The following is a 144,179-nucleotide window of genomic DNA, read 5'->3' on the forward strand; positions in this document are numbered from 1 at the left end:
TTTTGTGCAGGGGTGTTACTCTCGCAATTTTGAAGTCCTTGGGGACGTGTCCCTGTTTTATGGAGAGGTTTATTATGTGTGTGATGACTGGGGTGATGGCGGCTGCTAAGTCTCTGATGAATTTGGAGGGGATGTTGTCATGGCCAGTGGCCTTGTTAGGTTGGAGGGCGCTCAGTTTTTTTCCTGCTGGATTGACAATTACTGATCACAATGCAGATTACATACAGGAAAAAGATAAATTAGGGACTGTTGTTACATATTAAAGCACATTCAAGATTCAAGTGCAGTGTATTTCAAAGAACGGGGTTATATTTTATGGACTATGGTACATGATGGCATCAGAAAATAAATCAAAGATGTTGGAATTAGCGCCATCTGGGGACAGAAGCGTTGCATTGCATGGTTGTCCACGTGACAGCCTTTAGGTCATAATACTACCGGGTTCCAACTCCAAAACATTGACTTGGGAAACGCGGACATGGCAGGTTAAAGAAATATTTGACTAAATATTTGAAATACTCTCCAGGACATGCCAGATATACTGATAGTGCCTCCAAAGGTAAGATTATTTATTCTGAAGGCAATTGAATGAATTGGCCCTGTAGTAGTCGAAAATGAAACGCGTGTGTCAGCTAAATGAATGGAACGTGTCTCCCTTATTGTTTCAAGCATTGTTTGCATTGGCTGTCATTGTTTACAAGCATTGTTTGCAAGTATGCATGTTCTATTTGAGCATACTATAATGTAATATGAGTTGATCTACTTTATTTGTAGATAAAATGGCATCGTCATTGATACCAGCTACCATTGTTGTGGCCCTTGTTCTGTTCACATTAGTAGTGTCCCACTCCACCACAGGTCAGTACTATCAAATCACCAAGCCTAGCTACAAACACCTTTTGCTATCCTCTTGCACCGTTTCATTAATATACAGCTAATGCTTCTTCCTGTGTTAACATTTAAATCTAAACATTGACACCCAATTTCTTCTTCACACTGTGTCACTTACTCAGAAGAAGGATAACATGCATCTATCTTGTTTGTGACTTGATGCAAATCCTCTTCCTAGGGATAAGTCCGTGTGTCCCCCGTGACTTTGGCCATGACTCAGTGGTGTGTGAGTGTAACTCAACATACTGTGACAGCGTTGGGTCAGTCACCTTGCCACCGCTGGGCCAGTTCTCCTCGTACCTGAGCAGCAAGGCTGGCAGTAGGCTGGAGAAGAACCTGGGCCAGGTCCACAAGAACAGCAGTGGAACAGGTGAGTGGCTGGTCCGTCGTCCAAGAGCAGTCATCTTGATAGAGGAATTACAGTGTTTCCCATACTTAGATTTATGCTACCACAATATCAGACTTCCCAAGGTGATACAGTAACACATTGACAGATTACCAGCTTACAGTACCACACAACTTGCTACTTGAATCTGCTGCTGTGAGGGGGGGGGGCTGGTATTTACACACTTCTTTCAGCTGCTCACTTAATAAGATGAGATAAGATATCCCTTTATTGATCCCCTTGGAGAAATTCAGGCATCATAGCAGCATCTACTTTTCTCCACACCGCATGTATATATTCTCTCCCGGCCGTATGTATATTTCTCTCCCACCCCCTCCAAATGTACAGTCTCCTCCCCACCGTATGTATATTTCTCTCCCACCCACACCCACCCCCTCCTAATGTACAGTCCCCTAACTCCCCTCCCCATCATATGTATATACTCTGTCAGGATCTATGGGTAACAGTACTGTATATTTGAATACCGTTTATGTCACAAATGTATCAGTATTAAATACCTGTATGTCCCTATGCCATAAATGTCATGTATGTTGTGTATGTCATAAATGTCAATATGAATTGAAAATGGGGGACCCTGATGTAAACAAGACAAACGTCTTTCTCTGGTCTGCATCCCCTTAACAATTGTGTGTATTGAGCCGTACTGTATTGTACCCATTCTGCAATCTGTTAAATAACGTTTTCATTCATTCATTCATTCACTCTCAAAGAACACCTACGGGAGACTGCAATTTTCGAAACTGGCCCCTGTAAATGTCCTAACCCAACCCCCTCCAATGTACAGTAAATGACCTAACGAACCCAAGAACACACAAGACCCTCTTCTTAGAACCAAGTATGGTTTCGTTGATATTCCAATGTACAGTTTTGCTTGTACAGTTGTATAGTTTCCCCCACCCCGCCTACCCAACCCCCACCCACCCAACCACCTCCAATGTACAGTCCCCCCCCCCACCCCACCTACCCAACCTCCTCCAATGTACAGTTTCTACATCAAATGTATATACTCTCTTTTTTAGACTCTTTTTGTATCACAAACAGTACTGTATTTGCAAATCTGGTATGTCATAAATGTATAGATGTAGCAGTGCTGTCTATCTATCTGTATGTCGTGTATGTCATATATGTTATGATGAATTGAAAATGGGGGACCCTGATGTAAACAAGACGAAAGTCTTTCTCTGGTCTGCATCCCCTTAACAATTGTGTGTATTGAGCTGTACTGTACTGTACCCATTCTGCAATCTGTTAATAAAGTTTTCAATCAATCAATCAATGGGGGGGGGGGGGGGGGTACAGGTATGGGCTTGGTAATAGTAGAAGACATAAATATAGGCAATACAATTAAAGGCCATACTTTTGTCATAGGTCCCATTTGACCTCCATCCCGTCCTCTCTGTGTTTCTCAGGAGGACTCAGGTTGACCATCGTTCCTTACCAGAAGTACCAGAAGATCAGGGGTTTTGGAGGAGCCATGACGGATGCAGCAGCCATTAATATTCTGTCCCTTTCTCCCCGCTCTCAAGACCAGCTGCTACGACAGTACTTTTCTCCTGAAGGTGTGTTACCTTTCCCCTGAAGGTGTGTTACTTTTCTCCTGAAGGTGTGTTACTTTTCCTCTGAAGGTATGTTACTTTTCCTCTAATGGTGTGTTGCCTTAACCCCTGAAGGTGTGTTACTTTTCTCTTGAAGGTGTGTTACTTTTCTCCTGAAGGTGTGTTACTTTTCTCTTGAAGGTGTGTTACTTTTCTCCTGAAGGTGTGTTACTTTTCTCCTGAAGGTGTGTTACTTCAGGAGTGTTACTTTTCTCCTGGATGTGTGTTACCTTTCTCCTGAAGGTGTTACTTTTCTCCTGAAGGTGTGTTACTTTTCCTCTGAAGGTGTGTTACTTTTCCCCTGAAGGTGTGTTACTTTTCCCCTGAAGGTGTGTTACTTTTCTCCTGAAGGTGTGTTACTTTTCCTCTGATGGTGTGTTACTTTTCTCCTGAAGGTGTGTTACTTTTCCCCTGAAGGTGTGTTACTTTTCTCCTGAAGGTGTGTTACTTTTCTCCTGAAGGTGTGTTACTTTTCCTCTGAAGGTGTGTTACTTTTCCCCTGAAGGTGTGTTACTTTTCCCCTGAAGGTGTGTTACTTTTCCCCTGAAGGTGTGTTACTTTTCTCCTGAAGGTGTGTTACTTTTCCTCTGATGGTGTGTTACTTTTCTCCTGAAGGTGTGTTACTTTTCCCCTGAAGGTGTGTTACTTTTCCTCTGATGGTGTGTTACTTTTCCTCTGATGGTGTGTTACTTTTCCTCTGATGGTGTGTTACTTTTCCTCTGATGGTGTGTTACTTTTCCTCTGATGGTGTGTTACTTTTCCTCTGATGGTGTGTTACTTTTCCTCTGATGGTGTGTTACTTAGTGGTAACACAGGAAAAACATCAGAATCATCAGCGTCTTATAGATGTAACCACTCTTGTTGATACTTTACTTAACGTTACTACATTTCTAATTTTACTTTTGATACCTATAGTATATATTTTCTTATTTTAGATTTGATACTTAAAGGGAAAACTACAACATTTTGGGAAATTAGTTTATTTACCATCTTCCCTGGAGTTAGACAAGAAGATGCATACCTTTTTTGTCTCTCTGCATGCATTAGGCTTAGGGAACGCCCGCACCGTTAGCGTAGCTTCATCACCTTTACCCTGAAGTTCCCTACAGTCTCCTACAGTCACGAAATACACTCCAAATACAACTCTAAAACGTTCCTGTAAACATGTTGTGACCTGTGTATTTACCACGTGGAGAAATAAAAAAAATTACGTTAGCAAATATACTCTGAACAATTTTTTGCCGAACCACTCCTCTCTGGGCTCAGTGATTTCACGTCACCAGTGCTACTTTTATTTTTTTTGAACAAGGTTTTTTTTATTTGAAAATTTTGTTTTAACAGACAAACAACAAAATAAAATAAGGCCCTCCCTCCCCCCACCCCTATACCAGACAAAATCATTCTACAATATCTTAGATCGTTTATTAATCATTGTTTTTCCTTTTTAGCTTTTAAATCACCAGACAGCAGTCACATATCTCTTGCATTCTGCAGATAGAGAAGAAGAAAAGTAAGAACATAATAGAAAAAAATAAATAATAACAAGCTGAGAGACCAGGGCCCCGTTCCCCGTACCTGGATAACTGAGTTAGCCGGATAACTTTCGGTTAAGTCTGACTTAAGCCGGACTTTCCGGTTCCCCGTACCTGGATTGTCCAAATCACCATGACAACAGATCCAAAAGTTTGAGCCTGGTCGAAAGCAGGGTTTAAGTTCAAGTTAGCCGGATGAAGCACAGCCACGCCCCCGCAAAGAAAGTGACAGCGCGTTTCCTGAAATTATTCCCACAGTCTAGGATCTGCTTTATACCATTCTGAATTACGTTTTTGTGCTCCATTCTTCCAGAGGGGGCTTTTGAAATGTAAAATAGACCCAAAATGCTGATACTAAATTCACTTTGTCCTAAATAATGCACGTTATATATACCGTGGCGCTCGCTCGGTGCGATGTACACATTATGTGGTTATTTTAACAACGCGCAGCATTGCAAATGTGAATCCCGCGGGGATATTTTTAATGATTGAAACCTATCGCTCGTTTGGCTCTGATTCCTTTCATATTCTCCGCTGTGGATGTTTAATGGAGCGCCTGGATTGTGTTTCATTCAAGCATAAAATTGAAGTGTCTATGCGTGGATTGTGGATCTTGTCTCGTTCATTAATGTATAAACAATGAATTTATCCCATCTGGCACAGTGGCGCAGCGGTAGTGCTCAATCCTGCCAACCCAGCGACCGGTGTTCGAAACCCCGTGTTTCCAATATAATTTTTTGGAATATAATATTAATGATTATACGCCAAAGTAGCCTAGTTTTAAGTTAAAATATTATAAATCTACATGCATTGAGGATGTCATTCTTTATATAGCTCTCAACGTGCACCAAATTGAATTATTCCTACATCGCAAAAAGAAGGGAAAGACTAGGTTTCGAACCCCGGTCGTCTGCGTGAAAGTCAAAAGAAGAACCCATTACACCACAGTGGAGATAAGTAAAAGATCGACCATACATCAATCAATGGGAAGAGAGCCGTATCGTTATTTTGTATAACAGTTTAACTAATTATTTTCGCTAGCAAGATCTCATTTGATTATTCAATCCAGCAGGCACGTTTAAAGAAATATAATCTGATTGATTGAGGTAATGAGGGACTTAAAATTAGCCTATAGATAACACATTTAACTTGTCGGCGAGGCGATTGAGCCGTACTGCAATATGTTAATAAAGTTTTAAATCAATTAATCAATCAATGCCGCTAGAGAATCAGGATCTCTGCTCTCGATACGTGCTGGCTTTTCAACTGGAGCGGCCGCGCGCACTTATCCTGGGTCTCAAGTCTGGCTTGAGTTAACGAGACTGAATCCACCTTCGAGGAACAGGAAAATCCCGGCTTCAAACATCGGGTTAACTGAATCTGGATAATGACATCTTGATCGACTTAGTTGAACCAGGTACGGGGAACGGGGCCCAGGAAGGCCAGTCAGATCGCCTCTGTCACATTATCCGCTTCCATACCCTCAAAGAAAGTTGGGAAAGGATCCCAAATATTGTGGAATTTTTCGGTACAACCTCTGATAGTATACCTGATCTTCTCCAGTTTAATATGATACATGACTTCTCTCATCCAGTGGCCGTAGACAGTTGAACCTGGGTCCTTCCATTTGAACAGTATCAGCCTTCTGGCCAAAAGTGAACAGAAGGCCAGCATTCTAGATTCCCACCATCTAAAGTGGATGTCCGCTGGGGCCACTCCGAATAATGCAATATATGGTGATGGTTCCACTTCCTTTCCAAATATCTTAGAGAAGGTGTCAAAGATGGTCTGCCAGTAGGTGTGCAACTTTGGGCACATCCAGAACATGTGGAGCAGAGTGGCTGGAGCCTGTCTGCAGCGGTCGCATAGAGCAGGGGTTCCCAACCTTTTTTCCCCCAGGGACCCCCAAACATCTCTGATGAAATTCCTAGACCCCCCTCCTAATAAAATACCATAAAATACTTTTTTTTGTCATTTTAATAACAAACTGCTTATACACAGGCATATGCATCATAATTAGACCCACTATGCTTCTTTGACTTGTGCCTTCAATCAACAAATCTCATCTTGCACCATATGTATTTCAAAATGTTGGCCAATATTCAAATCCTGTATTCATCCTCTCAAATCAGGCCCTAATGATGAACGGTTTGCATTTATGTTCAATGAAGTAAGAATCCACTGCAGTAAAAATATCCTCACCTCGAGTGGTGGTAGTAAGGTTGACTGACATGAGAATGTCCTGCTTCAGATCCTCATTTTCGATATATTGCACATAAACGATGAGCACAGCCTCGTCTGCGACAGTTGTAGTTTCATCAAGTTGTATGGCAAATGGACCCTTTCTAAGCTTTTCTGACAGCTGCTGCTCGCAATCACTTGACATCTTATCAATTCGGTCTTTCACTACATTGTTCGAGAGTGGTACTGATTTTAGTTTATCCGCCACCTGTGGGCCGCACAGTTTCTTTTTTTAAAACTTTGACCAGTCAGCTGGTTCTTTTTAGCGTTTATCGCTTTTTCATCGCATTCATACTTGGTCAAGTTCGACCGACAGAAGCAGGCTGAAAGGGTTCAGATGGGGGGGAAGACACTCTGGGAAAGGCACGGCTGCCGTCCGGGATTCGAACGCGCTCAGCCCCAGATCCGTGACGAGCACGGTTGTCCACGGCAATAGCACTCGCGGTACGTGGTGAGCTACTGGAGCTCCCCTGGGCCGCACAGTTTCTAAACCATTTTGATGCAGGCTGGTTTGATGAGCTGCTCGCCAATATTGTGCGGTTTCTTTGCTTTTGCAATTAAAAGCGAACACTCGAAGGAGGCTTCGGTAGCCGTCTGTAAATCACTGCCACACCTGCTCCACGCTACTCTAACATCAACAGGCTTGTTCGCCTTGAGAGACTGTTCTTTCCTCCGAAAAAAGTCCAGATCCTTCCCAACGGTTTCTGGGTGCTTAGACGCCTGATGTCTCTTCAGCTTGCTGGGCTTCAGGCTCGAGTTTGCCAACTTTTCTCCACAAATCACACACTCAGGTCGTTTGTCTGGTCCCTCAGTGAAGCCCATGGTGATGTAATTTTCGCGATTGCTGTAGGTCCTAACTTTTTTTGCAGATGAGCTGCCGTCATCTCCTTTTCGTTTGTCACACATTTTCGCCTCTGGCGGCTGACTGCAGACGAGCCGAGAAAGTTAACTAGCGTGCTAGGCTAGCTACGGAAAGTGATACAGTCAACTGATTCGCGTTTTAGCGGCTACCCGGTAGCCTACTGTTAACGTTCAAAAATCATGTCTAGATGTTTATTTATTTATCTTTATTTTTTATTGTAGTGGAGAGACTATTCATGCTTCTGATGATAAAAACATGCTAATTAAATATTTCTCAAAGAATTTTTTTTTAATTTCTTTAAAAAAAAACTGTAAAAAAAAAGAAAAAAAAGACCTCAAATCATCTGTGGTCTGGCGGACCCCCTGGCGGACCCCCAGGGGGTCCGCGGACCCCAGGTTGGGAATCACTGGCATAGAGGGTCTATGTCGGGATATATCTTAGAGAGCCTGTCTTTAGACCAATGCAGTCGGTGTACAATTTTAAATTGGATAACCGCATGTTTAAGGCAAATGGAAGAGGAGAAAATCCCCTGTATTATCTTGTCCCATGTGACCTCTGTGATTGGTTCACCTAAGTCAGTCTAAAGGTGTCGAGTTGCTTCTATTAAGTAGTTCATAAATTCTGCTTATAGCCTGTTTCTGGATCAGTTTACAGTTCAAGATTGAGTCTAAAAGGGAGGCAGGAGGACACACTGGGTAGCAGTCCGAGTTCGAAGTTTCGAAGCTCCGGAGTTGCAAGTATCTATAGAAGTGTGACCTAGGGATCTTGTATTTCTGTACTAGCTGTTCAAAGGAGGCAAAGTTGCCGTCTATATAGAGGTCAGACAGCGTAATCACTCCACTCCCAACCTAACCGTCAAAGGCCTTATCCATCGTTGATGGGACAAACATGTGATTTCTTGTGATCGGAGCAACCATTGATGGTTCCCTGAGGGAGAAGGTTCTTCTAAATTGGTTCCACACCTTTTTTTTTTTTGATCAACTTTTTCTCCCATTTTCTATATTTTCTCCCATCCCAATTTCATATCATCCAATTCAACCCTCCCCTGTCACGGACGCTGTTTCTTGCCTCCCACAAGCCGGCTGCAATGTGGACTAAGTCATACATAGCACAAGTCCCCTCCGGTACTTGAGGTAACAGCAGTCGCATCTTTTCACCTGCGCAGCTCGATCTCTCAGTGGCGAGGAGTAACGCGTGGGAGGCTCACGCTGCCCCCGACACTTCCTGATTCTACTGCGCAGGCGCACCAACCGACCTGTAGGAGTCGCTGTCCACAACGCCCGATCCCCACCCATCAGTTTCCCACCCCCTAATACGGCCAATGTGTATTAGTACGGACGACCAGCTAAACTGAAAGCAAATGTGGAGCGCTGGGCTCGAACTGACGAGCCCAGCGTCTCCAGCATTTCGTGGCAAGCGCCTTGCCCACTACGCCACGTAGCCGCCCCTTGGTTCCACACTTTTATCGAGTGGATGACAACTGGGTTCGAGGTAAAGCTAGATATGGGCTGTGTGAACGGGAGCTTAGCACATAACAAGGCAGATAGGGAGGTGGATTTAACCGACGCCCCCTCCAGTACTGTCCACCAGGGGGCTGTGTCCTCCCACTTTACCCAGTATAATAACGATTTTATGTTTGCTGCCCAGTAGTAGTAAATAAAGTTTGGAAGCGCCATCCCACCCATTACGCGGGGTCTCTGCAGCATAGATCTTTTGATCCGGGGTGGTTTTTTGTTCCAGATCTTGGAGAAGAATGTCTTGGTCAGAAAGACTGGAAGACTCTGAAATACATATAGAAATTTCGGCAATACATTCATCTTTATTGTGTTGATTCTCCCACCCAGGGATAGCGACAGGGGGTCCCAACGTTCAATATCTCTCGCCAGGTCAGACAGTAAAGGTTGATAGTTAGCCATATATAGGTCCTTATGTTCATGTGTGATCCATATCCCGAGGTACTTGACCTTTTTAGGGCTAAACGGGAATGTGCTCAGAGGTATCCGATCCGCCGAGGTGCCGACGGGCATCAGTTCGCTTTTTTGAATGTTGATTTTGTATCCGGATATTTTGCCGAAGTCTGCAAGTAGGGTCATCAACCGAGGAAGACTCGTTTGGGGTTGTGATATATACAACAACATGTCGTCCGCTTAGAGCGAGACTTTATGCTCCGAGTCCGCGCGCATGATCCCCTTGATATTGGTGCTCTGCCTCAGAGCCAGCGCAAGGGACTCCATTGCGATCGCGAAAAGGAGTGGAGATAAAGGACATCCCTGTCTCGTACCCCTATGGAGTTCAAAGTAGGTGGATAGATTGTTGTTGGTGCGAACGGCAGCCATCTGAGACGTATATAGAATTTTAATCCAAGCTATGAGTTTAGGGCCAAACCCAAACCTCTCCAGAGCGTGAAAAAGATAGTCCCACTCCACCCGATCAAACGCTTTTTCCGCATCAAGGGAGAGGACCACCTCAGGTGTTCCGGGTGGAGAGGGGCTATACAGGATATTTAGGAGGCATCTGATATTAAAGAGAGTACAGATTCTTGATGAAGCCTGTTTGGTCCGGCGAGATAATTGAGGGGAGAACCCCCTCCAGACGACGCGCCAGAACCTTAGCGAGAACCTTGACATTAGAGCTGCCGCGGTATTGATGTTTTCCTTACCGCACAAATTTGCTAAATATTTCCTACCGCTGCGGTTATTACCGCACACACACACACACACACAAAAAAGATTGAATGCATTTTTTTTTGTAGTCTACTCTTTATAGCATATAGCCTGCCTCTAGTCTAAATGTCTATCTTTAGAGGGTGACTTTGCAGCATGAATATTGTTTGGGATTCGGCAAGCATGCATTCGTTATTAAAAGTGAAACACGGATTCGAAGTCTCCCCTCTGTGTCGCGGGCAGGGGTGGTAGCGGCGCGCCCGCCGGTTACCCCCCCGACCCTTTCTTCTTCTTATTATTATTATAACGTTACTACTTATGATTACAAAGGCATTCGTTATAACATCAGCGTATTTACCGGACCATAGCAAGGCAAGCATTACTCGATTCATATCTCAGTTCCTTTCTTTGCTCAGAGCGTGCAGAGTTGTACCCATTCTGCGGTCTGTTAATAAAGTTTTCAATCAGACAAGTGTATAGAACGAAGGGCTTTTATTATAACATTTCGTTGCAGTAAAATCATTATGCCTCGTTCCCTGAGGAGCGATGGTAATCCACTCCGGTCTCCGGTGGGAGCTAACGTATTAGCCGTGTTGTGACTGTGAGCTCTGATCAATGGCTGACATTCAGGGAGTAAAAGCACTGCAAGACGCTCCAACGTGTGACGCGTATCTCTTCTGACCAATCAGTGGTCTGCAGTGTTTCATGTGACTTTTCTGGTACCCAATAGGGTCGCTTGGAACCTCGACAGAGAAGTAGGGTATATCTGCAGAGCCGCAAGCCCAACGAGAGCAGGGTACTTTATTATTATTATAAAAAACAGCGGTGATGCGGTATTCAGCCCAACTCTGCGGTGGGCATGATGTAACAGCGGTACCGCGGTAATACCGATACCGCGGCAGCTCTACTTGACATCGGCGTTAAGGAGGGAAATTGGACGGAACGAGCCGCTTTCCAGTGGGTTCTTGTCTTTCTTAAGGATTAAGGAGATAACCGCTTGGCGCATGGTCGGAGGAAGAGAATTTGTTGAGAATGATTAATCAAATACGGCTAGCAGCAGCGGGGACAGCTGGGTTGAGAATTCTTTGTAGAAGTCTGTAGGGTAGCCGTCTGGCCCCGGGGACTTGCCACTCTGCATAGATCTAATCGCTGACGTAATCTCCTCAACCGTAAGTTCCTCCTCCAGATCTGCGGCCCTCTCTGGGTCGACTGTCGGGACGCGGAGGGTCCTATAGAAATCGTCTAGCGTGGAGGGCCCCGCTTGCGAGTCCGAGGTGTATAACGATTGGTAGAAAGTTTTAAAGCTTTTATTAATTTTAAGGTTGTCAGTGGCTTTTGAGCCCCGCTCATTGTTGATAGTGGGGATGGACTGGTTGGCAGTTCTTTGTCGCAGCTGATGGGCAAGTATCCGTCCGGCCTTCTCCCCATGTTCATAGTACCCCTGTCGCGTTTTAGTAATGAGGTACTCAGCCTGTCGCGTTGACAGGAGGTCAAACTCAGTTCGCAGCGATATACGTTTTTTCAACGTGTCTGTTGATGGCGAGTCTATGTAGTCTATCTAGCTCCAAAATCTCGTCCGTCAGTTGCTTAAGGCGTGCCGTGTTTATCTTCTTTTGGTTGGCGCAATATGAAATCACCTGTCCCCTTAAGTACGCCTTCAGTGATTCCCAAATGGTTAAAGAAGACATTCCCGGTATCTATGGAATGGCCACCGTCTCTATCACACTCTCATATGCGCATGTTTAGCCGCATACACGTATCTAGGATACACATATTCGTATGTGTACATAATAGATTTACACACACTCATATGCACAAGGCTGAGATATACATGCCAGGGGCACACATACATGCACATACTCATTTATAGGAAATAGGCATACACACACGTACATATACACATAGTTGAAGCATAGGCTCTCACTTACACATATGGGGGATATACACATACATAGGGGACACACACATACGTAGCTGAGACGCACATACATATACATACCTGAGATACACACTCGCATAGGGGGCAGAGGCACACATGGATACGAGACACACACAAGAGGTAGGAGTACAGTCACACACCAGAAAGATGCACACACACACACGCACGTATGAGGCATGCACACATACTTACGTGATACACGTACCCACGTACATCTGAGACACGCATGCATGCATGCTCTCATGCACACCTACATATATCTGAGACGCATTCTCTCACATGCAATATGGAGAAGGATGGCATCCCGATAGAAGATGCAGCACATACCTGCTCGCAGGTAGATCGGTCTACATGTAAAGTATGTGCATCAGGGATATATATGCACAATGTATAGTATTTTTTTTCGTAAGTCTTTTTTTTATTTCCATGTCAGTTTTTAATGTATTTGTATGAGTCTTTTACATGTTTTGTATGTGCTTACAAAAAAATAAAAAGGCAAATCTTGGACGTTGCATATTGTGATGTGGAAAGATATGTGTTGAATATTGGAGAGATTTGTGCAAAAAATATATAAAAAAAAAAAAATAAGACATTCCCGGAGTCTTATTAACCCTTTCACTGCCACGCTTATGTACATCCTTATAATATACCATCCTCTGCCAGCTCTATTTGTCTATGGAGAAGTTCCCCTTCTTTGCAGGACTATAACTTTTTAAACTGTATTGCTAAATTGACATTACTATGGCCCATTCAACGTCAATTATCTATCGTTCAGGATGTAGCAACGTTATACTTTTTCATTCACATATTCATACTAAAATACGGTCTAAAGTATAAATATGTTTTTATCGTTTTCTGCAGCATTCTGCAGAACGTGATTTATAGCCCTAAATGCAGTATATATTGATGATCAAATACAGTTTGATAGCGATCGGCGCGAGATAAAACATTTCAAATGGACGTGCTTCTAGAAGTTACTACTTATCATCTGATGTTGACCGGATGGGGGGGGGGGTCGTTTATAATTCCGTGGCCAACGTTAGATGATTCATCTAGTGTGGGTGATATGATCATTAGAGCAGTTTGTATCGAACACGGTAAAAAAAAGCGCTGAATCTTACCCCAGTCTCCTCGGGCCGTTGGGCGATGAGCGTGGAGCAAAAATATTCCTATTATGGGATGTTGAAATATGTGATCCATCTCCAGGTTGTATAATAGTATATACGTCCAAATCATGTTGTTTATCGAGTTATTGGTAACGGATCGCTATCCATTGTGTGGAGCCCGAGTCCCGGGACCTATAGCGAGTGGTCGGACCGATTTTGGATGAGCACCAGTTTCCGTTTCCGGTTTGGGCGATCCGCCGATCGGCCACCAGATGGCGCTCTTGAACCGTTGGAGAGTTGAGAGGGGATCAACAGTAGATCTCAAGTCTCCGCGGGAGAAATATGATTGCCATCACAGATTTTTGAAATATTGATCTCAATGACGTGTTACGGCGTCATTGGCAGAATTAGCATGGCGGGGAATGACGTGTTAAGGCGTCCTTGGCGATTATAGTGTTAATGTCGAGAAATAATGTAATTTCCGAGGTGATGAAGCTTGTGAAGGCTTCCTCCGACAGGAGCAACGGGTTGAGTCTCCACTGGCGGTGGCCGAGCTGTGTATTCGGGATACTCATTTTCATAACTAAGGGACCATGGTCTGAGATAACTATCGCTCCGTATTCGCATTTGGTTACGAGGGGAAGGAGTTTCTTATCCAGGAGAAAGCTGTCTATGCGCGAGAAGGTATTATGGACCGGAGAAAAAAAGGAGTATCCTCTGGATGTAGGATTACGAAACCGCCACACGTCAGCTACCCCATATGATTTAAGAAAGCGCCGGATTGCGCGGGCCGAGCTGGACTGGGGGGGCCTTTCTGGGCGAGCTACGGTCCAGCACCGGGGAGAGTGCACAGTTCATGTCGCCGCCAAGGATGAGATGGTGCGAGGTCATATCCGGTAGGCGAGAAAAAAGGCTGGTGAAGAACGAAGGGTTGTCCCAGTTTGGTGCGTAGATATTAGCCAGAATGACCCGAAATTAATGCAGTTTCCCCACCACTATAATATAGCGCCCTGCAGGGTCGGCCTCTACACTTGACATAGTAAATGGCGTGTTTTTATCCATCAAAATGGCTGCTCCTCTGGCCCTCGTGTGGAAGTTGGAGTGATACATCTGTCCCACCCACCCCCCCTCAGCCGAGCATGGTCCGCAGTTTTTAAGTGTGTCTCCTGTAAAAACGCTATGTCTACATTGAGTTGTTTTAAATGTGTAAGTATCTTCTTACGCTTTACTGGGTGGTTGAGTGATTTAACATTCCAACTCATGAAATTGACAGAGCACCCTTCCAGCCCCATTGTATCACCCGTGTCGATCATAGTAGATGAGAGAGGCCATGCATCTGGAACCTATAGAGAGCTCAGCACAACTGCAGGTGAAAAGCAAAACAGACATCTGATCAGTTAAGCATGTTGAATGTACAAGTCCGGTAACCCCCCCCCCCCCCCCCCCTCCCCTGACACCTATAAAAAACAAGGTGCCCAAAATACCCTTCAGAAACTAATCCACACATAATGTGCTTGTGTTGGAGGTGTTCTACCTATGGAGCCAGCCGCTCAGGCCCCCGTCGAGCCCCTTAGGTAAAAGAAAATAATAAAGAGAAGGAAAAGAAAAGTAAGAGTAAAAGTTTTTACTCGGATCTTGGTATTATATAAGGTCTTCAGCTGCCCAGTGGGATACACCCAATCAGGTAAGGTAATATAGGTGGCACTGGCAACGGTAAACGGTAAGCATAACAATAATATATTAACATTAACAACCTCACATCAAGCAGGCCCTGAAATAAGGCAGAGCACCTTACTCCCGAGCAAGGGCAACCAACATGCCCCGTTAAACACAAAAAAGGGTGCCTGATTGGGTGATATAGAATACATTGGAAGAGGTGTGGGAGTGTGCGTGTGTCCATGCGTCTACAAATGGGTGTGTACCTGGGCAAATGCCCTTCAGTGTTCGTGCAGTTGCATGCACGTGAACCTATGTGTGTGTGTATGGATGTATCGGACACAGCCAGGGTGTAAGCGTATGGGTGTGTAGGCGTGAGTGTGTGGGTCCATGCCCCCGTATCTGTATAATGTGTAAACGTGTATGTGCGTCTACATGTGTGTCTGTGCATGCGCGTAATATGCGCCCACGTGTGTGTGGTACATCTAGAATCTCTAGTGCATCCATTAGGTGTGCGAGCACGTGTGTCATCGTAGGTGTGAGCATGTGTGTACATATTCATATGTCTATGTGTATACACACATTGTCCTATTGGGGCCAAAATTATACACTGTTCACATCACCTGTACATCATAAGTAGAGGGCAATGAATTTGCTGGAGATCGGTGAGTCACTTAGCTTGATTATGGTGTCCAGTGGCGTCCTCTCAATGCTAGGCAGATGATGCTACACATAGATGATCACACAGTAGACATTACAGTAGCCTCTATACATATATTGTCCTGTTGAAGTTAATATGATACATTGTTCACATCACCTGCATATCACAAGCAGCACGTACACACAGATAAATCTCTCTTTCTATGTGGTCTCACCCGCTGCAGCGTGTACAATGTTCTTTCTTACGTAGCTCATTGCTTCACCTGCATCGATGAACTCTTTATCTTTTCCCCCGTGCGTGATGCGAAGTCGGGCTGGAAAAAGAATGCCGTACCGGGTGCCCTCACGACCGCGTAGTAGCTTGTAACATGCGTTACTTTATGAAGAAGATGTCAATGTGTTGATAAATGTATGCCAATGTCAGCATATTTGGGTCACTTGACCTTTAAGAACTATTTTACTATTTCTTTCACTATTTGGGCACTTTTACACAATTCCTGTGAGTCTATGGAACACCTCTGTAATATATATATATTTTTTATTCATTGTTTTGTATTTATAATCAAGTCCTCAAAAACAGCATTTTTCTACCTCAAGATCTCGAGCTGTTTTGAGCCTGGGCTCCTAAACCACTGCGCAGCGGCGTGTTCGCCTGAACATTAACATGCAGCAGTGACTATATGACATCACATATAGGCACATTTTCAAACGACTCAGTTCAGTGAGGGTGAATATTGTGAGAGGAGAATTGGAAGAATGCGCCAATATGAGAATTTTGAGACATAGATCATATTAATATAAGTTCACATAGCTAGGAAACAATGCTAAACACTCAAAAAGGCCATTTATAAGATAGTTCCCCTTTAAGATTCCAGGTATGGGTGTGGTTAGGGGCGGTCCTAACCATCAGGGGGCCATCTTGGATTGGAATCATGGCCTCATGTAGTTTTGTTTGCTACTGCTATTGAGAGAGGAAGGAGGGATTTTTGCAGGCCTCCTAAAAGATTCTTCAGTAACCAAGGACAGGTCAGCTGCAGTGGTGCTTCCCAGTGGATTACTTCTTTTTCCTTTCCTTGTCTAAGATGTGGATCAACCCAGGACTTATCACCTTTTGGACACTCAAAGGTTTGAGTGTTATTGGACACTACTAATTACCATGCAGGCTGCATGGTCTGGTAGGCCTGAACATTATACACGGTACATTATACATGGTAAACATACATGGTAAACATACATGGTAACATAGGCATGGTAACATTATACACGGTAAACATACATGGTAAACATACATGGTAACATCATACACGGTACATTATACATGGTAAACATACATGGTAAACATACATGGTAACATAGGCATGGTAACATTATACACGGTAAACATACATGGTAAACATACATGGTAACATCATACACGGTACATTATATATGGTAAACATACATGGTAAACATACATGGTAACATAGGCATGGTAACATTATACACGGTAAACATACATGGTAAACATACATGGTAACATCATACACGGTACATTATATATGGTAAATATACATGGTAACATTTATGTTGGGGCTAATGGACTGTAAAGCTGACAGGACCGTTCTTATTGGTTTGAGATGATTTTTGTTGTTCCATACGTTGCTATGGTGTGCCCCATTTATTTTGATCCTCTTTTTGATTAATACAACACTTTGAATGTAACACTGTTCCAGTACTCTCATTCTTTATAGCTGAACAGGTTTGTTTATTATTTCAAGCTTGTTACAAGCTTCCTCACCTCCGTAAACGCAGCCCTGGCCTTCACGACGCTCGTGGCATAGTCGGGGAAGATCGCAATAGGCATTCCGTTGAACTGTATTGGGGCCTGAGCGAGCGCCCGGCTCAAAACCCAGACACAGTCCTGGTAGTAGTGGAGTTTAGCCACGATAGCACGAGGCTTTGTGTGTGTGTGTGGCTTTCCGTCCGTCCTCTTCGGCCCCAGTGTTCTGTGCGAGCGGTCTACCAGCACTTCATTATCCATTTGTAGCACGTCTCTCAGTAGTTTTGAGACCGACGCAGTGGAACTCGAGTCTTCCGTCTCAGCCACCCCAATTATCCTCACGTTGCACCTCCGCATTCTTCCTTCCATGTCCTCACACTTCCCTCTGAGACCCGCCATCTCTGATTTTAAGTCTTCGACTGTGGTTTGTAGCGTTACCACCTCGTCCGACCACCTCGAGAGACCACCCTCCACGTCTTTAACTGTAGCCTCCATTTTGTTCATGTCCACACGCAGTGCCGCTATACAGCTTCGCATTTCCTCATTCATCACTTTCAAATCATTTCTGATAAGGTCGAACTCTTTGGAAAGTGCACCTTTCAATTCCGATTGTATTATCTCTGCGAGTTCCGATTTCAGCACGAGGAGAATCTCCGCCTTTAAGGCTGTGGTATCCACGCCGGACATCTTTGACGGTGTGGACGGTGGTGGCCCAGAAATGGATGTTGAGGCTTTTTCAGGCCTACTTGGAGTCGAGACGTATCTGTATTTGTGTAGGTTTGATGCCATCTGTCCGTGTAAACAATGACCATTGGTTTGAGCAAATGTACCCCGAGTAAGATTCACTAAGTTTTGTAAATCCGTAAGCTTATTAAATTAAGATAAAATAAAAATAAGTAGAGGCTCGACGGGAGCTAGAATAAACAGTGTGTTACTCCATTGCTCGCCTAGCCACGCCTCGCCAGTGCTACTTTCTAACGTGTTTGTTTACATTTTCATTTCATTCAAAGGATCCGAACCGATTGAAGTTTATGGATACCATGACTGTGGTAAGGGGCTAGCATTACACAATAAATTAGTTATAATAATACCACAAGTGTGGATTCACTCGCCCAAACCCTGTAGCCGTGCATCGCAGTCATGAAAGGGGCTAACTAGGTCGATAGTCCAGCAACGTTGTGACTGTCCTATTCATCAATCTCACAATATTCGCTAACGTTAGACAGATGGAATACAGCCTTCCATCTAAAAACATAAATGAAAACTTACCACAGTCATGGTATCCATAAACTTCACAGTCATGGTATCCATAAACTTCAATCGGTTCGGATCCTTTGAATGAAATGAAAATGTAAACAAACACGTTCGAAAGTAGCACTGGTGACGTGAAATCACTGAGCCCAGAGAGGAGTGGTTCGGCAAAAAATAGTTCAGAGTATATTTGCTTAGAAAGCGTAAATGTCTAATTCAATTATTTTTTATTTCTCCACGTGGTAAATACACAGGTCACAACATGTTTACAGGAACGTTTTAGAGTTGTATTTGGAGTGTATTTCGTGACTGTAGGGAACTTCAGGGTAAAGGTCTGACCCACTTCCAGTGATGAAGCTAAGCTACGCTAACGGTGCGGGCGTTCCCTAAGCCTAATGCATGCAGAGAGACAAAAAAGGTATGTATCTTCTTGTCTAACTCCAGGGAAGATGTTAAATAAGCTAAGTTCCCAAAATGTTGGAGTTTTCCTTTAAGTGCATTCAATATCAAATACTTTTAAGTATAATTTTCAATGGAGGATTTTTACCAATTTACTATAGTCTATTGGGGTATTTCTACTTTGACTTTAGTAAAGCAGTTGTGTGTACCCTTCCCACCCCGGGTGCTTCATGTCCTGCAGGTATCGGCTACAGTGTGGTGCGTGTCCCCATGGCTAGCTGTGACTTCTCCACTCGTCTGTACACCTACTCTGACACACCTGGAGACTACAACCTGGATAACTTCACCCTGGCCCCCGAAGACACTAAGATGAAGGTTAGGCAAACTTACCTAAAACATACCATGGCCTGGGTGAATACTCGATTCTTATTGGTTGGTAGCTGTCCATTAAAAGTTGATAATGGACATCTACTATGTAATTCTCACCAAACTGATCACCATTCTGAATGAATGCGCATTGTGTTGACTCGCTACATAATATCCTGCATGTCCAGGGACTCCCTGGAAGAAGAGATATTGTATCTTAACACTTTGATTGCCTAAGGTTAAATTCATGATATACCATCCGTTGCCAGCTCTATTTAACATGGAGAAGTTCCCCTTCTTTGCAGGGCTATAACTTTTTAAATTCTATTGCTAGATTGCCATTATTAGGGCCCATTCAAGGTCCTATATGTATTGTTCATGGTGTAGCAACGTTAAACTTTTTCATTCACATATTCATACTAAAATATGATCTAAAGTATAAGTATGTTTTCATCTCTTTCTGCAGCTTTCTCCAGAACGTGATTTATAGCCCCAAATGCATTATATTGATGATGAAATACAGTTTGGTAGGAATCTGTGCGAGATCAAAAATTTCAATTGGACGTACTTCTAGAAGTTTCTACACGTCATCTGATGTTGACCGGATGGGCGAGGGGGCGTTTATAATTCCGTGGGCAACGTTTTACCATTCATCTAATGTGGGTCGAATGTTCATCAGTGTCGAACACGGTAATATTACACGCTAAAACTCACCCCAGTCTCCGCGGGCCGTTGGGCGATCAGCGTGGGGTAGACAGTTTTCCATTATGAAATTTGAAATACCCGGTCCATTTCCAGGTTGTATAATAATATATACGTCCAAATCATGTTGTTTTTTCGAGTTATTTGCAGCGATCGATGTTCACTGTGTGAAGACTGAGTCAGATGGCGGTCTTGAACCGCTAGAGGATTGAGAGGAGATCACACTTGTGTCTCAGGGCCCCGGAAAGGAAATATGATTCCGATCACAGATTTTTGAAATATTGATATCAAAGACGAGTTACGGCGTCTTCGGCAACTTGAGCATGGCAGGGAAGGACGCCTAAACTCGTCCTTTGGCAACTAAAGTGTTAATGGGACATTCCTGGATAAATAAAGGATAAATAAATAAAAAATGTAAATAGTCACTAGCATTGCCTAAGGTTTGCTTGTTAGTAAATAACAGTAAAACAAAATCACAACACTGAGCTGGGTAGTCCATTTGTGTTTATTGTCGTGTTAACACATTCGGGGCCATTGGGATCCGTCTAATCCCACTCGGCGAGCATATCAAAACAAACTTTCATTGTGCGTGAGGCTGTTTGTAGAGCTAAATCTATACTTTATATTATTGATATCTGTCCATTCTCATTGTCAATTGACACTATAAACCGTCCCTTCAATATGCCTTAAATAAAAATAAAAAATCATCAATACGTTCCCATTTTATAGCGTCGTGAATATGAACGTTATAGCAGAATGTTCTGGGGTATTTCCTGGAACGCGAGTTATAGGGCGCTAAGCTAATAACGTTAAATCGAATGGCGTTTCGGCTATAGACAAGCTAGAGCTAAAACTCAAAATGCATATTGTCGGTATCATGGTCCACCATGAATGCATGAAAGGGGGGGGGGCGGGGGACGTCGTTTCTGATTATTGATTACCAATAACGGCATTAGCCTCAGTAGCCTTATTCGCTGACCGGGTGGATGGCTATGAGAGCAAGGCCCGATCGGGCTGTAATTGACGTCAAATCGCTCTTACCTGTGGCCGGTTGGATCCCAAAAAGGATTTCCCAGTTATCGATCGCCATCTGGTAGATCCATATGTCCATTGGCTGATGATATATTCCTTTACTGCATACTGAATTCAGCGTCCCAAAAACTATTCCAGGCCATCGGCTACACGCATAGCTTTAGGCTAACAGAAAAGCCCATCATAATCAAAAATAAAAAAACACCGGTCTGTAACAGGGAACACTGCATTATCGAGACAGCGCCCCTATGAGGATCTGGTCGGTAATGCACTTTTCCGAATTCCAAGAGTAGGGTAAATCTGCAGTGCCGCTCGGTGACATTGAGTAGGATATTACAATGGAATAAAAGCCAAAACAACCTTGCCACGTATATATACGTGGTTGGCCGTCAAGCGTTGGATCCGAAACACGTATATATACGTGGTTGGCCCCGAATGTGTTAATGATTTGGTTGGAAGTGCAGTGTCCTCAGAACACCACCGGGTGGTAGTAAAGTACCACACAACTTGCTATTTGAATCTGCTGCTGACTGCCAGTGAGCGGGAATTCTTAATTTTTTTGGGGGGTGGTCATGTAGCTGGATAGCTACCTAAACTTGTGTTAAACATACTGTTGGATCATATTCACTGTTTGCAAACCTTATGCAACCTTATGCGCTAGCAACCATAATGCCTGCTAGCATAACATTAGCTGATGACAACAAACAACAAACTAGTTCCAGGTATTATTCAGATTCCTTTAAGCTGAACATGAACCTATTTTAATGGACTCTCCTCTCCTCTGTCTCTCCTCTCGGTCTGTCTCTTTTCTCTCTCCCCTCTGTCTCTGTCTCTCTCTGTCTCTGTCTGTCTGTCTCTCTCCTCTCTCAGATCCCTCTGCTACAGCGTGCCCAGGCCCTCTCTCCTCGCCCTCTGTCTCTGCTTGCCAGTGCCTGGAGCTCCCCTGCGTGGCTGAAGACCAACGGTGCACTAATAGGAAAGGGCTCCCTGAAGGGGCAGCCTGGGGGCAAGGAGCACAAGACCTGGGCTCAATACTACATCAGGTGACCACATGTACTGTATAGACTTTCTCCAGGCTTGGAAACACAACACAATACAAGACTCACCGATCTCCTTATGTTTCCTTCCTGTTAGGTTCTTAGAGGAATATGCCAAACACAATCTGTCCTTCTGGGCGTTGACCACAGGGAACGAACCCACTGCAGGACGGATGACGGGCTACAGGTCTCTCCTTGTACTGCAATCATTCATCATTCAAACCAAAGTCGCAAGTCATTCTCCCAAGACTTGTAAATGTCAATCTCAAGTATCTGCATGGCTCTTACATTTCTACATATCGTAGGAAGTATAGATTTTAGTATCTGCATGTCCCTTACATTTCTACATATCGTAGGAAGTATAGATTTGAGTATCCGCATGGCCCTTACATTTTATACATAGGAAGTATAGATTTGAGTATCCGCATGGCCCTTACATTTTATACATAGGAAGTATAGATTTTAGTATCTGCATGGCTCTTACATTTCTACATAGGCACGTATTATAGATTTGGACATTAATTTAATGTGTTTGTCCCACTCAAAAGTTTCCAGGCTTTGGGCTTCACTCCCGAGGAGCAGAGAGACTGGGTGGCGATGGACCTGGGCCCCGCCCTGCACGCCTCCTCACACGCCGACACACACGTCCTCATCCTGGATGACAACCGCCTGCTGCTGCCTCACTGGGCCAAAGTGGTGAGAGAGTAAAGAGGGTGTCAGTGAGAGTGAAGAGGGTGTCATGAACATATCATGATCTTTACCCCCTCCCCTCCCAGGTCCTCAACGACGTGGACGCAGGGCGATACATCCACGGGGTGGCGGTCCACTGGTACCTGGACGGCTTTGTGCCGCCGGAGCTGAGCCTGGGCACTACCCACCACCTGTACCCAGAGTACTACCTGTTTGGCACCGAGGCCTGCGCCGGCTGGAGCCCGTCAGACAGAGGGGTGAAGCTCGGCAGCTGGGAGAGGGCTGAGCAGTACGCCCATGACATCATACAGGTTACAGACCACGTGGAGGACGTGTTCCATTGTTCATTCAACCCACTTGCATTGGGCCTAACAAAAATAATAGTTGGTTTCAGGTTGGTTGTCAGTTTGGCCATGGGTAGGTAGGGAATTTATTTTATTTTTATTTTATTTTTATTCTTTCCCACGGCGACTATGGATAGGGAATTTCTTTATTTAATTAACCCTTTCACTGCCACACGACAGAAGGTTAGCCCTTTACTATCACACAACCGACGGCGATGCTCCATCATTAGCATCATTAGCTCCGCGGATGCGGAGCTAATGATGCTAATGATGGAGCATCGCCGTCGGTTGTGTGATAGTAAAGGGCTAACCTTCTGTATTGTCACAGTGAAAGGGTTAACCGGCTGTCGTGTGGCAGTGAAAGGGTTAAAATGTTCACAACAACATGGATGCATGTACTCTGCCAGCATGTTTAATATCCATAATACTAAATGTTTGACTAAGATTTATATGAAACTTTATTCTAAAAAAAAAAAACAGATTTTTTTTTTTTTTTAATATATAATTTTTTTTTAAAACTCATAAAATATATTGGGTCGCACCTAAATCGGCAGGGTCGGTCGGCAACCTGAAACCAACCATTATTTTTGTTAGGCATTGTGTATTTGGCACGGCTGTGAGTGGTTTCAGAGAGGGGTGTGTCGCTAGCCTGCCATACTGCAGGTTTAACAGTGCTCTACTATACAACGACACACGCACACACACACACACACACACACACACACACACACACACACACACACACACTCTACCACCGTCCACATTCTCTTTGGTTCAAATAACAAACTCAGCAAGACCGACGGCTTCTCAGTTACAGTGGGTGACAATATTGTCACAAGGAAAGATGAAATGACCTACCTGGGTTCCATCCTAGAGGCTAATCTTTCCTGTGACAAAATGGCATCCAATGTAATAAAAAAAGTCAACCAACGAACTCGATTCTTGTACCGGATCTCCTCTCTGGTAAACAAGAACACCCTGAAGACTCTGGCAGGAGCACTCATTCAAGGGTACTACGACTATGCTTGCACCTCATGGTACCAAAGCACCTCAAAGGCGCTAAAAACTAAATTACAAACATCTCAAAACAAACTGGTCAGACTACTGCTTGACCTGACTCCTAGAACCCACCTCACCCCTGCCCACTTTGACAACCTAGGATGGCTTAGAGTAGACGACAGAGTACAGCAACTTGCAATGGGCCTGGTCTACAAGATACACTACACGACCAAGGTACCCATGTACATGTCAAAATACTTCCCAAAGGTCAGTGAATACCACGACCACAACACCAGAGGGAGCTCCACAAATCATGTTAAACCCAGATTCGGCTCAAATAAGGGACTAAACACGTTTAGGTAATTATGCCACATCAATGTGGAACGCCCTACCCAAAGCTGTAAAGGAATGTGAATCACTACCCACTTTCAAAACCACTCTCAAAGAACACCTACGGGAGACTGCAATTCGAAACTGGCCCCTGTAAATGTCCTAACCCAACCCCCTCCAATGTACAGTAAATGACCAAGTATGGTTGTCAATATTCCAATGTACAGTTTTGCTTGTACAGTTGTACAGTGTCCCCCACCCACCCCCCCACCCAACCCCACCAACCAACCTCCTCCAATGTACAGTTTCTACGTCAAATGTATATACTCTCTTTTTGTATCACAAACGGTACTGTATTTGCAAATCTGGTACGTCATAAATGTATAGATGTAGCAGTACTGTCTATCTGTATGTCATATATATTATGATGAATTGAAAATGGGGGACCCTGATGTAAACAAGACGAAAGTCTTTCTCTGGTCTGCATCCCCTTAACAATTGTATGTATTGAGCCGTACTGTATTGTACCCATTCTGCAATCTGTTCATAAAGTTTTCAATCAATCAATCAGCGACAGCTCGCGTAGGAATGTGACGCTAAAAAGATGAACGTTCGCCTCGTGGACCGAACAAACGTACCTGGGCATTTCACATCCATAAAATATGAATTGGGGCACTGCACTAGACGTTTCTTCTTGTGGCACCTCTTCTCCTCCTCGGGGCTCGGGTGCAACAGGTCCCTTGCGAGCTAATAATGAGAAATGACAAAGCACAACAGATGAGCTGAGTGATGACGACATGCGTACCTACCAAGTTATCAACGGGCGCCGATTTGAACATTAAGCAGGCAACGTTAGCGTGGAAAATATGATCTCAACATAGCATAAATGTAAATGTCCTAACCCAACCCCCTCCAATGTACAGTAAATGTCCTAACCCAGTAATACACAAGACCCTCTTCTTGGGACCAAGTAAGGTTTCGTCGATAATCCAATGTACAGTTACCCCGCCTACCCATCCCCCCCCCCCCCCCCCCCCCACCCCACCCACCCAACCACCTCCAATGTACAGTTACCCCCCCACGCCACCCACCCAACCACCTCCAATGTACAGTTCCCCCACCCAACCTCCTACAATGTACAGTTTCTACGTCAAATGTATATACCGGTACTCTCTTTTTGTATCACAAACGGTACTGTATTTGTAAATCTGGTATTTGTAAATCTGTAAATCTGTATTTGTAAATCTAAATGTATAGATGTAGCAGTACTGTCTATCTGTATGAGAATATGTATGTCATATATGTTATGATTAATTGAAAATGGGGGACCCTGATGTAAACAAGACAAAAGTCTTTCTCTGGTCTGCATCCCCTTAACAATTGTGTGTATTGAGCTGTACTGTACTGTACCCATTCTGCAATCTGTTAATAAAGTTTTCAATCAATCAATCAATCAAACCGCCTGCAGGCAATTAGAGCAAGCTGGGGCTGGACCTTCTGTTTCTTTCTTCCTTCTCACTCACTCACTCTCTCCCTCTGTCTCTCTCTCTCTCTTTCTCGCAAAAGAAACCTGACTCCATTCCATTCATTTTGCATGGAGGGAGGCATTCACTCTCCGTAGATCTTGAGAATCAGGAGGGATTAATTTTATGTAGATGTGATACCCAATTCAACACTGAAACATGACACCTGCCTGCCAGTGAACGTGTGTGTGGGTGTGTGTGTGTGTGTGTCTCTATCTCTCTCTTCAGGACCTGAACCACTATGTGGTGGGTTGGACGGACTGGAACCTGGCTCTGGACCAGGGCGGGGGTCCAAACTGGGTCAAGAATTTTGTGGACAGCCCTGTTATAGTGGACGCCAAGCGAGACGTCTTCTACAAGCAGCCGACCTTCTATAGCATGGCCCACTTCAGGTAGCATGCTGCTCCAATCCACTCTTCAGATTGTAGTCTTACATGGCTTCCTTGGAACACCTTTAAAGGGAACTATTTTACTATTTCTTTCACTATTTGGGCACTTTTACACAATTCCTGTGAGTCTATGGAACACCTCTGTAATTTTTTTTTTTTTTTTTTTTTTTTCATTGTTTTGTATTTCTAATCAAGTCCTCAAAAACAGCATTTTTCTACCTCAAGATCTCGAGCCGTTTTGAGGCTGGGCTCCAACCACTGTGTGCAGCTCATCTTGTACCTGATGCCACACAGCCACATTATCATGCAGCGGTGTCTTTCTGACATCACAAATCATCACATTTTCAGATGACTCAGTTCAGTGAGGCTGAATATTGTGAGAGGAGAATTGGAAGAATGCGCCAATATGAGAATTAGAGACATGGATCATATTAATATAAGTTCACATAGCTAGGAAACAATGCTAAACACTGAAAAAGGCCATTTATAAGATAGTTCCCCTTTAAAATGGAATAAAAGCCAAAACAACCTGTCCGTGGTTGGATCCGGGAACCAGTTAACACTATGGATGTCTACTGCTGTACCAATGATGGCCCTGCTATCTCTCTCTGATGAGGTGGGTGAATGTCATTAAAAGGGAACTATCTTATAAATGGCCTTTTTCAGTGTTTAGCATTGTTTGTGAACTTATATTAATATGATCCATGTCTCTAATTCTCATATTGGCGCATTCTTCCAATTCTCCTCTCACAATATTCAGCCTCACTGAACTGAGTCATCTGAAAATGTGATGATTTGTGATGTCAGAGAGACACTGCTGCATGATAATGTGGCTGTGTGGCATCGGGTACATGATGAGCTGCACACAGTGGTTGGAGCCCAGGCTCAAAACGGCTCGAGATCTTGAGGTAGAAAAATGCTGTTTTTGAGGACTTGATTAGAAATACAAAACAATGAGAAAAAAAAAAAAAATTACAGAGGTGTTCCATAGACTCACAGGAATTGTGTAAAAGTGCCCAAATAGTGAAAGAAATAGTAAAATTGTTCCCCTTTAATAACCTACTCAATGTCACCGAGCGGCACTTCAGATTTACCCCACTCTTGGAATTCTGAAAAGTGCATTACCGGCCAGATCCTCGTAGGGGCGCTGTCTCGATAATGCAGTGGCAGAACGGTGCTTTTTTTTTTTTTTTTTTTTTTATACTTTGAATGGAGTTTACTGTTAGCTGGAATCTATACGTGTAGCCTGTAGCTTGGAATACCTTTTGCGACGCCGAATTCACTATGCAGTAAAGGAATATATCATCAGCCAATGGACATATCGATCTACCAGATGGCAATCGATAACTGGGAAATCCTTTTGGGGATCCAACCGGCCCACGGTAAGATATTTTTCACGTAAATTACATGCTGATCAGGCCTTGTTATCATAGCCAACCAGGCGATCAGCGAATGTGGCTACTGAGGCTAACGCCGTTATTGGTAATCAATAATCAGAAACAACGTCCCCCCCCCCCCCTTTCATGCATTCATGGTGGACCATGAATACCGACAATATGCATTTAGAGTTTTAGCTCTAGCTTCTGTAGTGCCGAAACGCTGTTCGATTTAATGTTATTAGCTTAGCGCCCTGTATCTCGCCTTCCAGGAAATCCAAATCCCATATAACGCTTATATTCAAGACGCTATCAAATGAGAACGTATTGATGAGAGAATTTTTTCTTTAAGCCATTTTGAAGGGACGGTTTATGGTCTCAATTGACAATGAGAATGGACAGATAGCAATACAATAAAGTATAGATTTAGCTCTACAAACAGCCTCACGCACAATGCAAGTCTGTTTTGAAATGCTGGCCTTATAGAGTGAGATTAGACGGCCCCCAATGGCCGGGAATGTGTTAATGGACTGTTAGGGAGAATCACAAAGTATGACCCAGGATCAGCCTCAGTTGAAGGCATTTACTCTCCGTAGATCTTGAGAATCAGGAGGGATTCATTCTATGTAGATGTGTGCGACCAGACTACCACCCATCGACTCCCCTCCCGCTGACTCTGCCAATTGAGTCGGTATGACGGCCGGCCCAAGCCGGAGGCAACGCTGACAGCCGGATTCGAGACCGGTGTCTCTTGCGTTGGTGACAAGCGCAATGTCCGCTGCGCCACCCAACCGCCCACACTTCCGGTATTCTGAAATCATGGTAGAGAGAGCAGGGGGAGAAAATCAATGAATGTGGGTGAGAGCCTCGCCATTAAGTGGTTGTAGCTAGTAGCTACGGGTGCAGGAGACATGATCCAATAGACCTTTATACACCTGAGCAGGGACGTGCACAGGACTTTAGAGGGGCAGGTGCTCAAAGGCTGAAAAGGGCACTACACTTGTGGGTATATATTAACCGTGCGCGCGTAGCGAGCATGATTTTTAAGGGGCCTTTTCTGGCGGGGGCCCCCTTTTTATGCTTTTTGGGGGGTTTTGGTGATCAAATATTGAATATTGAACTATAATAATCAGTGCAGGAGCTCACTTATCCTTGAAAGACACTTTTATCACTGACTTAAAAGGCCCATACATCTCCATAAATGTTCAGGGGGGAGGGAATAAGTGCTTACCCTACAGACCCCAAGAAGTGCTGTATATTCTGTATTGTTTAATATAAATGCATTTTTTATTCCAATCCCGATTTGTATTTGAGATTCCCAAATCCCATCGGACTTGACTTCTTCGTGTCCCTCAGTGAGTGTAATACCAGCATTCAACTGTATGCGCCACAGCGGTTTCTATCATCATCATCATCATCACCACCCACGCTATGCATAAAATATATAGGTCCGCGGAGAGGCACGCTGAGGAGGCCGTGCAAACTGCAATGGAATATGGGGCATCTCTCTGTCTTTACCTAATATTTTGATTCTATCCTGACATTTTTCAGTTGGAAGGGCAGTCTATATGCGTAAGTGAGCAGTAAACGGATTTCAGCATTGAAATCTATGCTAATTGTATCATAACTAGCTAGTGTTTAAGTCACTAAGTTGCGTTTTGAGAAAACATAAAATTATTTGCAGACTCGCTTGAGACTCTTTTTATATATATAATATATATCCTTTATTTAACCACGGTAATCACATTGATATTTTCACCTCTTTTGCAAGTGGTCCCTGGCCAAGAAGGCTGAATGCAGAACATGTTCACATATAGAACGTCTATGAAAACAGACAATATTAAATAAAAACATGATCACTCCATTGCAAGAAGGCGTCCATTCCTTTCTTTAAAATGATCAATTTCAATGAGGGACTCTAGCTTCAAGAGACAACATGAAACACATGTGCACCTGCCATACGTCCTTCATTCACTATTTATGACCCACTATAGCATGTTGGACATTATGTGCTCCAATGAGCACCCATTCTACCTTTGAAAATATGTTTTATGGTAAAATCCAATTCAACCTCTACTGCTTCATGGTCCCTCTCTGCATATTATGTCAATGCCGTCATTTTGCATCATATCCTGTGAAAGATTCCTGGAATATTCAAAGGTAGAAACTTTCCATGGGAATTAACAGGAATAAAATGGAAATATAAGGGTTATTTGCACAGGCTGTATTTACCAGATAGAAACATAAACCTTTTACCATATCATAATAAACCTTTTACCATATCATAAGCACTAAGCAGACATAATTGCAAATCCTTGTAATAGAAATAAGAACAATTGAACATTAAAGGGACATTTATTTACCATTTAGAAATGCTGATTTATTTACCACATAATCTCAGACATATATCAAAACTGTAAATGTAGTCTCGACAGTACCCGGAGACAGCGCAGGTGGAACATCTGATTGGATAAAAGCTCAGACTTACAGTATATGAGCTGCATTGGAAGCACTGCAACTGAGACAGAGCAATGAAATTATGTTAATAGACTGACTACATATAACATTAATGAAAATATAGGCTATATTAAATTATTTTAAATTCTGACAATCTAGGCCAGCAGAGAAGACTTCACTGGCCCTGGTGGCCCACCTGTGTGTAGGACAAATGTTAGGAGTTAACTAGGCATTAGTTTCAAGTTTCAAGTTTCTTTATTAGTTGTCATACAGAAGTACAGAATACCTTTATACAAAATGCTTCTTTCTGTTTCGCTCCAGAGACTGCTAGGCAAAAATAGATAAGTATAATAAAATAAGTATAGCAAGTATAAAATAGAAGTCAAGTACGTAGACAAATGTTCAGTATTTACATATATACAATGCTCAATGTAGAGTAGAAGTAACTGAGTTACCATACAATATACTATACGGTGCAAAGCAGAGGTGGGATGAGGTACAATTTAGGTACAATTTACAGTAAGGTGTAATGAGGTATGGGTTGTAGTGCAAATTCTTTACCAATAAATATAAAGTGTGCTTAGGTGTTCTAAAGTGGGTGCTGTAGTGAGTTGTATGTTTAAAGTGAGTGTGTGTGCTGTGAGTTAATTTGATGGTTGTTACATAGTGTTATTGTTCGTTGAGCATCCTGATGGCCTGGGGATAGAAGCTTCTTCTGAGTCTCTGTGCTTGCCATGAGACTCCGGTTGTCCGGTATCACATATATACATTAGGGCTTCAATTTCCTTTATGACAAGGTATATAATTACTAGGCTACTGTGTTTAATTTGATTTGGAATGGAATAAATTGCAGAATTAGGCATGCTTCTATTTCCTTCATACATTGTTCAAGAGACGGGGCTTTTCATATTTATTAACTCTGAGGTTCTTCTCTAGGCTATTTCACTACTTTGCCTCTGGAGTTGCTAATTCCCAATCTCCAAAATGTAACGAACACATGGGTCAGAGTTTTCTTTAAACTGTGCACATTTCCCCCATCAAGTTTGTTTTTATAGGGCGCCCCAGTGGCGAACCACATAACGTGCTGAGTCGCGGCACGGCCGACCCGGGTTCGATTCCCGGACCAGTCGTTATTTGCAGAATGTCTTCCCCCCACTCTGTCTCCCGTTCCTCCTCTCTCTCTCTCTACTGGACTGCCCAGTAGTAAAAAGCGATAAACGCTAAAAAAAAGAAATCTTTAAAAAAAAATAAGTTTTTATAAATCCCAACCTTTCTGTGGGAAGTGGCGTATACCTCTTTCAGGCCATGTTTTCTCAACGGTTATAAATGAGATCCCTGCACAGTTGGAATTTGTCTGCATTTCCATTAGATTTGGTCCAGTGCAATCTGAGTATGTGCCCTAATTCCACCTCCCATTGGGTGACTCACTTAGCCTCCAATATATGAGCCTTGATATTCGTTAACAGTCATTGTGTTCACCATCTACAGTAAATTCCTGCGGGAGGGGTCTCGGAGAGTGGGCGTGTCTACCAGTGATGACACGGTACTGGAGACTTGTGCCTTCATCAGACCAGATGGCTCAGTTGTACTTACCGTCCTCAACAGGTGGGTCCAACCTTCACGGTGTCCGGGGTGTAAAAAATACTGTTTAAAGTATGGGTACAGTCTCAAAATCTTACTCAAGTAAAAGTCAAGAGTATCTGGCTAAAAACACACTTGAGTAAAAGTAAAAAACGTTTCTACTTTTAAATGTACTAAAAAGTTAAATCCTTTTTTCTGACTGTCTATTCTTCTGATAGCAGGTGTTTAATCAAAGATCCCCACTTCCTAGTCTTGCACAAGGACCAATCAGCATGGGTATGGGTGGGTAAATATTTCATTGATGGGGATTTGATTGGCTGTTTTTAAATAAAGTGCGGCCGCAGGATTAATAACGTTAATGTTAGTTCGGCCAGTGAAACAAATAATTAAAATTGTTGGACCTGCGAGATTTGTACTTTGTAGGTCTGCATTTTAAATCTTAAGGAGTAAAACTTTTTTTTTTCCTGAAATGTAATTGAGTAAAAGTACAAGTATACAAACCTAATAATACTCGAGTAAAGTACAAATCCCCAAAAACAGTACTTAAGTATTGTAACGAAGTACAATTACTCAAGTATTTACACCCCTGCATGGGGTGTATGTTTGCGTGTCGGTGAAAGACGTCGTCTTAACGAACTGTGTGCGTAATATGTTGCAGGTCGCCATCTGACATACAGTTTGAGGTGTGGGATCCTACTGTGGGCTCCATCCCTTCCACCGCTCCAGCTCGTTCCCTGCTCACACTGGCCTGGAACACACACTGACGATGGCTACGCCCCGCCACAGACTGTATGCACACTGCATGGTACCAAAGACATTGGCCTTTTCTTACCATATGATCCATCTCACTACCAAGCCGGCATTGCCACTCTGCACGCCTATTAACCGGCACTGGATATTTCATCACCATGTCCAAAATCATCTTCAGCACGTCGACCGGTGGTTTGAACAAGACCGCAAACTAAACTCTGCAAACAAATGAATGACCTCAGCACAGCCCACGATATGGTTAACATTATCATCACTAATACATTATGATTCGCTACCGATTCTTCTTGAGAAAGGACTGAATGTGTCATGTTATTGTGTAGCCGTTTAATCACATCTCAAAGGGCTTTGCAAATCCACTCCCGACCCTCAGTGAAGACCAGGAAAAGGGGCCTGTGCTTAACCTACTGTATAACTGGTGCCTGCATATCAGGTGTGCTGCTGCTCAGGTGGCCTGACCTGACCATCTCAGTTCTCATGTAAAAATGTGTAAATGCCTTCCTAGCCGTTTGCTATTTGATTCCTTTTAATAAATGTGTATTTCTGATGCCCCAGTCTTGTCAACTAGGGCCTAGGCAGTTCAGTAGCAGTCTGAAGTATTCAGTTCCTTTTTTAATTAAGTGGGCGTGAGATCATTTGAGATCCAAAGGTCCATAGTCACAAAGCCTCTCATATTGATGGTACTGATCTGGAGTCTGCTTTGAGTAAGGTCCCGAAGACGAGTGTCACTGGCCCCAGATCAACACTGCTGCTCTGGGAATATGGACCAATATCGTTTCGCAGTTGACAAATCACAACATGGCCATTATGTTACAGATTTTTTTTTTATGTATTTTTCAATTCATACAACATTTTTTCATATATAATAATATACATATTTCGATAACCAGGGATTTCACATGTTTCTCCATTCTCTTTTTTTTCTTTTCAAACCAGAAGTTGGACTAAAATTATTTACATTAAAAAAATAAGTGATAAAAATGTGAAACAATAGACAAGTCATCAACGGAGGAATAACGTGACGGGATGACGTCTGCTTAGAATATATACACCAGAAGGAGGAAGTGGAGATTTAAAGCAGTAGAGAGAGAATAGGCTGCGTTCCTATTCTTTGCCCCTCCTCGTGTACTCTTGTTGGGCACAACTAAAAAAAAGTAAGCAAAATTAGCTATAATTTTGATGTCAGAGCTTCCCTTTGGATTTAGTTTACATTTATAAAGGTGGTGGGAGTGCTTATGGTAAGGGATGATTTTTATTTTTTTTTGTCCACTTTCTCCCATTTTTCTCCCATCCCAATTTCGTATCATCCAATTCAACCCTCCCCTGTCTCGAACGCTGTTTCTTGCCTCCCACAAGCCGGCTGCAATGTGGACTAAGTCATACATAGCACGAGTCCCCTCCGATACTCGAGGTAACGGCAGTCGCATCTTTTCACCTGCGCGGCGCGATCTTTCAGCGTCGGGAGTCTGCGCTTTGGAGGGGCGCCGCCCCCATCGCTTCCTGATTCTACTGCGCAGGTGCACCAACCGACCTGTAGGAGTCGCTGTCCACAACGCCCGATCCCCACCCATCAGTTTCCCACCCCCTAATACTGCCAATGTGTATTAGTACGGACGACCAGCCAAACTGAAAGCAATGTGGAGCGCTGGGCTCGAACAGGCGAACCCAGCGTCTCCAGTATTCGTGGTGAGCGCCTTGCCCACTGCACCACGTAGCCGCTTGGTAAGGGATGGGTTTTTATAAACTTTTTAGGTGGAAATGATGACTAATTACGGCTTCGCAGCTAGAGTGAAAAGTGACCCGCCATCCGTCTGATCTAGACGCGACCTTCCAGTGGCAACTTTGCGGTGCTCATTGTGCAGCGGCCTTTCCTCCTGCCTATTCTTTAATTGGAGCCGAAGAGTGCTGCCGAGTGCTTCCACGTTTTCCCTGATTGGCTGCGACACGCCCCGCGGCAGCCGCAGAGCGGAGCAGCAGAGCTTGCGGCATTATGTAGCCGTAATCCCCAATGTTTTTCCATCGACGCTTAGCTCAACTGGTACGCCGCCGTGCTGTGGAGCCTGCGGTGCGGTTGGTCACAAGTTCGAATCACTTCAATTTTTTTTCTTTTTTACGTTTATCATCTCTCGCTATAAACGTGCATTCTTCCGCTGGTTAAGTTTAGGCATTCTTTCGGAGTTGGTTAAGTTAAGGTTAGACATTATTTCGGAGTTGGTTAAGGTTAGGGTTAAGTTAAGGTTAGGGAGGGTTAAGGTTAGGCATTATTTCGGAGTTTGTTAAGGTTAGGGTTTGTCACAGAGAATGTCTGTCTTTCTTGACGTGGAGGATGCAGCCTTATTTCCGCACTGCCGCTCTCTCGCGGTCACATGGCCAATGGCCAATCAGAGAAACGCGGCGCAGTCTTCGGCTGTGAAAAATATAGACTCTTCCCTCCCAGTGAGCACTCGGTGTCGTCCGTGCGAGGATGCAGAAAATAACGGGAGAGAAAGCGACGTAAAACCGTGTCCTACGTGGATCATGTGACTTAAACGGGCTCAGTTTCAGCTGACGGCGGGCTGTGTAGAGGGTGAGGTTACTGGAACATAGCCTGTGATTTCCCTAACAGTGTTTTAACAGCAGTGCATTTTCAGAAGGATGGGGGGAGGAAGATAAGAGAAAGGGAGGGGGAAAACACCAATCTGGGCTGTTTATCACGATTAGGCAAAGGAGGACTGGCGGATCTGGATTGATTGTTGGGATGTGTGTGCAATGAGGGAGCATCTGCATGAGTGAGTGTGTGTGTGTGTACACACGGTTCAAGAAAGTCATTAAAAGGGGGGGGGGGTGAGATGAAGGCTCTATATGATGGCAGAAGAGAGGGGGAAGGGATGGGGTCTCCTCGGGGGGATGAGGAGCAGGTGTGCGTCTCAGAAGGACCATCTCTCCTGTGTGCGGGGGTCCGTGGAGAGGGATTCTGCCGGGGGCTGACTGCTGCTGTCCTCGCCGTTCAAACCCTTCCTGCACACAGGACACGTGTCGTGCTGTAGCACGGGGGAGAAAACAGAGAGAGGCGACGTTAGCCCTGGACAGTTTTATCTTGTCAATTATCTGGCCCCTGCAAGGGTTTCCTCGTTCTTTTTCATATTTAGACATTGCTTTGGTCTCAAAAGAGTAGCCAAGCGTACTAGGTGACATACCAGTTGAACCTGGAATAACGTGGTTAATTTTTGTGATAAACCACAAAAAAGAAATAAGCCACCGCTAAGATTAGAATGTGGGGGCGTTGGGGACGACTGCCCATGCTCCACTTTTGGCAAAATCATCCTGATTTACAACAATAATAATAATAAAATATGTTTTGTTGTTGATTTAATTCGATTTGACCTACAGTACAATCATGAAACATTCATGTCCGTCTCTGTATAGTCAGAGGTGTTCCTTACCAGAAGCAACGTCACACATTTTAGTTTCCTTCAAGTCTTCAGATTATTCTCACGCCAAACAGAAATCGAAATATGCATAATATGAAAGAAATACTTAAATAGATTTCATCAATAGAAACGAAATAAAATAAAAGAACCAGTACAATTAATTAAATCAGAAAAAGCGTATTGTATGCAATGTTAATGTCAGGAGTGCGGCCCGCCACAGTCTAATTTGTCCCGCCACAGTTTTATAATGAACAAAAAAATTGTTTTTTAAAAAAGAAAATATATATTTTTTAAATATAAAGTTTGCCAATAGGGATGTATCCGTAGTATTGGCAGTGGTAGTAGTCGTAATAGTAATGCAGTATATCTTTATTTTCTAAAAAAATAAACCAGTTCAACACAGGTAACCACTTTTGCTTAATTTCTTTGATGGCTCAAATTAGGGATGTCCCGATAAAAAATTGCTCCCGATCGGATCCCGATCATGTGATTTTGAGTATCTACCGATACCGATCTTTCCCGATCCGATCAAAAAAAAATTTTATCCCAATTTCTCCCATTACATTCATTCTGAATGTTGACGTTATCCAGGTGAAAAGTTAACTTCATTCAAGCGAGGCATTGCAACCGGAGTAATCTAAAAACTCCACCTCCGACCTGCTGCTTCATGAGAGCAATGGCGCCATCGTCTGTAAAAATCAGGTGACTGCAAGTTCTGCAACTAGTGGATGTCCCTCATCCTTGACAAATAATTTGATGTATAATTAAATCAAAGGAAATGTGTTTGTTTTGGCAAAATTCTTCTGTTCTGTGTGACAATAAATAAATGAATGATATGCAATTTAAAACCAAAACTAAGGCCTCAGTATGAGTTTAAGACGTGAACATGGTCATGTTTGTTGAATTAAAAAAAATAGTAAAAAAAATAGATTGATGCATTTAACTTTAACACATTAACTGCCACGCTTATATCCATCAATGTTTGATCACTGCCACCAGTCTAAGCCTATGGAGATGTTTACCTTCTTTGCAGGGCTATAACTTTTTAAATTGTATTACTAAATTGACATTACTATGGCCCATTCAACATCGATTATCTATCGTTCAGGATGTAGGAACGTTTTACTTTTTCATTCATACAAAAATACCGTCAAGAATATAAATGTTTTTATTGTTTTCTGCAGTAATTCCTAGAACGTGAGATATAGGCATAAATGCATATAGATTATCAAATGCCGTTTGTTGCCGATCCACGCTATATTAAAATGTTCAACTGTACATGGTCCTAAACGTTATGACTGATCATGCGCGCGGGGGGGGGGTCGTTTATAATTCCGTGATCGTCGTTAAATGATTTATGTAGTATGGGTGATATATAGATCAGAGCAGTTTGCATGGATAATAATAAACAAACAGGCTGAAAGTAACGTCAGCCTCCTCTTACCGTTGGGCGATGACACTGGAGCAAAAAGATCCGAGTTATTTGATGGGGGATCGAGGCGATCCATTTCCGGTTTGTATAATAATAATAACAGCCCAAATCATGTCGATTATTGAGTTATGGCAGCGATCGCTACACATGGACGTGTGTCTTGAGTCCCGCAACGATAAGAGAGTGGCCGGACGTATTTAGGAGATGCACCGATATCCAACCGGCATTTCCGGTTTGGCAACTCGCCGATCATCCACCAGGTGGCAGTATTGAAGCGTTGCAGAGTTGTGCCGAGTCCCACAGCATCAGACCAGCCTCCGTGAGGGAAATATGAATACCATGGCGAAAATATGATAAAAATAACGTTGTACGACATGATCTGGCAGAATTAGCATGAACTTGAAACCCGTTGTATGACGTTTTTGGCGCAGAAAGTGTTCAAATGTTTATATAAAAAAAAAAAAAAAACGTTCTGTGGGGGCATGCCCCCGGAACCCCCTAGAGGGGCCCAAGTTCACCCACCACAGTCTCACACAATCCTGTGGGAAACACTAGTATCATAAATGAATACCGTAATTCCTCTAATAGTAACCGGTATTCAATTAAAAACCGGGTCTCTATTAATGACCGGGTGCGCTGTTGAGCTAAGCAATTATAAGCCGGCCTCCTAATACAAGCCGGGTTTCATGTATATTAGAGGAATTACGGTATTTCCCTCAACGGATTTACCATAGGCAATATATTTTGTTATTGTTGTTATATGCTGGCCTGGCTGTGCAGTAAATACCATATAATGGTATGGTGTTAATGTTTACCAAGAGAGTAAGCCTACCTCAGAATTGTATAAAACGAAGTTATTATTATTATACCAGTATTGTGATTGCACTATTTTACTTAATTTTACTTTTTTTGACCACCTGTAATTGCACTGTTTACTACCGTATTTCATACAGTACTTGGTTTCAATAAATGAACCCAGTACATTTTACTGGGTTCAAACTGACACAAAATGTTGATTTATTCATTATGATCTGTTTGAAAATTAGAAATATAGGCCTCTCTCTTATACATGCCTCCTCCTAATACAAGCCTGGTATCCGCTACAGTTGAAACAAATACAAGCCGGGGTTACTATTAGAGGAATTACGGGTACATGACTCTTTCAAATGTAAACAAATTCATGGGACCAGTGTGATTAGTTGCTATGGGAGATTAACACCGGCTAGCCTGCGCTAGCAGGTGATGTTCTTTAACCACTGATATCCTTTACAATAGACAACTGCCAGGCGGGTCAGTCAGGGTAACCAGAGTAGATGATGCAATCTTTTCAGGAACTAGATTGGTTACCTGAAATGGTTTCATTATGAAGACAACCAGGAGGATAGTTTCTCATGGGGATTTAGTCATATTTCTACAATACTCACGGCTATAACATTACATTGCACTTTGTTGACATGTTTTTGTGTTGGTCCGATGTCTGTTAGGTTTGAACAGGTATAGGGAGGTGTAGTCTGATGTCGCTTTGGACCGCCCGCAAGGTCCACCCGTATAGGGATTTATCATTGGGAAAATGGATTATCGGCTATTGTAACAATTCTGCCTCATGAATATTGAAAAGCTTTACATTTTTGCACAAAACGAGTTCCCTTCCATCACTAACATTATTGTTTAAGCATTAAAACAATACAATTCTGCGATTTCTTTTTACGATTAATTGCGAATATTTTCATGTTGAGCTATAGATTCTGGATGAATACGAACAGAAAGGTACACCATACAAATGTGTTAATGCTTTATTTGTTTTAAACAAGACGATTTAGAAATGGTCAATGGGGAATTACATTGCGTTTTCAAGATGGTGGACCGGCCGGAAACAGCAATAACGTAACCACTACACCTCCCTATAGGTAGCTATTGCCGGCCACACCTTAGGGTCTCGGTATACTTGCTTGCTAAAATACGACGTTCGCAAGAGGGCAGAGCAGCGTATCCTGTGTTCCTTTACACAACGGTATGTTAACCACTAACAACCGCCGACCGGGGGCTGTTTTTTTCACAATCTAATATAATTTATTAAAAATGTGTATTTAACAAATCGATTATTAATTTCAATATAGAATATTCGTTGACAGCCTTACAATTACAATTAGTTACTGCACACTACATCACCCCTGAGTGGAACATGGAAAGCCAAACTTTCCTCCACTGTACCGAAAACCCGTACCGAACAGTGACTTCAAAACCGAGGTACGTACCGTACCGTGGTTTTTGTGTACCGTTACACCCCTACTGGACAGGTCGGATTTTCGGCACAGACGTTAAGAAATAAATACAGATTTCGAGTAGAATCGGAAGTAGAACGCAGCCACGTATCATGAAACTGTTCAAATGTACAAGCACACCCTTCCCATTAAGTAAATTTTTTTTAGTCTTGAAAAGCGCATGTGAACGCATTTTTTTTCTTTTATGTTCTGGCAACATATTTGGGCTAAATATGCCTAGTTTTATAACTGTGTATACAGAAACAATTCCGTTGCTTTTGTTAATAATATTAATTAATAACAGTGCTGTAATAAAATGTTCTAATAAATATGCATTATCAAGTTCAACAACGTGTGCTTTTATTTTGATATTCCTTATTTCCACATTGAAATTACGCGATACATTAACTCATTGACCGCCGGGAATTAGTCGGGCCCCGTTCTAGCACTGCCTCACTTTAAAAGATAGGAGTGTGTCACCTTGTTTGTAGAGCTATAACTATATTCTATATTATAGCTATGGATACAATACTATGGCCCATTTGACATCATCATCAACCTCCCCGTCAAATCAAGCTCAACTTCTTTCATGCAACAGTTGAGTCTGTCCTTTTGTATGGCAGTGAATGCTGGACCTTGAAGCCCACCCTGCAGAAGTCCTTGGATGGGTGCTACACCAGAATGATGCGTGTGGTGCTCAACATCAACAGGGATGAGCATGTCACTAATGCAAACTTGTATGGGGGGGTGCTAAGGGTGAGCGAGAAAGTGGCAGTCAGGAGAATGAGGCTGGCAGGTCACTGCCAGAGACACCATGAGATGCCAACCAGCAAACTTGTGCTGTGGGAACCAACACACGGGCATCGATCACGAGGACGTCCCACGTTAACCTACGTGGACGTACTCAGGAGAGATGTGGGAACAGAAAGCACCGGCGAGCTAGCCAGATGCATGGAGGATCGGGATGACTGGAAGCACCGATGGAGGGCCCGTCCGAGGACGACCTAGATAGATATATCGTTCAATATGTGAAAAAGAATACAACCTAGGCTTATACGTAAATTCTACTATAAACGTTGCCGTTTCTTGCCTGTACACACTATTATTCTCAAATCAAATCTATATCATAGGTATTATGTTCCATCATGAATGCATGAAAGGGGGGGGGGGGTCGTTTCTGATTATTTGATTGTCAGTAACGGCATTCGTATTGAACACTAAAAACGCCTATCAGCCCGATCGGTATAAAAGCATTGCACGATCAAGCGAAAATTTACGTCAGATAGTCCTTACCTGTGATCGGGAGTATTCCAAAAATAATATTCCAATCGTTTGATCGCCATCTGGTACATCCAATGTCAATTTGGTCCACGGCATAACCCACCACAACATATGGATCGGGGATATTTGACACGCTTCAATGGAACCGGGAGAACCGCTCCATTCGCTCGACAAGGAAAAGTGAGACCGGAGACATTTGGCCATTACACAGGCCAAGATACAAGGTTTCAAAGGGTGCTCGATACCGCCGTCTAGCTGGATGCGGCCGGTATTGCACTTTGGCGATCTCAGACTCATTCCCTATGGTAACACTGAGTTCCCTGGATGAATAATGAAAACGATCAAATAACGTATATATATACACGTGGTTGGCGTTCAACGGTTGTCGGCCAAACACGTATATAAACGTTGTTGGCGGGGATTGAGTTAAGTGTGGGGTCGCCAAAAAATTTCAAAAATGAAATGGGGTTGTGGTATACAAAAGTTTGAGAAGCCCTGCTCTAGGTACACGCAAAGTACGCAGGCAAGTATGTGAACAATACTGTTCACAACGCAACCACTTGTCTACTCGTATGCATGGTTAAAAGCAAGTATACCGAAACCCTTAGGCTCTGCCAAGAGAGTAAATCACAGCATAGAAAATTAGTCAACTCCAACCCAAACAAAAAAGATTTAAACAAAGTACAATACCAAGCAGGGCTCTTTTGGTTAGAGGTCGCCGTTTGTTTTGTTTACAGATTCGAACTTGAAACAATACAACGAGATCGACAGGTGCGTAGGAGAACATATCCAACTTCAAGGCTGTAGACAAGAGAACTGCAAAATGTCTTCTTACTAGGGTTGGACGGTATTACAGTACGCCAAGGTATTTGAAAAATAAGGACGTATCCATTTCAATCATATAATCTTTGCTCCGTATCTATTTAATACATTGCCACTGTTCGCCCATTCAGTTTATAACTGCCCATTTGGTTAGATCATTACGGTAATCACTTTCTGGCACCGTTCAGCACGTGTCATGTGACAGCAGTGAGCCTTGAGGAGTGTGTGACCCACGTGTGGAATAGTGACTAGCCAAGCGAAAGCTAATCTCTCTGCCAAGATGACCTAACTGCTGCTACACTCAGCACATAGGGGTGTTGGACAAAATCGTTTCACATACAAATGGTGATTCCATCTTCTACAGATTCAAAATCCATTCACAAATTCCAATATGTTCACCGTAACACCTATTAAACTGTATATCGCAGTCAAATGGGGAAAGTAGCTCAAAACAGCAATCTAGAATCAAATCTATGGAAGTATTGAATTCGAGAATCAAAATCGAATCGAATCTTGAGATTCCTGAATCGCTGCAAGGGGATCAATAAAGGAATATCTTATCTTATCTTAGCTCTAAATGTCTGTAAACTGACTTTTGGACACTCTGGATTTCTATTCCGCTTGTGAAACGCGGATTGTCGGCATCAGACACTAATGGCCGATCCCTGGACTGTGTGCTTCCCCTTGGCTCCAAACAGACCACTGGGAACAACAGCCTATTGTCTCCCTCTGGACCTGCACCGATCCAAGCCCTGTGAGCCCCTAGCTCAACCGGAGCAATACAGCCGCTCTGTCCAATTCTGTAATCTTGACTATCTGGTGCTGTAGAAATCCTGGTGTCGTTGTAGCATACCAAACGAGACATGCTGCACTAGCTCAATTTAAAAGTCTTTGTGTAACAACAATCTAAACGGCTGAACTACATTGCTAATGCTACAAGTGCTAATGCTACAAGTGCTAACGCTAGAATTTAGTCGTCTGTATTAACACTTTCACTGCCACTCGCGAGTATTCTCGGAATTATTAATATCTCGTTGAAAGCCACTCACGATATTTCTGATTTTTTTTTTTAGCGATCTGAAATCATATTGCATCACGCGAGCCTACCCTAGTATACACGAGTGCCGCCGGCGATCAGATGTGGAAAAAAGCACCCCCTATCGTCTCCCAGATGACATAAGGGATTTTGGAATGGACTCAATGAAAATGGATGGGGAAAAAAATCCTGTACTCCACATTTTCCAGTCCACCCATGCAGCCGGAGTAGCAGGGTTCATTCAGGGGGCTCTCAGCCCCGCGGAATCATGTGTTACACTGTACACACATTGGATCTATACACTTATCGATTTTTTCTAATGGTGATCAGGAATTGGAATATACCAGTTGGATACCATCTGATGTCAGGTAAGGAATCTATGTTATCAGTGTTAGGATAATCAGACTCATTTTGATGAAGATATAGGCTGTTTTGTGAAATGGGCTCTTTCGGTTTCACTGTAAAATCCATGAGGAAATGAACACGGCTATTATCCGCGTGCGGCTCGAATGGGCGTGCGTGTACGTATAATATTGATCATCTAGCGTTTATTTGAAAACGATTCATAAATAGGCCGAAAAATATCAACGTTCTGGAATATTCCAGTAAAAGACGATTTTCATAGAATGCCCCAGAATGGACTGTTTTTTACCTCAAAACGGGTGCTTTTCAAAATGCTCTCAAACGGAAATGAAGCGATAAAAAACCAATCTGCCTTGACAGCACTGACTGGAAAAGGATTATTTGATAAGCGACGGGCAGATTAGACACATAGCCATAATTTAAAACATAGATTAGGCGATATTAACGATAACATTAAAGTGGATGGTGGCATTGAAGCGCTAACTCTGGCGCCACCTCGTGGCATAGAAAGTGTTAAGGCTGTCAAAGTTAACGGGGTATTAATGCGTTATCGGAGGAAGCATGTGATAGTCTCCGTCTCCGCCCTCCCAGACCAACGGTAGGGCGTAGAGTGCGCAACGACCAGGAAGGGGATTGGGAATTGGCATAACGACTAACATTGAGAGGGGAAAAAAACGGGGGAAAGATAATTAAAATAATATATATATATATATATATATATATATATATATATATATATATATATATTGCTTTGGGGTGAAGTGATCGCTATTGCGGGTGAACGTGAGTGTAGCAATGTGCTGCTCATCGTGACGTTATCAGAGCTTGGTTTTGAGTATAAGCTGCATTGGAGGTAGAATTGTAGTTTATTATAGTTAAGATTATTTTGTTATCACCGAGATTTATCATGAGTAAATGTGTCTCCCTATCCACTACATGCATGCAGACTTCTCCTCTCGGACCAGCTGCCCTGCACTTTTCTTTTTAAACAAATACCGTCTGCAAGTGTACAGAACGTAGTTGTCCTTGTCACCCAGTAATACAGGGCTCTACGCTAACCTTTTTCACTAGGGGCACAGGTGCTCCTAAATGAAAAAATTTAGGAGCACACAAAGAAATTTAGGAGCACCCAAAAATATTTAGGAGCAGTGAAAATATTTCAAGTAACAGAGTTTATTTTTTTTTCAAAAATAAATGTATATTTGTACTGTGCGTGCATGTGTGTAAATTAGCTCTTGCTACAACCCTGCATGTTTACATTTTGTATTTTGTACTTGATGTTCATTAACATGTGCTGTCCCTATCAAATAAACTATCAAATCAAACTACTGCTACAAAAGGTTCAGTCACTTAACTTTAGCCCCTTTTATGCATACAATGCTTATGTTTTGGCTGTGTTGCTCTTCTAGAAAAAGAATCCTTTCAGGGTTGCCTATTGAAATACTGTACACTTTCCTACTGTACACTTTCCTGATTAATTGAAAATGGGGGACCCTGATGTAAACAAGACGAAAGTCTTTCTCTGGTCTGCATCCCCTTAACAATTGTGTGTATTGAGCTGTACTGTACCCATTCTGCAATCTGTTAATAAAGTAATCAATCAATCAATCAATCACACCTCCAGTACAGAAACATTGTTTGAGTTTGCGTGTCAGGTAGACCATTGATTGACAGTCGAGTCTGCAAATTACATTGGCTTGAGTGCAATGTGGGACTTGTAGTTTTTTAACGATCTCGCAGCGGAGGAAAAAAAAGACGAGAGAGGCTATAATCTGTATTCGCACAGCGTGCGCGTAATTGATTTTTACGGTTTGCATACAAATATTTTTAGGGGCATATGCGAGCAATTTGGTCGCACTGTAGAGCCCTGTAATACCGGAGACCGCTCGGCGGTTTGAAAAAATGGATACTGCCCAACCCTACTTTTTACTTTCTTGACACAGCAAATTCTCAGTCCTTAAACCTTCATCAGGTAAAACTCTCTTAACCTAACAACAAGGGCCTGAGGATGGAACCATTGTAAAGTCAATGAAGTGATCACAAGTAAGAAGACGGTGTGTGTGTGTGTGTGGGTGGGTGGGGGGTCGTCTCCTGTCCCCCTGTGGTCCTCACCATCTCCAGCCAGGGTACTATACAGTCCGAGTGAAAGAAGTGGTTACAGGGGAGCTGTCGCACAGGCTCTCCCACCGCAAAGTCCTCCTTGCACACCGGACACTCCATACTGCAGTCTGCACAGGGGGCACAAGACAGAGACCATGTTCATTGTGTGTACTACGTCATTTTAACAGTGCTACCCGATATCCAGACCATGTTGGGGCTGAAAAACCTAGGACATAGGACTAGGGCTGTCTTAAATGCTTCAAAGCTTCGAACGTTCGATGGCACAAGCTTCGAACATTAAAAAAAAATCGAAGTTTAATAAAAAAAAAATCAAAAATCAAAAAGAAATTCAATTTTTTTTTTTTACTTCGATTTGTGTGTGTGTGTAGGTGTGTGTGTGTGTGTGTGTGTGTGTGTGTGTGTGTGTGTGTGTGTGTGTGTGTGTGTGTGTGTGTGTGTGTGTGTGAACTACCCATCCCAGTTAGGACAGCCGAATCCCGTCCAATCTTTCGCCGTCGACTAAAGACTCACTTCTTCAACCATTATCTGAAATGATAAAAAAAAAAAAAAAAAAAATCTAACCGTGACTAACCTTACTGTCATGCACTTGTCCTAATAAACTAACCTACACTGTAACACGCAACACTTTGATGAACATTGTTACTCAGCTGATAGAGTTGTACCCTTCTTGCTGTCTTGTCGTACAGAACTTGTAAGTCGCTTTGGATAAAAGCGTCAGCTAAATGACTAAATGTAAGTGTGTGTGTGTGTGTGTGTGTGTGTGTGTGTGCACCTTGTAGAATTCCACACATAAGAAAGAAAGATACTGGGATGAATAAACAAAATAGGAAATAAAATGTAGAAATGCATGCAATACATAAATAAATATGAATCTCCATATATGAAATATAACATTTAGATAAGGTGCTACTGAGATGTTTTGGTGAGTTCTTTGTTTTTTTGTGGAAGTTGCCCTTCTTAAAAATGCATGAACATTCACTGATAATTGGTCTGTAGTGGAGTCTACAAGGTCTACATTGCCGGACCATGTAGAATCCGGACCTTGTAGACTGACATAATTCTGTGCATAGTTTAGTCTACACAGGCCATATTTCAAATAATCAAAATCTTACTTCGTTCATCTTAAACATTCTTGATTTGGGGGATTGGTAGTTCCCATGAAATCTGAAGTTGTTCAAACGACAACAGCGATCCACCTTGAATTAAATCACACAGCCGAGTGAAACCTTGTTGGATGCGTCAGTCACGAAAGGGGCTACTTAATTAATTAATCCAACCCACTTTATTTATAGAGCACATTTAAAAACAACAACGTTTACGAAAGTGCTGTACAAGTCCCACAACATAAGATAAAAAAAAAAAAAAAAAAAACATTAAAAGATATTTTTTTTCTATTTTTTTTTTCTTTCTCGAAGCTTCGAATTAAAATCGAAGCTCGGCCCCGAAGCTTCGATTGCCAAAAAAAGCTTCGAAGGTCAGCCCTACATAGGACATATTGCGATTGCAATATACATAAATGGAATATAGTTGAGTCCGGTCTAGTCGTGAAGTTTTTAATCTGCAAGTCCCTTTCATGTAGTTTAAACACCCCTCCTCACACACACAGACTCCATAAGACAAACTGAGTCACACCCTCTGATCTCCAGATTCCTCCTAGGTCACCAGACATCCGTCATCACACCATAGCTCCTACTGCCTTACTTTGTTCTACCTTGCCATCGCTAAATCTCAAGCCTGCCCTCTTTTCTTGATCCTCCAATCACAACTGTTGCTTCCCTTTGTCTGCTACATAATACTGTGACAACACATTTACCTGCTACATAGTATACTGTGTAAACAACACATTTACCTGCTACATAGTATACTGTGACAACACATTTACCTGCTACACAGTATACTGTGACACCACATTTACCTGCTACACAGTATACTGTGACAACACATTTACCTGCTACACAGTATACTGTGTAAACAACACATTTACCTGCTACATAGTATACTGTGTAAACAACACATTTACCTGCTACATAGTATACTGTGTAAACAACACATTTTCAGTGTTGGGACTAACGCGTTACAAAGTAACGCGTTACAGAAACGAAGTTACTTTTTGCCGCAACTAGTACTCTAACGCATTACTTTTGAAATTCAGTAACGCTACTTACGTTACTGAATGGTTCGTCACTGCGTTATTTGCGTTATATACGGCGTAGATTGATAGCGAGCGGTAGTGATTATTATTATTATTATTATCCTCATCCCCACCCGCGTAGAATGATACGAGGCGAGTCTGGCCACTGGCCAATCAGAAGTGCGCAACAAATGCGGCTACGGAAAGAAATAGACCCTCTCTATTGTAAACAAAACAAACGCTCGCTATGAATCTACATACAAAGAATGCAGTAACAAACTAACAAACCATTTAGCAACTACTTGGAGAGATAATTAATATACAACATGGAAACGAGATAAAGAACATGTTTGAGGCGCTGCTGGAGTCAACTGGACTAACGTAACGTTACTACATCTCAACCACCGCAGACTTGTGAGTGAAACTCAAGTTGATCAACGGATTTTGACTGTACGAAATCTGCCAGGGAATCTCATATAATACTAACCAAACAATATAAATATAGTCCTTTCATGCACAATTGATATCCTAACTATTCTAACGTTGCAATGCTTTGATTGATATCTTAAACAACGTTGCAACTTGCAAGATGGTGAATGAATGAATGAATGAAAACTTTATTTAACAGATTGCAGAATGGGTACAATACAGTACGGCTCAATACATACAATTGTTAAGGGGATGCAGACCAGAGAAAGACGTTTGTCTCGTTTCCATCAGGGTCCCCCATTTTCAATTCATATAGACATTTATGACATACACAACATACATGACATTTATGGCATAGGGACATATAGGTATTTAGTACTGATACATTTGTGACATAAACGGTATTCAAATATACAGTACTGTTACCGCTAGCTTTGGGTAGGGCGTTCCACATTGTTGTGGCATAATTGCGAAACGTGTTTAGTCCCTTGTTTGAGCCGAATCTGGGTTTTACATGATTTGTTGAGCTTCCTCTGGTGTAGTGGTTGTGGTATTCACTGACCTTTGGGAAGTATTTTGACATGTACATGGGTACCCCGGTCGTATAGTGTATCTTGTAGACCAGGCCCATTGCAAGTTGCTGTACTCTGTCGTCTACTCTAAGCCACCCTAGGTTGTCAAAGTGGGCAGGGGTGAGGTGGGTTCTGGGGTTCAGGTCAAGTAGTAGTCTGACCAGTTTGTTTTGTGATGTTTGTAATTTGGTTTTAAGCGCCTTTGAGGTGCTTTGGTACCATGAGGTGCAAGCATAGTCGTAGTACCCTTGAATTATAATGGTTATAATGAAACGCTCCGGCGACATCAAGGCTGTTCCTTCAACCGGCGCACTTCTTATTATATGACTCGGGACAACATTTGTTTGTGTCAGATTTGTGTTTGTATCTAGACCACATTGCTTAGCAGAGTTCGGTGATGTGAATGGAAACTGTCAAGTTGATCAACCGATTTTGAGTACTATAGGGCATGGGACTCGGGAGCAATCTTTTTTTTTAATCTTTTTTTTAAATAACTAAATAGTTACTTTTCACAGTAACTCATTACTTTTGGGTGTAAGTAACTAGTACAGTAACGAAGTTACTTTGAAATGAAGTAACTAGTAAAGTAACTGAGTTACTATTTTTCAGTAACTAGCACAACACTGCCTGCTACACAGTATACTGTGACAACACATTTACCTTCTACATAGTATACTGTGTAAACAACACATTTACCTGCTACACAGTATACTGTGTAAACAACACATTTACCTGCTACACAGTATACTGTGTAAACAACACATTTACCTGCTACATAGTATACTGTGACAACACATTTACCTGCTACATAGTATACTGTGTAAACAACACATTTACCTGCTACATAGTATACTGTGACAACACATTTACCTGCTACATAGTATACTGTGACAACACATTTACCTGCTACACAGTATACTGTGTAAACAACACATTTACCTGCTACATAGTATACTGTGTAAACAACACATTTACCTGCTACATAGTATACTGTGACAACACATTTACCTGCTACACAGTATACTGTGACAACACATTTACCTGCTACATAGTATACTGTGTAAACAACACATTTACCTGCTACACAGTATACTGTGACAACACATTTACCTTCTCACTTTCTCTAATGGATTAGGTGTATTTGACTGATTATTTTAAAATGCCCATATTGCAGTCTTCACAATATGGATATTGTGTTCTTTCAAATTGAGATATTAATATGAATTATATTATTATTATTATTATATTACTAGGTGAACCTGGTAATGGCAATTTCTTCATGGACATCAAACCTTCCTGAGTGGCCCAGGAAGGCAATAAGCAGCTCTATGCTAATGACAAAGACAACAGCTCTGTGGGCCTGAGGGGGGGGGGGGGGGAGAGATAGAGAGAAAGAGATAGAGAAAGAGAGAGAGAGAGATCCTCGTTTACCCCAGTGAGTCAGCTATCAACAGCCCTGCAGAACCCACACAGCCTAGATAAACACACTATTATGGAGGGGAGGGATGTTGATACTGATGATACAGTCAGGGGGGAAGAGAGGAGAGGAGCCGATGGGAAGAGAGGAGAGGAGCAGAGGGGTGGTGGAGAGGAGAGGAGCAGAGGAGAGGAGCAGAGGGGTGGTGGAGAGAGGAGAGGAGCAGAGGGGTGGTGGAGAGAGGAGAGGAGCAGAGGGGTGGTGGAGAGGAGAGAGGAGCAGAGGGGTGATGGAGAGGAGAGGAGCAGAGGGGTGGTGGAGAGGAGGAGCAGAGGGGTGATGGAGAGGAGGAGCAGAGGGGTGATGGAGAGAGGAGAGGAGCAGAGGGGTGGTGGAGAGGAGAGGAGCAGAGGGGTGGTGGAGAGGAGAGGAGCAGAGGGGTGGTGGAGAGAGGAGAGGAGCAGAGGGGTGGTGGAGAGAGGAGAGGAGCAGAGGGGTGGTGGAGAGAGGAGAGGAGCAGAGGGGTGGTGGAGAGAGGAGAGGAGCAGAGGGGTGGTGGAGAGGAGAGGAGCAGAGGGGTGGTGGAGAGGAGAGGAGCAGAGGGGTGGTGGAGAGGAGAGGAGCAGAGGGGTGGTGGAGAGAGGAGAGGAGCAGAGGGGTGGTGGAGAGAGGAGAGGAGCAGAGGGGTGATGGAGAGGAGAGGAGCAGAGGGGTGGTGGAGAGGAGAGGAGCAGAGGGGTGGTGGAGAGAGGAGAGGAGCAGAGGGGTGGTGGAGAGAGGAGAGGAGCAGAGGGGTGGTGGAGAGGGGAGGAGGAGAGGAGCAGAGGGGTGGTGGAGAGGAGAGGAGCAGTGGAGAGAGGAGAGGAGCAGAGAGGTGGTGGAGAGAGGAGAGGAGCAGAGGGGTGGTGGAGAGAGGAGAGGGGCAGAGGGGTGGTGGAGAGGAGAGGAGCAGAGGGGTGATGGAGAGGGGAGAGGAGCAGAGGGGTGGTGGAAAGGAGAGGAGCAGAGGGGTGGTGGAGAGAGGAGAGGAGCAGAGGGGTGGTGGAGAGGAGAGGAGCAGAGGGGTGGTGGAGAGGAGAGGAGCAGAGGGGTGGTGGAGAGGAGAGGAGCAGAGGGGTGGTGGAGAGAGGAGAGGAGCAGAGGGGTGGCGGAGAGGAGAGAGGAGCAGAGGGGTGATGGAGAGGAGAGGAGCAGAGGGGTGGTGGAGAGGAGAGGAGCAGAGGGGTGGTGGAGAGAGGAGAGGAGCAGAGGGGTGGTGGAGAGAGGAGAGGAGCAGAGGGGTGGTGGAGAGGAGAGGAGCAGAGGGGTGATGGAGAGGAGAGGAGCAGAGGGGTGATGGAGAGGAGAGGAGCAGAGGGGTGATGGAGAGGAGAGAGGAGCAGAGGGGTGGTGGAGAGGAGAGGAGCAGAGGGGTGATGGAGAGGAGAGGAGCAGAGGGGTGGTGGAGAGGAGAGAGGAGCAGAGGGGTGGTGGAGAGGAGAGAGGAGCAGATGGGTGGTGGAGAGGAGAGAGGAGCAGAGGGGTGGTGGAGAGGAGAGGAGCAGAGGGGTGGTGGAGAGGAGAGAGGAGCAGAGGGGTGGTGGAGAGAGGAGGAGCAGAGGGGTGGTGGAGAGGAGAGGAGCAGAGGGGTGGTGGAGAGAGGAGAGGAGCAGAGGGGTGGTGGAGAGGAGAGGAGCAGAGGGGTGATGGAGAGAGGAGAGGAGCAGAGGGGTGGTGGAGTCGAGGAGAGGAGCAGAGGGGTGATGGAGAGAGGAGAGGAGCAGAGGGGTGGTGGAGAGAGGAGAGGAGCAGAGGGGTGATGGAGAGAGGAGGAGCAGAGGGGTGGTGGAGAGAGGAGAGGAGCAGAGGGGTGGTGGAGAGAGGAGAGGAGCAGAGGGGTGGTGGAGAGAGGAGAGGAGCAGAGGGGTGGTGGAGAGGAGAGGAGCAGAGGGGTGGTGGAGAGGAGAGGAGCAGAGGGGTGGGAGAGAGGAGAGGAGCAGAGGGGTGGTGGAGAGAGGAGAGGAGCAGAGGGGTGGTGGAGAGAGGAGAGGAGCAGAGGGGTGGTGGAGAGAGGAGGAGCAGAGGGGGGGTGGAGAGAGGAGAGGAGCAGAGGGGTGGTGGAGAGGAGAGGAGCAGAGGGGTGGTGGAGAGGAGCAGAGGGGTGGTGGAGAGGAGAGGAGCAGAGGGGTGGTGGAGAGAGGAGAGGAGCAGAGGGGTGGTGGAGAGGAGAGGAGCAGAGGGGTGGTGGAGAGAGGAGAGGAGCAGAGGGGTGGTGGAGAGGAGAGGAGCAGAGGGGTGGTGGAGAGAGGAGAGGAGCAGAGGGGTGGTGGAGAGGAGAGGAGCAGATGGGTGGTGGAGAGGAGAGGAGCAGAGGAGAGGAGCAGAGGGGTGGTGGAGAGGAGAGGAGCAGAGGGGTGATGGAGAGGAGAGGAGCAGAGGGGTGGTGGAGAGGAGAGGAGCAGAGGGGTGGTGGAGAGAGGAGAGGAGCAGAGGGGTGGTGGAGAGAGTAGAGGAGCAGAGGGGTGGTGGAGAGAGGAGAGGAGCAGAGGGGTGGTGGAGAGAGGAGAGGAGCAGAGGGGTGGTGGAGAGGAGAGAGGAGCAGAGGGGTGGTGGAGAGGAGAGGAGCAGAGGGGTGGTGGAGAGGAGAGGAGCAGAGGGGTGATGGAGAGGAGAGGAGCAGAGGGGTGGTGGAGAGAGGAGAGGAGCAGAGGGGTGGTGGAGAGAGGAGAGGGGCAGAGGGGTGATGGAGAGGAGAGAGGAGCAGAGGGGTGATGGAGAGAGGAGCAGAGGGGTGGTGGAGAGGAGAGGAGCAGAGGGGTGGTGGAGAGAGGAGAGGAGCAGAGGGGTGATGGAGAGAGGAGCAGAGGGGTGGTGGAGAGGAGAGGAGCAGAGGGGTGGTGGAGAGAGGAGAGGAGCAGAGGGGTGGTGGAGAGAGGAGAGGAGCAGAGGGGTGGTGGAGAGAGGAGAGGAGCAGAGGGGTGGTGGAGAGGAGCAGAGGGGTGATGGAGAGAGGAGAGGAGCAGAGGGGTGGCGGAGAGGAGCAGAGGGGTGATGGAGAGGAGAGAGGAGCAGAGGGGTGGTGGAGAGAGGAGAGGAGCAGAGGGGTGGTGGAGAGGAGAGGAGCAGAGGGGTGGCGGAGAGGAGCAGAGGGGTGATGGAGAGGAGAGGAGCGGTGGAGAGGAGAGGAGCAGAGGGGTGATGGAGAGGAGAGGAGCGGTGGAGAGGAGAGGAGCAGAGGGGTGATGGAGAGGAGAGGAGCAGAGGGGTGGTGGAGAGGAGAGAGGAGCAGAGGGGTGGTGGAGAGGAGAGAGGAGCAGAGGGGTGGTGGAGAGGAGAGGAGCAGAGGGGTGGTGGAGAGGAGAGGAGCAGAGGGGTGGTGGAGAGGAGAGAGGAGCAGAGGGGTGGTGGAGAGGAGAGGAGCAGAGGGGTGATGGAGAGGAGAGGAGCAGAGGGGTGGTGGAGAGGAGAGGAGCAGAGGGGTGGTGGAGAGAGGAGAGGGCCAGAGGGGTGGTGGAGAGAGGAGAGGAGCAGAGGGGTGGTGGAGAGAGGAGAGGAGCAGAGGGGTGGTGGAGAGAGGAGAGGAGCAGAGGGGTGGTGGAGAGAGGAGAGGAGCAGAGGGGTGATGGAGAGGAGAGAGGAGCAGAGGGGTGGTGGAGAGGAGAGGAGCAGAGGGGTGGTGGAGAGGAGAGGAGCAGAGGGGTGGTGGAGAGGAGCAGAGGGGTGGTGGAGAGGAGAGGAGCAGAGGGGTGGTGGAGAGAGTAGAGGAGCAGAGGGGTGGTGGAGAGAGTAGAGGAGCAGAGGGGTGGTGGAGAGGAGAGAGGAGCAGAGGGGTGGTGGAGAGAGGAGAGGAGCAGAGGGGTGATGGAGAGGAGAGAGGAGCAGAGGGGTGGTGGAGAGGAGAGGAGCAGAGGGGTGGTGGAGAGGAGAGGAGCAGAGGGGTGGTGGAGAGGAGAGGAGCAGAGGGGTGATGGAGAGGAGAGGAGCAGAGGGGTGGTGGAGAGAGGAGAGGAGCAGAGGGGTGATGGAGAGAGGAGAGGAGCAGAGGGGTGGGAGAGGAGAGAGGAGCAGAGGGGTGGTGGAGAGGAGAGGAGCAGAGGGGTGATGGAGAGGAGAGGAGCAGAGGGGTGGTGGAGAGGAGAGGAGCAGAGGGGTGGTGGAGAGAGGAGAGGAGCAGAGGGGTGGTGGAGAGAGGAGAGGAGCAGAGGGGTGGTGGAGAGAGGAGAGGAGCAGAGGGGTGGTGGAGAGGAGAGAGGAGCAGAGGGGTGGTGGAGAGAGGAGAGGAGCAGAGGGGTGGTGGAGAGGAGCAGAGGGGTGATGGAGAGAGGAGAGGAGCAGAGGGGTGGCGGAGAGGAGCAGAGGGGTGATGGAGAGGAGAGAGGAGCAGAGGGGTGGTGGAGAGAGGAGAGGAGCAGAGGGGTGGTGGAGAGGAGAGGAGCAGAGGGGTGGCGGAGAGGAGCAGAGGGGTGATGGAGAGGAGAGGAGCAGAGGGGTGATGGAGAGGAGAGGAGCAGAGGGGTGGTGGAGAGGAGAGAGGAGCAGAGGGGTGGTGGAGAGAGGAGAGGAGCAGAGGGGTGGTGGAGAGGAGAGGAGCAGAGGGGTGGTGGAGAGGAGAGAGGAGCAGAGGGGTGGTGGAGAGGAGAGAGGAGCAGAGGGGTGGTGGAGAGGAGAGGAGCAGAGGGGTGGTGGAGAGGAGAGAGGAGCAGAGGGGTGGTGGAGAGGAGAGGAGCAGAGGGGTGATGGAGAGGAGAGGAGCAGAGGGGTGGTGGAGAGGAGAGGAGCAGAGGGGTGGTGGAGAGAGGAGAGGGGCAGAGGGGTGGTGGAGAGAGGAGAGGAGCAGAGGGGTGGTGGAGAGAGGAGAGGAGCAGAGGGGTGATGGAGAGGAGAGGAGCAGAGGGGTGGTGGAGAGGAGAGGAGCAGAGGGGTGGTGGAGAGGAGAGGAGCAGAGGGGTGGTGGAGAGGAGAGGAGCAGAGGGGTGATGGAGAGGAGAGAGGAGCAGAGGGGTGGTGGAGAGGAGAGGAGCAGAGGGGTGGTGGAGAGAGGAGAGGAGCAGAGGGGTGGGAGAGAGAGGAGAGGAGCAGAGGGGTGGCGGAGAGGAGAGGAGCAGAGGGGTGGTGGAGAGGAGAGGAGCAGAGGGGTGGTGGAGAGAGGAGAGGAGCAGAGGGGTGGTGGAGAGGAGAGAGGGGTGATGGAGAGAGGAGAGGAGCAGAGGGGTGATGGAGAGGAGAGAGGGGTGATGGAGAGAGGAGAGGAGCAGAGGGGTGGTGGAGAGAGGAGAGGAGCAGAGGGGTGGTGGAGAGGAGAGAGGGGTGATGGAGAGAGGAGAGGAGCAGAGGGGTGATGGAGAGGAGAGAGGAGCAGAGGGGTGGTGGAGAGAGGAGAGGAGCAGAGGGGTGGTGGAGAGAGGAGAGGAGCAGAGGGGTGGTGGAGAGAGGAGAGGAGCAGAGGGGTGGTGGAGAGGAGAGAGGGGTGATGGAGAGAGGAGAGGAGCAGAGGGGTGGTGGAGAGGAGAGGAGCAGAGGGGTGATGGAGAGGAGAGGAGCAGAGGGGGAGAGGAGGAGCAGAGGGGGATAGAGGAGAGGAGCAGAGGGGGAGAGAGAGGAGCAGAGGGGGAGAGAGAGGAGCAGAGGGAGAGAGGGAGGAGCAGAGGGAGAGAGGGAGGAGCAGAGGGGGATAGAGGAGAGGAGCAGAGGGGGAGAGAGAGGAGCAGAGGGAGAGAGGAGGAGCAGAGGGGGAGAGGAGAGGAGCAGAGGGGGAGAGGAGAGGAGCAGAGGGGGAGAGAGAGGAGCAGAGGGAGAGAGAGAGGAGCAGAGGGAGAGAGAGAGGAGCAGAGGGGGAGAGAGAGGAGCAGAGGGGGAGAGGAGAGGAGCAGAGGGGGAGAGAGAGGAGCAGAGGGGGAGAGGAGAGGAGCAGAGGGGGAGAGAGAAGAGGAGCAGAGGGGGAGAGGAGAGGAGCAGAGGGGGAGAGAGAAGAGCAGAGGGGGAGAGGAGAGGAGCAGAGGGGGAGAGAGAGGAGCAGAGGGGGAGAGGAGAGGAGCAGAGGGGGAGAGAGAAGAGCAGAGGGGGAGAGAGAAGAGCAGAGGGGGAGAGAGAAGAGCAGAGGGGGAGAGAGGAGCAGAGGGAGAGAGAGAGGAGCAGAGGGGGAGAGGAGAGGAGCAGAGGGGGAGAGAGAAGAGCAGAGGGAGAGAGGAGAGGAGAGGAGCAGAGGGGGAGAGAGGAGCAGAGGGAGAGAGGAGAGAGAGGAGCAGAGGGGAGAGAGAGGAGCAGAGGGGGAGAGGAGAGGAGCAGAGGGGGAGAGAGAAGAGCAGAGGGGGAGAGGAGAGGAGCAGAGGGGAGAGAGGAGAGGAGCAGAGGGGGAGAGAGAGGAGCAGAGGGGGAGAGGAGAGGAGCAGAGGGGGAGAGAGAGGAGCAGAGGGGGAGAGGAGAGGAGCAGAGGGGGAGAGAGAAGAGCAGAGGGAGAGAGGAGAGGAGAGGAGCAGAGGGGGAGAGAGGAGCAGAGGGAGAGAGGAGAGGAGAGGAGCAGAGGGGGAGAGAGGAGCAGAGGGAGAGAGGAGAGAGAGGAGCAGAGGGGAGAGAGAGGAGCAGAGGGGGAGAGGAGAGGAGCAGAGGGGGAGAGAGAAGAGCAGAGGGGGAGAGGAGAGGAGCAGAGGGGAGAGAGGAGAGGAGCAGAGGGGGAGAGAGAGGAGCAGAGGGGGAGAGGAGAGGAGCAGAGGGGGAGAGGAGAGGAGCAGAGGGGGAGAGAGAAGAGCAGAGGGGGAGAGGAGAGGAGCAGAGGGGAGAGAGGAGAGGAGCAGAGGGGGAGAGGAGAGGAGCAGAGGGGAGAGAGGAGAGGAGCAGAGGGGGAGAGGAGAGGAGCAGAGGGGGAGAGGAGAGGAGCAGAGGGGAGAGAGAGGAGCAGAGGGGGAGAGGAGAGGAGCAGAGGGGGAGAGAGAGGAGCAGAGGGGGAGAGAGAGGAGCAGAGGGGGAGAGAGAAGAGCAGAGGGAGAGAGGAGAGCAGAGGGAGAGAGGAGAGGAGCAGAGGGGGAGAGAGAGGAGCAGAGGGGAGAGGAGAGGAGCAGAGGGGGAGAGGAGAGGAGCAGAGGGGGAGAGAGAGGAGCAGAGGGGAGAGGAGAGGAGCAGAGGGGGAGAGAGAGGAGCAGAGGGGGAGAGGGAGAGGAGCAGAGGGGTGGTAATGGGGGGCAGAGCCAGGGGAGGGAGAAAAGAGGAGGGGCAGGGGAGGGGAGAAGAGAGGAGCAAAGGGGAGGTGGGGAGAAGAGAGGAGCAGATGGGAGGTGGGGAGAAGAGAGGAGCAGAGAAAGGGGGGTATATGCGACCAGCATGACTAAGGGAAATTTGTAGTTAAAAAAAACATAGTTCATGCGGCAAACTTTTTTTTGTTATCATCCAAGGCTGAATCTTTTGCAGCTAGTCAGGTCCATAATATTTTTTTGACATTGACCATTTTGGCTCTGTACACTACAATGGACTTGGACAATGGACAATCAAGATGTGCAGACTTCCTGCTTCAATTTGAGGGTATTTACATCCAAATCAGGTGAACAGTTTCTACATGTGCCCCCCCCCCTAATTGGCCAAACTAACAATCATAAATCAAATTGTCACTTTAAATACTTGGTCTCATTGCAGTCAATGATAGCCTGAAGTCTGGACCCATAGGCATCACCAGAGGCTGGGTTTCATCCCTGGTGATGTTCTGCCAGGCCTCTACGGCAACCATCTTCAGTTCTTGTTTGCTTTTCCCTTCAGTTTTGTCTTCAGCAAGTGAAATGCATGCTCAATTGGATTCAGGTCAGGTGATTGACGGGGCCATTGCATAACATTCCACTTCTTAGCAAAAAAAACTCCATTGTTGCTTTTGCAGCAATGCAGTATGCTGCGGGTCATTGTCCATCTGCACTGTGAAGAGCCATCCAATGAGTGGCTGAATATGAGCAGATAATATTGCACAAAACACTTCAGAATTCATCCTGCTGCTTTTGTCAGCAGTCGCATCATGAATAATTACAAGGGAACCAGTTCCATTGGCAGTCATACATGCCCACGCCATAACACTACCACCACCATGCTTCACTGATGAGGTCGTATGCTTATGATGAGCAGTTCCTTTCCTGCTCCATACTCTTCTCTTCCCATCATTCTGGTACAAGTTGATATTTGTCTCTTTTTTAGATGTTTTTTTGACAAACTCTAATCTGGTCTTCCTGTTTTTGAGGCTCACCAATAGTTTACATCTTGTGGTGAACCCTCTGTATTCACTCTGGTGAAGTCTTCTCTTGATTGTTGACTGACACAGATACACCTACCTCCTGGAGAGTGTTCTTGATCTGGCCAACTGTTGTGAAGGGGTTCTTCTTCACCAGACTTGTTTTCCATGGTATTCCGGGTGTTTGTGTTGCTGCTGACCAGTGCCTTCTTTCTTTTTAAGAATGTACCAAAACTTTGATTTGGCCACACCTAATGTTTTTGTGATCTCTCTGATGGGGTTGATTAGATTTTTCAGCCTAATGATTATTTTGCATCACTTGCAAAATCGTGACAGCTCTTTGGACCTCATATTGAGAGTTTACAGCAACAGATTACAAATGCAAATACCACACTTGAAATGAACTATTTTATCTGCTCCTTGTAAATGAAATAATGAGAGAATAACACACACCTGGCCATGGAACAGCTAAGCAGCCAATTGTCCAATTACCTTTGGTCTTTAAAAAGGAGGAGGCACAGTGAGTGTGCAGTACATCCACAGCTAAAGAGATTGGTTTTATCGGGTATCACAGTCACAGTGGCTAAAAAGCTGATAGCATCACGATGGTTCCAACCGGAAAAAAATTGCCGAAAGGTCTGGATTATTACATATCTCGATGTGATCTATCAAGAAATATCTACAGCAAGAATTTTGGGTCTCAATGAATCCAAAATGACATTGTGGTTAGAAGTGGTGGAGAAAATAAAAGCTAGCATATAATGGTAATGTCTGGTTAGGAGCGAGGGAAAATGGATGGATTATCCAATGGGGGGTCCGGGAGGGGGGGGGGGGGTACGAGCTGGAGCATATGTGTGTAGGTTTTTAGATAACAGGTATTAAGGGTATATCCTATATATGACAATTAACTAAACTGTGATTTCATTGGATGTGCACTGACAACTAATGCTTGTATATCTTATCGTGTGTTGTCATGTTTGTTTATGGGTTTGTTTAAAAAATAATAAAAAAATAAAAGTTATATGTGCAAATAAATGTGCATTTGGTTTATGATGGCATGTTCAACTGACTCCTTCTCAAGACAGTATACATCAGACCGAAGGTTATCATATAATAACCCTAGTTATATGATTATTATTACTGGCTGCTTAACTTTTCATGCACCAACCATTTAACCAGGTGAAGTGGAGCCGCACTGCCGTCTCGGTGATGTTTACACATTTATAAAAATGATTTAAAATGTTTATTAGCAACGCCGAGCTTTCAAACCATTGCGTATCTCTGTCCAAGACCCTCGTGCAACTGTGAGTACCTTTGATACTTGTATAACGAGCGTTTCGTGTCAGACCAGTTCTTCAGAGTTAATTAGGGTGGTTTCCTATGGGGGAGCAGGGGACTGTGGATTCACTCGGCCAAACCCTGTTGGCGTGCGTGACGGTGCGTTCGAGGAACAGGAAAATCCCGGATTCAAACATCGGGTTCTTTGAATCTGGATAATGGGACTTTTGATCGACTTAGTTGAACCAGGTACGGGGAATAGGGCCCAGGTCTTGCTCGAAAAAGAGATCTTTGATCTCAAGTGACTACCTGGTAAAAAAAAAAAATTAAATAAAAAAAAAAAAAATTATGTCACTATGAGTCTGTAGTTCCCTTATCAGCTAAATGGGATCAGACAGATACCTCCTACCATGTCAATGAGAGATATTCGCTACCAAGTACAGTTTGTACACAATTTTCATTACGTGATCCGTTAGAATGCCAAAGAAATCTGTGTGAATACTGGAAAGGATCAACATTTGAATTACGGTGGGGATGGTTGCAACATGATTGTTTCTATCCCACCATGCTTTGTGCCAGGTTGCTATCCAGCGTAATTTCCGGTTCAGCAAACATTTCCCAAATAAATAACATAAACATAAAAAAATTTAAAACACAGCTAGCCAGTGGAAACAGGAAGCATCGTCTGTCATTAGGGAGCATAGAGGGGTTTGACGTGATAAAGATAGAGCGAGAGAGGAAAAGGTGGGTATGATGTGGTGAAGAATATGGATAGAGAGAGAGACAGAGTGAGATAAAGATAGAGTGGGAGGAAGATACGGACTCACCTGCTTGTTCCTGAGAAATATTGACAGTGGGGAGGGACGAGATCTTCTCCTTCTCTGCTGGAGGTGGCCCCGTGTTCTCAAACTGGCCTAACAACTACACACACATAGAAATGATAATATGTCAATTAGAGAGGTGTGGGGAAAAGATCATTGAAATGACATTTCATGTCATCTGCATGATTATTACCTGTGTTATAACGGCGTCCAGCCCTCCCTGTCCCCACGCATAGTCCCCTGGGTTAGAGTGCAACATCCCCGTCCTGAAAGACAAAACACACACCACAACGACAAATTACAACCATGAGTGGCAACTCTGGGCGTCGAGCCCCATAAAGACTTAATGCCGCTGGGGGTCAAGAGTTGTATGGGAATGTTTACAGTGTAGCTTTCAACACCTACAGCAGATTTCACTGTGATGATAACAACATTCTTGTTGAATAGTGAATAGTTGAATAGAGTTGTACCATTCCTGCTGACTTGTCGTACAAAACTTGTAAGTCGCTTTGGATAAAAGCGTCAGCTAAATGACAAAATGTAAATGTAGTTGACTTGAATGTGCCAGGCTTAAAACAATTCCTTGGGACTTCAGTAATTAGGATTGATTGATTGATTGAAAAGTTTATTAACAGATTGCAGAATGGGTACAATACAGTACGGCTCAATACAAACAATTGTTAAGGGGATGCAGACCAGAGAAAGACTTTCAATTTTCAATTCATCATGACATTTATGACATACACGACGACATACATATACAGTACTGTTTCATCCAGATATTTATGACATACAAGATATTACAAATACGGTATACAGTACTGTTTAAGAGAAAGATCATAAAAAAAATTTATATATACATTCAAGGGGGAAGAAACTGTACATTGGAGGGGGTTGGGTGGGTGGGAACGGGGGGGGGGTTTGGACATTTACCGGGGCCAGTTTCGAATTGCAGCCACCCGTAGGTGCTCTTTGAGAGCGAAAATGTTAAGTGCATTGTTCCTTCATAGATAAATAAATGTACAAGCAGCCAACTTGACATTAATCATTTGACTTGGTGAAATCAAGAGTATGAACAAACAAAATAAACCTGGATTAAAACAACAGTGACACCACCATCCTGTAATCTTACCATGAGAGGGGAGGAGAGCCAGGGACTCCAGAATTGGCAAATAGACCAGCTAGAAACTGTTGTACAATCCTAAGAGGGACAACACACAGGTGTAAAATATGCCATCAGTAGAAACAAGGACAGTGCGAGTCTGCGAGGCTAATTGCAGTGGAATGGGATGGGATGAGTGTGTGTATCCGAGCCTCGACCGGCCCGTGACTCACCCTTCCACGGCAGGCGAGCGGTCAGGTCTGCTGCTGCCTCTGGACCGGTACCGCCTCTGGCTGTGCAGGCGAGGGGGGCGTCCCGGCCCCCAGTGTTCCCCTGCTCCTAGTGGACCTCCCAGAGGTCCCCCTAGTCCCGCCGGGACTGACCCCCCGATCGGCCCCCCTCCCAGACCCCCCAGCCCACTGAGTCCCCCCAACCCGCCCCCTACTCCGGGGACCCGGGGCTCCGAGTCGGGACTGTCGCCATCGGCTGTGTACGGCCGCTCCACAAACAGCAGGTGCCAGAGCTGTGGGGGGCGAGGCAGCGAGGAGAGGGTTGAGGAGAAGGGGATATTGAACATGAAAGCAGGGCATGGGTGAAAAAGCACATTCGATTAGATTCAAATGTATTGTCATTATACAGCACAAGTACAGTACGAACAAAAAGAATGGGTGCAAATGTAACAGTAAAGTGCAATAGTAATATACAATGTACAGGTGATTAAACTGGGTATAAAATATATAAATTAGTACTACTGGGTGTAGTGCTAATCAGATGTATGTACAGAGTTGTAATATTAATATGTACAGTGATACAGGTATAAAGACAGTATGGTAGTAGTCAGACTGGCCAGCAGCGTAACTAGTACAAGTAGGTAAGGGATATGTACAGATATAGATATAGTATCTACAGATATGCAAAAGAATTATGTGCAGGTATGTACAGACAATTGTGGATATATATATATATATATATATATTATACGATAAGAATATGTACATACAGATTTATTGTACATGCTATTATACAGTTATATGGATTATATGTAGGGTTGGGCATCGTTTGGATTTGAACGATTCTGGTTCCGATTCCGATTCTCCATTTCGATTCCTGTTCTAAACGATTCTCGATTCCGATTATTTGAGGTGCAGGTCAAAACCGGTCACAGCTTATTTAGCAGGAGATTTTTTTTTTTTTTTTTTATCTTTAATTTGTTTCATACTATTCACATCGTCAGTTGACTTGATACAGTTTAATTTGGTTGCTGTACTGTAACTAGGGTATTAACCCATTCTCTGCCACGCTTATATCCATCGCTGTTTGAGCTCTGCCAGTACTGTAAGTCTATGGAGATGTTCACCTTCTTTGCAGGGCTATAACTTTTTTTATTGTATTGCTAAATTGACACTACTATGGCCCATTCAACATCGATTATCTATCGTTCAGGGTGTAGGAACGTTTTACTTTTTCATTCACACATTCATACTAAAATACCGTCTAGAGTATAAATATGTTTTTATCGTTTTCTGCAGTATTTCCCAGAACGTGAGATATAGGCACAAATGCATATATTAGATCAAATGCAGTTTGATACCGATTGACGCTATATTAAAAATGTCAACTGTACATGGTCCTAAGGGTTATAACTGATCATGCGCGGGTGAACGGAGGGGGGGTCGTTTATAATTCCGTGATGCTTCATGTAGTATGGGTGATATATTGATCAGAGCAGTTTCTATGGAAAATGATAAACAAAAACGCTGAAACTCACGTCAGTCTCCTCGTACCGTTTGGCAATGAGAGTGGAGCAAACAGATCCCAGTTATGTGGTGGGGATCTAGGCGATCCATTTCCGGTTTGTATATTACTAATACACGCCCAAATCATGTCGATTATTGAGTTATGGCAAAGATCCATATCCACGGTGTGTGTATTGAGTCCCGCGACGATAAACGAGTGGCCGGACCGAGCTGCAACGGTGGCAGTTGGCAGTATTGAAGCGTTGCAGAGTTGTGCCGAGTCCCGCAGCATCTGACAAGGCTCTGTGAGTGAAATATGAATACCATGGCGAAAATATGAAATTATGATCAGAATCACGTCGTACGCCGTTATTGGCCGAATTCGCATGAACTTGAAACCCGCTGTACGACGTTTTTGGCGGGGAAAGGGTTAATTAACAAAGTAAAAAAAATCGGTTCCTATTAGAACCGGTTCTCTGTGCCCAACCCTAATTATATGCAGGTGTATTCATATATATATATGATAATGAGTGACCAGAAATCAAGAGTCAAGGAAGAGTGAGAGAGCGGAAGCAAGCATGCATGAGTAAAGAAAGTAGAAAAGGCAATGGTAATGTGAAAAACCTGTAAATCCTCTACCCCACCCCCCAATCCCTCCTCTACCCCACAACCCGTTCCCTCCGCACGTCTCGTACCTCTGCAAACTGTGTAGCTGTGTCATCTATCCCGTTAGCACCACCCTCTAGGAGACTGAGGGAAAACAGCGCAGAGGGGGACAAAAGACTTTTCATTAACATCCAGTTGAACTCTCAACACATTCACACCCTCCCATTCACTCAGTAACTAACCATGCAGCATCTTCAACCGGCCCTGGTCCGTCCAAAAATAGTTAGTTCTAGTCTTAAACTGTGTGGTTCTCAGTCTAAAGGTCTCTAGGGCCAGTACTCAGAGGAACACTAGAAAATTATCTGAAACAAAATGTGAAGTAAACTGCATTTAGCTCATGCGCTCGCTTGTTCCAGCCCAACATGAACAGGCCTTAAGGTCACAGGTTGTCTGGAGCTGTATGGTAGAAATCTAGTATGGAGCCCTTACCTGGAGTCTTCTGTTACTTCCTCTATGAACCCTGAATCACATCTTGGACAGATGTACTCCTAAAAAGAGGCAGGACACTGCATTAGACACACAGGTAGATAGTAGGGATGAATTAGACACACACAGGTCAGGTAGATAGTAGCGATGAATTAGACAAACAGGTAGATAGTATGGATGGATTAGACACACGGGTAGATAGTAGGGATGGATTAGACACAGGTAGATAGTATGGATGGATTAGACACACAGGTAGATAGTATGGATGGATTAGACACATGGGTAGATAGTAGGGATGGATTAGACACAGGTAGATATAGTATGGATGGATTAGACACAGGTAGATAGTAGGGATGGATTAGACAGGTAGATAGTAGGGATGGATTAGACAGGTAGATAGTATGGATGAATTAGACACACAGGTAGATAGTAGGGATGAATTAGACACACAGGTAGATGGTAGGGATGAATTAGACACACGGGTAGATATAGTAGGGATGAATTAGACACAGGTAGATAGTGGGGATGAATTAGACACAGGTAGATAGTGGGGATGAATTAGACACACAGGTAGATAGTAGGGATGAATTAGACACACAGGTAGATAGTGGGGATGAAGACACACAGGTAGATAGTAGGGATGAATTAGACACAGGTAGATATAGTAGGGATGAATTACACATGGTAGATAGTAGGGGATGAATTAGACACAGGTAGATAAGGGATGCTATGATATGAAGATGTTGGTCGATACCAATATATCTATTATGGCAAATAATAACTAATATGGATATTATGGTCTGTATAAAAGTTCCTACGGTAATCCCATTTTGTACTGACATGAAAACGTTGTAAAATGGAAAGTCTGTTTCTGCTGTCTATTTCATTTTCAATACTATTGTAGACTGCACATGCAAGTACCCACAACATCTGTGGGAAAAGAAACACCAACACCTGTACAGCTAGGCAGATAAATACATTTGTTTATCTGCATATTTGAAAAGTGTGCAGGTAGGGTAGAAACACCAAATAGGCTTATATAAAAACATTATCTAAATACTGCAGCAATAAAAATTATTAAAATGAAATATAAATATAATAATCATTGGTTGTTTAGTTAACATCTGGCCAGTTCTGCTCATCGATCGGACCAATACGATAAATAAAATAAATCGCTAAAATCGTCCGATACCCAATGATGGTTGCTGATATCATGCATCCCTAAAGATACACAGGCTCAACCTCCTTACACAATGGGTGGGAGTCAGAAAAAATATTGTTAATTCAGTGTCAGCATTCCCACTGTTTGTGGGCATTGTGTAACCCAGTGCCTGCTTTTTTCTTTTAACAAATGCTACTTGGAGATAGAGCTGGTCTGCCTGCCATGGAAAGGGTGTGGGGGTGTCAGACAGAATGAGGAAATGGCTTGCAACAGCATAGGCTATAAGATGAAAACCAGTCAGTTCTGATATACTGAGAAGTGAAGAAGAGGTGTCGCTTGGTACAGTCAAAAATACTTGATGCGATCACCAGATAATAAGTGTAATTTTAACATGAGGGGTTTGTTCCTTGTATGGATTGGGCTCAGAGATGGAGGCACTTCTTGGAATGGAGTGACACATCGATAAACTGGGGTACTGTAGTAGTAGACAGCAAAGACATGTCTCGGCACCGAAAGTGAATTTAGCTTAAAGTGGAAATGAAGCAGTGCGATAAATACATATTCATAGCATCACATTAGTATTTAGATAAGCCACAGAAGAAGTCACGTTATAAAAATAAGCAGTTTCTAAGAAAAAACGATTTGTTGTGTACATTTCTGAAGCATTTAGCATTATGGGCGCGGCCATTTTGTTGCTGACGTCATACCGGGGGTTGGGTGTATACACTCTGGTTAGCTGCCTATATTGAATGGGTCAGTCAGCAAATAAAATGTTGCCTACAAAACAACGGGACCGCGGTGGTTCTGTTTGTATTGCTCCTGGCTGTTCAAAGTAATTTTACCATGTGAGAGAGAGGAAAGTTGGTTAATTTCCACAAACTGCCAGTGAAAAAAACAGTGTTGTTGACATGTTGGCTCGGGCTGGCTGCACTCAGGCGGCGCGACCAGCCTGTTGGACAGGGAAGGAGGATCTGCAGCGAACACTTCATTGCCTCGGATTATGTTGTTGGGGTGGGATGTTTGTCCAGAAGACCACTAATCAGCTGAAGCCGGACGGAGCGATCGCTAGCTAGTTGGCACCAGCCGGGGCCCGGCGTTAGCTCTCGCTAGCTAGCGTTAGCAACCGGAGCGTCGCGGAGCATTCAGCCTGCTGGCTACACAGCTTGTGTAGCCAGCGTTAGCTCTCGCTAGCTAGCGTTAGCAACCGGAGCGTCGCGGAGCATTCAGCCTGCTGGCTACACAGCTTGTGTAGCCAGCGTTAGCTCTCGCTAGCTAGCGTTAGCAACCGGAGCGTCGCGGAGCATTCAGCCTGCTGGCTACACAGCTTGTGTAGCCAGCGTTAGCTCTCGCTAGCTAGCGTTAGCAACCGGAGCGTCGCGGAGCATTCAGCCTGCTGGCTACACAGCTTGTGTAGCCAGCAGGCTGAATGCTCCGCGACGCTGGTTGAAGTGGGTCTAGGTAGCCAGCAGGCTGAATGCTCCGCGACGCTCCGGTTGCTAACGCTAACTAGCTAGCGAGAGCTAACGCCGGGCCCCGGCTGGTGCCAACTAGCTAGCGATCGCTCCCGAGAGCTAACGCCGGTCTGTCTGTCGAAGACCGAGGGAACCGCGTCCGGCTTCAGCTGATTAGTGGTCTTCTGGACAAACATCCCACCCCAACAACATAATCCGAGGCAATGAAGTGTTCGCTGCAGATCCTCCTTCCCTGTCCAACAGGCTGGTCGCGCCGCCTGAGTGCAGACAGCCCGAGCCAACATGTCAACAACACTGTTTTTTTCACTGGTAGTTTGTGGAAATTAACCAACTTTCCTCTCTCTCACATGGTAAAATTAGTTTGAACAGCCAGGAGCAATACAAACAGAACCACCGCGGTCCCGTTGTTTTGTAGGCAACATTTTATTTGCTGACTGACCCATTCAATATAGGCAGCTAACCAGAGTGTATACACCCAACCCCCGGCATGACGTCAGCCATGACGTCAGCAACAAAATGGCGGCGCCCATGTTGAAAACAGGGATATTATATTATATTTTTCAGACAAATAAGATAGATTTCACATTTGATTATAGAACCCTGTCTTACACAAGGTACACAACAAACAAACTAGGATCACATTGCTCACTGCTTCATCTCCACTTTAAATGGCAGGCTAGGAATAACAGGAGATTACCGCCCAGGACGACCATAAACCTAATGGATTCACCCAGATGGCTTCAACGTAGGTTATGGCAGACTGACACATTATTGACTGCCAGACACACACGGAACACAAACAAACAATAGAGCTATGTTAGCTCGCCACGTTCACCATTAGAGTCTGCTGCAACACAATCAAAGCAAACGCAAGACAGCTCAAACTGATCAAGGGCCATGATGTCAACGTTGAGTCGTTTTACTTTGATTGATTGATCTTTGATCTTTATTAACAGATTTCAGAATGGGTACAGTACAGTTCAATACATACAATTGTCAAGGGATTGATTGATTGAAAACTTTATTAACAGATTGCAGAATGGGTACAATACAGTACAGCTCAATACACACAATTGTTAAGGGGATGCAGACCAGAGAAAGACTTTAGTCTTGTTTACATCAGGGTCCCCCATTTTCAATTCATCAGGACATATATGACATACAGATAAGACAGTACTGCTACATCTATACATTTATGACATACCAATTTGCAAATACAGTACCGGTTGTGATACAAAAATAGTCAAGAAAAGGGAGTATATACATTTGACGTAGAAACTGTACATTGGAGGAGGTTGGGTGGGGTTGTGTGGGGGGGGGGGTTGGGTACATTGGGATATTGACAACCATACTGGGTAATTTACATTGGAGGTGGTTGGGGGGGGGGGTGCAGATTTTCGTCTTGTTTACATCAGGGTCCCCCATTTTCAATTCATCACAACATATGACATACACGACATACTTTCGCTGGCAAAATTAAAAGTTAAATCGAAAGACAACATGATACGTGGCCTACTTTAATCTAAAACACGAACTACAAAAAAACAAGCATAACATAACATTGGGATTAATGGATGTTATTAACATTAGTATGATCGACAAGCTAAAACAGTGATTGCTTCCCATCTGTGTTTTTTTTGTTGTTGTGGAAAACACAAAATCCCCGAACTGGCTATGAAAAACGAAAAGCACAAACGTTATTATCACAACAAAAAATGCTTCATGCAGAGAAGTTTAACCGCGATATATATTATAAATCTTTGGCGAACATAATTTCGAGTATAATAACGCTAACTATAGCAAAAGCGAGTTGGGCCACCAGCACCATAACAACAAACAGCAGACAGGCCCCCCTCCCCGGCTAACAGGCGAGCAGCGGAACCCGTCAAGCTAGCTTAGCTAGCAAGTGAAACTAATGCTATTTCAAACTAGGACCGCATTGTTGTCAACCGCGAGCAATGGAAGCATCGGGAGACAGGTCAAGAGAAACAAAACATTTGCCTTACCGGGAGCTTGGGGCTCACTTCTCCCTTACAGCAGTGGCAGAAGAACCGATGCGGGGGTACAGCCGCAGCCTCCGCCATCTTCCCCGGAATACTGAGCAGCAGAAACAGTGACGTCGCTCCTCTAACGAGTAGGGTATATCTGCAGAGCCACAGAGCCCAACGTCTGGGCGGGGCTTCGTGGCTTGGACTAGGTTTGACTGTGCGTGGGCGGGGCTTCGTGGCGTGGACCTTGTTTTGCACTACTGCGCATGCGGATGAGGGGGGGGGGGGGGCTCTCTCGCTCGCTCTCTCTCTCTCTCTGATTGATTGATTGATTGAAAACTTTATTAACAGATTGCAGAATGGGTACAATACAGTACAGCTCAATACACACAATTGTTAAGGGGATGCAGACCAGAGAAAGACTTTCGTCTTGTTTACATCAGGGTCCCCCATTTACCATTTTCAATTCATCAGGACATATATGACATACATACATGACATACAGATAGTCAGTACTGCTACATCTATACATTTATGACATACCAGATTTGCAGTTACAGTACTGTTTGTGATACAAAGAGTCCAGAAAGAAAAGAGTATATACATTAGACGTAGAAACTGTACATTGGATTGGGTAGGTGGGGGTGGGGGGGGACTGTACATTGGAGGTGGATGGGTGGGTGGGGGGGGTTGGGTAGGAGGGGTGGGTGGGGGACACTGTACACCTGTACAAACCAACACTGTACATTGGATTATTGACAAGACCATACTTGGTAATTTACTGTACATTGGAGGGGGTTGTGTTCGGACATTTGTAGGGGCCAGTTTCGAGTTGCAGTCTCCCTTAGGTGTTTTTTGAGAGTGTTTTTGAAAGTGGGTAGTGATTCACATTCCTTTACAGCTTTGGGTAGGGCGTTCCACATTGATGTGGCATAATTGCGAAACGTGTTTAGTCCCTTGTTTGAGCCGAATCTGGGTTTAACATGATTTGTGGAGCTCCCTCTGGTGTTGTGATCGTGGTATTCACTGACCTTTGGGAAGTATTTTGTCATGTACATGGGTACCTTGGTCTGTAGTGTATCTTGTAGACCAGGCCCATTGCAAGTTGCTGTACTCTGTCGTCTACTCTAAGCTATCCTAGGTTGTCAAAGTGGGCAGGGGTGAGGTGGGTTCTAGGAGTAAGGTCAAGACCCTGATGTAAACAAGACGAAAGTTGTGTATGTCGTAAACAAGGAGAGAGAGAGAGAGAGAGAGAGAGAGAGAGAGCCCCCCCCCCCCATCCGCATGCGCAGTAGTGCAAAACAAGGTCCACTCCACGAAGCCCCGCCCATGCACAGTCAAACCTAGTCCACGCCACGAAGACCCACCTCAAACCTAGTCCAAGCCACGAAGCCCCGCCCAGACGTTGGGCTCTGTGGCTCTGCAGATATATTGCCTCCAACTGAGGAGACCGGACCGGCATGCATTGCGACGGGTCTTTCTTTCGCAATAGGGTCCAGCTGCAGCGCCGGAGAATCCTCCTCTCACTGGGCAAGCCCGTGGCAGCCACGAACCTGATTGATTGATTGATTGATTGATTGATTGATTGATTGATTGATTGATTGATTGATTGATTGATTGAAAACTTTATTAACAGATTGCACAGTACAGCTCAAAACATACAACTAGGCGTGTTCAAGATGGGATAGGCGGACGCAGATCTGCGCAGGTTTTACTACGGCCTCGCCAAGCGCGTTGCATGACGGTTAGAATGTTGTCCGACTTGCTCTGAAAATCTGACGAGACGAGGCGCAGAACTCTCGCGGGAGCGAGCCATGCACAGCCTTCAGAGCGAGGCGCCACAGTACCTCTTACCAGGCTGCTCCCGGCTGGGAAGCGACTTGCTACGGTCGCGCAAAGCGCCTATTGGCTCAGAAAAGTTGTCAGTCACCAGCCACGTGACAGCCAGGGAGTTATGAGACGTTTGATTGATTGATTGATTGAAAACTTTATTATGTTATGCGTTATTATCATATCATCATGATAAACTTCAAGCTGTCAGACACACACATACACACATGCGTCGTCTGTTTTGCCTCAATACTGTATATATAATTCTATTTTGCCTCAATATACACAGTATACATATATATATTGATGCAAAACAGAATTATTCAGCAGTGTGTTGTGTGTGCGTGCGGCCAGGAGCGTGCAACAAGATGGTATACATTATCGTATATGAATAGTATATTCCACTATAGCAGTATATGGTGGTAATAACAACACCAGCTCACAAGCCACGGCAATGGGGGGGGGGGGGGGGGGGTCGGCTGCTGATGGAGGCGCAGTGTTCAGGGTAACAGAGCATGAGGTGAGGCAGACCTTTAAAAAAGTGAATATCAGGAAGGCAGCAGGTCCGGACGGCATCCCCGGCCGCGTCCTAAAAGTCTGTGCCGACCAACTGGCCCCAGTATTCACTGACATATTTAACCTGTCCTTAGAACAGGCTGTCATCCCCACCTGCCTGAAGAAGTCCACTATTATCCCTGTACCCAAAAAATCCAAGCCTGCTTGCCTCAACGACTACCGCCCTGTAGCTCTCACCTCCATAGCCATGAAGTGCTTTGAGAAGCTAGTAAAGGGCTACATCTGCTCCTCCCTCCCCATCAACATGGACCCCCTGCAATTTGCATACCGCCCCAACAGGTCCACGGAGGACGCCATAGCCCATGTGCTGCACACAGCAGCATCACACCTGGACAAGAGGCAGGGGAACTATGTGAGAATGCTATTCATCGACTACAGCTCGGCATTCAATACCATAGTCCCCTCCATACTCATAGCCAAGCTCAGGGACCTGGGCTTGAACTATGACCTCTGCCAGTGGGTCTTGGACTTCCTGACTGGCAGACCCCAGGTGGTGAGAGCAGGCAACTGCACCTCCTCATCCATCACCCTCAACATAGGGGCCCCCCAGGGCTGTGTTCTGAGTCCCCTCCTCTACTCCCTGTACACACACAACTGTGTGGCTCAGCGGAGTAGCAATACAATCATCAAATTTGCTGACGACACAGTGGTGGTGGGCCTGATCTCTGCCAACGACGAGAGGGCCTACCTGGAAGAGGTCAAGGTCCTGGCGGGATGGTGCCAGGAAAACAGCCTCTCCCTGAACGTCAGCAAAACAAAGGAGATGATTGTGGACTTCAGGAGGTCGGGGGTCAAGGACTACAGCCCCCTCAGCATCGACGGGGCACCGGTTGAGAGAGTCAACAGCTTTAAGTACCTCGGAGCCTACATATCCGAGGACTTGACATGGACCACACACATTGACAGTGTTGTGAAGAAGGCACGACAACGCCTCTACTTCCTCAGGCGCCTAAGGAAGTTCCAAGTCAGTCAGAAGATCCTTAAGAACTTCTACTCATGTACAATAGAGAGCATCTTGACCGGCAACATCACCTCCTGGTTTGGGAATAGCACTGCACAAGACCGAAGCAGACTACAAAGAGTGACACGTTCAGCCGAACGCACAATTGGAGGGGGGCTCCCCACCCTCCAGAACATTTACAACAAGCGTTGCAAGGGCAAGGCTAAGAGAATCATTAAAGACTCCAGTCACCCGAACAACTGCCTCTTTGAACTGCTGCGGTCAGGCAAGCGATACCGGAGTCTCAAGGCGAGCACAGAAAGACTCAGAAGAAGCTTCTATCCCCAGGCCATCAGGCTGCTAAACGAACAATGAATGAACACTACACAACAACAACCACCAAACGCACATAGCACACACATCCACACGCACACACTCACTTAAACAAACACACTGTAGCACCCACTCCACACACTTTATAGCACACACCCACTTTAAACAAACACACTGTAGCACCCACTCCCCACACTTTATATTTATTGATGAAGGATTGCACTACAACTCGTACACCTTACTGTAAATTGTACCTAAATTGTACCTCATCCCATTTCTGCTTTGCACTAGATAGTACTGTACATTAGTACACTGCATAGTATTGTATATTATATGGTAACTCAGAACATTGTACATATGTCTATACCGAACACTGTGACCTCATTTTCTTCTTCTAAATTACATGCTATACTATGTTATTTGATACTATCTTGTCTAGCACAGTCTCTGGAGCGTAACAGTAAGAAGCATTTTGTATGAAAGTATTCTGTACTTCTGTATGACAACTATTAAAGAAACTTGAAACTTGAAACTTGTGCTGTACATTTGAATCTGATCTAATTTTGCACACGGCCATCACATTATAATGAGCTGGACAGGTGTGTAATGTGTGTGTGGTGACGTGAAAGCGTATCTGCCATGCGAGACTAGGCGAGAGGCTCTCGTGAAATCGGAAGTGTCCGCCTTTTTAACTCCTCCCCCGGCTTCACTCGGCTACTCTCGTCTACTTTCGAGGCGAACCGAAATCCATCTCGAACACGCCTATTGTTAAGGGGATGCAGACCAGAGAAAGACTTTCGTCTTGTTTACATCAGGGTCCCCCATTTTCAATTCATCATAACATATATGACATACAAGACATACAGATAGACAGTACTGCTACATCTATAATGAATGAATGAATGAAAACTTTATTTAACAGATTGCAGAATGGGTACAATACAGTACGGCTCAATACACACAATTGTTAAGGGGATGCAGACCAGAGAAAGACGTTTGTCTTTTCAGGGTCCCACATTTTCAATTCATATCGACATTTATGACATACACAACATACATGACATTTATGGCATAGGGACATACAGGTATTTAGTACTGATACATTTGTGACATAAACGGTATTCAAATATACAGTACTGTTACCCATAGATCCTGACAGAGTATATACATATGATGGGGAGGGGACTGTACATTTGGAAGGGGTGGGTGGGTGGGAGAGAAATATACATACGGCGGGGAGAGAATATATACATGCGGTGGGGAGGAGACTGTCTATTAGGAGGTGGTGGGGGGTTTGGGCATTTACGGTGGCCAGTTTCGAATTGCAGCCTCCCGTAGGTGCTCTTTAACAATTTGCATGCCACGCCCGAGATTATTCGGGTTATTACCCCCCGGGTTGAATGCCCAATCACGAGAATATTCGTTTTATTGGTTTTTATTTTTTTATTAGCGATCTGAAATCATATTGCATCAAGCGAGTCTACCGTTGGAGATCCAGTCACCCCAGGCGCTCAGATGTGAAAAAAGCGCCCCCTATCGTCTCCCAGATGGTAAATCACCCTTTTGGATTGGACTCAATGAAAATGAATGGGGAAAAAAAACCTGCACTCCACATTTTACTTCTCACTCATGTAACCGGGGTCTACCAGCTTCACTCTGGAGCCTCGGAGCCGCGGGGAATATGTGTTTTACTGTATACACGATGGATCAATCAAATTAGCGATTTTTTTGAATGGCGATCAGGAATTGGAATAATCCATTTGGATACCATCTGATCTCAGGTAAGGAATCTATGTTATCAGTATTAGGATAATCAGACCCATTTTCACGGATTTATAAGCTTTTATGTGATTATGGTGATAGGCTGTTTGACTCAAGTCAAGTCAAGTCAAGAGTTTTATTTGTCACGGCATACAAGTATACAATGAAATGCGGGTGGTCTTGCCCGCAACGATGTGCAATACAGTAGTAACAACATATAATAGAATCCAATAAAACAACATTGTGCAATAAACAAGTAACATAGTAGGGCATATCGGTATTTGTACATAAGTTATTTACAGAGCATGAAGGACATGCTAGGTCCTGAACTAGGTCCTCTGCTCGCAGTCAGGAAATAGGAGAATCGATTTTCAACTGGCGGCATGAGCGTGCATGCGTACACATATACTATCGATCATCTAGCGTTTATTTGAAAACGATTCATAAATAGGCCGAAAAATTACAACGTTCTAGAATATTCCAGTAAAAGGCGATTATCATAGAATGTGTTGTTTTTTCCGTGAAAACGAGTGATTTTCAAAATGCTATCAAACGGAAATGAAGCGATAAAAAAACAATCTGCTACGACAATGTTGACTGGAAAATTAGTCTTTGATAAGCGACGGGCAGATTAGACACATAGCCATAATTTAAAACATATGCGATATTAACGTTAACATTGGAGTGGATGTGGGCATTCAAGGGGGTAAAAAGGAAAACACGGCTGGCTCTCAAAGTGTTAAGAGCGGTTTTGAATGTGGGTAGGGATTCACATTCCTTTACAGCTTTGGGTAGGGCGTTCCACATTGATGTGGCATAATTGCTAAACGTGTTTAGTCTCTTGTTTGAGCCGAATCTGGGTTTAACATGATTTGTTGAGCTTCCTCTGGTGTAGTGGTTGTGGTATTCACTGACCTTTGTAATTGGGAAGTATTTTGACATGTACATGGGTACCTTAGTCGTATAGTGTATCTTGTAGACCAGGCCCATTGCAAGTTGCTGTACTCTGTCGTCTACTCTAAGCCATCCTAGGTTGTCAAAGTGGGCAGGGGTGAGGTGGGTTCTGGGGGTAAGGTCAAGTAGTAGTCTGACCAGTTTGTTTTGTGATGTTTGTAATCTTGTTTTTAGCGCCTTTGAGGTGCTTTGGTACCATGAGGTGCAAGCATAGTCGTAGTACCCTTGAATGAGTGCTCCTGCCAGAGTCTTCAGGGTATTCTTGTTTACCAGAGAGGAGATCCGGTACAATAATCTGGTTCGTTGGTTGACTTTTTTTATTACATTGGATGCCATTTTGTCACAGGAAAGATTTGCCTCTAGGATGGAACCCAGGTAGGTAATTTCGTCTTTCCTTGTGACAATATTGTCACCCACTAACTGAGAAGCCGTCGGTCTTGCTGAGTTTGTTATTTGAACCGAAGAGAATGGACTCTAGTTTGCTATCAGCGAGCCATATGCAGATGTTGCCTAGTTGCGAGCTGATGACATACCAGATTTGCAAATACAGTACTGTTTGTGATACAAAAAGAGTCCAGAAAAGAGAGTATATACATTTGACGTAGAAACTGTACATTGGAGGAGGTTGGGTGCGTTGGGTGGGTGGGGGGGGACTGTACATTGTGCGCTGTTTTAAGTGAGCGTGTGTTATAATGTCCGCCTTGTTGTTTCGAACTGGTTATGCTTAGGCCCTCTTTCGAAGTCGCCCTCTTTCGAAGTCGCCCTCTTTCGAAGTCGGTTATGCTTAGAGTTTGGAATCACGGCTGGTGGTCTATCGCCCTGCTCTAAAGATAAACTCTAAGCATAACCGACTTCGAAAGAGGGCCTGCCCTAAGCATGAATGAATGAATGAATGAATGAATGAATGAATGAATGAATGACAACTTTATTTAACAGATTGCAGAATGGGTACAATACAGTACGGCTCAATACATACAATTGTTAAGGGGATGCAGACCTGAGAAATACGTCTGTCTTGTTTCCATCAGGGTAACCAGTTCGAAACAAGGCGGACATTAATAAAATTGTCAATCAATCAATCAATTCAACAATAACACACGCTCACTTTAAAACAGCGCAGGTTCGCGTCTGCCACAGGCTTGCCCAGTGAGAGGATTCTCCGGCGCTGCAGCTCGACCCTACTCATCTTTTGGGCAAAATCGAAGTACATCTTAAGGGCGGAAGTGAGTGTGTTGTCAAAGAGCCACATGGATTTTCCTTTCTCCAATGTGGATTGCTGAAAAGTCAGGATCGGCTCGGATCCAGCACATGGACAGTGTTTCGAAACGGTAACGTTGTATGACAATAACAACAAATGCATGGTAATGATAGCGTACTAAACTGGAAAAACGTATGTGTGTGTGTGTGTGAAATGTGAAGTGCTAGCCAACTGGCTGGCTAACACACTGACTGTGTTATACCCCACTCCAGGGCAATTAGAAACCAAGGTTAACTAACGTTAGCATCATAATGTTAAATGTTTTAAATGCAGTTCTTGCGACAGAGCGGTCACAGAAGTCAGAATCACTGTGCGTTTGTGTGTCGTTTAAGCCCCCCCTACCTGTAGTACAATGTTCAGTGAAAATATCTGTACAAATTATAGTTGACATAGGGCTAGATCCACAAAGAATGGATTGCACGGAGCAAGTTGCACCCTTACTTACAATTCATTATGAATTGAAAATGGGGGACCCTGATGTAAACAAGACGAAAGTCTTTCTCTTGTCTGCATCCCCTTAACAATTGTGTGTATTGAGCCGTACTGTATTGTACCCATTCTGCAATCTGTTAATAAAACTTTCATTCAATCAATCAATCTGCACGGTGATTGATTGAATGAACATTTTATTAACAGATTGCAGAATGGGTACAATACAGTACGGCTCAATACACACAATTGTTAAGGGGATGACAAAACTGAGGAAAACAAAAACAAACCACGTGAACTTTGGAAATTACTCAATAATCAACTAGGATGCAGTAAAAAACTTAAAACCAGATTCTCAAACATAAACATAAAAACGGACAACACGCTCATCACAGACAAGCTGGATGTAGCCAATTACTTAAACATTTTCTTCACAAACATAGCCACAACACTGGTAAACAAACTACCCTCCCACTCAGGGCTTTATGGGGTAGAACACATAGTAGCTTACTACAAAAACCTAGGGGTCCGCAAGGACGACTTCAAGCTGGAAATGGTAACAACAGATGAGGTACTCTATAAACTGAGCGCCCTCCAACCTAACAAGGCCACTGGCCATGACAACATCCCCTCCAAATTCCTCAGAGACTCAGCAGCCGCCATCACCCCAATCATCACACACATAATAAACCTCTCCATAAAACAGGGACACGTCCCCAAGGACTTCAAAATTGCGAGGGTGACCCCTCTGCACAAAAAGGGCAGCAAATTAGACCCAGGCAACTACCGCCCTGTTTCTATTCTCACCTCCATCTCGAAAGTCATGGAAAAAATAGTCTACGAACAGGTCGAAAAGTACCTAGCGGAAAAAAATCTAATCTACGAATTCCAATCTGGCTTCAGAACATCCCACTCCACTGACGCATGCCTTCTCTATTTGAATGACCACATCAAACAAGAGGTGGACGCAGGCAAATACTGCGGCATGGTCATGCTGGACCTACAAAAGGCCTTTGACACGGTCAATCACTCCATTCTGATTGACAAGCTAAAAGCAATTGGTTTTGATAGTCTATCAGTGAGCTGGATGCAATCCTACCTTGAGGGGAGGGAACAGATGGTGGAGGTAAACGGTACCCTATCCCCCCCCCCTCACAGTGAGCTGTGGTGTTCCACAAGGAAGCATACTAGGACCGCTACTGTTCCTAATTTATGCAAATGACATGTCGTCAGCTTGTGACTGCAACTTGTTCCTGTTTGCGGACGACTCAGTCGGTCCGGTCAGGCTGGTCTCTGACAAGAACAAGTTACAGGTTGAAAAAACCCTCAGCTCGGAACTAGGCAGAATCTGCATATGGCTCGCTGATAACAAACTATCATTACACATGGGCAAAACAGAGTCCATTCTCTTCGGTTCAAATAACAAACTCAGCAAGACCGACGGCTTCTCAGTTACAGTGGGTGACAATATTGTCACAAGGAAAGATGAAATTACCTACCTGGGTTCCATCCTAGAGGCTAATCTCTCCTGTGACAAAATGGCATCCAATGTAATAAAAAAAGTCAACCAACGAACTCGATTCTTGTACCGGATCTCCTCTCTGGTAAACAAGAATACCCTGAAGACTCTGGCAGGAGCACTCATTCAGGGGTACTACGACTATGCTTGCACCTCATGGTACCAAAGCACCTCAAAGGCGCTAAAAACAAAATTACAAAGATCTCAAAACAAACTGGTCAGACTACTGCTTGACCTTACTCCTAGAACCCACCTCACCCCTGCCCACTTTGACAACCTAGGATGGCTTAGAGTAGACGACAGAGTACAGCAACTTGCAATGGGCCTGGTCTACAAGATACACTACACGACCAAGGTACCCATGTACATGTCAAAATACTTCCCAAAGGTCAGTGAATACCACGATCACAACACCAGAGGGAGCGCCACAAATCATGTTAAACCCAGATTCGGCTCAAATAAGGGACTAAACACGTTTCGCAATTATGCCACATCAATGTGGAACGCCCTACCCAAAGCTGTAAAGGAATGTGGATCACTACCCACTTTCAAAACCTCTCTCAAGGGACACCTACGGGAGACTGCAATTCAACACTGGCCCCTGTAAATATCCTAACCCAACCCCCTCCAATGTACAGTCATTTACCTAGTATGGTTTTGTCAATAGTCCAATGTACCATTTTGTTTGTTTGTACAGTGTCTCCCCCCCCCCCCCCAATGTACAGTTTTGCTTGTTTATACAGTGTGCCCCCCCCCCCCCCCCCAACCACCTCCAATGTAGATTACCCAGTATGGTTGTCAATATCCCAGTGTACCCAACCCCCCCCACCCAACCTCCTCCAATGTACAGTTTCTACGTCAAATGTATATACTCCCTTTTCCTGACTCCTTCTGTATCACAAACAGTACTGTATTTGCAAATCTGGTATGTCATAAATGTATAGATGTAGCAGTACTGACTATCTGTATGTCATGTATGTCATATATGTCCTGATGAATTGAAAATGGGGGACCCTGATGTAAACAAGACGAAAGTCTTTCTCTGGTCTGCATCCCCTTAACAATTGTGTGTATTGAGCTGTACTGTATTGTACCCATTCTGCAATCTGTTAATAAAGTTTTCAATCAATCAATCAATCAATGCAGAAGACCAGAGAGAGACTTTCGTCTTGTTTACATCAGGGTCCCCCATTTTCAATTCATAATGAATTGTAAGTAAGGGTGCAACTTGCTCCGTGCAATCCATTCTTTGTGGATCTAGCCCTTAAGTGTTTGAGAGGTCTCTGGGCTTGAGACGGTAAGATATCAATGCCTCTGTTTTCCCCTTGTTCGACAGATGACTGCGCAGGAGGCACGGTTGTGTGGGCTTTTGCTCCAGGAGCATTTTGGAGAGGTGGTGGAGAAGGTGGGAACACACCTGGTCCGAAGTGGAGCGCAGAATCTACGAACCATTGCCAATGAGACAGACACCCCACTGGACCTGGTAATGTTACTGTGACTAATCCTAGTATAAACTACTAACGAGTCGATCAGTAAAGGCTGTAAAAGGCTTTTGGATCCTATGGTTTCAGGTTCAAATCCACTCAAGTTTCAAGTTCAAGTTTCTTTATTAGTTGTCGTACAAAAAAATACAGAATACTTTTATATGAAATGCTTTTTCCTGTTTTGCTCCTGAGAGTGTGCTAGATAAAAAAAAAATAGATAAAGTATAAAATAGAAGTCAAAAGTACGTAACAAGTCAAGTTGTAACTGAGGGGTTACAAAACCCTGACTGTATTAAAGATTGTGATAGATTAAACCACTGCTAGGTATGTACTTTAATTACTGGCCAGACAGTACATCGAATATAGATGGTGAACACTCATAATAACACGGCATTGACAAAGAAATAGTATTTGAGGGTATTTTATTATTATGCAACATTAGGTTACAGAATGAGAATTAGGGTCGCGCTTGTATGGCGAAGAATATGCATAAAGTCAGTCAGTAGCATGAGTCACTGGGAATAGCAGGATTCCTACGATGGGTCTAGGTTGACGCCACCTGACGTATAATAGCAATTATAGAAGGCAACGCTGGTACCGCCTGGAGACACTGGGTTCCTCTCAGAGGTGTAAGGTCTAGAGCAGGGGTCCCCAACCTTTTTTGAACCAATATCTACTTTTTAATTTACCACCTAGCCGAGAGCTACCAGCCAAAATTGTATATTGTAAGCAGTCATTTGAGGCTTTATAAAAGCAGCATAATGAACACAAATCTGTCAGTGCCGAGTCCGACCTCACCTTAAATAACAAACAGCATTGCTTGTTGTAGTTAACAAGGAGAGGCAGAGTTGATTTTGCAAAATTTTTTTTTTTTTTTTTTTTTTTTAATAATCAAATTTTATTAATCGAGATCTACTTGAAATCAGCCCGCGATCTACCTGTCGATCGCGATCGACTGGTTGGGCACCACTGGTCTAGAGGATAGAGGAATGTTCGGATACTCAGTCTGATTCAATGAAGAATAAAGGGACTCCACGTACAGAAGCCAGTCCTTGTACATCCAACGATCAGCAGCAAAAGCAATAACTGTAATCCAAATGCTCGATAGCAAACGATGATAGCTAGCCAGCCTCTGTCCATGAGGCCAGCCCGAGTGTAATCCTCACGAGGTTAAATCCCAAACGATAGTGGAAATCAACGAGGCTCTTCTCCGGGTAACACGTTCCAAATCAATATAATCCAACCAGTAATGGTTCTGCAATCGCCGCCGCTGGTTCTCCGGTGCACATGTCCAACGGTTCTCCGACTAGGCCTCCTCGGGTGCTGGCGACGTATTTGGGCCACGCACCCTGGCTAAGGTTCACTAGCTAACACGAACGAACCGCTGGGTAATGCTACACACGAACGAACTGTGTTGGCACGATATACAATAAATGAACGACTATTTACTTCACATTAAACTAGGTCGAACTTGACGTTACTACATTAAACTCTGACACTTTACTATTCCATTCGCACGTGTTCTCAACGCACGGTTGCTCACTTCACTACCCGTTGACTCGGGATGAACTTGATGAACGAACAACGAAGTGCTGCTGTGCGCACCTTGCGCCGTATATATACTTAAGTGATTATCTAGTCCCAAACCTCAGTTCTTGTCTGGAATCAATACGCTGTCTCCGGGCATGTTACGACATGCCTGAGCTTGTCTTTGAACCTGACGTTGGGGGCTTGCGGGCTGGCGCCTAGGGCGCTATCCAATAAGGAGAGCGAATATTACTATGGTTCGAACGCAGGTTTAAAGGGATATACCGTGTATATATAAATAATATACAATGTATATAAAACAATAAATGTAGATTCTCAGCTTTAATCTGGCCCTTCACAACACAAGTGTAAACAAAAGTGTTCAATACATGCATAATAAATACAATAATACAATACAGAGTAGAAAAAAGTAGTAACTGAGTTACAATACAATATACAGTACAATGCAGAAATGGGATGAGGTACAACTTAGGGTAAGGTGCAATGAGGTATGAGTTGTAGTGCAAACTCGGTTACATTGGTGACAGCGGTGGGATCTCACTGCCCTGTGAATCTGTATCCAGGTTTATGTAGCAATGGGGGTGGGATTCTCAGTGCCTTGGACGAAAGAATGTGCAAGGACGGACTTCTCGGGGGGAGGACGACTGTAAACTACTAACGAGTTGATCGCAGTCGACCAGCACCTGCTAACGGGTCTGACCCTTTAACTCAGCTGGTTGATGCAGTTGCCTGTGGATCCTATGGTCCCAGGTTTAAATCCACTCAGTTACACTAGTCTCTCTTACTACTGCTGACACACGCACACACGCACACACACACGCACACACGCACACAGGTGTTTCGTTGGGAGACCTGGGTTTGCATCAAGGTGGGTTACAGCGGTGCCATGACCCGGACTGGTTTCCCTGTAGTGGGAGGTCAAAGGGGGGGGGGGGGGGGCAGAGTAGCCTAGGAAGCCTAATATCTCCCCTGACCAAGCTATTGATTGGGGTTTCCCCTTTGACTGAGTGGTAGATGTTTAGTTTCCATGCAGGAGGCCCAGGGGGTTTGAATCCATGTGGGGGTTACACTGGCATGTCTCTCTGAGCCAACGATTTTGGAGTTGAAACACTGGTGAACTACATGGTGGTACTACTAACTTAAGTCCAGCTACTATGGTCAAGCATCTTAATGCCTCCCCTTTCCCCCTCTGTTTGGCGACAGGTCAAGAAGGCTCTGTGTGTGCTGATGCAGCACGGGGTCTGTGCATTCAGCTCGGGTCGCCGAGGGCCGGGGAGCCCAGTGGAGTACCGGGCCAGCAGTGAGCGGATCCTGAGAGTGCTGCGCTACCCACGCTACATCTACAACGCCAAGACCCTCTACGGTGACACGGGAGAACTGATCATAGAGGAGTTACTGCAGCGAGGTCACATGACCATGAGCAGCGCCATTAAGACCGTCGCCGACCGCCTCACACACAACATGGAGGGTCAGTGTTGTTGAGACATCAGTTTTTACAACAGGCCTTAAAGTGGAGATGAAGCAGTGCGATAAATACATATTCATAGCATCACATTAGTATTTAGATAAGCCACAGAAAAAATCACGTTATAAAAATAAGCAGTTTCTAAGAAAAAACGATTTGTTATGTGCATTTTTGAAGCATTTATCATTATGGGCGCGGCCATTTTGTTGCTGACGTCATGGGGCTTGTTTGGTGTATACACTGCTGGTTAGCTGCCTATAGTGAATGGGTCAGTCAGTAAATAAAATGTTGCCTACAAAACAACGGGACCGCGTGGTTCTGTTTGTATTGCTCCTGGCTGTTCAAACTAATTTTACCATGTGAGAGAGAGGAAAGTTGGTTAATTTCCACAAACTACCAGTGAAAAAAACAGTGTTGTTGGCATGTTGGCTCAGGCTGGCTGCACTCAGGCGGCGTGATCAGCCTGTTGGACAGGGAATGAAGATCCCCAGAGAACACTTCATTGCCTCGGATTATGTTGTTGGGGGTGGAAGGTTTGTCCAGAAGACCACTAATCAGCTGAAGCCTGATGCGGTTCCCTCGGTCTTCGACAGACAGACCGGCGTTAGCTCTCGGGAGCGATGGCTAGCTAGTTAGCACCAGCCGGGGACCGGCGTTAGCTCTCGGGAGCGATGGCTAGCTAGTTAGCACCAGCCGGGGACCGGCGTTAGCAACCGGGAGCGTCGCGGAGCATTCAGCCTGCTGGCTACCTAGATCCACTTCAACCAGCGTCGCGGAGCATTCAGCCTGCTGGCTACACAGCTTGTCGGTGTGCTAATAGCCTCGGCAAGCTAACGGTAGCTGGCTACACAGCTTGTCGGTGTGCTAATAGCCTCGGCAAGCTAACGGTAGCTGGCTACACAGCTTGTCGGTGTGCTAATAGCCTCGGCAAGCTAACGGTAGCTGGCTACACAGCTTGTCGGTGTGCTGGAGCCTCGGCAAGCTAACGGTAGCTGGCTACACAGCTTGTCGGTGTGCTGGAGCCTCGGCAAGCTAACGGTAGCTGGCTACACAGCTTGTCGGTGTGCTGGAGCCTCGGCAAGCTAACGGTAGCTGGCTCCAGGCTATTAGCACATCGACAAGCTGCTGGAGCTCCCGACACTCGGCTGGTTGAAGTGGATCTAGGTAGCCAGCAGGCTGAATGCTCCGCGACGCTGGTTGAAGTGGATCTAGGTAGCCAGCAGGCTGAATGCTCCGCGACGCTCCCGGTTGCTAACGCCGGTCCCCGGCTGGTGCTAACTAGCTAGCCATCGCTCCCGAGAGCTAACGCCGGTCCCCGGCTGGTGCTAACTAGCTAGCCATCGCTCCCGAGAGCTAACGCCGGTCTGTCTGTCGAAGACCGAGGGAACCGCATCAGGCTTCAGCTGATTAGTGGTCTTCTGGACAAACCTTCCACCCCCAACAACATAATCCGAGGCAATGAAGTGTTCTCTGGGGATCTTCATTCCCTGTCCAACAGGCTGATCACGCCGCCTGAGTGCAGCCAGCCTGAGCCAACATGCCAACAACACTGTTTTTTTCACTGGTAGTTTGTGGAAATTAACCAACTTTCCTCTCTCTCACATGGTAAAATTAGTTTGAACAGCCAGGAGCAATACAAACCGAACCACCGCAGTCCCGTTGTTTTGTAGGCAACATTTTATTTACTGACTGACCCATTCACTATAGGCAGCTAACCAGCAGTGTATACACCAAACAAGCCCCATGACGTCAGCCATGACGTCAGCAACAAAATGGCGGCGCCCATGTTGAAAACAGGGATATTATATTTGATTTTTCAGACAAATAAGATAGATTTCACATTTGATTATAGAACCCTGTCTTACACAAGGTACACAACAAACAAACTAGGATCACATTGTTCACTGCTTCATCTCCACTTTAAATCAACAATGTGGATTTGTGGCGCCTGCTGGCCGCAAGTGGTACTGTCTCTGCGTTTCCGTCTTTGCTCTTGTGCTTCTGTGTGCTTCTGTGTGCTTCTTCTTATTTTTTATAGATTGCAGACTTACTTGTTGTAGGGCTAATTCTTGGTTTCCCGGTGGTAGAGGTGGCTGCATACTTATTTTCCATTGTAGCAAAAAAAGACCACATGTTCTGTGCGCAAAGAAACAATCGCATCTCGTTTGGTTAATTTCTTGTGTGCCGAGAGCGCTGACCAAGCTGAAAGTCACCAAAGTCAGCAGAAGTGAGTGGTGTGTTGAAGTGCCGGTGGTCAGTTTGTTCTGTACATGAACAGAACCTGGTTAATTAATAGACAACATGCACTCTGTCACTTTAAGGAGGATGAAAGTGTGTGTAACGTAAGATAAGATAAGATGTTCCTTTATCGATCCCCTTGGGGAAATTCAGACATCATATCAGCTGTGTGTGTGTGTGTGTGTGTGTGTGGTGTGTGTGTGTGTGTGTGCGCGTGTGTGCAGACTATTACTGTCTGCGAGACCTTTTGATTTGACAGTATTGTCCCAATGTCTGCTCTCTGATTTCCTAGAGGGTCGCAGCATGGACTACAGTGAGGTGGTGTCTACATTCTCTAAACTGGTAGAGACCCATTTTCTGCAGCGCTGCCCTCCAGTGGCAGAAGCAGGAGCTGCAGCCACTACTACTACTACCCCAGCCACCCCTGGTACCCCAGCCGCCACTGCCCCTGACCCGGTCAAACCAGAGAGCTTCCCTGACTGCTACAACCTGCCTCAGGTCACACTCCTAGGACGGGGGAAACGCCGTCGCTCCAGTGAAGATGGAGAGGACCAGAGAAACGGAAAGAAGGCCAAGACGCAGGCCGAGGTGGGCTTTAACAACTGTCTCTCATCCTCACTTTTTGACCTTTTGTTGTTATCATGTAAAAGGGTTGTTTTGAGTGTGTTTTCTATGACTCTCTCTCTCTCATGTCATGTCAGACACACGGTGATGAGGGGATCTATTGGCAGGTGAACTTTGAGAGGTTCCACCTCCACTTCAGAGACCAGACCATCATCAGTGCTGTGGCTAGTAAACTGGACCAGGTCAGTGGTTACAAACGTAGCGGTATTTAAAAAAAAATATTTAAAATGTACAATTATTATTTTCTTTCTTTTTGTAAATGCTCCCAATATTTCCTACAATCTGTTGTTAACACATTGGGCGCCATCGGTTATATCCATCAATATACCCAGTCTGCCACCGTTGAAAGCCTATGGAGATGTTTACCTTCTTTGCAGGGCTATAACTTTTTTAATTTGATTGCTATATTGACATTACTATGGCCCATTCAACATCGATTATCTATCGTTCAGGATGTGGGAACATTATATTTTTTCATTCATACATTGTTGTGTTAATACCGTCTAGAATATAAGTATGTTTTTAAGATTTTCTGCTGTAATTCCAAAAACGAGAGTTATAGGCCCTGACGCATATGATAGATTATCGATTGGCGTTTCTTTCCTATACACGCTATATTAAAAAATTCAAATGTATATGATCGGTATACATTATGCTTCATCATGCGTGAAGGAAAGGGGGGGGGGGGGGATCGTTTATAATTCCTTGATCGTCAGTAATGGCTTTATTTAGTATGGGTTGATATATTGATCAGAAGGTTTGCAGAAGGCTATAACTTTTAAAATTATATTGCTAAATTGACATTACTATGGCCCATTCAACATCGATTATCTATCGTTCAGGATGTAGGAACGTTATACTTTTTCATTCATAGATTCTTCCAAAAATAGCTTCTAGAATATAAGTATGTTTTTATCGTTTTCTGCAGTAATTCATAGAACGTGAGTTATAGGCATAAACGCATATATAGATTATCAACTGCCGTTTATTGCAGATACACGCTATATTAAAAAATTCAACGGTACATGATCGTATACGTTATGATTCATCATGCGCGGATGAAAGGGGGGGGGGTCGTTTATAATTCCGTGATCGTCAGTAAATTCTTTATGTAGTATGGGTGATATATTGATCAGAGCGGTTTGCATTGAAAAGAAACAATCAAGCTGAAAGTAACGTTACTGTCCTCTTACCGTTCGCCGATGAGACTATGAAAATATGAAATATGATCTCAATAACGTCGTACAGCGTGGTTTGGCAGAATTAGCATGACCAGCAAACCCGTCATAAGCCGTTTATGGCGGTCAATGTGTTACGTTTAGAAAGCGATCCAAATGCACTATACTAGTGTTTGTCTGGATCCACGTAACAAGATGTGAGTTAAAAAGGACTAGCTTGAAAGGCAAATGAGATTTTCCATAAGAGCAAAGATTTATTCATGGTTTGACTGTCACAACACTATTGTAATAACTGAAGTGATGTGTAGTAGATCCAAACTCAACATTCTGCGTTGTGTACGTGTGTCCTTGTCTGAAACCACTCTGAGACAAATATAACTCTGAGACATACAGTATGTGTCTGTGCCAATTTGGCCCTTTTGTTACCAAGGTCTCAAAGGAATTTTCACAACGTGGGTACAGATATATTACATAACAGGGCTGTCCCCAGGAATTTCTTTCTTTTTTCTCCCCATTTTCTATTTTTCTCCCATCCCATTTTCGTGTATCCAATTCTTCCCTCCCCTGTCTTGATCGTTGCTAGACTATGCCTCCCACAGGTCGGTTGTAGTGAGGATAGAAGCCTTGCATCACATGTCCCCTTCGGTACTCGAGGAGGCAGCCTGTCGCATCTTTTCACCGCAGCAGCAGCTCGAACTCTCAGTGGCGAGGAGTAATGCATGGGAGGCTCACGTCACGCTGCCCCCGTCACTTCCTGCTTCCATCGCACCGGCGTCACCAAACCGACCTGTAGGAGTCGCTGTCCACAACGTCAAATCCCCACCCACCGGCTTTTCCCACCCTCTTAACACTTGCCAATTGTGTTAGTATGAACGGACCGGCCAGCCGGTAGCAACGCCGAGAGCTGGGCTCGAACCCAGCGTCTCCTGCGTTAGAGACGAGCGCCTTGCCCACTGCGCCAATCAGCCGCCCTGTCCCCAGGATTTTCAAACGAGATAGTGCTGACTCTCAACTATGGGGTGGTCCAGTGGGGGTCTATGCCCCCCGCCATTTGCTGTAAGTTCCTGCAACTTAAAAACATAATTTCAATAAAATAGCAAACAAAAGGGCAAGTTCCAAATATTTATTTAAATACAGTGTATAAGGTTGCACAATAGTTTAACGTTAAACACGAAAACACAGGCACACACACACACGCACGCACACACAGGCACACACACACACACACACACACACACAATGGAACAGAGGACAGAGCAATCTTTTATTTCCCCACACATGGTGGCGCTGAGCCCCTATATATACCATTGTTTATGGAAAGCCCTGCACAGGAAGTTCAAGTCTACTGGACTCCATCAAGATCAGCAGGGAGAGTGGGACTCAGGAGGTTGATGCTTTCCAACTCAAAAGGCAGCCGATTGATCATATGGGTTTCTGTCTGCTAAAGACATGTTTACATCTACAGTAGCTCAGATATCCAAGGGGATAAAGAAAGGAATATCTTATCTTATCTTAATATCCAATATCTGACAGCCGAACGTTTGCCCAGACTTCATCCCAATCAAAATCTACTTCCAAGTTTGGTATATCCTTCCTCCAAACTAAGTCTAGGGGAAGGACATCATATGAGGACGTAAGTAAGTGACGATAAAAGTCAGAGACGAAGCCTCTCGATGTCTCCTTTTCATAAAATAATTTGTGATATCTGTGGTGCTCAAGTGGCACCTTTAATGGGACTCCATGAGCCCTCAAAGCTGCTCTTAATTGTAGATAGAAATAATAAGTGGAGCTGGTGAGGTAAAATTTGTTAGATATATCTTTATAGCTGCAAAAACCCCGGTCGTTGAAGACATCCCCCAATGTATGTATGCCCTTCTTTTTCCCATTTGGTAAATCTGATAGGTTGTTGTGCAATAAGGAGTAAATTGTTATTAAATAGGGGAGAATGACTATGCTATTTATGTTGGTTAATAAATTTGTTCTGTGTATCACGCCATATCCGGATCACATGTGTAATAAGAGGGCCAAATTTCAAGTTGCATTGCTTAATTGATAAGTTGGTGTATACTATATCCTGCAGTCTATGTGGTACCACTATGTTCTCCTCTAATGGTCTCCAGGATACAGATGCTTGAGAATCAAACCAGGTGATTAGTGGTCTTAAAGCGAACGCTTTAAAGTAGTAGTTGAAGTCTGGTAATGCTAAACCCCCATTGGCTTTATTTCTCTGTGCTGGGAGGGAGGTAGCCTTTGCAGTCACATTAAGTGGAAGGAAGGCCGATTTTGGCCAGTTTATCTTAAATCCTGATAGATTGCCTCATCTTCTCAAGGTAATAGATGATTTTGGCAGTGAGGTGGTAGGGTTTTGCATGAACAATATTACATCGTCCGCATATAAACTAATATGATGCTGTGTGCCCTTAATTGATATCGGCTCTATGGATTGGGATTGTCTTATATACTGTGCCAAAGGCTCTAGGGATGGAGCAAATAGTCCGGGACTAAGAGGACAACCCTGTCTGGACGAACGCGACACAGGGAAGTGTGGGGAGGTGAATTTACCTGTTATAATCATGGCTGACGGATCTGTGTATAGTACTTTGATCATATTAATGAATCCATCTCCTAACCCCATCCTTCCAAGTACTGCCCATAAATAAGACCATTCCAACCTATCAAAGGCCTTCATCGCATCCAAGGATAATACAGCTACAGGAGGCTCGGCATCCTTGCTGGCGTCTATCACATGCAGTAACCGTCTAATATTATCAGTGATCGGGCGGCCTCTTATGAAGCCTGTCTGATCAGGATGAACTAAAGATGTCATATGCTTTTGAAGTCTGATGGCTAGTACCTTAGCGTACAGCTTGAGATCGGTTCCGAGGAGGCTTAAGGGTCTATAACAGGGAGGGGCAACTGGCGGCCCGCGCCCTCACCGACGTTTCATGCGGCCCCAGGCCAATAAAAAAAAAAAAAAAAAAATATAATATTTTTAAATTTTTTGATTTTTAATTTTCTTTTTAATTTTTTTTTTGTATTGTATTCGACTAAGAAGAGTTGGCAGTCGACTATGGCTCCTTTCGATCGATTAGTCGACTATTTGATTAATAGGGGTCAGCCCTAGTGTGGACATATGAAACGCTGTTGAAAGTGCCGTGCAGCAATATGGGGGTTTTGATAAACTGTCGGCTGTTGTTACCGATGGAGCACCGGCAATGAAAGGAAAACGCACAGGATTCGCTGGGCTTCTAAGGCAGAGTGGCGTTGAGTGTCCAATGCTGCACTGCATTATACATCAGGTAAGTTCGCTAACATAATTTCCATCTATTGTGGGTCACTAATAATGACCAATGCGAATCGAGTGTAGTCAAATTATATGCGAGAGTCGTTAAATCGTTTTTCTTTTTTTTTATCTGATATAGGAGGCTCTCTGTGCCAAGAAGCTTGACTATACAGCCATGTTATGGATTTGGTTACCAAGGTTACCAATCGAATTCGTGGAGGCAACAGGTCACTAAACCATAGAAAGTTTGTCTCCTTTTTGGAAGAGATGGACACTGATTATGGCGACTTGCAGCTACACACAGAAATCCGATGGCTGAGCCGTCGGAAAGTACAGGAGCGACATTGAAACACTGGAAATGCAATTCAATGATCGGTTTGAAGATTTCAACGGCATGCAGTCACGGATAGCGCTGTTTGCCGGCCCCCTCACCGCTACGGTGTCAGAGCAGCCCCCACCGTTGCAGCTTGAACTGTGCGAGCTACAGTCGGATCCTTTTTTTCAAGCAAAGAGAAATGAGAGGGGAATTTCATTTTGGAAACTGCTACCTGAGCCCCGCTTCCCACTCCTCAGGGACTTTGCCCTCTCTATGGCCAGTATGTTTGGGAGCACATACATATGCGAGAGCAATTTCTCAAACATGAAGCACATCAAGTCAAAGGAGAGAAACAGGCTGTCGGATGAAACATTATTTCATCTGATGCAGATTGCATGCACAAACATTGAAGTTGACATTCCTGCTATTGTGCGCCAACAAGAGAGACCACAAGTGTCTCATTAAAGACAGGGGGGGAGGAGATGATGAAGAGGTGTAGAGGGGGGGGGGAAGGAGATGATGAAGAGGTGTAGAGAGGGGGGAAGAGATGAGGAAGAGGTGTAGAGAGGGGGGGGAGATGATGGAGAGGTGTAGAGAGGGGACCATTATTATTATTATTATTATTATTATTATTATAACCATTATTGACCCACTGTGGGGCGAGGGTGAATGTCATGCCAGTTTGATAAAGGGTCAATGGGAGGCATGTAGTATTGCACTTTACTTTACTTGCACTTTACTTGTTTACTTTTGTAGTGTTCAGATAACACTAATAACACAAAGACAAAGCAGCATTCCTGCTGCATTTCACTACAACAGTAAATCAAAAGTGCAATAATAAATGATTTTGTTAAATGTATACACTTTTATCCTGCTACTAAACAAAACATTCCTGAGTGCTTCATATCCATAACATGCATTTCAGTGTTATAATGTTTTGTTTAGTAGCAGGATAAAAGTTTATACATTTAACAAAATCATTTATTATTGCACTTTTGATTTACTGTGAAATGCAGCAGGAATGCTGCTTTGTGTTTGTTGAGCAGTGGGCTTTAAGTTCATAAATTTATTTTATTAGAAGCCTTAATTATAATTGATCATTTTTGTATATATTTGGGGTTACACAGCAATACTTTTAAATTCAGCTGTTTATAAATTCATAAAGTTGAAATTGCATTACTAAATGCATTTGAAATGGAATAAAAACAAAGTTACAACAAATTATAATTGTTTATATACCTTGTGACTATTAGGGCTATTTGAGTGATGGGGTACTACTGGCGGGACTGCCGATAAACAATGCGGCCCCCCAGATTGATTGTGGACATTTTGTGGCCCTCACCATATACAAAGTTGCCCACCCCTGGTCTATAACTACCGCATTCGGTGGGGTCTTTGTCTTTTTTAAGGAGGACAGATATGAGTGCCATATTAACGTCCCTGGAGAAGTTCCCCTCTTTGATTGAGTATAAAATCATATCAAGTAATAGGGGTCCAATTACATCCCAAGAAGTTGGATAATTCTTTAACATTTCTGCCTTGTGTCTGTCTGGTGAAGATTTGGTATGACCTTGTTGCCGAAGTGACAACGAGAGGTATTGGCGTTCTGGCTCGACGTTGTGGCTCGACGTTGTGCACTGAAATAAGAAACCATCCAACAACCTTAACTCAATCAGCGCCAGAGGGCGGCAGGGCGCTGTGTACTGTGTGGTAAGAAGGCCACCGCTTTAAAGTATAGGGATACGTGGCAGTGTTTGCAGGGCTCAAAATATATTTTATATCGTAGCTATGGATATAATACTATTGCCCATTTGACATCAAGTATCTATCGTTCAATTTGTGAAAAAGAAAAAAAATGCATCCATACATTCCCGTTTTATAGCGTGGTGAATATGAGTATAGTTTGAGTAATCCTGTCTAATCCCAGAAAACGACACTATGCAGCAATACGTGCATTTCACAAAAAACGTGCCGTTTCTCGCACGTGCCGTATACGCTACTATTTCGGATGTGCAATACCGGCCACAAGGCGGCAGGCGGCGGTATTGGATGTTTGCGATCTCAGACTCATTCCCAATGATAACACAGGCTCCCTCGATGGATTATGAATGGGAATATCGAATAAAAGAAATAACGATAGAAAACCCGACTTTTCTCGGGTTTGGCGCTCAAGCGTTGGCGAGTTAACCCGACTCTATTCGTGAGTTAAGGCCTTGGTTATGGAGTTATCTACTGAAACTGCAATTTTGGTTGGAGGCTACTAGAATATATTTTTTTTAAATTTGTATTTAATTATTTTATTTCATTTACCACTGCCCCTCTTTTTCTTTTTCTTTTATCACATTTTTATAAAAAAATAGTTTTATATATACAACAACAAACACCACATTGACATCAATAATAATAATAATGACAAGACAATACAAATAATAAATACAGAATTAAAACTTGAGTACAAAATATGAAGAACCAAATACAAAATATAGAATATAGAGTAAAACATTTAAAACACTATAACCAACACAAAGGACATTAGACACTACTAGATGTGTACTTGTACTTTTTCTTTTTTATCACATTTTTATAAAAAAATAGTTTTATATATACAACAACAAACACCACATTGACATCAATAATAATAATAATGACAAGACAATACAAATAATAAATACAGAATTAAAACTTGAGTACAAAATATGAAGAACCAAATACAAAATATAGAATATAGAGTAAAACATTTAAAACACTATAACCAACACAAAGGACATTAGACACTACTAGACATTCCCCCCCCCCCCCATGACCGCCGGATCCCCCAGGACCAACACCCCACCCCCATTCCGCCGCTACATCATGCTCTTGACCAACTCGGCCGCAGCGGTCCACGATTCTATACCTGCTTGTCCCACCCCAACCACCCGAGCAGTCGATATCTCCAAATAAATAACGTCCAGCAATGTTAGGGACCAGTGAATTACCGTGAGATTCTCAGGCTCTTTCCATCACATAGCGATAAGATTTTTGGCTGCTGTAACGCCTGACAGAATAATTATTTTCTGTTGTATGCGTGTTGGTAGTGAAGATATCAAGTAATGTTGCTGCCGTGAGTGGAATCGATATGTTACAGATGCCCGAGAGTCTAGCTGCTACAGATGCCCATGAGTCTAGCTGCCCTGCCCTGCCCTCTCTGTAGTACAAGATATTCTGCTCTGACAACTTGGCTGACACGTGACCATTGTGATGGTGAAGTTGGGAAATGGTCTCAAAAGCTGCCAGTTCAAGATAAACTAGTTTTAACTCACGCAGCCCCTCCCCCAACCACTAGTCTGCATAGAAATGCGGTTTTACACATGTATATTTTTGCACCTTTTTATTTTTGCGTTTGTGTATCGGTGAAGAAGTAGCCTACATTATGCACTTGGGTTTCACTTTCAATTAAGTGGTCTTTTTTGCAATCTTCATATTGTGTTGGTCTATATAATTTTATATTGCATTGCAGATGTTATGAAGTAGTTTGAATGACCTTTTCCAAGTAACTTTAGTTAATCAAACTATATTTTTGAGGGTAGCTTTAGTAACTGTGCTCTTGCTAGAGTTCTCAGTTTCACCCTGAGCCAGACGGCTACGGTCAGGCTTGGGCTGTGCAAAATTGCACATTTTGGAGTCGATCAAGACTTTCTCTACTTGTTAAAATGTAGCTACTGTAAAAATGCAGATTAGCCTACTGTAAATACACACACTTATACACGCATTATATTAAATATATACTTTATTTATTATTTATGTTTGTATATACAGTATACACATACTTATATACTATATACATACTGTATATAGTTGTAGTGTGTAATTCCATTGTATTTATAGGCATGTTAGTATAGCAATATAGTATTTATCACCTTGCGCTGTTAATGGACCAGGACGATAATGTTAAATATATTGACGTTCACATATGCCTCGCAGTGTGCAATTCTTGCTGCTTTATCATTATCATAAACAAAACTACATTTGTGACCCAATCAGCAGACTTGAATTATGCTGGCGATTATTATGTGATGTAGCTCGTCTTCCATACAAACTGACTGCACTCCCATTTTAATCTAAATGCAGCAGGTTCCAGTTACTAATGTTAACGGAACACATTACTATTATTCCCTATTTTCATTGTTAAATGGTAAATGGTGCATTTTATATAGCGCTTTTATCCAAAGCGATTTACAATTTGTTCCTCACATTTGACCCATTTACTCACGCACCCATGCAAGGTGCCAACCTGCTCATCGGGAGTAGTCAGGAGTCAAGTGTCTTGCTCAAGGACACTTTGACACGCTGCATGGGATGAGCGGGAATCGAACCGGGAACCTACGGATTACCAGCCGACTGCTCTACCTCCTGAGCCACTATTTTCATTGTTGTGTATCACGGTGAATGGAAACGTTCACTGTTACCTCTACACTAGTCACGACAGTTGTTCTACAAACAAAAGCACTTTATAAGTGATTTATTGGGCTACGGCAAAGAGTTCTACAGTAGCAAAGTGTACCAGACGGTCTCTAGGTGCCTGGGACCGGGGTGGCCAGGCACACCGAATGGCTCCGGTTTCTTTTTCATGCAACGTTGCATCCCTAAATATCTGATTTTGCGTCATGTGGGCTATCTGTGTGAATGGGATGAATTAAATTGAAGAGGAATGGTACATTTCTGAAGCGTTGTGTGTCTTTTTATGCACTTGTGTTCCCACTGGTGGTAACTGAACATCGTTGCAGCAAAGTCCTATTGATTTATGTGCCTCACAAGCCTTGTAAAGCATTTATTGAGACGAGTGGCCACATAGTGGGAAGCAAGGGAATGAGGTCGTATGTGCCACTGGTACAAGAACGAGCACAGCTTCAGATAATTTATTGTCACGTCAGTATATCGTTTTTACAATGAGAGAGTGAACTACTTTAGTCTTGGTTCCTGGACCAACATCAATAAAACGAGATGAAATTAGGATAAAAGTATCAGCAAAAGACAATGTAACCACCGTTATTTTATACTGTATTTCAGCAGCAGCTTGTGTTTTCACCCCACCGACTATTGTCAACACTCTTTGAGCCTCCTTTTGATCCCTTCGAAAACACAATGCGAACTTGCAATAATGAGTTGGGACGAGTTTTGACTTAACCCTCAGAATCTTCGGCAAGTTCGTTATAGAGATTTGTATATAATGCATACAAAGCTTGTCAATAGAGCTAAGGGTTTACTAGCTTGCTCATCAGCAATATGTTGAAACGGATGTTGGTTTCTGCTCCATCATGGCATCAGATCAGTGCCATATCTGACCACGATTGTATTGCCTGAGCCATGACTCCATGCCATGAAATACCCAGACCACCAACACTCTTCTAGAGTTGAAAGTGATTTGGTATAAACCTCTGGCAGCTAATTTAACTCTCAAAACAAAGTTAGTTAGTCAGTTATTTTCTTTGATAACTACATGAGTAGACATAATAGTCATACCAGTGTTGTAGTACTCGAGTCAGAGTCCTGGATTGATTTTCAGGACTCGTGACTCGACTTGGACTTGAGCATTGACTGCATTCAGACTCGGAACATGCAGACTCAGACTCAGACTTGTTAATTGATAAATACAGTTATTTATTCATGATTTGTTTTGTAATAGGCCCTAATCATTTGGCATACGATATTGATGGCTAGTGCATTTGTTTGGCTATTGTGTCACAAAGTAAATAAATTCCCTTTGAAATGGTGACCACTGTGTCATTTATGTTTAATGTAGACCTTTTTTGATTTGTACGTCAGCTCTTTTTTTTGTTTGTTTTTTTTTTACTTTATTTTTTAGCGTTTATCGCTTTTTCTGGTCAAGCATGACCGACAGAAACAGGTTGAAATGGGATGTAGAGCAGGGGAAGACATTCTGAGAAATGACGGCGGGTCCGGGAATCGAACTCGTGTCCCCCAGATCCGTGACGAGCACGGTTTTCCCCGACGCAGAAATAGCGCCGAGATATGCGGTGAGCTACGGGAGCTCCCCTGTACGTCAGCTCTTTGACTGCCAGAGTGGAGTGGACTCAACCTTGATGACTTGGACTCGGACTCGGATAATGGGGACTCGACTCGGACTTGGACTCGGACTCCCAACACTGGGGACTCGAGACTCGACTCGGACTCGAGATTTTGTGACTCGACTACAACACTGAGTCATACAGTATTGTGTATAATACCCAAATGCATCATAAACAAAATGGAGACCTCGTTCTTTCAGTGTTTTTCCAGAAATGAGTCTGTCTACATAGTGTGCAATTGAAGGGGGTTAACAATGTTAACAGGGGCTTTTCATTATTCATGCAACAATGCCACCCGCAAAACAACATGTAATTCTTGAGATTAATGTGCCAGCGTGCAATGTAGTTTCATATTAACGGCCCTCCAAGGAACTTATTTTTTCCTCTTGTGGAAAAGTGGCTTCAGTGTGATTTGAGGCAGTTTTGTCGTCTTGCTTGGGGTGTGGATTAAAGAGCGGAGGGTGACTTGTTAAATGAAAGTTTCTCATCAGTGACTTTAAAGAAGATATCTTACAAAGTTGAATATTGTGTTCTCATGCAATCTCTTCCCAAGCCTGAGGCCCCTAATTACCATGTTCTACTATTATTACTATGTTCTATTATTACTATTGCTATTATAATCTTTTCTGCCTGTACCCCCCCCACCCCATGCTGCTATGACTCCTGAATTTCCCCAAAGGGGAAATGCCTCTACGGAAACGCCCCCCCTATACCTCAAAAGAACTCATCACCCCTCACTCCTCCTCCCGACATCTCCGCTCTGGCCAGGCAAACCTCCTCCAGCGCACAAGGACAAATCTCTGCACTATGGGAGATCAGGCTTTTTGCTCTTCCGCTCCCAGTCTGTGGAATGCTCTCTCTGACTACCTGAGAGCACCACAGACTGTGGATGCTTTTAAGAAAGGCCTCAAAACTCACCTTTTTAGTAGAGCCTTCTGTTGACTTTTTATCAAATTTTTAGCTCCACTCATTTTATGTTCTTTTACCAATTTCTTTTATCAGTTTTATTTATTCTATGTTTCTCTGTTATTCGTATATATGTTTTAGTCTTGCTTATTTTTATATTCTTTCTTTCCTTTATTCTCGCTAGTTTTTAAGTTCTTTTAACTGTAGCGCTTTGAGATTTGCCCTGCAACTGTAAAGCGCATTACAAATATAATCTATTATTATTATTATTATTATTATTATTATTATTATTATTATTATTATTATTATTAGTAAAAGAACACAAATTAATTGCATGAGGTTAATACTGTTAATCTTCTTATCTAGATTTCGGGAACACGCAATAGCATCATAACCTGTAGACGTAAGATATGTTTAGAGTGAGATGAAATAATCGGGAATAGAAATCGGAACTAATTCATGAAGAATATTTTCACAATTCGCTGATTATTTCTATATATTTCTCCCACTACAGACGAGCAGTGAGATAGTGAGGACCATGCTGAGAATGAGTGAGGTGACCACCCCGGCATCAGCCGCCCACACGCAGGCCCTCTCAGCCAATGAGATCTTCAGATCCCTCCCACCCAACTACAGCATCAGCAGACCCATTTTAGACCAGTACCTCACGCTACTGGTCGATGATCCGGTGAGATGTCACATGACCCAGCGTTAGCTGACCAACTCTTCTCTTAATTAGTGGACCTAAGAATCTTGTGAGATCATATGACCCAGGATCAGCTGACCATCTCTTCTCTTAGTTAGTGTTCCTATGAATGATACTTTATTTATTTCTGTTTATTCTTTCTCTCCATCTCCTAGATGGAGTTTGTGGGGAGGTCAGGTGACAGTGGAGGGGGGATGTACGTCGTCAGTATCCTTTTTATTGCAGTGATTTCGAATTTGATTGACCATCTGTATTTTGGTTAGCTATATATGCATGTGTACTTGTAGAACTTATAGATGGGAAATACAAGTATTTGATCACTGATTTTATTTTAGTTACAGCTCCATAAAGTACAGTTTGAGTGCCAGCCATTTAACATTGGAAACCCTGTTGAATGCCAGCACCCACTTCAATGATAGCGCTCTAAACGCATAATCTCTCTCCTAAATTATGGCTATGTGTCTAATCTGCCTGTCGTTTATCAATGACTTGTTTGCAGTCAACATTGTCGAAACGGATTGTTTTTTTATCGGTTCATTTTCGTTTTATAGCATTTTGAAAAGCCCTCGTTTTCAAGGAAAATATATAGATTCCGTGATAAACGGCATTTACTGGAATATTCGAGCATACACAAAAACGTTGTAATTTTTCTGCCTATTTATGAATCGTTTTCAAATAAACGCTAGATTATCGATAGTATATGTGTACTTATGCACGCTATAGAGGCGGGCTGAAAAATCGATTCTCTCATTTCCTCATCAGGAATCACCGTGCACACACACACACACGCATAGGGCAAAAGCTTATATCTCCATGAAAACGGGTCTGATTATCCTAAGACTGGTAAAATAAATTCCTTACCTGAGATCAGATGTTATCCAAAAAGATTATTCCAATTCCTGATCGCCATTCCAAATATCGATCACGTTTATTGATTACAGTGTTGGTACTGTAAATACATAATCGTCGCTGTTCTGATGGCCGGCGATCACTTGGTCTCTTCAGTTGGCTTGACGGAAAAGTTAAATGAGGAAACTGACCACTCCCCCTGCATCAATCTAAAGTAATGGGGTGCAGTTACACAGGGAGAGACGATAGGGGGCGGTATCTTCCCAATTGAGCTCAGAGAGACTCTGCAGCACTAACCCGAGGTTCGATTGATGAAATATGAAATCGCCAATAAAAAAAAAACGCCAAACAGACGCTATATAGCGTCGGGGGCACTCAAAGGTCGGCATGAACTAATGACAAAAAGCGTCCGTGGCAACCAAAGTGTTAACATGGCTATACTGACTCACAGTCTACTGTGAGTGAGTCTCATTGACCAGTGTAGCAGCAGTGCAGAGATATTCCATTCTAAAGTGTCACTGAGAGGCTGGTTTGAATAAACACTTTTGGTGGTTAAATCTATGCGGTCCTCTTTCAACATAGACCAGCAATGAGGACCATGTAGATCAGGGGTGTCAAACTCATTTTCACAGAGAGCCACATCAGCATTATGGTTGCACTCAAAGGGCCAAAGACCGTATAAATGTTAATGTAATGTAAAATAAATGTAGCTACTCATTTACATATTGTTAAACATGTTGTTTCTGTATTTATTACTTATTCAAGTTATACATATTGCATATGCATTTGCATAGATGTAAAAATATATGTTAGCTTATGTTATTTCAACAAATAATTTTAGTTTATCAGAACCCCATATTACTCCATTAATCAATGATCAAACCATTCAAGTAAATAACAAATAAGAAGATCATCAAATACAAGCTATGACATTAAGTTTGTTCAAAACCTTTTTGTCACAGTCAAGAGGGGCAGAACTAACAACTGAGCTGCAAAGAACACGTGGGACAGATGTAGCAGATGTTACAAAAACAAATGGCTGCACACAACCTTGCAGAGGCCATACATCCAACTAATGGAAGATAGTTTAATTAACTTTAATTAACAGATTGCAGAATGGGTATAGTACAGTACAGCTCAATACACACAATTGTTAAGGGGATGCAGACCAGAGAAAGACTTTCAACTTGTTTACATCAGGGTCCACCATTTTCAATTCGTAATGAAATTGCTATTATGTGTCTGCATGAACACACAACTGTAACTGTACTCAAAAATAACAAAATAAGGGTTATCTCAGTTCACAACTATAATTGGTCAAGTTTTGGGTTGAACTTGTTTGTGTCCCTACAGCTTCTTATTCAATTTAGCGAGATGCTCGGTTATGTCACACAGCCAGTTTGCATCTGACAGTTCAGACAATATTTCTTCAACCCTTTGTTACCTATTCCGCCTGGATCTTTTTTGTATTTTGGGCTGTAAAATTGTCAAAGAATGTCTGAGGAGTAAGTGCTTTTGGCTTTTTTCCTTTGTTACTTCATCAATACCTCAGATGTTCAACATACATGTATGTGTAAGAATGTGTAATAACTAAGGCTGTCAAAGTTAAAGCTTTATTAACGCATTAACCCACAATTATTTTAACGCCGCAATTTTTTAACCCAAGATTAATGTTTAAAAAAAATAATGTTTTTTCTTTTTTTTTTTTTTTTTTTTTTTTTTTTTAGAGCTCTTGGGATGCCACATCAAATGACGTGGCGGGCCACATTTGGCCCGCGGGCCATGAGTTTGACACCTATGATGTAGATGAATCACTCAATTTTGTGCTTATTCCAACAAATTTCCCTTTGAGCTTCTCTGATTGGTTAGAAGGGCGAGCCTCTCTGTGAAACTTTAGAATGGAATATCTCTGCAATGCTGCTGCACTGGTCAATGAAACTCACTCGCAATAGACCGTGTGTCCATGTTGAGATGTGTTTTGGAGAAAGAAAATATATATATTACACGTTGTAGCTTTAATATTATTATCTTTAATCCATCATAATAACTCAACAAACTAGTCTGTTCTACTCCAATGTTCACAAACATATCATATGTAAACAAACACTAACAGCATTTTACAGCTATACTATATGGCAAAATAATGTCATCTTTAGCCATTGTATACTGTTCATCCTTGTGTCAAAAGCTCAGTCATTGACCATATTCACACGGTGGCCATTTTGCTCTTATATCATACTCGGGATGGGATTCCTTTCCACCCTGTTCCCAGCTGTGTGAATATGGTCAATTCAACATGAGAATGAAAGATTCCTCCAATAGCCTACCATATTTCTGTTTTCATTCGAATTGAGAACGGGACCTCATAACACATACTCATACAGTATGGTATGACATTTGTGATGATACAGATCCAAGCTGCCTTTCTTAACTCATCTCTCAGACCTTCACAGAGCACTAGCCAACCTGGCCAGAGCTACACTGGAGTCTGTGGTACAGGAGAGGTAGGTGGTGGTTTGTGTGTAAAAAGTCATGGGATTTGAAAATTGTGTTGTCCAGGCCTGGGAAAGTTATGGAACATGATTGATGTCCAAAAATTTGTTAAAAAAAGTGTATGTATTGCCCTGCATATCAGGGAATAGTCATGGGAAAACTGTGATTTTGTACATTTTCTGGGATATACATGTATCCACATTCCCCAGCAGGTCAGTAATTGTGATATTTTTTATGCCAATAGTCATCAAAAGTAAGTAGTTAGGCTCTAATACAGTGAACACTTGATGGTTCATATGGTTCATATTCTTATCAGTTGAATCATTGCATTTATGTAGCGCTTTTCTTTAGACAGACTCAAAGCTCTTTTACAATGTAGTGTGGATATTGCCTCCTTCACCACCACTGTGTAGCACCCAACCTTGGGCTACCCAGGCTCAATGGCTGCCATACTAGGTGGCCTTGATGTCAGAGACCTGATTGGGAAATTGCCCACGAACATCGGGGGAATCCCCTACTCTTTGACACCCTGGGTTTTTTAACGATCTAATTCAGTCGGGACCTCGGTTTAACGTCTCATCCGAAGGACGGCACTCGCAGCTGTATGGTGTCCCTATCACCGTAACAGGGGCATTGTTACAGTTACAGCCTTGACCGGGGCTCGAACCGGCGATCTTCTATTAATTTGTCCGGAGCTCTACCCATGTAGCCACGCTGTCGGAAAGTTCCACCAAACCTAACCCTTACTTTAACCTCACTGAAGATGTGACACCCAACCCTCTAACCTAAAATAGAAATTACTTCCTGAAATACATTGAACAATTGGTGGTTGATTCTAATATGTTTCAATTATTAATCAAAAACGAAATCACAATGCCAGTTATACATTCATGTACATAATATCCTGGGAAATGTGCAGCACAGTTTTCCCACATTTACCATAACATGTAGGGTAGGGGTGATGGTGGCTTAGGAGGTAGCGGTCATCTGGTAATCTGAAGGTTCAAGGTTAGATTCTGCCGAAGTGTGCTGGTTGGCACCTTGCATGGTTGCCTCTGCCATCGGTGTGTGAAAGTGTGACTGAATGGGTAAATGAGAGACATAAGTTGTAAAGTGCTTTGGATAAAAGCGCTATATAAATGCAGTCCATCATGGAAGTGATCACAACATTAATCCCCAAAGAGAACAAAGATAAGGAACATTTTAGCAATTTCAGACCAGTATCAATTTTAAATATGGACTATAAATTATATACTTCAATTATTTCCAAACAATTTGAAACATTCATGCCAGACTGGGTTTATAACAGGCCAACAAACACAGGACAGTATTCGAATAACACTACATATAATACACAAGATTCAAAAGGAAAATACACAATGCAGTCCATTTACATGTACATTTAAATTTCACCCACCCTCAGATTTGGCTCTCGGTCTGCGCGCATCTTCCGTCTGTTGCTAAGGAAACGTCATCTGGAGCAGAAGCAGGTGGAGGACTTTGCCATGATCCCATCTAAGGAGGCCAAAGACATGCTGTACACACTGCTGTCAGAAAACCTGGTCCAGCTACAGGTACGCTACTAGGGCTGGCTATTGGCACCAACAACCCCTTCGATTCACAAGGTCCCATTGATAGCACTGGTTTCAGGGAGGCCAGCACCTGCCACTGTTGACAAAGGATGGTCACCTGTTTGGTGGCTTAAGCTGATGTCTTTAAAGGTTAATAGGTTGGGTAACTTAATTAAAATGGCCAAAATAATGATAAAATTGAAGAAAGAAAAGACACACATAACCTTTCTACAAGAGACTAATTTATCAAAACAAGAGCCTGAGAAACTGAAATGATATGGGTATAACAATACATTTATTATAATTCACATACCTGTAGTCATAAAAGAGGGGTAGCAATCTTGGTTAAATTTGAAAACTATAAAGAAATACCCCCTTGAGAGAAAACAGTGTTTATTCAATGTATATTTGGTTTATAAACTGATATAAAGAGACGCTTTAAGAGGGTAATACCATTATCATCACGGGATGATATAGACGGTGGTGGACCAGCGGTTTCACAGGCACAGGCCGCGTTAGCAGAGCAGAATGTTTTGAATTCCGATCTAAGACACAACAAGCTGATAGCGAGTGTGGGCCCAAAGAGCAGGGCGGAGAGGGGTTCATCTTAATGAAACAGTAATGAAACGTTTTGAAATGTGTGAAAGGTTATTAGCAGTTGTCATGACAGCACGTCGCATGACAACCAGAAGAGGGGCGGGCTATCATAGCTATGACGAAGATCCTATAAAGCTGACGGTGGTTCCGGGTACAAGAAGATGTGATACTGGCCAGATTGATCAGAATCTAACAGGCCTTACAAATACATTTGATTTGATTTGATCATTCTCCTTTCTGCATAAAAAAATGGTCTATTCTAGAATAAACTGAATGTGGTATTAAGTAATGCGTCGTCTCTCTCTAGGATGAAGATTCCTCCAGACATAGACAAAGCCTTTTTTTTTTCCTACTTTTTCTCCCATTCCAATTTCGTATTGTCCAATTCTACCCTCCCCTGTCTCGAACGTTGCTAGACTAGACAAAGCCGATTTCTTCACAGATAGGGTTGAGTAGTTTTTTTTTTTTTTTTTAACTTAGATTTTTATTAAACATTTATAGACAAACAACACGACATATACAATAACCTCAACAACACTATTAAACAGACATAAATAATAAAGAAAAAAATGTAATACCCAAAAGACGAAAAATAAAAAATACTGACTTAAGCAAATAAAAAACATAAAACAGTTGTCATACCTTAAACAAAAATAAAATTAGAAAACATTAAGTGTGTGACATGGGTTCAGAGACCCTCTTTGAACCTCTTTCCTCCTTTACCCTTCGCCCTCTTGTGGTGTATTTGGTTCTTCCTCTGTGATGTCGTTTTCGTTCCCCTTGTAATCCTCCCACTTTCCCCATCTTTCTCCAAATGTCTCTTCCTGTAACCTCAGCATGTGTGTTATCCTCTCCATATCCTGTATCTCTTCCACTATTCCTACCCATTGTGCTATTGTCGGTGGGTCTTCCTTGTACCACAGTCTCGTTATTGCTTTTCTGGCCGCTATCAACATTATCTTTATTAAATATTTGTCCCCCCCTTGTATTCCCTCGTGTGTCAGGCCTCCTAAGTAAAGCACCAGTCCTGTTTGTGGTAACCCGTATCCTAAAATTTTGATCATTGCCTCCCCTATCTCCTCTCAATACCCCTTCAGCTTCTGACATCCCCAGAATATGTGCGTGTGGTTTGCCCCCTCCTTCCCACACATCCTCCAGCATGCTCTTTGTGTTGGTGCATATTTTCCCTTCAGCTCTGGGGTTATAAAGAATCTGATTATGTTTTTCCATCCAAACTCTTTCCATATCCTCGATCCTGTTGTTGAATGTTGCACCTCGCATATGTTCCCCCATTCCTTCCCTGTTATTTCTATCTCTAGCTCTCTCTCCCATTTCTCCCTTATGTAATCGGTCGTGTGTCCCTTGCTGTTCATTATAGCCCGGTATATTGCTGATATTACTCTTCCTTGCCCCCCTTCGTATGCCCATACTATCATCTTTATTATTCCATTCTGTTCTTCGTCTTTGGCCCCCCTTATTTCTTTGTTGTAGTAGTCTCTAACCTGTAGATATCTGAAGTGGTCCCTGTTTTCTAGTCCAAATTTCTCCTTTAATTTTTGTAGTGTCTGCATTTCCCCCTTCTCTATCATTTTGCATATCGCTGTTGCCCCCCCCCCCTCTCCCACCTTCTGAATCCATGGTCTAACCTCCCTGGTTTGAATCTCTTGTCATGTGCTACCCATCTCAGAACCCCTGACTGCTTCTCCAATTTGTGTGTTTTTACTACTCTGTTCCATATGGTCAAGGTGCATTTGGTGATTGGATCTAATAGTCCCTCTTTTTCTTTAAATAGTTCCCTATCTCCCACCAGAGCTTGTACCTTGTATCCCTCCCCTTCTTTTTCAATGTCTTTCCATCTTGCCTCATATCTGTCGTTACACCAGCACGTCACTGCTCTCAGTTGTGCTGCATAGTAATAATCTTGTAGGCTGGGTACTGCCATCCCTCCCTCTTCCTTTGGTAGTTGTAGTGTTTTATATCTGACCCGTGGTCTTCTCCCCGCCCATATGAACCTCGATATCAGTCTGTCCCACTCCCTGAATTGATTCTGTGGTATTTGTATCGGTAGTGACTGGAATAGGTACAGTAACCTTGATAGTATGTTCATTTTAATGACCTCTATTCTTGAATTGAAGTCCAAGGGCATTACTGTCCATCTCTCTAAGTCTCTCTTGATGTTCTGATTTATCTGTGTATAGTTCGCCTCAAACAGTTTCTCCACCCCTCTCGTGATGTTCACCCCTAAGTATTTAATCTGGTCCATGTCCCATCTTATCCCGTACTGTTCCCTAATTTCCGTCGTTGGGGTATAGTTCCATGCTAAGGTCTGTGTCTTTGTCACGTTTAGTTTGTATCCTGAGTAGTGGCCATATTCCTTCAGTAGATCCATCAGTGCCGGGAAGCTCTTGTCTGGTTGCCTCATGTATACTATCACGTCGTCCGCAAATAGGCCTAGTTTATATTCCGTTCCCTTTATCCTTACTCCCTTAATGTCCTCTGTCTGTCTGATCAGTTGTGCCAGTGGTTCTATGAAAACGGCGAAGAGCGTCGGTGAGACACAACGTCCCTGTCTGGTAGCCCTCTCTAATCTGATTCTATCCGTCAAGCTGCCATTCACCTTAACCCTCGCTGTCGGTTCTTGATATAGCGCCTTGATCATCTTCATCGCCCTCCCGTTCAGTCCGAACCTCATCAATGTTTTATATAAAAATGTCCAGCTCACACTGTCGAATGCTTTTTCTGCATCTAGGCTAATCAGTACCGCGCTACCACCTTGTTTTTGTATCTCCTCTACTATGTGTAATGTCTTTCTCACGTTGTCCTGTGTCTGTCTCCCTTTAATAAATCCAGTTTGATCTTCATCTATAATGTCTGGCATAAACGTCTCAAATCTCTTTGATATTATCGATGTATACATCTTGTAATCCACGTTGAGTATGGACACAGGTCTGAAACTACTACATAATTCTCTATCCTTCCCTTCCTTCGGTATCGTGGTGATTATGGCTTCCTTCCACGAGGGGGGCATTTTTCCCTCTTCCATCGTGTGTCTGAACGCCGCCCCTAACATGGGTGCTAATTCCGTTCTAAATGTCTTGTAGAATTCCGATGGGAATCCGTCGCTCCCCGGAGACTTGTTGTTTTTAGCTCTACTAATTGCCTCTTCCAGTTCTCGTTCCGTAATTATTTTATTTAATTCTTCATTCTGTTCTTTCCCTATCGATGGTAACTCTAGCTTCTCCAGATATGCTTCTATTTCTTCTTCTCCCGCTGCTTTTGGCTGTGTGTATAGTTTCTCATAGTATTCTCTAAATGTCCTCTATTTCAGCTGGGTCTCTCAATATTTCATTAGTCTTTATATCCCTTATTGTGTGTATCGTGTTCAACTTCTGTTGCGTCCTAATTCTCCTAGCCAACAATCTGGTCGCTTTTGGTCCCCCTTCATAGTAAGTTTGTTTCATGAACCTCGCATTCTTTTCTATTTCCGTCAATAATTCCCTATTTATCCTGGCCTTTACTTCTTTGATTTCTCAGAGCGTTTCCTGTTCTTTTGATATCTGGTGTCTCCCCTCTAGCTTCTTCAGCTTCCCTATCAGATTGTGATATGTCTCCGTTCTGGCCTTCTTCAGCATTGCTGTCTTCTCCATCAATTTCCCCCTTATCACCACCTTCAGTGTGTCCCATAGAATGTTCGGATCTACCGCCCCGTTGTCATTTTCTTCCTTATACCTGGCTATCTCCTCCTTGATCTGACTCACCACCCCCTTGTTATTTAATATTCCTACATTTAGTCTCCAGATCGTGTTCCTCCGTCTCCCTTCTAGATCTACTGTCAGATATATGGCACTGTGATCCGATATGTCCGCTACTCCTATTCTGCTCTCCCGTACCCTGTAACTGTCCCCCGTCGTCATCAAAAAGTAGTCTATTCTCGCATATGTCACGTGCGGGTGTGAGTAATGTGTGTATTCCCTGTCCATGGCGTGCATCCCCCTCCAAACATCTGTAATTCCCATTTCCGTCATCTGAATATTCATATATCTACTGATTGGTGCCCGTCCTTTTCTAGTACTCGTGGTGTCTAGGTCGTGATTCAGTACTACATTAAAATCTCCCGCGCATATCAATATCCCTTCTAGTTCCATCATTATCATATAAAAAATTGTCTCATATAAATCCCTCTCACTCTCTGGGGGTGCATAAACATTCACTAACGTAATCATTTGACCCTCCATTTTTCCCTTCACCAGAACAAACCTTCCCTCCTTGTCTCTTACTTCCTTGATCAATTCAAATTTGACTGTTTTTGATTAACGTGATTACTCCTCTCCTCAGGTTCCGTTTAAAGGAACTATAGTATGCATTTTCATATCCAAATCTCTTCAGTTTCTCATGATCCTGTGCTACCAAATGTGTCTCCTGCAGAAAAATCACTTCCATCTCACTTTTTTTACACTTCAACATCACTTTGCCCCTCTTTATCTTATTATTCATTCCATTAACGTTTAACGACATCATTTTTATACCTTTAACCATTGTCATCTTTCTTCTTCTTTCGTCTGTCAGTCCCCCCCATGTCACATTCATTCCCCCCTCCGGTTGTAGCCTCCGCTCTCTTCACCGAATACATATAATGATTAACATAAATAAAAAAACATAAACTTTACATAAAGTGCTCCCAAGGCGTTCGGGGGGTCCCTGTGTCACCCCCTGTCCCCTGCTGGTGGGTGAGGAGTAATTGCTCTCCTAGTGAGAGGCCTCCTCCTGACGGCTTGGGGGTTTGAAACCTTTACCCCCAACCGCTCGTCATATTTGTCCAGCATTCTTACTGTTTTTATTGCTGTCGAGCTCCTGGTCAAAAGCGCTCTGTCCTTCATTCTGATCAAAGACCCCCATTTCCTAGGTCCCTCTCAATGTGGCTCATATGTTCCAATGTCCCTCCTTCCTCCCAAACCCGTGTGTGGTGTCTTCTGTGTACCCCTTTTTACTTTCTTTTCCTCCTCTCTATTTTCTATGTGATGCCCATTTATCCCCTTAATCCCTTCCAACTGTGTTACTCGCAGCGTGTGTCTATGTATTTGTTTCAATATATTCTGTGTTCCGTCTATCATACCTAATTTTATTTCCATTTATTTCCTCCATCATCATGTGTATTATGTGTCCATGTACACGTTATGTTCGTTCCTATATCCTGCCTCTACCTGGGAATGTGTGTTTATGTATATGTTATTTCAGTTTCTATATTTTGTCTATTTGGATAGTTTTTTCCATCTCTTGTGCGTGTACTCATCCGTTCGTCTCCTTTCGCCTCCTCTCCTCTCCTTCTCCGTCTCTGGCCTCCTCGTCCGTCTCCGCCTTCGGTCTGTCACGTCTCACCTCGGCCTTCTCCTCTCTCCTCCCTCCTCTCCCGGGTTTCGATCTCCTACTCTGGTCCATCTGCGCGCTTTCTCCAATCTCTGCTGCAGGCTCCGCGTCTGGCCCTCCTGTCCCCTTCCTTCTCTGTCCTCCGCCATCTGCATCCCCCGTCGCCTCATCTCCTCCGCCGCCTCCCGCGCCGTCGCGTACGTCACCGTCCCTTCCTTCCAGTGAATCCTTAGCGAGGTCATGGGTGATTGGAATTTCATTCTGTTTTCTTTCAGAATTCTCTTCAGTCCCGCGTAGGACCTGCGTGTTATTGCTACCGCTGTCGAGTAATCGTGATCAAACATCTTTTCCCCTCGATTTCTATCTTCTTGGTCCACGCGGTTCTGAGTATCCATTCCTTAATCTCAAATCTCAGAAAGTTAATAATCACCGCCCTCGGAGGTCTGTCCGGTTGCGGTCTCGGAGCCAACGCCCTGTGGGCCCTCTGTATCTCCATTTTTTCCAGTCCCGTCTCCTTCAGTTGCTCTTTGATAAGCTTTTCCACATATTGGATCACCGATTCCCCTTCGACTCCTTCTTTCAATCCCCATATTCTGATGTTATTTCTCCGTGACCTCCCCTCCATGTCCGATATCTTTGTCTCCATCTGTTCTTGTTTTTGAATCGCACACGTTAACACCTCGTGTATCTCTGTGTTCCATTCCTCCATTTGCGCCGTTCTAGTCTGTACCTCTGTTACGTTTCTGTCCTGTTCCGCCATCTTCTCATCCACCCTTTTGAGTTCTGTATTCATTTCACCTCTGAAGTCCTCCTGTTCCTTCCTCAATTCCTCCCGTAACTTCCCAATATCATTTCTTATCGTGTCCGAGTTCAGTTTTATGGTCGCCTGCATCGTGTAATGTTTATCGCAATCAGGGTGTTAGATTCTGATCAATCTGGCCAGTATCACGTCTTCTTGTGTTATCCTCTCTCCATCCACTCCTCTGCGTTGTGTACTTTTAATGGTCCTGACGTCTCATATACTGGCTGATTCAATCCTTATCTCTCCCCGTTAGTGCGATCCGCGAACCATAATAATTCTCCACCTTCGTAAGAATTCGACACTTTGACACAGCGTAATACCTTACAAGGAGAAGCGTTGTTTATTGATATAAACAGAAGCCTCAGCCCAGATGTTATCCGATTGTATTTTCATTGCTATCGTCTCTGCTGTTATTCAGTCCAATAGTGGTCTGGTCGTTAGCCAAGACCATCCTCGTGGTAGCCGAAGCTAATGATGATGTGGCATCCCCCCCCCCCCCCCCCCCCGCCCCCTCCCTCCGTGATGAGAGGAGAGAGTCTCTTCTGGTTTCTTCCCTCTTAGTCTCAGTCAGCTCTTAGTCTGGCCCTACCCGGAACCACCGTCAGCTTTATAGGATCTTCGTCATAGCTATGATAGCCCGCCCCTCTTCTGGTTGTCATGCGACGTGCTGTCATGACAACTGCTAATAACCTTTCACACATTACAAAACGTTTCATTACTGTTTCATTAAGATGAACCCCTCTCCGCCCTGCTCTCTGGGCCCACACTCGCTATCAGCTTGTTGTGTCTTAGATCGGAATTCAAAACATTCTGCTCTGCTAACGCGGCCTGTGCCTGTGAAACCGCTGGTCCACCGTCTATATCAGGGGTCTCAAACTCGCGGGCCAATTGCGGCCCGCGGGATGATATTTTGCGGCCCCCTACTGGACATCAAAGTGTAGTGTTAATGCGGCCCGCGCACTACTGTTTGCCGAGTCGTTGCACGAGAGTAGGACGTTTTATTTATTTTGTCACTTGTAGGCTACCATAGCGCAGGCTCATGACAGCAACGTTATGTTAGTGACTTGGTTGAAACGTGATTCCGGAGTGATATCAAGTAAAGTGGAAGCAAATGCATCCTCACTATCTCTCTCCTCTGCGAGCAGTGCTCTGCATGTCCGGCTGCTTGTCTGTCTGTGTACGAGTCTGGTCCAATCACATACGCGTCCCATCAGCGTTTTTCCCCCTCACTCACAGTCTGCGAATCAGATGCAGAGTAGGGGAGTAGGTCGGGTCTTCACGGACTGCATGTCGTCTCTCTCTTTCCGTCCGAGTCGGAGCAGAGTTGGCAGCGCATCTACAGTAAACTTGCTCCCAGTTTTATCTCTGTGAGATAAATGTAGCTATTAGCCTATTTTCGCCAGCAGGCAGCCAGCAGAAAAATATGGCATTTTCAAAGATGGTCAGTAAAAGAAAAGTCGACTGCAATTCAAAGGTGAATGGACGGAAAAATATGCGTTCATCCTGAGTCCCAGCCAGGGGCGTAGCTGGAGATTCTGGGCCCCATGAAAGAATCAATTTGTGGTAGGGCTGGGCGATATGACCAAAAACGTTATCGCGATAAAATTATAAAATTATTTTCATATAATTCGATATCGATAATTATCGTCGATATAATGTCTGTCAAGTTTAATTAACTTCTTATGCTGCTGCGAATGTCTCAAGTCGAGTTGATGTCGTCATCAGTCCGCGCACGTTAGCAGTTAGCCGACAAGCGGAGTATCTCATGACAATAAATATGACACTAAAATACTCTCTTCCGCCACAATATATTGAAACGAACTGTATACCCCACACTACTATAAACGTGGCCTCAGAATTCAAAACACACACATACTCGGCACGTAAATATATAAAACATCGCCGTGCAAGCTAATTAGCCTAGCAAGCCTTGTTGTTGAGTGATTCCTACCTCTGGGTCTCCTTCCGGGTCTACTTCGCTCTCGGCCATCTCCTTCACTGATTGGTTGTTAGCTGTTGTGCGTAAGCACGTCATCACGTAACGTTGGTTGTTGTTAGTGAGTGTACGGAGCCAAGCTTGGAAAATCGATATATCGAAACTTTGCGACCACGTTTCATGTTTATTTCGAGGAAATAATTTATCGCGATAGTTATCGTTATCGTTTTATCGCCCAGCCCTAATTTGTGGGCCCCCAATCTATTAAAAAATGTGGGGCCCCCAATCTATAAAAAAAATTGGGGCATTTATTTATTGATGAAAACGCATAATATGGTTTTTACCTATTTTTTTTATAAACGGCTTTGTAATAGAATAAACCACTGAGAAGCCTGAAGAACCGTTCATGTTCTGAAGAACTGTTCATGTTCTGAAATGTTATTGCTAAAGATTGAGAAGATTGGATCAGTTGTACTTTTTTTTTGAATACTTGAAACCCTTTTTTTGTGGAATATTTGATGCGGCCCAGCCTCACCCAGACTCTACCTCCAGCGGCCCCCAGGTAAATTGAGTTTGAGACCCCTGGACTATATCATCCTGTGATGATAATGGTATTACCCTCTTAAAGCGTCTCTTTATATCAGTTTATAAACCAAATATACATTGAATAAACACCGTTTTCTCTCAGGCCCAACAACACACGTTAATGTCCCCATGGGCCGGACACGTCTTCTTTAAAGGTGACATGCATTATAAATGTATTTTTTCAGTGTCTAGCATTGTATTATAGTAATAGGAGTTAGTATCAATGTGTTTGTGTCTCTAAATACCATATTGGCGGATTGCCGTCATCCAGGTCATTCATTTCCTGGTCGAAAAAATCAGGTCACTCTGATTTGACTCGCATGGTGACGTCACGTGGCGAGGATGGAGCGGATAGTGATCCGATTGGCTCTGTGGTTGTAGCGCTCCAAATCAGATAGACCCTCGTGACAGAGCACACATACACACCCGCGCGTCGCGCTGTCGTCTCTCGGTCTGTCTCTCTCTCTCCCCCTCTCTATCTCTCTCTCTCTCTCTCTCTCGATTCGGGAGCATACTAACGCCCCGTCTATAGCTGTAGCGCATGGCACAGTGACTTCCTCAAACAGGAGAGGGAGAGAGAGAAAGAGAAGGGGACATGCGTACCTCGCACACAGCTGTGTTTACACAGTGCTCTCTCTCTCTCTGTCTGCCACTCGCAGACTGTGTGGATGACTGTCACTGAAAGTGCTTATGGGCGGAGCCCAGCCAATAACCGGCTGAAATCTTGAGGCTGGAAAATGATGCTTTTGAGTACTCCATTAGAAATATAAAACAATGATTTATTTTTAAATAAACCTTACAGATGTCTTTCATAGACTCACAGAAATCGTGTAAAGTTGCCCAAATAGTGCTAGGAATAGCAATGCAGGTCCCCTTTAAACAAGTCAAGAAGAAACATCACAATAAATCAAGAACAAAACAAAAAACACCATGAAATCCAATGTAAAATAAATAAATGCAATACTCCCAGACAAGGTAAGGAAAAACTCACTAAAAACCTAGCGATAGGAAAAAAGCGCCACAATGTGGAGGGGAGAAACCTTAGAAGGGCCGTTCAAGGGGGGATCTCCCTTCTTAGATGTCGGTGATAGTAGTGTTGCTATAAAACAGGCGAAACAGTTGGTAAGTATGTACATATACGTGTAATGAAACACAAATATGTACATGCAATAGCAACTGATGTACATAAGAACATTTTGAAAGATTGAAAATAGAATAGAGCTGATGATGGATCCATTTAAGGTATGGGGGCAACGTAGAGGATCGCATCCTCCCGGCCATCACCACGGGACATCCACCACTCCGGTCATCACCACGAGACATCCACTCACAGGGAGACGGGGACAGGCATTAGACAAGGGGTGGCCAACCAGTCAGAGACTAAGAGCCACAAAAATTACTGTGGTACCACAAAGAGCCACACCATATACCAGCGTTTCTCAATTTTTTTTCAGTCACGGCACCCTTCCTGTGTTTATAGGTCTCACCCTCTGGCCTCTGAAGTTGCTAATGTCTTTTTTATTTGGGCCTCACAGGGTTAAAAGTACCCTGTGAGACCCACGGTTGCAAAATTACAAAATCACTTTTAGCCATTGTAACTGAGGGGTACAATTCCCTGACTGTATTGTTAGATATGATATTTAATACCACTACCTCTTGTACTTTAACTTCTGGCCATCTAGTACATGATATAAGTATGATGAACACTTTCCCACCTGATGAAACGAATCCACACAAATGTACCAAATCGAAGGTTTAATATAGCAAAAGGTATATACAACGTTCACTTAATTACATTTATGATTTGAAATATGAAATATGCACTTTTATGGCAAATGAGTATTCGTAGGTAAATCAACATTGAATGTCCAATCTCTGGTTACGCAGGGAGTAAGTATACAACCTGGAATATTTAGGAAACGATAGCGATGGTACTTAAATGATTATAGCTGGATACACTAAGGGGGGGGGGGGTGTCCCGCTGGTTGTAAGACAGTAGGAGGGGGGGGTTAGAGAAGCCGCTGGCGGTATCCCATCTGGCCGACGGTGTCTTGGGAGAATTCAAAGTCTTGAACACGGTGCCCACAGAACCTCGGTCCGCAGACGAATACAGCTGGACCCTCTGTGGACGGTAGCTGCCGGTCCACAACGGAGAGACGTGAGGCGACCTCACTGGTGTAGAGCGCCGTCTCACCTGGAGTCCTCTCCGGGGGGTAGTTCCAACACTCCGCAGTGTTGGCCTTTATCCATGGAATAATCAAAGCACCCAAAGCATAATCCAAGCCGTGGAAGGCTCGCCGTCGTCCGGGTAGAGTAATCCAATATACAGGTCCGGTCGCCCTGGCCCGGAGCTCCTCGGATGCAAGCGCCACTAGGGGTCTGCTCAGCCTGGTTAAGCGTCCAGATAACGTCAGGAACGATGGGGGTACTGATAACTTTAGAACTCTAACCGAACGATGCACCATACATAAATAGACTATTATTAGCTTAATAGAATACGTCCAACTCGACGGTATAGTGCCAAACTATGACTATTCAACTATTAATCTACACGATATCTCAATGCCTATTCTGGGCCAAGTAGGCCTTACTACACCACACGTGCGTCGTGGGGAGGCTTTGCGTCTGTCACTCTGTTGGAGGGTAAAGAACTGGACTAAAGAAAGTTCTACTTTACTTGCGCCATATATATATGCGCTATGAACAAATAGTACCATTCGTATTTCGCCCGACATATTCCTGCGCGGAACCGGGGCTTGCCACGACATGTTAGGCGGCACGATTGAACTTGGACCTAGGGGTATGGCAACCTGGCGCCAGGTTCTCGTCCAATGGTAGAATGAAACTATTATGGGCTGTTTAGTAGACTAAAGGGATATTCAATGCATATTGTACAAGGAATATACAGGGGATATCAAACGATATACAAATACAATTAAATATATATAAATAAATATATATATTCGGTTTAATCTGATCCTTCACAACAGCCACCCCCTAATTAGTCCCACCTAATTAGCTAAGCAGAGACAGATTAACCGCACTGTCTACCACTCAAGGTCCGCTGTAAGGGTCAGTCAACTCACAAAGTCATGGGGTCATGGTCATCATCGATAGTATCTGGGAGTCGGGGCAGTTCTATGAGCCTCGCCACGGGACGTGTGTAAGTGCGCCCTTGGACGAGTACTTCAGCTGCTCGGACCTTGCCATCGGCACCGGTGATCACTTTGCTTACGCGGCCAGCCGGCCACATAGCTCTGGGTAGTGACTGGTCAATAATCATGACGACTGTTCCTTCTGTCAAATTGTCTCTCTCTTTTACCCACTTCTGGCGCGTCTGTAGAGACGGTAGGTAGTGAAGTAGGAAGCTGCTCCCGTGATCAGACAACAATGTAGACGGTTTTCCTTTCCGTGACGTGAATCTTCGGAAGGCCATAAGGAATGAGTCTGTGCTCATGGTCGGAAGGAGCTCGATATGTATCGCTCTGGTGGTCATGCATTTGAATACAATACCCCACCGCTTCTCGGTGCCTCTTCCTCTCTTTATATACAACGGGCCAAAGCAGTCCATGCCTGTGGAGTGGAATGGCTTGTCCCCGATTCGGAGGCGACAGGGGGGTAAGTCAGCCATCCGTGGTATGCTGGGCTGCGCGCGCCACTTACGGCAGTCTAGACAGGTTCGCTGGAAGCGCCGTACTGCTTCTCTCCCTTGCAATATCCAATAACGACGTCTGATCTCCGCAAAGACTCTCTCTGCTCCTGCGTGGTGTACATCCTCGTCGTATTTCTTTATGATCAGCTCTGTGACCTTGTGTCGGCTGTTCAAGACGATCGGGTACTTAATGTCATCTGGTAGATCGGGGGCTCTCCGCAGGCGACCACCCACTCTGATGAGATTATGGGCGTCACTCTCTGGTGCCAGGTGAATCAGTCTGCTGTCTGATGGGACGGGGTTTCCTCCCTGTAGACAGTCTAGCTCATCGGGGAACGAGTCTCTCTGGGCTCGTTGTAGTAGAAGAAGTTCTGCTTCTTCGTAGTCAGCTGCTGACATGTCAGTGGTGGACTGAATCTCTGGGTGGTGCCGCAGGAATGTTCTTTGCTGCGCACTCTCTAGGGTAATGCAGTCATCTATGTTGGGGTCTGTGGAGGCGACAGTGCTCAGTCCACAGAACATAGGTTTCTTGTTCTCAGCCTCCTCGTTACTTGCTTCCCGCGGGGTGGGCGTAGGCCAATCTCCTTCCGGGAGCTTGAGGAATTCTGGTCCGTCACTGTAGATGTTGCGACGGGTTAGGTCATCCAGAGACATTCCCCGGGTGATGACGTCAGCTGGGTTGTGTTTGGTGTCCACATACCGCCAGCTTGCTTCTCCTGTTAACTCTTGAATCTCGGTGACTCTGACTCCCACGAAGACTTTGTATCTGCATGAATCAGACTTGATCCATGTGAGTACTGTCGTGGAGTCTGACCACAAGATTGTTCTGTGCACCGGAATGGTGAGTTCACGTTGGATTAACGTGGCTAGATGCGCTCCTGCGAGGGCTGCGCAGAGCTCTAGACGTGGGATAGATTGTTGCTTACGTGGGGCTATTCTTGAGCGGGCCAGGATGAAAGCAGTGTGTATCTTTCCTCCCTTCTCTTGGGCACGCAAGTAAGCCACCGATCCGTAGGCTACTTCGGAGGCGTCGCTGAAGACGTGTAGATCAATCTCGCATGTCTCTGGCCTCACTGTGGATGGGAAGTAGCTGCGGCGTATATTGACGCCTGGGAGTGAGCGGAGTTCCGTCTCCCACTCTCTCCATGTTGAGGCAAGGTGTGCGGGTATTGGGTCGTCCCAGCCCTGGTCCTTGTCCCATAGTGCTCGTACAATCATCTTTGCCCTGGTGGTGTAAGGTAGAATACATCCCAACGGGTCATATTGTCTGGCGAGTGTTCTGTACACACTCCGTCTGGTGGTCGGTATCGCCGCCGACCTTCCCTGCTCTGGAGCCAAGGGTTTGTGTCTATAGTGGAGCGCGTCTGTTTTGAAGCGCCAGACTAGTCCTAGTGTCATTTCTTGGGCTTCTCCTGGGATTGTCGCCATCCAGGTTTCGCTGCTGGCAGCCTTGTCCGCGGAGGAGAGGCTGCGCAATACGTGCGGGTCACTGCTGGCCCACTGCCTGAGATCAAAGCCGCCTTTGATCAGGGAGGCGCGTAACTTGATTAGGAGAGCCTCGGCTTCTTCTTGAGTCGAAACGCTTTGTAAACAGTTGTCCACGTAGAAACTGTTCTTCACACTGTGTTGGACCTCTTCATCTGCTGCTGGGTCCTCTGTGACGTGTTTCTGTAGTGCAAATGTAGCACAGCACGGGCTGCATGTGGTTCCGAAGGGGAGTACTTCCCACTGGTAGATGGCTGGGTTCTCATCTCCGATCTTCTCTCTCCATAGGAACCGTAGCAGGGGCTTGTCCTCCTCTACTAGTCTCACCTGCAAGAACATCCCTTTGATATCCCCGCTGATAGCCACCTTGTCCTGGCGGAAGCGCAGTAGCACGCCTAGTAGGGAGGGGCCGAGTGTGGGGCCGGGCAAGAGCTCTTTATTCAGATTTTGGGATCCGATCTGGTAGCTGCAGTTAAACACAATGCGATCCTTGCCGTTGTGATGGACCTTGTGATGCGGCACGTACCATGATTCGGTCGTCTGATCGGCCTCTTTAATGTCAATCTTTGTTACGTGTCCCGCTGTGATTAGCTTCTCAATCTCAGCGCGGTACACACTCTCTTGAGCGGGGTCTTTGGCTAGGCGCCGCTCCGTGTTCAATAGATAGCGCTCCGTGGCGTCTTTCTTTGCGTGAAAGGTGGGCATTCCCTCTCGCCTCAGGAGTGGAGTTGCGTATCTCATCACTCCACCGACTGTGACTCTCTTTGTCCCCTGCTCGAGTAGGTTGATGGCGTAAATGTCTTCTTTAGAACGAATATCTTTCTTTTCGTTCTTAAAGGGCATTGTCTCTAGGGTCCATAGCCTCTCGACATGCTGCAGGAGAGTGGTGTCTTCTTCTGTCGTTCTGGAGTGGAAGCAGCTAGTGGCTGCTGTTCGGTTGAGAGATTTAGCGAGGGGGCCTTGTAGGGTCCACCCTAGGCGGGTCTCGACTGCTGCAGGACAGCCTCGGGGGCCTGTATGGACCCGGTCAATCGGGACTATGAGTTCTGCATGGTCGGAGCCTATCAGCAGGGTCGGGGTAGCGCCGTCTATGAGCGGGATAGGTAATTGGCGCAGGTGCACATATTTATCCATCAACTTGGTGACAGGGTAGGTGTACTGCGATAGTCCTATTTCTTGGCTGGTGAAAGCATTTGTAATCTTGTACCGTCGCTCTGGCTGCCCGTTGGCTGCGATGGTGAAGGAGACATTCTCGCCCTTTATCGTTTTTAAATCTCTTCTTATTGTCCGAATCGTCATTTCGCTCTTGCTCCCCCGCAGTCCCAGCTGGGCCACAGCGGACGCGAGCAGAAGGGTCTTCTCTGACCCGTCATCAAGGACGGCGTAAGTGTCCATGACTTTATCTTGGTAGCTCAATGTCACACGGACTACCTTTAAGAGCACTTGGGCTCCGCTGCTGCTGGCGGGGTCAATGTACATGACACTTGCCTTGGTGCCGCTCCGTGGTGCAGGTGTAGGCCGTCTTCCGTTACTATCGTGTAGTATATCTAGATGGGCTCCATCGCACCGGCTGCACCTTTTCTTTAGGCGGCATTCGGCTGCCATGTGGGGCCGCGCACATCGATAACAGCGCCGGTTGGACTTTATCCATTGACTCACTTCTTCTGCATTCATCTTTGTGAATAGGTCACATTGTGACAGCCAGTGTTCTTTCTCACAGTAGGGACACGCTATCTTCCACTTCTCTTTTCTCGAGGGGGTGCTGTGACTCTTACTGCTCGGTACTGACTCTGATTGGTGCATGACAGTCACCGATCTTCTTCCATCATTTATTCTCCTGGGTCCCTCTCTGGAGCTTGGCGTGCTCCGCCCAAATGTATCTAGTCGTAAGCTGCTGACTTCTCTCGCCAGGAAGTCGGCTAGATCAAGGAGGGATGGCTCGGGGCCGTTGGGATCCCGGTAATCTCTCTGCCGCCTAAAGCGCTCCTGTCTTGCGGGTGGCAGCTTCTCCAAAATCCTCTCGACGTTAGAGTTGGCGTATAGCTCATGCATGCCCTTCTCCCGTTGCGCTCCCAGCATCCCCACCAGGGACTGCACTTTGATTGACAGGTCGTCTAGTGAGCGATTGTCTGTGGCTGGGGGTAGGCGATCAATATGCCTTATCTCTTGGATTACGTAATCTCATATACGTCCATATCTCTGGTCCAGCGCCGCTAGGGCCGCTGTGTATGGTGTCGAAGAGGTGGCATAGGCTAGCGCTATATTGTGCGCTCGCGGTACTTTCAGGTGCTTCAGTAGTATTGCATACTTGTGGCGTTCATCAGCGACATCCACCATCATTGTCTCTAAGCACATCCGGAGCTCCGTGTACTGTGCTCGACTCTCATAGGCGAAGTCTGGGAATGACGGCGTGGCATTGTATGACGCCGTGGATGGCTGATACATCGGCGAGCGTTGGGGGAGAGACCTCCTGGGCGAGTCCCCTCTTGCGCCTCGCTGTGGGCTGGTACTGGCAGGGTACCATGGCCCGCTGGTCCAGGTGCTGTTCCTCGGGGCTGGTCGTGCGTCGTGCTCACCCGTGAATAGAGTCGGGGGTCTGTAGCGCAGCGCCGCGGGGGTATAGCCTGGACTGTATGGGACCTCCTGGTCCGGTGGAGTACTGTGCTGTCGTCGGGCTTGGTTCTCCTCCTCTCCCTCTTCTTCCTCTATCAGATCTTCCAGATCCTGTAATCGTTTATTTAGCTTCTCCGCAGTGTATGCCGCTCCTTCCTTGTAGCTGGGTCTCGCTTGGACCGGTCTGGGAAGGGGGTCTGCGGGGGGTCTAGACTCGGTCTGTTGGTCAAGTTCAGGGTCGCTTGCTCGTTGAGGAGACGCTGCCCTTGACTGTTGTCTCGACGAGTTCCTTGAACCCCTGGCGGAGGGAGAGGGTGTTGCCTTGCGGATCAGCTGCTCCATTAGCTGCGCTTGTAGCTTGTCGCGCTCGGCTTGTAGTCTGTCGCGCTCGGCTTCGCGCTGGATGAGGGCGAGTTCGCGCTCTGCGTCTCTTTGGGCACCGGCAGCGGCACGCTGGGTGTCTGCCCGGTCTCTTGCCATATTCTCTTCCGTCTGAAGGCGTCTCATCTCCAGGCGTATGCGCTCTTCTTCGCTCCGTTGTTGCGCTTGAAGTCGATCGCGTTCGGTAGAGGCTGTCAGGCTGACGAGGAACGCCTGTTGTAGCACCCTCTCCGCTTCGCCGGGGGAAGGCGGTTGTGGAGGTGAGCCGCTCCTGCGTGAGCCGCTCCTGGGGGTACTTGTTGGGGAGTCCTGGAGCTCTATTTCTTCGGCGCTCTCCTCCTCTTCTTCCATGCAGAGTTCTCTCTCTGTAGGGTCGTCTTCCTCCCGGGGCTGGTCGGGGACTACTTCTTGGGTAGTGGCGGGGGGTAAAGGCATGTCAATTCCCTCCTGGTCCCCACCGTGAGCTTGGCCAGTTACATTAGGACCTACTAGGGCCTCTGTGGTCGGGGAAACCTGGTCGTTAAGGTCAGACATAATTTTACTTTCTACTTTTACCGCGTTTACCGTTTGTCGAAGGCTAGGTAGTTGACTGACAGTGTAAGCCTCTAAGTACTGAGGTGTCTGTCGTCTGCGCCGCGGGCGTTCTAGGTTAGGAGGATCGTTTCGTGGAGTGTTCATCATAGGCCATTTCGATATTAATAACACTATATTAATATTACACTAGTTACCATCCGGCTCGAAGGACCAATTGTAACTGAGGGGTACAATTCCCTGACTGTATTGTTAGATATGATATTTAATACCACTACCTCTTGTACTTTAACTTCTGGCCATCCAGTACATGATATAAGTATGATGAACACTTTCCCACCTGATGAAACGAATCCACACAAATGTACCAAATCGAAGGTTTAATATAGCAAAAGGTATATACAACGTTCACTTAATTACATTTATGATTTGAAATATGAAATATGCACTTTTATGGCAAATGAGTATTCGTAGGTAAATCAACATTGAATGTCCAATCTCTGGTTACGCAGGGAGTAAGTATACAACCTGGAATATTTAGGAAACGATAGCGATGGTACTTAAATGATTATAGCTGGATACACTAAGGGAGGGGGGGGGGGTGTCCCGCTGGTTGTAAGACAGTAGGAGGGGGGGGTTAGAGAAGCCGCTGGCGGTATCCCATCTGGCCGACGGTGTCTTGGGAGAATTCAAAGTCTTGAACACGGTGCCCACAGAACCTCGGTCCGCAGACGAATACAGCTGGACCCTCTGTGGACGGTAGCTGCCGGTCCACAACGGAGAGACGTGAGGCGACCTCACTGGTGTAGAGCGCCGTCTCACCTGGAGTCCTCTCCGGGGGGTAGTTCCAACACTCCGCAGTGTTGGCCTTTATCCATGGAATAATCAAAGCACCCAAAGCATAATCCAAGCCGTGGAAGGCTCGCCGTCGTCCGGGTAGAGTAATCCAATATACAGGTCCGGTCGCCCTGGCCCGGAGCTCCTCGGATGCAAGCGCCACTAGGGGTCTGCTCAGCCTGGTTAAGCGTCCAGATAACGTCAGGAACGATGGGGGTACTGATAACTTTAGAACTCTAACCGAACGATGCACCATACATAAATAGACTATTATTAGCTTAATAGAATACGTCCAACTCGACGGTATAGTGCCAAACTATGACTATTCAACTATTAATCTACACGATATCTCAATGCCTATTCTGGGCCAAGTAGGCCTTACTACACCACACGTGCGTCGTGGGGAGGCTTTGCGTCTGTCACTCTGTTGGAGGGTAAAGAACTGGACTAAAGAAAGTTCTACTTTACTTGCGCCATATATATATGCGCTATGAACAAATAGTACCATTCGTATTTCGCCCGACATATTCCTGCGCGGAACCGGGGCTTGCCACGACATGTTAGGCGGCACGATTGAACTTGGACCTAGGGGTATGGCAACCTGGCGCCAGGTTCTCGTCCAATGGTAGAATGAAACTATTATGGGCTGTTTAGTAGACTAAAGGGATATTCAATGCATATTGTACAAGGAATATACAGGGGATATCAAACGATATACAAATACAATTAAATATATATATATAAATAAATATATATATTCGGTTTAATCTGATCCTTCACAACAGCCATTTAAAAATGTTTATTTAAAAAATGTTAAGCACATGTATAGTCAATTGGTTCTGTTGTTCAGCCTCACAATGCTATTTGATAGTAAATGTGTTTATATGTCCCACCCTCTGGCCTCTGAAGTTGCTAATGTCTTTTTAATTTGGGCCTCACAGAGTTAACCTCTTAAGCCCGAGATATACAGTAAAAGTGTATTTTCAGCATTACGTTTGTTTACCAATTATTTTAACTGTTATTAGTGAAATATAAGATTTTAGAAATCTCAGGGCATTGAGTTGGAAACCGGCGCATATTGACAGGAGGAAGTGGAGCAGCCAAAAGTGAGTGTAGTCTTTTGAAGGAAGAGACTCAGGGCTTTCGAATTTCGAAAAACGACCCTACCCAGCTCACACCAGCCCCTGTCAATCATCTGACTTCTGGATTTACTTTTTTATTCCTCTTATTTTTTGGGATTATCTCCCACAAACCTGAACGTTATTGCCATAAAACAGAACACAGTTAGTTTCTCTACCTTCTGTGAACGTCTTGCAAAAAACGGTGTTGCAATACGATGGAAAATGGTGGAGAAATTTACATACAGTACTGTATCTACAAAACCTTCTGTTTAATCATCTTCCCTTTATTCATTTGCTTAGATTTTTCAGGTCTGGTCAATTTTAGCATGGTGTTATTCACAGTCAAAGATATATATATTTTCAATTTTAATAGAATTGATATTCTCCTTTGGTTCATTACAATTTACTCAAGCCTAGTAACAGACACACTATTTCTGACACTGATCCATATATGTCCCTAGATTCAGATACCAAGAACATGCAAATGGCCCATTTAAAAAAAAAAATGTAAATGTTTATTATACGTATAAGTAATCTTTTTTTAATCTTTTTTTTTATGGAAGGAAGAGCCGCACATTGACGGGCAAAGAGCCGCGGGTTGGCCACCCCTTGCATTAGACAGTTTGCGTGTTTGTAATGGGCGGACATAGCAATAGATGCATGTAGTAAGCATATATGTGAATAGAATAGATGCATGTAGTAAGCATATGCGAATAGAATCAGAGTATATAAGAGAATCGCGAAATCAAATAATAAATAGAACTAAGAACAACTGCAAGTGCATGTATACAGGATGGGATACAAGACTATGGCTCAGGGCCATATGCCCTGGGGGGGCAGGAGAAACCACTCAGAATAGGTCAAGGCGGGGGCGACCGGGTAGCGCAGCGGACTAAGCGTCTGTTTACCACCACAGAGCCAGTGAGATCGAATCCGGCTGTGGTGCCTCCGGCTTGGCCGACCGTCCATACTAACACAATTGGCAAGTGTTAGCGGGTGGGAAGCCGGCGTGGGTGGGTCCTGGTCATTGTAAACAGCGACTCCTACAGTTCGGTCGGGGCACCTGCACAGCAAGGGAAGGATCTAGGGGAGGTAGTGTGACCCTTCCACACGTTACAGTCTCCCAGTGAGAGTCCGCGCTGCCAGGTGAAAAGAAGCGGTGGGCTGGGTACACATGTGTCGGAGGAAGCATGTGATAGTCTCCGCCCTCCCAGACCGACGGTGGGGGTAGAGTGCGCAACTACCAGGAAGGGGATTGGGAATTGGCATAACGACTAATGGGAGATGGGAGAAAAACGGAAAAAGAATGGGGAAAAAGATAATAAAAAAAAAAAAAAATAGGTCAAGGCGGAGCAGGAATGGTTCGATGCTGCAGGTCAGACAGAAGGCGTTATGAAGCTGATCCATGATCTCGGTGGTGCACATAACCAATGTGGGGGTAGAACAGTCACTGCAATCTTGACCATCCCCCCGAGATATCCACCACCTTGGCCAACGCTACGAGACAACCACTCAGAGAGATGGGGACAGGGGTTAGAGAGTTCCCATGTTTGTAGTGGGCGGAGTTGGAGCAATAAATATCATGGAGCATGATTATAAGGAGGATGTTTTAGAATTGGTGTAACTGATGTATCTGACCATAATGCAATATACCTAACAATTAAAATGCACAGTAGAAGGAAAGAAACAGTGTGGCGTTTAAATGTGGGGATACTGAACAATAAAACACAATGGTGAGGTAAATCCATCCTTATTGTGGGACTCACTGGAGGCTGTAATTCGAGGTAGGTTAATAGCAAAGACAACATATATTAAGAAGATAAGAATGGAAACGTATAATACATTGATATTCGATCTGAAGGATTTAGAACAAAAGTCCAAAAAATAACAAGGACTAGGAGACTCAAACAAATACAGGATTTGAGGGGACAAATAGATGAGATATTGGGTCAAGAGGTAGAGAAAAAAAAATCAAGATTCTTTTAAACAGGCATATTACGAATTGGGCCATAAATCCACACATTTACTTGCTCTGAGACTACTACGTAAACAACAGGCTGACAACACTATTCACTTTTTTTTTTTTATCCACTTTTTCTCCCATTTTCTATATTTTTCTCCCATCCCAATTTCGTATCATCCAATTCAACCCTCCCCTGTCACGAACGCTGTTTCTTGCCTCCCACAAGCCGGCTGCAATGTGGACTAAGTCATACATAGCACAAGTCCCCTCCGGTACTTGAGGTAACGGCAGTCGCATCTTTTCACCTGCGCAGCTCGATCTCTCAGTGGCGAGGAGTAACGCGTGGGAGGCTCACGCTGCCCCCGACACTTCCTGATTCTACTGCGCAGGCGCACCAACCGACCTGTAGGAGTCGCTGTCCACAACGCCCGATCCCCACCCATCAGTTTCCCACCCCCTAATACGGCCAATGTGTATTAGTACGGACGACCAGCTAAACTGAAAGCAAATGTGGAGCGCTGGGCTCGAACAGGCGAGCCCAGCGTCTCCAGATTTTGTGGCGAGCGCCTTGCCCACTACGCCACGTAGCCGCCCACCATTCACAAAATTAAAGACCCCTGTACACATAAATTGAAGAGTGAGCCAAAATAAATCGATCATGTCTTCCAGGAGTACTATAAATAATTATATACACAAACCTCTACAGTAGATGGGGAATCAATGAGGACGTTTTTAAATACACTAGATCTACCCAGAATTGGATACAAAAAGATACAAAATGAGACAATTACAGCAGAAATAACACTGGAGGACTTCTACTCATGCACAATAGAGAGCATCCTGACTGTGGCCCGTTCAGCCGAACGCACAATTGGAGGTGGACTTCCCACTCTCCAGGACATTTACAACAAGCGTTGCAGGAGCAAGGCTGAGAGAATAATCAAAGACTCTAGTCACCCAAACAACTGCCTCTTTGAACAAGCAATACCGGAGTCTCATGGCCATCAGGATGCTCAACGACAACTATTTAACAACCCATCATCTCTACACTCACAGCACACACATCCACACGCACACACTCACTTTAAATAAACATTCACCGTAACACCCACTCTACTCACTTTAAACACTTTAACACACTTTATTAACAAAGAGATTTGCACTACAATTCATACCTCATTGCACCTTACCCTAAGTTGTACCTGATCCCATTGCTGCATTTGACCTCGCTGTTACTCTTTTTTTACTCTGTATTGTATATATGTATATTGATTGACTGAACACTTTTTGTTGAATGAATGAATGAAAACTTTATTTAACAGATTGCAGAATGGGTACAATACAGTACGGCTCAATACACACAATTGTTAAGGGGATGCAGACCAGAGAAAGACGTTTGTCTTGTTTACATCAGGGTCCCCCATTTTCAATTCATAGTGACATTTATGACATACACAACATACATGACATCATGACATTTATGACATAGGGACATACATGACATACAGGTATATAGTACTGTTACATTTGTGACATATATGATATGCAAATATACAGTACTGTTACCCATAGATCCTGACAGAGTATATACTGTACATATGATGGGGAGGAGACTGTACATTAGGAGGGGGTGGGTGGGTGGGTGAGAAATATACATACAGTGGGGAGAGAATATATACATACGGTGGGGAGGAGACTGTACATTAGGAGGGGGTCGGTGGGTGGGAGAGAAATATACACATACGGTGGGGAGAATATATACATACGGTGGGGAGGAGACTGTCTATTAGGAGGGGGTGGGGGTGGGGGGTTTGGACATTTACGGTGGCCAGTTTCGAATTGCAGCCTCCCGTAGGTGCTCTTTTAGAGCGGTTTTGATTGTGGGTAGGGATTCACATTCCTTTACAGCTTGGGGTAGGGCGTTCCACATTGATGTGGCATAATTGCGAAACGTGTTTAGTCCCTTGTTTGAGCCAAATCTGGGTTTAACATGATTTGTTGAGCTTCCTCTGGTGTCGTGGTATTCACTGACCTTTGGGAAGTATTTTGACATGTACATGGGTACCTTAGTCGTATAGTGTATCTTGTAGACCAGGCCCATTGCAAGTTGCTGTACTCTGTCGTCTACTCTAAGCCATCCTAGGTAGTCAAAGTGGGCAGGGGTGAGGTGGGTTCTAGGAGTAAGGTCAAGTAGTAGTCTGACCAGTTTGTTTTGTGATGTTTGTAATTTTGTTTTAAGCGCCTTTGAGGTGCTTTGGTACCACGAGGTGCACGCATAGTCATAGTACCCTTGGATGAGTGCTCCTGCCAGAGTCTTCAGGGTATTCTTGTTTACCAGAGAGGAGATCCGGTACAGGAATCTAGTTCGTTGGTTGACTTTTTTTATTACATTGGATGCCATTTTGTCACAGGAAAGATTTGCCTCTAGGATGGAACCCAGTTTGTATCCAGCTCACTGATTGACAAGCTAAAAGCAATTGCTTTTAGCTTGTCAATCATAATGGTGTGATTGACAGTGTCGAAGGCCTTTTGTAGGTCCAGCATGACCATGCCCCAGTATTTGCCCGCATCCACCTCTTGCTTGATGTGGTCGTTCAAATAGAGAAGGCATGTGTCAGTGGAGTGGGATGTTCTGAAGCCAGATTGGAATTCGTAGATTAGATTTTTTTCCGTGAGGTACTTTTCGACCTGTTCGTATACATTTTTTTCGATGACTTTCGAGATGGATGTAAGGATAGAAACAGGGCGGTAGTTGCCTGGGTCTAACTTGCTGCCCTTTTTGTGCAGGGGTGTTACTCTCGCAATTTTGAAGTCCTTGGGGACGTGTCCCTGTTTTATGGAGAGGTTTATTATGTGTGTGATGACTGGGGTGATGGCGGCTGCTGAGTCTCTGAGGAATTTGGAGGGGATGTTGTCATGGCCAGTGGCCTTGTTCGGTTGGAGGGCGCTCAGTTTTTTGAGTACCTCATCTGTAGTTACCATTTCCAGTTTGAAGTCGTCTTTGTGGACGCCTAGGTTCTTGTAGTATGCTACTATGTGTTCTACCCCATACTGCCCTGAGTGGGAGGGTAGTTTGTTTACCAGTGTTGTGGCTATGTTTGTGAAGAAAGTGTTTAAGTAATTGGCTACATCCAGCTTGTCTGTGATGAGCGTGTTGTCCGTCTTTATGTTTATGTTTGAGAACCTGGTTTTTAAGTTTTTTACTGCAGCCTAGTTGATTATTGAGTAATTTCGTATCCAGTATGACTTTAGCGTCCCCTTGATCCTGTTCGGTGAGATTCAGGTTGTGATGGTAAATGTGCCTGCATTCACTTCCCATCACACTCTTCAGAGTTGCAGCCTGAATGTTCATGTCCTTCTTGGTTATACCCGTAGCCAGGGCTGTACGTTAACTTTTTTTGCACATAGCACTGGTGCTACAGAGGTTGATAGTTTTGTAGCACAGGCCAAAATCTTGTAGCACGAGTATAAAACGTCTCTAAAATCTCTAAAAACAACCACAAGTAGTGCAGTTCATTACTTAAATAGGTATGTGACTGGCAAGGGACATGAATCTTGCATACAGGGCACACAAAATCCAAACTTTAACAAGAAATGCTTTTAGACAAATTCTTTCTTTATTTGCCCATAATGTAAAACAAAAAGAACAAGGACATAACCATATAACCGATATGAAGCAGTCCGAGACCAGGCAGCGCTGGTGTGGACTCAGATTACAGGGAAAGCTAGAAACCAACCTAGAAACACCTAGAAACCAACATAACAAATAGATATAATGCATACAAACACCTGTACATATTTGTGGAACCAAATAAATAAATGTATTATTATTATTATTATTATTATTATTATTATTATTATTATATATTATTATTATTATTATTATTATTATTCGTGTGTGTGTGCGTGCGTGTGTGTGTGTGTGTGCACTGCACACGTGTCACAGTTCCAGCATCATGTCTGCTGGCCACTTTTTCAGATCCACACACACACACACACACACACACTATTGCATTAATCAGAACTAAGTACAAGGAACTCTGCATGAATGAAAAGGGCTTTATAAATAAAATGAATTATTATTATTATTACCTTATTTGCATATTGTCTCGTTATTAGATAGATAGATAGATTGATTGATAGATAATTAATACTTTATTGATCCCGGAGGGGAATTTAAGTAGCCATACGATGGAGTTCTTTTTACAGAGTAAAATTAGCGGCTTAAATTTAGTGAACAGCATTTCTTCCTTGGCGATGCAATATGCCACATTCATCTTAAACTTTACCTCACGGAGATCAGCATCATCCGCTCTGGTCGTCTGTTTACTCAGCGAGTGCAAGAGGGTGCCGGCCCGCGCTCAGGAGTTTGTTTAGCGTTGAAGGCATCCCGGGCAAGAATGTGTCGATGGGACGTATTGTGTTTATTAATGTTATCCCTTTTTAGGATATTGTTACCCGCGAGTCAAGGGATTCTCTGATCGGATCTTTTCCGGAGTCTCCCGGCACCAGTGACAGAATAATAATAGCTGTGCTTCCTCATTAAAAAATATCCACGGAAAATCATTTTCCCACTCTGCGTTATATCTGTACATCTTGTTAATCTTCTCCTTTTGTCTCGTTTCTATTAACGGTGGTCCCTCTCGGGCTCGTTTGGGGTTTTGATCTTGTACTTCTTTTGTTGGATTTAATACCTTAAAAAAGCGCTTCATCTTGTCGAAGTCACCCAGTCAGTGTACATTGAGCTCGCAACTTAGTCGCGGGGATATTGTTCGCTAGGGATTATGGGATTTGGTGTTTGATTATGGACTCTACGCGAGACGGGACATTGTTTTTAATCGCACGAGACTACAAGTACCAAGTGGATAGCGTGGTGCTGTGGTCCATTCAATTTACCGTCACACTTTTTTTTTTTTTGCTTGCTCCACGGGCCATCGCACCAGTGCTACTGAAGTCAATTCATTCATCGCACAGACTGACGTCAGTGTCGCACGTGCGACATATATGTCGCAATGTACAGGCCTGCCGTAGCGAGTGCATAGTCCTCGTATTCGGCACGGAATATGTCCCAGCTGATGCTCCAGTTGCCTGTGAAGCTCATCGGGGAGGGGGGTGGAATATTAGCCGCCATGCTAGCTGACAATAGCCCAACGTTACTTGTCTCGGCCTCCGTAATGTTGTCTTCAGAACCGGAGTCCGACTGTGACATAGTCAGCTAATATGTATACATGGACGTAAGTTCAACTACTTTTGACACCATGTTTGTGTGGATGTTTCTACGGCATGAATAACGACAGACACAAGTATCAAGTTCAAGTGTCTGTAAGCAAAGTGCTTCACATTTCTCTACATCCGGGTATTCATGAAAACAAAAGCAAGCGATTGCCGATCACCTCGATCTAACTAGACCCTGTAACAATGATTTTCCAAAATAATCTTGCGGTCTACTTGAAACCAGCGCGCGATCTACCGGTCGATCACGGTCGACTGGTTGGGCACCACTGATCTAAAGGATAGATTTGCACTTAGGAATCAAGGCTTGTTTAGATATCTTCAATTGAGAGAATATTACAACAAAAAGTTAAAAAAAGAAAAAAAAAACTGGAGGCACCAGAAGAAAAATAACCCAGTAATAAATTATGGCCAATGCATACTATATGATCAAAAAAAGATTGAGGATTACTTCTGAACTTTATCATAATTTAATGGAATGTCAAGCTTAAAATTGTTTTAATGTAAAACTTGTGGGAAAATGAATTGAACATCACAATTTCAGAAGAGGAATGGCATGATATGTGGGTAACACAACAGACGTCCACAAACTCACTCAAATGGAGGGAATTTTATTGGAAAAACCTAATGTGTTTCTTTATTACACCTAACATAAAAAGCAACAACTTCGGGGCGTCTAGGTGGCGCAGTGGCCAAGGCGCTTGCCACCAACGCAGGAGATGCTGGGTTCGAGCCCAGCTCTCTGCGTTGCTACCAGCTTGGCTGGTCGTTCATACTAATACAATTGGCAGTATTAGGGGGTGTCCCTCCCACGCAGACCCTCGCCGCTGAGAGATTGCGCTGTGCAGGTGAAAAGATGCGACGGCTGCCTCCTCGTGTACCGGAGGGGACACGTGATGCTAGGCTTCGTCCACATTGCAGTCGGCTTGTGGGAGGCACGGCCTAACAACGTTCGAGACAGGTGAGGGTAGAATTTGACAATACAAAATTTGGGAAGGGAGAAAAATAGAAAAATGGGGTGAAAAAGTAGAAAAAAAAAGGCAACTACTTCAAAGGCAACAAACATGTTGGAGGCACCGTGACCATACAGATGCAAATCAATTGCCCAAAAATATAACGGGATGGAGTGGACTCTGTATTGAATGAAGTATTGGGATACATTTTTTTTTTTTTTTATCCACTTTTTCTCCCATTTTCTATATTTTCTCCCATCCCAATTTCGTATCATCCAATTCAACCCTCCCCTGTCACGAACGCTGTTTCTTGCCTCCCACAAGCCGGCTGCAATGTGGACTAAATCATACATAGCACAAGTCCCCTCCGGTACTTGAGGTAACAGCAGTCGCATCTTTTCACCTGCGCAGCTCGATCTCTCAGTGGCGAGGAGTAACGCGTGGGAGGCTCACGCTGCCCCCGACACTTCCTGATTCTACTGCGCAGGCGCACCAACCGACCTGTAGGAGTCGCTGTCCACAACGCCCGATCCCCACCCATCAGTTTCCCACCCCCTAATACGGCCAATGTGTATTAGTACGGACGACCAGCTAAACTGAAAGCAATGTGGAGCGCTGGGCTCGAACAGGCAAGCCCAGCGTCTCCAGATTTCGTGGCGAGCGCCTTGCCCACTACGCCACGTAGCCGCCCGTATTGGGATACATTTTATACTTGGGTAATATAAATGAAGTGATACTGGAGGAAGATAACTAGTTGGTCAATATTCTACTCGCAGCTGACGGGCCATAAGAAGAAACTGTCTTGAAACAGATCCACCCGGACATACGTAGACAGTGGTTAGATATAGTACAGAAATATTTCTGATGGAAAAAATTACTTATTCTCTTAACTCTTTGACTGCCACCAGCTTTCGCCATCTTTACTAAATGGCGCCAGCGTTATTGACCATTTTAGCGATGCAGACCCATCGTGTGTTCTGTATTATTATAGCTATGGAGACAATAGTATGGCTCATTTTACAGGCATTGTTCATAGTCCATTACTGACTAATCAATTCATTTCTACACACTGTAGTTTGTTACACGCTACGCGCTAAACATCGCCACATTTCCAAAATAAAATAATCCAGTCTTTTTTTCATAGATCGCGAGATATGACGCGTTTTATGCACTACGCCCAAATCGTTCTGGACGATCGCCTGAAGCCCCAAATACTCCCAGATCAAAGGTATATAGTATAAGACCCCCCGCATTTCATTGTATACTTGTATGCCGTGACAAATAAAACTCTTGACTTGACTATATCATGTACATATGTGCCTTCACAAAATCATCAAGGGGGGGGGGGGGGGGGGGGGGTGTAGTCTTACCCCGAAAATGCGATCGTTGGTTTAGGTCCGGTAAAATACGACACTGTGATTGTTACAGAAACATGTTTCAGGTTCGGTAAAATAGACATAGAATATACCTTACCTTACCTAAAAGTCAAGTCAAGAGTTTTATTTGTCACGGCATACAAGTATACAATGAAATGCGGGTGGTCTTGCCCGCAACGATGTGCAATACAGTAGTACAACATATAATAGAATCCAATAAAACAACATTGTGCAATAAACAGGTAACATAGTGGGGCATCTCGGTATTTGTACATAGTTATTTACAGAGTATGAAGAAATGCTAGGTCCTTTGGTAGTGCAATACACTGTTACTGTTGCTATACTATTTTTAAAGTGACCTTTCCTTTGTGGCCATAAGTGTGGGCGTGTGCAGCATGAGTGTGTGCTTGCTCATGTTAAAGTGGCTGCTAGTGTGCGAGCGTGTACAGCGTGCGTGTCGTGTGTGTGCTCATGTGTGCTTGTGTGTGGAGAGTTCAGTGTTCTGTGGCACTCAGTGTTCAGTGTTCAAGGCTCTGATGGCCTGGGGGAAGAAGCTGAGCCGAAGCCTCTCTGTCCTAGTAGCTGGGGTTCACAGGCGTCTGCCTAACCTCAGCAGCTGGAACAGGCTGTTATTGGGGTGGTGAGGGTCTTTCATTATTCTGCAGGTTCTGGATTTGCACCTCTTGTTGTATAGAACCTGCAGGGGCGGTAGTGCAATACCCGTGGTACGCTCGGCTGAGCGCACCACTCTCTGTAGGGCCTTCTTGTCCTGTGCCGTGCTGTTTCCATACCAGGCAGTGATGTTTCCAGTCAAGATGCTCTCTACAGCTCCGGAGTAGAAGGACTAGAGTATCTTCCCAGATACTCTGAACTTCCTTAACTGTCTCAGGTGGTAGAGGCGCTGCTTCGCCTTTTTTTACGACTGTCTGTGTGTTGACCATGTCAGATCCTCTGAGATGTGGACCCCCAGGTACTTAAAGCTGCTCACCCTGTCCACGGTAGCCCCGTTTATCCTCAGTGGTGTGTGTGTCTCCTGCTGTCCTCTCCTATAATCCACGATCAGCTCCTTGGTTTTACCAATGTTCAGGAGCAGGCTGTTGTCCTGGCACCAGCGTTCCAGTACCTCAACCTCCTCCCGGTAGGCCTTCTCGTCGTTGTCCGAGATCAGCCCCACCACCACCGTGTCGTCTGCAAACTTCACTATGGAGTTGGAGCTGAACTTGGCCACACAATCGTGTGTGTAGAGTGAGTACAGCAGGGGGCTCAGAACACAGCCCTGGGGGGACCCGATGCTCAGGGTGATGGTGTTGGAGGTCTGACCCCCCACCCTGACCGCCTGGGGTCTTTCACTCAAAGTCCAGTACCCAGGCGCTCAGAGCGGAGCTCAGACCCAGCTCGATCAGCTTGTCCACCAGTCTGGTGGGGACTATGGTGTTGAACGCTGAGCTGTAGTCAATGAACAACAGTCTCACATAGCCCCCCTTCTGGCGGTCAAGGTGAGAGAGGGTGCTGTGCAGTACCTGGGAGACCGCGTCGTCAGTGGACCTGTTTGTCCTGTATGCAAATTGCATAGGGTCCATATCACTGGGGAGGGAGGCACAAATGTGATCCTTGACCAGCCTCTCGAAACATTTCATGTAGTCATTGAGACATGTTGGGGAGGGTTTCTTCGGTACAGGGATGATGGTAGACATCTTGAAGCAGGCAGGGACCACTGACTCCGCCAGGGATTGATTAAATATGGCGGTGAACACAGGGGCTAGCTGGTTGGCACAGGACTTAAGTATGCGTCCTGTTATACCATCTGGGCCAGCCGCTTTCCTGGTGTTCACCTGCATAAATGCTCTTCTCGCACTGTGTTCCGACAACGAGAGAGCGTCCCCGCCCCCCGCGGTTGCCCCCCCCCCCCTCCACAACAGCTGGCGCGCCAGTGACGTCACTAGCCGTTGAGCCAGCGGCGCCACCGTCTACACCAAACCGAGCGTAGAAAGAGTTGAGTTTGTCCGCGAGAGAGGTGTCGCCGCTCCCCATTGAGGGGGCGCTGACTTTGTAGTCAGTTATTGTCCTCAGTCCCCGCCATAAGCCTCTTGTGTCGTTTTGTGCCATTTGTGTCTCCAGTTTATCAGCATATGTCCGTTTTGCAAGTTTTACAGCCTTGCGCAGAGTATAGACTGAAGCCTTGTACTCCTCCATGTTTCCTGACTCTCTGCCCAGGTTGTAAGCAGTGGTGCGAGAGTTCAGAGCTGCTCTGATAGTACTGTCCACCCACGGTTTCTGGTTTGGGAAAACCCGCACCTTTTTCATGGGGACAATACTGTCAGCGATTGTTGTTATGAAGCTCACAACGGTGTCCGCGAACACGCTGACGTCACTGGCGCTTCCTTGAAACATATTCCAATCCGTGTCTGCGAGCGCGTCCTGAAGTGTGGCCTCTGATTGGTCGGTCCATTTTTTTGTCTCACGTGACACGACGGCGTCACATGATCTTTGTTTGTAAGCAGGAAATAACAAGATGGAGTCGTGATCGGACAAGCTTGTAGCACCCGTCAATGGTGGAGCCGCTACAGCCTTGTAGCCGGCTCTGAACTGGGTGTAACAGTGGTCGAGCGTGTTTCCTCCCCTTGTGGAGCAGGCGAAAAAAGGACGGCATCACTTTTTTCAAATTCGCCTGGTTGAAATTACCAGCTACGATCGTCACTGCGTCTGGATGTTTGATTTGATGTTTATTGAGGTGGTCGTGTAGCTCCACCAGCGCTTTGCCAGTGTTCGCTTGTGGAGGGATATATACGGCGGTCATGATGACCGCGGTAAACTCACGGGGGAGGTGGAACGGACGGCACAGAATTGAAAGATGTTCCGTGTCTGGGGAGCATGAGCTTGAGAGAACATGCACCTCTTTGGGGTTAACCCAGACATTGTTCGTGAGGAGACAGACCCCACCGCCGACGCTCTTGCCGGAGGCTGCCAAAAAGAATAATTCCCAGTGATCGCATTGCCATCGCGATTACCCGTGTATATGTCTATACTCATGTCTATGGGAAATAGGCTTCAGGCAACAAAATCTCGAGGCGATCGCTGTGTCTCTCTGTCTCCGAGGAGGAGGAGCCCTTGCAAAGCAAAAAAGGAAAAGGTGTATGCACACCAAGCCATTCCAGTTCAAAAGGTAGGCGATACTGCCACCTGGTGACATTCGATCGTCATTGCAATTCCAACATAGGCAGATGAATCAGAGACACCTAGAGGTCTCTGGCTGACCGTATAGAACGGGGATCAAAGGAAAAGATCAAAGGATCAAAACCCGAGAAATCTCGTGTTTCTGGCGCTCAGCGGTTGGCGAGATAACCCGACTTTTTCGGGGTTGGCGGGCAAAGAGTTAAGAGTTAAGAGTGAAGGAAGATGAATCTGAAAGAAAATGTATTGGTTATAGAAATAAAGACAAATTATGGAATTGTATATATTTTTTTCTAATCATAAAGTTAATAAAGACTAAAGTGATAAAAAAAAACATTTAGTGAACATTTTCACACATCCACTGAAAAAAAGGCATTTTAAGGATCGATTTGATTCAGATGAAACAATTATAGGCTACATCCTAGACACAGATACATTATTTTCCCCATTTCCTCGCCTATTTCCCTCACTTTACACAATCTGCTCATTACCTTTTGTCTTAACAGCCGTAACTTTCTCTCTTCAGGAAATCCCCAAGACTCCTGACCACGCTCCCTCCCGTACCTTCTACCTCTACACTGTCAACCAGCTCCCCACTGCCAGAATGCTTCTTCAGCATTGCTACAAGGTAGAGTAGAGACCTAAGAGCAGGGGTGTAAAGTACTTGAGTAATTGTACTTTGTTACAATACTTAAGTACTGTTTTGGGGGATTTGTACTTTACTCAAGTATTATTAAGTTTGTATACTTGTACCTTTACTCAATTACATTTCAGAGGAAAAAAACATACTTTTTACTCCTTACATTTAAAATGCAGACATATAAAGTACAAATCTCGCAGGTCCAACCATTTTAATTAGTATATCTGTTTCTCTGGCCGAACTAACGTTAACGTTATTAATCCTGTGGCCGCACTTTATTTAAAAACAGCCAATCAAATCCCCATCAATGGAAAATGTACCCGCCCATACCCATGCTGATTGGTTCTTGTGCCAGACTAGAAAGCGGGGATCTTTGATTAAACACCTGCTATCAGAAGAATAGACAGTCAGAGTGACAAGCTACAGAAGATGGCCACAAACGATGTACGAATGATGAAGAGGATGAAACGGTTGGCGTAGACGAGCACCAATTGCCCTATCTCCATGAAAAGTTTTTACTTTAACCTTTTAGTACTTAAGTACATTTAAAAGTACCAACTTTTTGACTTTTACTTTTTAGCCAGATACTCTTGACTTTTACTTGAGTACGATTTTGAGACGGTACCCATACTTTCACTTAAGTATAATTTCTGGGTACTTTTTACACCCCTGCCTAAGAGCCTAAGAGCCCTCTGTCTGGATGGACGGACGGACGGATCAGGACTAATAGTGATGTACTACATTCCAAGGCTGGTTTGACTTTTGATTATTTTCTTTTTATATTTATTTTCCCCCCGTTCAGACGGTGGCCAACCTAATCGAGAGACGCCTGTTTGAAACCAAAGAGAACAAGTGAGTAAACCAGCCATGACTTGTTGCTTCTCTACATTCCCTGTCTGTCACTGAGGTAGAGATTGATTGGCTGTTGGTTTGACTAACAGGCGTCTGCTGGAGAAGTCCCAGCGAATCGAAGCCATCCTGGCATCTCTGCAGGCCAGTGGGGCGGAGCCTGAGCAGCTGACTGAGGTGGAGGAGATGATCTCCGCTCCAGAGAGGCAACAGCTGGAGTCCCTACGACATCACATCAACAAGTAGGAACACAAAACCACACTAACACTTCATTTAGTTCCAGGTTTTGGGTAAATTCCCTTTTTTTTTTAATTAAAAATGTACAGCAGAAATTGCACTTTATTTCCCCAATGACAATGAAACATTCATTCAGAGTTTTTATTTAATAGATTGGATAGGACAACTTTCATACCATGTTTTTCTTTTTCTTTTCTTTTTTTCATTATTTGAATTTGAAAGAAAATCCACTCCCTGGATTAATTCCTGAATGGAAAGTCAATTGATCCCAGCAGTGATTTCTACCGGCGGCACACCACAATATCTTCATTGACCTGCTTACAACTTGATTCTCACTGCCTCCTAATACCATATCTCTGTTTGTCTGTCCTCTTTCCCTCTCCCTCTAGGTTAGACTCGACAGAGAACCAGGTGGACGAGAGCATTTTTCTGCTAGGATCATACGTCAACTCCACCGCAACCTCGCGCTGACAGTCAAATTCAACAGTCAACATTATAATCTGCACCGTTATCCCTTGTCCCCTCAGTGTTTCTGAGCATCTTGCCGTTTACCTTTTTGTGTTTTATGAATGGCGACACGTACAGGCGTGTGATATAGTTTATACAGTCGAGAGACAGCAGCACTGTAGATCGGAAAGGCTTTGAAATGGAATAAAATAATTTTAGCAAGTCATATCTCGCTTGATTTTATTGCACGAATCGACGAGGGCCGAATAAGATTACATTTGAATATATATTTTTTTTAACTTGTTTTCAACCGTTTTAATTTCAACACGGAACAAGAAGAAACGTGACACAGTGGGACGGATTGGAGAGAGTGATTGGTTGGACATTTTTTTTTAAACCGTGATGAAGTGTGCACGTTAAATAGAAGAGCGGTGGTTTTGATACACTATGAAATTAGAAAAACTGATTATTTACACAAGTGCTCCCAACCCTAGGAAATAGTGGCTAGAGCATTTCCAATTGGACCCATATAATGTTCTTTAGTCCAGGAGGTCCTTGTTCTGTCCAAAATGCTCGAGTCCCGTCCCTGCACAACGAAGGGGTGTCCGTGTCCGTTCCACAGGAATGGCCTTTTCAAGGAGGTGGACTCTGCTGTCATGGACGTCCTCGTAGCAAGTTGACATTGACTGTAGTCATGGCAGCGACAGTTTGCGGCCTTCAGTCTTCGTGGTTCTCCTCCTCCTCCTCCATTATGAGTTTGCGTGTGAAGAACCCCAGCTGGTGAAAGGAGAGATGAGATGAGTGTTTCAATATCGACTCTGCATCCACTGCTACATGTCCTGACGAGATTACTGTAAGATTAGATGAGATTACCTTCCATAATACGAAGATGATGAGGGCCAATAGCAGCAGCCCTCCAATGATGCTACCAATCAGAATCCAAAGGGAGATGGGAATGGCCCGCCCCTTCAGCACTTCCAATACAGTCTAATAAATAAAGGGGGGACACATGGATAAAATAGCCACAGTAAATGGTCATAACAAAGATATTGGATATAAAGGAAGATTATGTATTCCAAGCTAAGCCTATGGGATGAAATTGATTGATTGATTGATTGATTGATTGATTGAAAACTTTATTAACAGATTGCAGAATGGGTACAATACAGTACAGCTCAATACACACAATTGTTAAGGGGATGCAGACCAGAGAAAGACTTTCGTCTTGTTTACATCAGGGTCCCCCATTTTCAATTCATCAGGACATATATGACATACATGACATACAGATAGACAGTACTGCTACATCTATACATTTATGACATACCAGATTTGCAAATACAGTACCGTTTGTGATACAAAAAGAGTCCAGAAAAGGGAGTATATACATTCCAAAGTGGGTCTCCATTGGGGTGAATGGAACCTGTGCCTAGTCTCATATGGTGGTTGGGCACTAAGCCATCGAATGCCCACGCTTTGTTAAACCCACGTGACGCATTCCAGGAAATGAAAGCGAGTTAAATCGTCTCACTATGAAGGGTCTCTTGGTAAAGAACTAGATTATTCCCTTGATGTATCCTGGCGCAGTCTCACCTCTCTCCAGACGGTGCCTGTTCCCAGAGTGATGAGGTTGGACTCCTGAACGGCCAGGCGATAGGCTCCAGCTATCCTCACTGCCTTGTACTTGGCCTACAAAGAGAAAAGAGACCGGGTTTAAAGGTGCTGTAAGTGGTATTTTTTGGTCAACATCTTAAAATAATAGCTCTACATTCCAACAACCATCACTGATATAGATTGTGTGGTCAGTGACATGGGTATCTCAGTCCCTCCACTCTGCAGTAGATAGATAAATAGATTTTCTGGTATCCTGTTCCCATTATATCCAATCAGGAGAGAGAACTCCACACTAGTTTTAAGCAAATGTCCTTGAAACAAGTCAAATAATCTACCAGTGCAGTAAGCTCATTTGGCTTGGCAAGATTTCTTGAAATAAGTAAAAATATCTAGGGTTTTCTCTCCCGATTGGATAAAGTGGGAAGAGATACCAGAAAGTCTATTTTCTGTTTACTGCAGAGCGGAGGGACTGGGAGACCCATGTTACTGACCAAACAATATATCGGTGATGGCTGTTGGAATGTAGAACTACTTAACACTTATTTTAACAAAAGAATACACACTTCCACCACCTTTTAACACATTGGACGCCAAAAACAAGTATACTCATTATTGCCTGCCATGCGTTGTGCGCCAGAAACAAGTTAACTCGTTTTTGGGATAAAAATTTTAAATTTTCGCCATGGAATTCATAATTCATCCAGCCTCTCTCCGGGACTGCAGCTGGACCCTGTCTGATATTGCAACGCCTCAATACCGCCGCCTGGTGGATGATCGGGCGAGTTACACTCCAAGCCAAACCGGAAGTGGCGCTTGGTGCATTGAGGAAATTCCTCCGGCAGTAATATCTTGTAACGTGGGTCTAGATACACACTCGAGTGCATGGGATCGCTTTTGAAACGCAATAATCAATATGATTTCGGCGTTTATTGCGTCATACAAACAGGAAATGGATCTAGCAGATCGATGTCAAATTATTGGAATATTTTTCCTCCAGTCTCATCGGCGAACGGTAAGAGGAATATAACGTTATTTTCAGCCCGATTGTTTATTCATTTCACGGCAATCCATCTGATCAAGATATCAACCCATACTAAATAAAGCCGTTACTGACGATCAAGGAATTATAAACAACCCCCCCCCCCCTTTCCTTCATGCATGATGAAGCATAATGTATACCGATCATATACATTTGAATTTTTTAATATAGCGTGTATAGGAAAGAAACGCCAATCGATAATCTATCATATGCGTCAGGGCCTATAACTCGCGTTTTAGGAATTACTGCAGAAAACCTTAAAAACATACTTATATTCTCGACGGTATTAACACAACAATGTATGAATGAAAAAATATAACGTTCCCACATCCGGAACGATAGTTGAATGGGCCATAGTAATGTCGATATAGCTATAATATTTAAAAAGTTATAGCCCTGTAAAGAAGGTAAACATCTCCATAGGGTTACAGCACTGGCAGACTGGGCATAAGGATGGGCACAATAGCTGGCAATCAAAGTGTTAAGGTACAATTATGTGGGTGTGAATGTTTGTGTCAGAAGATGGGTTATTGCATCTGGGTGTGTTCTCTAGGTGAAATGAGAATCTGTGTGCGTGCGCATCTCACCTTTCTGAAGAATTCATCGTGGACTCTGCGGCTGACGCGGATGAGAGCTGCCTGGCCTCTGAGAAGCTGCTGGACTTCACACACCACCTCTATACACCATGCCCTGCTACAATTCTGCATGAAAACACAAACGGTATATTGGAGAAAGACATGTAGACACAGACACGCACAAAAAAACAAGACGGGAAAAGCTGGCTTATTGGTGGCTTATTGGTGACAAATACATTTTATTGGTGGCTTTATGTCGAGCAAAAAGGTCAGACCAACATTTCTAAAACTATGAATAAGTCGCCTTCGGATCTTGTCGTTACACATTATAATGTATATAATCATGATGACGAAATATGCTATTTTGGGGACCAAAGAAGCAAGGGAAAACAACAGTACACGCCAGCGAATTAGTGGCTTTCTTGTGGCAATGTGAACGAGTCTGGAACCAGCAAAGTCACATTGCTATATAAAGTTTATTTGCGGGCTTCTCTGTGAAAATAACAGTAAACACAGTTGTTAATGTAGTAGTCGGTGCCGCACCAGAAAGTCGTTGTGCAGCATGTCTTCAGGGTGGAGAGGCCGTACGTCTCTCTGCCGGGCCTTCAGCTGGGCCGCGTCACTCAACACACTGCAGTTCACCCCACTCGTCTGAGGCACAGAGCACACGTCATCAGTCATACAACAGATGCAGGTCAGTACACACACACTCATACACAGACATACACACAGTCACACACAGACTCACACAGAGACACACTCACACACATACTCATACACACACACTCACACACAGACACACTCAAGACTCACACATACACACTCACATTATATGAAAACACTTCAGTGACATTCATGAAGACCATGTCTCCTGCAGCCACAGCGGGCAGATACAGCCTCAGCTCCAGATTGTTCACGGAGTAACAGCCCAGATTCTGGATCTGCACACAGGCACAAACAAACACTGTCATGTTTAGTTCAGGAATATGGGAATAAGGAATAATATGTATTCTTCTTCCTGCTCCTTTTGCCCATGGTAGAACTGGATTTATGTTTTTGTATGCAAACTATGATTTATATTACTTCCATGTGGCAAATAAAACTCTGAATCTGAATGTTTTAAAGCCCAGATTCTGGATCTGCACCACGGGCACAAACAAATACTGTCATGTTTTATAGCACAGATTCTGGATCTGCACCACAGTTTTAGGTGGAAACATTCAACAGAGACTGCAATTAGCTTCCTCTTGGAGAATATTATATCTAAGCTTGATAAGGGGGGAGTTGTTGCAGCCACATTTTTTGATCTAAAGAAAGCCTTTGACACTGGATCAGGGTGTCCTGCTCGCCAAGCTTTCTCGGTACAACTTCTCCCCTAATACCATCACATACATGAAGTCTTATCTTGAAGGTAGAACTCAGAGAGTAAGGGCAAATGGTGAGCCTCTGCCCTTAGCTGTGGTTTTGGTGTCCCCCAGGGATCTATATTGGGACAGCTGTTGTTTAGTCTCTACATTAATGATCTTCCATCTGTATGCAATGAGTCTGACATCCAGATGTATGTGGATGATAGGGTCATTTATGTTCATGCAGCAACCTGCAAACAAGTTAACAGTGGCGATGACATCAGTCATTGAATGGTTGACTAACTCATGTCTGCATTTAAACACCAAGAAAACTGTTTGCATGTTTTTCACAAAGCGGTTGATGAATACTGTTTTTCACAAAGCGGTTGATGAATACTGTATCACCTGATGTTTATGTCAGAGGAGAAAAGTTGACAGTCGTGTCCGAATATAAATATCTCTGGATAAAAATGGACTCAAATCTTACATTTAAAAAAACAAATAAAATCAGTAGTAAACAACGCAAAGTTTCACTTATCAAACTTCCGTCACATCAGAAACTCTGTCAACAAAAGCAGCAGCGCTGTATTTTAATGCTATTATTATGTCACATTTGTCATACTGTCTGACTAGCTGGACACAAGCCTCCTGTACAACACTAAGATCTGTACAGGTAGTTTACCATCAGGCTGTGAAAGTACTAGACAGGAAAACAAACAGCCACCACCATGTCATAGCATAACACATCAGAATCTACTGAACTGCGACAATTTTGTTAAATTCAAAGATGCCTGCCTTACCTATAATATCATACATGGCTTGGCTCCTCCCCCTCTCTGTACTTTTATAAAACAGAAAGCATCTGCTGACAGATATACCAGGTATGTTGTTAGAGGGGACTGTGTAGTTCCAAAAAGGAGGTCTGCTTTTAGTCAGGCAGCCTTTTCTGTGACAGCAGCCCACACCTGGAACAGTCTGCCAACACGGCTCAGGGAGTATGAAAGATTTGTTGAACATTTGCCAACCTGGCTAAACTGCCATATTTACAGTAATGTTCCTTAATATGCACTGTCTCTGTATTTTAAATACAGGCACAAACCCTGTAGAGTAGACTGAAGCTGCAGTGTCCGTGACGATGGTTTTGGAGAAAGATGCGTCATGTTTGACTTAATCCTGAACAGACTCACAAAACTCATATTCCACAAGTCGTGGACCTGCATGAAGTCTATACAGTTTGTACAGTAAGTGTGTGGTATTTACCTTGAAGTGTGTGTAGAACTCGGGCCCGATTGCTTCTGACATGGTCCTTGTGGGGTGGACCTCGTAGCGGTTCAAATTAGAATCACTGCATGGAAAAACATAGAGATGCATCATAGTCTGACAAGCAGTGCATAGGTCCAACAAACACACACACACACACACACACACACATGGCGTCAGTCCCATTGTCTGACATGTTGGGAGTTGAGACAATTTACAGACCATCTCCTCACACCATTTACAGTGGTAAAATAAAAGCTAAAGGTTCACTCAGTAATTCTTCAGTAAGTCATTTTGTGCTATTGTAACGGCAATAATTGAAGAGGATCTGAACAGAAATATCATACATATAGTAGCCACATATTGTAGTACAGTTCATGTTAAGACACATACATACTGACAAAGAGGTCTGGTTCAGACATACTGTACTTACTGACAGTTCTGGTTCATACAGACACATACCTACTGACAAACGGGTCTGGTTCATTCAGACACATACCTACTGACAAACGGGTCTGTTTCATTCAGACACATACCTACTGACAAACAGGTCTGGTTCATTCAGACACATACCTACTGACAAAC

General features: G+C 44.7%; 4 protein-coding genes across 8 annotated transcripts in view; 2 read left to right on the forward strand and 2 right to left on the reverse strand.

Annotated features, from left to right (window-relative positions):
* Positions 1-433: 433 nt before the first annotated feature.
* On the forward strand, positions 434-33,325 carry gba1 (glucosylceramidase beta 1). 3 transcript variants are annotated; one of them, XM_084336535.1, is made up of 13 exons: positions 434-559; positions 775-858; positions 1,070-1,261; positions 2,707-2,856; positions 19,202-19,335; positions 21,931-22,103; positions 22,195-22,284; positions 22,646-22,793; positions 22,874-23,098; positions 26,212-26,375; positions 31,694-31,810; positions 32,005-32,062; positions 32,445-32,586. In XM_084336535.1, the coding sequence occupies exons 2-13, from the start codon at positions 780-782 to the stop codon at positions 32,454-32,456; spliced, it is 1,542 nt and encodes a 513-aa protein (XP_084192661.1). In that variant the 5' UTR covers positions 434-559; positions 775-779; the 3' UTR covers positions 32,457-32,586. The 3 variants fall into 3 exon arrangements, with proteins under 3 accessions (XP_084192661.1, XP_084192660.1, XP_084192659.1); XM_084336534.1 differs by lacking the exon at positions 32,005-32,062 and having other exon boundaries at positions 32,445-33,325; XM_084336533.1 differs by lacking the exon at positions 32,005-32,062 and having other exon boundaries at positions 32,464-33,325.
* A 70-nt stretch (positions 33,326-33,395) lies between these two features.
* On the reverse strand, positions 33,396-68,771 carry rnf115a (ring finger protein 115a). Its single transcript, XM_084336536.1, has 9 exons — positions 68,678-68,771; positions 64,041-64,099; positions 63,641-63,695; positions 61,443-61,732; positions 61,240-61,308; positions 60,301-60,373; positions 60,114-60,207; positions 45,272-45,387; positions 33,396-35,574 (listed from the first exon to the last, which is right to left on the reverse strand). The coding sequence occupies exons 1-9, from the start codon at positions 68,753-68,755 to the stop codon at positions 35,461-35,463; spliced, it is 948 nt and encodes a 315-aa protein (XP_084192662.1). The 5' UTR covers positions 68,756-68,771; the 3' UTR covers positions 33,396-35,460.
* A 7,497-nt stretch (positions 68,772-76,268) lies between these two features.
* Positions 76,269-137,842, forward strand: polr3c (polymerase (RNA) III (DNA directed) polypeptide C). Of its 3 annotated transcripts, none has more exons than XM_084336235.1 (13): positions 76,269-76,381; positions 79,596-79,742; positions 82,495-82,759; positions 85,287-85,582; positions 85,696-85,800; positions 97,884-98,057; positions 98,231-98,282; positions 101,368-101,428; positions 102,841-102,991; positions 136,114-136,215; positions 137,030-137,079; positions 137,169-137,318; positions 137,703-137,842. In XM_084336235.1, the coding sequence occupies exons 2-13, from the start codon at positions 79,596-79,598 to the stop codon at positions 137,782-137,784; spliced, it is 1,635 nt and encodes a 544-aa protein (XP_084192361.1). In that variant the 5' UTR covers positions 76,269-76,381; the 3' UTR covers positions 137,785-137,842. The 3 variants fall into 3 exon arrangements, with proteins under 3 accessions (XP_084192361.1, XP_084192360.1, XP_084192362.1); XM_084336234.1 differs by having other exon boundaries at positions 76,291-76,414; XM_084336236.1 differs by lacking the exon at positions 136,114-136,215 and having other exon boundaries at positions 76,291-76,414.
* A 556-nt stretch (positions 137,843-138,398) lies between these two features.
* Positions 138,399-144,179, reverse strand: part of itga10 (integrin, alpha 10) — a 134,819-nt gene continuing 129,038 nt past the window's right edge. Inside the window, exons 24-30 of the mRNA XM_084336733.1 lie at positions 143,595-143,679; positions 141,816-141,929; positions 141,532-141,639; positions 141,001-141,114; positions 139,354-139,449; positions 138,634-138,747; positions 138,399-138,537 (exon numbers count right to left, since the gene is read on the reverse strand). Coding sequence (XP_084192859.1) covers positions 138,478-138,537; positions 138,634-138,747; positions 139,354-139,449; positions 141,001-141,114; positions 141,532-141,639; positions 141,816-141,929; positions 143,595-143,679 — 691 coding nt within the window. The 3' untranslated portion in view covers positions 138,399-138,477. The remainder of the gene's footprint in view (positions 138,538-138,633; positions 138,748-139,353; positions 139,450-141,000; positions 141,115-141,531; positions 141,640-141,815; positions 141,930-143,594; positions 143,680-144,179) is intronic.

Source organism: Notolepis coatsorum (genome assembly GCF_963971535.1).
Source record: "Notolepis coatsorum genome assembly, chromosome: 19".
NCBI classification, from domain to species: domain Eukaryota; kingdom Metazoa; phylum Chordata; class Actinopteri; order Aulopiformes; family Paralepididae; genus Notolepis; species Notolepis coatsorum.

Excerpts from the sequence above, each read along its gene's own strand:
- gba1 (XM_084336533.1), top strand. The coding sequence starts at position 780 with ATGGCATCGTCATTGATACCAGCTACCATTGTTGTGGCCCTTGTTCTG. Across the intron at positions 22,285-22,645 it reads GGACGGATGACGGGCTACAG|TTTCCAGGCTTTGGGCTTCA; the intron begins GTCTCTCCTTGT and ends CCCACTCAAAAG. Across the intron at positions 22,794-22,873 it reads TGCCTCACTGGGCCAAAGTG|GTCCTCAACGACGTGGACGC; the intron begins GTGAGAGAGTAA and ends CTCCCCTCCCAG.
- rnf115a (XM_084336536.1), bottom strand. The coding sequence starts at position 68,755 with ATGGCGGAGGCTGCGGCTGTACCCCCGCATCGGTTCTTCTGCCACTGC. Across the intron at positions 60,374-61,239 it reads GGCTCTCCTCCCCTCTCATG|GACGGGGATGTTGCACTCTA; the intron begins GTAAGATTACAG and ends TTTGTCTTTCAG. Across the intron at positions 60,208-60,300 it reads TGGACGCCGTTATAACACAG|TTGTTAGGCCAGTTTGAGAA; the intron begins GTAATAATCATG and ends ATGTGTGTGTAG.
- polr3c (XM_084336234.1), top strand. Across the intron at positions 85,801-97,883 it reads TGGCTAGTAAACTGGACCAG|ACGAGCAGTGAGATAGTGAG; the intron begins GTCAGTGGTTAC and ends CTCCCACTACAG. Across the intron at positions 137,319-137,702 it reads CTACGACATCACATCAACAA|GTTAGACTCGACAGAGAACC; the intron begins GTAGGAACACAA and ends CTCTCCCTCTAG.